The sequence below is a fragment of the Neopelma chrysocephalum genome, unplaced genomic scaffold (assembly GCF_003984885.1).
Source record: "Neopelma chrysocephalum unplaced genomic scaffold, ASM398488v2 Primary Assembly neopelma1_59, whole genome shotgun sequence".
Lineage (NCBI taxonomy): Eukaryota > Metazoa > Chordata > Aves > Passeriformes > Pipridae > Neopelma > Neopelma chrysocephalum.
In genome coordinates this window covers 29,023,616-29,167,794 of record NW_020897714.1, presented here as the reverse complement: position 1 = coordinate 29,167,794, position 144,179 = coordinate 29,023,616, and the positions used below count along the sequence as shown (strand labels likewise).

Sequence of the window (144,179 nt, the reverse complement as noted above, 5' to 3'; positions counted from 1 at the left end):
TTCATTGGGCCTACTGTATAGGTTATCTGTCTATCTAATTTCAGTAGATAGACATAGTACTACATAGACAATCTACTACATAGTAGTAGATTGCACTGTTTTGGCAGTAATGCTTTTTACTATAAAATAAAAAGGTAAATTATTCAAAAGCCAGGAATAAAATGTATTTTATCCCAGAAATAATACTAATGCTCACAATACAAAAGCAATTCCTTCCAGGGCCAGCTCAGAGAAACCATGCCAGAGATCTTTATTACTTTGCTGAAAGGTACCTTTTTTTCCCCACGTATTTAAGATTTTGCACTTCCACCAACAAACAGAGAAGGGTTCGCATAAGAATCAGCACTTTTTTGAATTGAAAACTGTGTAATCCTTTTTTTCCATTGATTTAAATAAATGGGATCTAAACACAGTGCAATCTTTATATGAAGTCTGAGCCTCCTTTTTTTTTAAAGGCTAACATGTCAGTTATTCTGGTTTCTGTCTAGTGTCTGTTTTCTTCAGAGCATTCCAGCCTAAAGCAGTAGCCTGTTCAGTCCTGGGTACACTAAAAGAATCACTGTGCATGAACAACATAATATTCTTAACAACTTCTGTCATTTCTGTCAAGACTGCAAAGTTAGTCCATACACAGTACAATAGAAATAGAAAAATTTGCCAGTGTTGCACGACTGCAGTGTTACTTTTTAAACTGAAATATTGATGATAACAATTTTTTCTCCTATTTCAGTTCTGCTCTGTTTACGATTTTTGATTCTTCTGAATTACATATAATCTAAAAAACGAGTATCATCCTCCACAATTGAAATTCCTATTTGTTAACAGAAAAAATACCTGTTCACGTCTATGAGTATGGATTTATAAAAATGTTCTTTACTTGACTTGTCTTTGTTGCTTAATTTTAATTGAAATGAAAGCAATTGATAGTCCTATGTAAAGGTATTCAAAGTGTGGTCAGGAAACTGCAGACCCTTCAAAATGATCCACTAACTAGAACACAGAAGACTTTCTCAAGATAAATAAAATCTGGGATGGAAGGGAAAAGGAAGGTTGATGACCAGAATTTCTAGGTAATTTCATTTCTTAAAATCTTGAATAGTGACATATGAACAGGAACTTTTGAAATTTTATACAGTGAAAAAGATTGATTTTCAGAGTTGACTTGGAAAACTTAGTTGTATTTTTCACATTCAAATTAATAGGAGTGGTTACTGGGCTTTGAAATTTCAGTCATTGGCTTTTATATTTACATTTAAAGGTTGACAAGCAACTACAAAAAGTTAGAAGGAAAATTTCAAGATTTATCAAGATAGTTGTATAGCCCACTAAAGCATTTGAAGGCCTAGTATTGGTAAACCACTGAAAATATTAAATCTAAGGGGGTAAAAGGAAAGAATGAAATAACTGACAACTTGTAAGTTGTCAATAAGAAAGTAGCTAGCAAGTAGAATAAATGGTCATGACACGGAAGACAAGGAAGTAGACTAAATTGATAGCCTTTAAGTAGGTTTTGATTTTCTAGACTGCAGAAGCCTCTAGAAAGTAACCTGGATAACTTAACGTGTGATTTTATTAAAATCTTGCTGCCTATCTTAGCTGTCAGCTGTGATCTGTGATTCAATGGGTGGTGGCAGGGGTGCTTTTTTTAATACAGAAATGGAAGAGCTCACCATTTATCCTTGTAAACAGGTGACTGGTGTTTGATCAGTAGGCATGAATCCATGTACAATTTTAAAGTGCAACAGGAAACAAACGCTTGAACACACAGAAACAACAGAAGAGACATTTGTCCCAAGTAAAACATAAATGCAGTTACGCTTATCAGACTTGAAGAGAACTTCTGGCAGTTTTCACGGTGCCGTCACCTTCATGGACACCTGGCCACGGTGCTAATTAGAGCACTAAGGAAGGAAGGTTTAACACCTTTGCAGAATTTCAATACAGAAGTGTTCTCTGCTCCTCAAGCAGGAAAAAGGTCAGTTGGTGACTCTGCCAAAAAGCTTAAGGGAAAGACCTGAACTTAACAAGAAATGTTGCACTGTTTCTATTTTAAAGAAGAAATAATTGAGCCTATCTAGACTGGTTATATAAGGATCCAAAGAGATTTATACTCAGCCATTTGTCATCAGCTACTGCCAACTAAAAAAAAAAAAAGAGAGAGAAAAAAGCAAAATTGTTACAGTAAATAATAGTCTAAAATCATCAGTTAAACAAAAGATATGACCTAATAATGTCTACAAGGAGATGTACAATGAAAAATGAAATTTTAATCCAATCAGCCTACCCTTTGGTGAAAATAATCATGCAAAGTGTTGAGGGTATCTTAGATACTTGCCACTGCTTACACAACAAAAATTAAGAACTTATTACCATTCTAATCTTCTAACGTAGTTCTACAAAATAGGAATACGTAGTATGTATCTTGTTCATAACTAAGAACCACATGTAAGTTAAGGTTTAGGGCAAGCACAAAGACAGACTTTTTTGGAAGGGATAGATTCTTCAAGGAGTAAATTTTTGCAAGTTGTTGAGGAAGACTTTACAGTGACTGGAAGAATTACATGATGTTGACATTTGGAAACCTCAGTGGATCTAATTATCAAACAATGAAAACTACACCAAGTCAAAATAAGAAGGCAATGCAGAAAAATATGTTTAGCTAGTAGAACCAATTCAAATTCATAAACCGAGTTCAAAAAAGAAAAACAAATTAATGTTGGAGCGGGGTGTAAGGCCAAGGTCCTTCCTTGTCTTTTGGAATTTTAAAACTCAGAACTTTTAAATCTGCCTTATCAACATAGAAAATTATTGACAAACTCATGGAAGCCAGCAAATTGGAGTTCTGACAGATTTTGGAGGATTTACAATAATCACTAATGACATAAAATGGTCTAAAAATACATCATCTTGCATATCAGCCGTGAGGAAGATGATTCGAATAATTTGTTAGAATAGTCAGTTACTGTGATACTGGCCTGACATACAATGTCAACACTTCATTTTCAACTATGGGTCTTTCTGTACTGAAGGACTAAACTGCTTAGTAAGTGTGTCTGGTTATAATGCAATCTTTGTGGTGTTCCTCTGGCTTTTATCACCATTATTTCTCTCCAAAACGAAGAAAAACACAACTCATCCAGCAATCAGCCTCTGTTTCAGCTCTAGCAACTTTATTTCATGTAATCTCAAAGTCTGTTCTACAACTTGCAGTTATCTCACTACCTCCTGTTAAAATGACTAGTAATTGTGTTTAGCTGAATAATGATTTTGTGGTCAGTTCAAATGGGCACTAAGTCAGAAACAACTTCCACATGTAGCAATGTTTGATTTCAACCCCAGTTTCCAGAACTGTGTGGTTAGATACCATAGTCAGGGCAGTTACCTCAGTACCACCTAACCATTGTGTTCAGTTCTTTGCAAACTGCCCTTTAAAACAAAATTACTTCCAACAGACTGCTCAAAATAGCTCTCTTTATTTCCAAAAAAATCATCATCAAAACACCACAAGCAAATGCTATACAAACCCTAACTGAATTGGTTATATCATCAACTTTAAAACTGTATATTTCATTATGGTTCCATCTTGACTAATCATTCTCTTAGGACATCCAAAGGCTCATTTAGTGGAACTTTAATAAAGTGTTGCAGAAGTTCTGGAAGTGTGAAACAAAGTGTTTGAAAGTGTGTTTTGCTGGAGAGATATTAAAGGCATTCGTGGAAAGGTTCCTGAACACTGTATAAATTAAATCTGCTCCAATTGCATGGATTTGGGCTTGCACAAAACAGTTATTCAAATAGCCTTAATTTAAAAATGGTTGTGTGGCTGTCACTGTGAACTCCAAGACTGCTGCAGAATATTCCAAACACTTGTAGCAATATGTAATGGGTAGTTTCCTGAATATGTGCTCCTCCAAAGCTTCCTTAGCTGCAGTGGAACCTTGGTGGAACAGCAGCGGTAAAATAGGTGAAGTGACAGGCAGCAAAGTTGAGAGCATTATTTGATTTGGGAGATAATACAGTAAGGTAGGTTTTGATTCAACCTAGTGTAAGAAATGCTCATTATGTTTGCAGTTTCTCAAAAAAATCTGAAGCTTTAGAAGCTGAGAAAAATGCTATGCTGTTATTTAAACTACCCCTCCAGCATGCAATTAGAACAGTTTATTTACGTCTCCACTTTCAATTCTTCCCTCTTTGCTTAAACATGCACACAAGCAAAATGAAACAAGTAAACAACTTTAAAATCTTTACTCACTAGTTCCACATGTTCTGACTGAATTATTTATATTTCTTTAAAATAAGTGGTTAAGAGTTCATTATTTTATAATGCCATTGATGTGTACACTAGTTTATAAGAGTTGCCTCTCCAGAACTCCATGAGATCATGAATGACCCAGCTAAGCTCCTAACACACACTAGAAGAGGGAAAAACTAGAAAGAAAGAAAGAAAAAAAGACAGCTTTATCTAAAAGAAATGCATCACTGGAAATAAGATTTCCAGATCAGGTTTAACATCCTCTTTGATTCAGGGTGACAGTAAGTGAGAAATAGAGAAAGACCACCTTCTGCTTGAACTTAAAATAGTGGTAGTTTTACACTGAGGGGAAAATAGATAGGTTTCAGAATAGGTTACATCACTGGCTAAGTCTGTTTGAGCTGTTATTCAGAACTCACCCTTTTTTAGAGCACCATTGAATTTTTCAGTCTTTATTTGATTTCTCCTATTACACTACGGGAAGAAAAACTAATCGCTTTTACTAAAAAAAACCGAAATCAAAAGAGAATGGAAAGCTCCTGGCAATTACACCTATAGCAAGCACATGCAATTGCAATCTTTCATTCCTTGCCATTATCCTTCTTTCCTGTCCTCCTCACCTCTTTGCAATGTTTTCTTAAAACAGAAAAAGAACACGAGTTGTAAAGGACTCAGGCCCTGATGCTGATATAGAATTTCGACATTAAACCAATAAGCTGATAAAACATAATAATACCTATCATAAGTAATCTTTCAAGTTGCAAAAACCAGAATAAATGTGTGACCTGATGTTGCACAAGCTATAAACTGTAAAGAAAACAGAAGAGGCCACACTGCCCACTTTATTCTCTGACTGCCTTTTCAGCTGTTCTCTATATCTCATTTCTTGTGTTTCCATAAGACTGTTCGAGTCTTCTGACTGCAGAAGAAGATTAGGCGAAACAAGATGAACATTTCAGACCGGTCTCATTAACAACTAAATTCCCAAGGAATTCTCTCTATCTAGTTCCTTAGTTTCTTCTTTTAGACTTTCAGAGCAAAACAAAGCCAGGCTCTTTACAAGAGGCACAAGTGGCAGTGGTCATAAACTAAAACACAGGATGATCCAACTTGACGTAAAGAAAACTTTTTTTCACCCTGCGAGCTGTCCGGCACTGGACCATCTCCCTTTAGTCTCAAGGGTACTTCTCTTCTGTCAAAGGAACACAAAAGGCTCAAAATCTTACTCAGTTCCATCTGTATCACCATAATGCAAAAGGATTGATTGTTCTGTTATTTAACTGAGTAACTGTTGGGCAGTTTTCCCTCTTCAGTCTCATAGGAGAGTCTCTGACTTTTACCATTACCGTGTCATCTGCTGCCATCTCCTGAAGAAACACAGCTTGAACTTTGGAAAAAGACAGGAAAATGGAGGTATCGACTTTCTGAGCTTTCTACTGGTCAGTGCTGCCTGTCAGACCCAAAGGCAAAGTGTAGTCTGAAAGTTCCAGGTTAGTGGAGTTTGAGAATGTAGAAAATTACTATTTAAATAATACGGGGCTATTACATCCTTCTGATTCCATTTCTCTTCCATTCAAACCTGTAGTGTTTGTGGCAATTGCTACCATGCACAACAGGGGCTGCTGGTTTCCACTGCAGCCTGAGGAAGGAATTCTTATCAGCACAAGCACAACAGTGAAGCTTATGCACTATAGAGCAGAGAAAATCCACAGTACATGGGCTGCACAAAGAGTACCTGATTTAATAAGGCATGTGACTGTTGTTCTAACATGAATAGGCATAGACTTGTGCCCAGGGGATGGACTGACAGATTTCACATTTTGAATATCTGTATTTAGCTGTACATTACTGTACTGCTGTTTTGCAGCCCAAAGGATGTCTAGCAGTAAAAGACATCAATTAATTGAAGAAGGAAGAAACCAGAGAGGAAATTCTGTTCTCAAAATAAAACATGTTGACAGAAGAAGAATGTTGGAGAGGGGAAAAAAAAGAAAAATTAAAAAAAAAAAGAAAGAGAAAAGAAAAAGAAGGAAAAAAAGCACAACAAACCCTGAAAGAACCAAAACAAATGCTGCTTGGCCTAGTGACCCAAAGACATGCCTCTAATGTCATCCTGACCACAGCCCAAAATGACTCCATATCTACACTTACATAAGTCTTCCTTTTTGTGCTACTCTAGTGTATCAGATAGCTTGTTTACCAGAAATAGAACTGCAGAAATAGATCTATAACCATATATAAACAATTTTTTCTTCTGTGCTCCTCCAGGTTTTAAAAATCATTTTAAAATCATACAGCTATTTTTAAACTAGATTTTTGCAGCTTAACTGGCCTAGCATATCAAAACAATGTAGTCATCCAGAGAGTTACAAAGATAGAAGAACAAGCACACTATGAAAGAATGGCAGATGGTATTATTGTCAAAATGGAAGTGAGCTGGTGGTCAAGTCTAATCATTCATCGAAAGCTACATCATGCCTGAACTCTCACACAGGAAGAACACATGGCCTAAATGTCTTAATTTATTTTACAAATATTCTACTGGTGAATAACAAGCAGAATCCACAGATGCTCTCCAGTTCAAGGGAAATCCACATAATTCCCAAGGGAACTAAATATGTGTGTTTCCTGAGACCAATGCTATTTCCAGAGAAGCTGCTGAATCTGAGAAGATCTCACACAAGAACTATACTGATGTATGTCTATGAGTTTTACCAAATTACTCCCAATTTACATTATTACAAACGAGATCAGGATGCCATTTAGTCTTCAATGGAAGTAAAATCTAACCCATAAAGATGCATCTGCACTTCAGTATTCAGCAAAATGGAAGTGATGAATCACACTTTTGCCCTAAGAGTGACACAAAGGAGCAATCAGCTTGAGCTGATGTTCTGGCACTAGTTAAGAACATCCTCGTGACTCCCCATGTTTTAAGTTTCTCAGCCCTTGAGATGAAGCTCCCATAGTCTGCAGCAGCATCAAATATAGTCGCTGATGATATTCAGAGTGCCTTGCATCCAAAAAACTTCAGAGCGCACAAAAACTGTTTAAAAATAATTTTACTAGTCACAAAGATAGAACTGACATTTGAGTTAAAGCTTCATTTTGAATTAACACCGCACTGCACCTTGGAACTGGAATTGAAAAATGCCACATGAAATGATTTAGCTATTGTAAGAACTTGGTCAGAATATCACTACAAAAAAAAAGGAAATTCACTTGGTCCTCTAAACTTTGTGAAAAGGTTCAGTGATATGTATAATGACCATAAATTGTTGAGCCATCAGTTGTATGTTACAGTTAAGAAAAGCAGCACATTAGGCAACACAGTGAAACCCAAAACATACAGCTTTGTTAGCTCAGGACTTACTCCAGGAGAAGAATGCAATCTGCTCACTAGCTTTACTGCATCTGGTGTCACCCTAAATTCTTCTTGAAGTCTCATCCAATTAGTAACTATGACTGATTTTGCAAAAGTTCAATTCCTGGTAATATGGTAAGTAGAACAATCAAAAGCTGGGCTACACTGGAGTGAAGAACCAAATTATCATGCTTACATAGCATTTATAACTCTTTAAAGCATTGCAAAGCATGGACCAATCAATTTTTAGAATATCTATGAAGACAGCAAATAAGATTTTGGTCTTTGTGCTTGGATTCAACCAGAGTAAACTGCAGATTTCTTGGAAATTTTGTTTGTAGCAAAACCTACTTGTGAAGGTAAGATCAAATGTATTTTCCAATAAATCGGGTCAATTCTGTGTTAGGAAATAAAAAGGTGAGTAGGTGGCTGCCCAACTGTATTCTTACAGGCTAACATATCCCTCTCTGTCTATAAATACATCTCAGAATAAATGTTAAATGAATCCTCACAGAAGAATATATTCCTTCAAACTTTTCTTTAAACTCTGTAATTTAAAAAGAGTTTGTGTTTTTTTTAAAAAGAAAACTTGAGCTCTATACCAGCTTCCACCTACTTTTCGTCCTCCTTTATATACTTAGCTCTCTAATATACATCAAATATTCTCTTTTTAATAGATCAACCAATACAGTTAGAATTATTAGGCCTTTTAAAAGTAAAATGAATGGTGGGCTACAGGGTTCAAGAGTAAGGGGTAAAAGGTAAATCACAGTTGTACTCCCAATTAATTTTCCGCTTCCTGTCCACCGTGACTAAGGAATACAGGCCATAATTTCCAAGCTGGTGGAGCCAGATGGTGTGATGTGATAGAGTTAATATTAATGGTTGCATGCTGCCTTCTCTTGACTAATCAAGAGCGCTGCTTCACGCTGTTTTGGGGGAGAAGGCTGCAAAGCCAAGGAGAACTGTCATTCTAAGGAAACACGAAGCAGGAATTTCTCTTCATTCAGACAGGCTTCGGTTTCTCTGATTGGTACCCAAAGTTTTAGGCAGACTTTTTTCTTCAAACTTTTATTTAAGAGAGTTGTCACAGTATTGGGAATACCCCTCTTCAAAATGTATTCAAATTTACATTTTTTATTTAGAGTCGTGGATCATTGCTCTGAGGGCACTTCTCTTCCCCCCAAAGTGTGCTCTAAGATAGCATTTGAAGAGTCAAAGCAGTAACTCACAACAGTAATTTCTTTTATTCCCTATCACAATTCAACATTTTACAAAGAATGTGCAAGAATTCCTTTCACTGAGCTGAAAAACAGTATATTACATCCTTTGCCTGAGCTTTAGAAAACAAATTCAGAATACTTTTTTACTCTTTCAATCCCATCAATGCTGGGTTTCTCCAAAAAGGAAGCATTTCCAAATGACCCAAATTTGAGTACACTTTTGGTACTGGAGCACTAATAATTGCCACCACCCTAAAATCAATGGGGCCACATCCTGCAATACCTAAAATTCATTCAGTTAGAATGTTAATCAACCTAAATAGTGACTGCAAGTCAATAATGACTTCATGATTTCACATACTGTTGCTTTTCATTTTTAATAAGGATAGATTTTGAAAGTCCACATAAGCTTCCCTCACAGGCAATTAAGGTAACTTTTGATCCTAAACAATCCAGGTTTTAATTTTAATCTATTTCTAAAACATATTTTCATCATAGTTTATTGCACTCTGTTGGTGATAGATGGAGATTCCATCTTTCCATAGTAAGCAAAATTATTTTTATAATGTCATTTGCCTGTTTTAATTTGAAAGGTATCCTTTTTAAGTCATATCTTCTGGTACTTGGTATATTCTCTTCCTTAATAAACAGTAAGTCAACTATCTGCCTTTGCATTCTCTAACTATAAGAAAAATCCCAGAATTTTAAAGAATTGTTTTCTTTATAATATTTAGTAACACAAAAGCCACTCCAAAACCTAGACTGGAAGAAAATATTTTCAGTTAAATTACATTATCAAATTTCATGCATTTTCTATTAGTAATATCAACTAAAATCTGGTTTTGTTTTTCATACTGAAGTGGTACATCTGATCTTCTCAGGCACAAATGCTATTTTTAAATAAAAAACTGCTTCTATAAATATTTCAGCTTTAAACACCCATAATTCAGTTTCTCCTTTTTTTACATCTAAAACTGCAGCAGGGCCTTGGAGTGGTTAAACAAGTACAAAAAACCCCTAACATCCACATAATGACTGCTAGTAGCATTTCCCCATGTTCAAAGCAGACTGTCCATAATTCAGAGGACAAGAGAAGGTCACTAATAAACATCAATGAACTGTGTCTGCTTTTGCAAGTTCCACATAAAAAATAGTGCATCCCTAGGAACACAAAACAGACATAATAGATTGGTTCACATCAGAACACACACAAACACAAGAAGCTAATCATCTTTTGATTGCAAGAAGCTCTGACTCAATTATTTTGCAACACTAGCAGTCTTCTCTTTTGTATAGGGTTAAAAGAAAGAAAAAAGTTGCTTTGTGACTTTAAGCAATTAGAACTAATGCCAGAGCCAAATTAAGCTCTTTGTAGACAAAAGTAAAAGGCCGCATTTGGCCTGTTATGGTCTACACACTTGGCAGAACTGAACCCAAAAAACTACAATGCACACCACCAATTGAATTATCCTCTCCTACCAGAAAACACACATGCAGCAGGGTGGGAAAGAAGATGTTTTCCACTACCCTGTTTCTTCTGAATGTAAGAAGTGATCCCAGGAAGGACTGAGGGTACCACTTACCTGCAGCTCTCTGTATCACAGAACACCTGACAAAGCACACTGCACTCCCCTCTCTACACAAACCATCTTCAGCTCTGAACAGAAAATACACTCACTGAGTGACCTGAGCCAGGTGTTGTAAGGTGGGGGAAAAACTGCCCTGCAATCACAAACTCAGGGAGTAAAACGTCAGCCTGTGAGAGGCCAATGTGTGGAATTTACTACAAGTGGTGCATAAAGAAAGTGCTCCTGCATTTACTCTCAAACTACCAAAACATTGAGGAAAAGTGTTGTCATCCTTAATACCCAAGTGACAATGACTGTTGAATACTCAGAGAAAGATCAATGACTTCTGAAACACTCAAGACCTTTTTTATTACAGATACTTTCTCATATTCAGTTCCAAAGGATAAGCTAGAGTATATCTTAGACCTTTGAATAAGAGATGTACCAGCTGTCCCTTCTTAGCCCCCACCAAAACAAACAAAGAAAAAAAACACCCAACATATTTTTTTCTTCGGTATTTGTCACTATTTAAGGTATCAATTCATTGCATCATCTGCATACTTTCTTTGTAGTTTTTCATTCTTATCCCTACTTAGCTTTCTGGTTTCAGATCACATTTAGAGTTCCAGAAAGAGATAAAGACAATCTCTTCCTTCATGCTGGTTTCAAGACATATCTTACCTTAGCCAAACTGTCATGTCCTCCACCCTTTACTTCCCAGCCACGACACACTAGTAAGGATGTTTGTACTGACATCTTCCCATTTCCCCCCCTCCATCTGTGAGGCACTGTGGAAACTCGTGTGTTCCCAGTGGAGGGTGGGAGGAGTAGATCTGCAAGTGCAGAGTAATTTATTATTGAAACTTGCAGAAAAGGGAAGAAACACTTGGCATCTCCTTGCTAATTTCTAGTTGTATCACTGGCTAGATATCCTCCCAGCACTTTCAGCCTCTTGTAACACTGCGAACCAAATAGTCCTTTCTCTCCTCTATGCTCTGTGTTCCTCTCCCCAGAGATTCTGGTCACCACATTTCACAGGGACAAACAGCACCAGGGAGACAAAAGAATAAAACCTGGTCATAGTATGCACGTGGTTTTCTATAACTAAGCCCAAGAGTAACATGAAGACGTGCAACCTTCCTGCTAACCTCGAAGATTTGGGTTGCAGTCAATTTTATGGATTTCTGGAAGTAATAAAAGATCTAGGAGAACAAAAGGCTGCAAACACTTAATGTTCAGGTAGATCTCCCCATGATGGGATGCAGTGTGTATTGTGATTTCCTTGTATTATTTTTTCCATCCATCACTTCATCTCTCTCTCAGACTGAGCTTTGACTTATCTGTTTCATATATTTTACTAGCATCACCCAGGTATTTGGATAAAGAGTGATGGGGAAAGCTAGATACAGGTAAACCTCCATTCCTCAGATTAAAAAAATAGTGATCAGAAAATACATTTTTCAGGTAAGTAACATACATCCTAAAAACCTCTGAAGAAGCCTGAGGATTACTGGGGAAAAACAGTGTTACTGCAAATCCTAATAATTCTCAGACATCTCAATGAGGGAAACTGCATCATTGACAAACAATACTGTCAATATTTCTACTGGCAAACTTTCTAAATACTGGAAGTATTTTTGAAACAAAATCTCATTATTTTTTCACCAGCAGAAAGCTGTCCAGACAGATGATATATTAGGTATCTTCAGAGGTATTTCATTAATATGGGCAAATCCTTGAGAGTAAGGAGGTTAATAACTTCACCAAGCTACACGAGATGAACTCCTGACCAGTGCATTAGAAGTAGAAGATGAAAATTATTGCAAATGAAGAATGACACTGATCACTGTAATAAGAAGCCTAAGCAAAATATAAACAAACAGTATTGATTTTTAAAAAATATTTCTAACATATGCAGGCCTAGGGTTAAAATGCATTAAAAATTTTCCCCATGCAAATTTTTGCTTGACAGTGTCCCTTTAACTTACAGTCAATAGAGCCTATTTAAAGGAAGGGCACTGAGAGAGTCCTCTGTTAGAAACTATCTGGAATTATTTCCAAGTTAGTCTTTGTCTTGACAAGCATTTTTCTAGAAAACAAGATATCACAGGTGATTGTGGTTTTGCACTAAGTGGGCCAAAATGATGGGGTGAATATGTGAAATACTTGTTGATTTACTGACCAGGGACTTGGGCGGGACATGCCCAGGCATTACCTACAAAAGAACACGAAGGGTAAAAGGAAAACATATAAATTCTTGCCACTAAGCAAGATTTTATGACTGTGCAAGCAACAATAAGAGACCTAATTCAAAATTTACCGAAGTTAAAGAGTCACATTCACTTCAGTGAATAATGCACCCATCCTAAGCAAAAATGGAACTACTAAATTTTCCCCAAATTTGCAGATTCAAAGTTTAACAGGAAGGACTTGATAAATTATTTCATCTCTAACCTCAAATGCATCTTGCCTCTTCACTCATACTGAACAACTGCAGCCTTTCCCATCATATTTTTTTTAAAATAAGATGAATATAGTATTTCTGAATCTCACTGAGATAATATTTGTGAAGTTTTTTGAGATCTTGTAATGAAAAAACTGAAAATCCATATTAGTACACATGAACTATAGTATTACTAAATAGTGTCCTGCAATTTGATTTTCATTTAAATATAACCCTCCTTTACACAATGCAAGTACAAGGCAAGACTAAGAAAAGACATTCTTCTCCATTTGTGATAGCAAAGTTTTAACTACCTGGATTCAAATTTCTCAGGATGCAAGTTGAATTTATTCTGCAAGTTTCAGGAGGAAAAAAAGCCCAAGTCATTTTTAAGAGGAGAGTTTTATCTTTATCTTATTTTATGCTTTATCTTACAACATTCAAAAATTCACATAGTAGAAATTCCCCATGAAAATGGGTAATAAATGCTTCAGAGGCAGGACTTGCAATCTGACAAGCAACGTTGCCCAGATTTCAAGGCCTTCTGTCATGTACATGACTTGAATCTTGTCAAGTTAAAGTTCCATGAAAGAATTGTGGTTTCCATATGTTCAGTATGGAAAAAGAACAAGCTATAGGGCCAGAAACATCCTAGAAGAGAGGAGCCATTGACCTTAGAAGCTACACTAGAAGGTAACACTTGCATCTCTACACTCTCCTGCTCAGAGAAAGTAGCTTCCACACCTTCTGCAGGTGTAGCCCCTGTTTTCTCTCCAGGGCTGCCATGAGAAGACAAGCACCTACACTTGTTATATGTTACTCCCGTTTTTCAAATGGTAAAATAAGTTCTCTGAATAGAAATGTTTCAGCTGTTTGAATAAACTGTGCAGTAACAACAAGAGTATTTCAGGAGATACAGAGCAAGAAAATTATTTCCAAAAGACGATGTGAAAGATACAAGAATTAAGCCTGAGTAACCTCATAACTCTGTTTCCATGGAGTTATAATATTTACATCATATTCAAGTACTACTTTCTGACAGAACCGCTGGAATACCTTACTTCTGTGATATTGATTTATCTTCTCTACCTTTGGGACCAAAGGACTGAGTAAAGAGGTTGCGTTTACAGTAGAATCTTTTCCCCTAGGTAAAAAGCAGATCTTTATAGTGAACCAAACTCGTATTACTCTAAGTCCCATCAGGATTCACGGTCTTTGCTGATGGACAACAGGGAAAGAGCAGTCTGAACACAGTTGTTTTCAAACTATGATGTCATGGCTATTTGGAGATAGCCACCCTATCATTTGGTACTCCAAATCAAGATGTAATTCTCCTTCATAAGCAAGAGCTTGTGGATGGTCCAGTGAAGGCGACTAATGAAAATTAATTTTCCATCAATTAGAAAGGGACAAAGGCTGTTCTTACGTTTACTGCTCTACTAGAATGTCTTGATAGGCAAATTCAATAGAAATTGAAAAAAAAACCTAGGAATTTGGGCCTTGGAAGACAGAACTCAACTTTCACAATCATCCTCAAAGTGTGATTTTTCAGCTGCAGATTATCAACTGTTCTTCTGGGACACTAAAAGCCTCTATGAGCCTGGACCTTCAATGACCTAATTATTCAGTCTTATTTTTCAGTAATCCGCTGTTTTCCTTGTCCTTCAATAGGATAAGAAAATGTCCTACTTTTTGACAGTGTCCTCATGAATGTCCTATCCTCAAAAAGGGAAGGCATAAAAACCCCAACTATGTGGAATACTTCCAATCATGAATCTGTGTCAGTAGATGATGGACAGAAGAACACAGATAATGCTGTTCCCATTTTGTAACCTGTTGCACTTCCATGTTCATAACATAACAAGGAATATGTATGTTTTTATTACAAGGGGAATATCTTGAGATAGTGTTACAAGATTGATACAGCTGTGCTAAGTGTACACTGTGAAAGAAATGAAAAAGTTCTGTTTCTGAAGCTGTATATCAGTTCAAACACTCAATAGCTTGCACTACATCATATCCTAATTTCATCTCTAAAGATTTTACATGTATGTGTATACATTACTCATTTTCCTATAAGACAACTTTCTGGTGTTCTGGACAGTCATAACCTTCATTTTTCAAATAAGGAGAAGTATTTTCTCCCCTCATTTGCTTCTCTTCACTTTGTTCAGAACAAGTCACTGAAACAAGATGATAATTTTCATAATGCATTCCTTTTTCCTCATACAACACATGAAATAATATATTAAAAATCAAATGTTTAATAAGAATTTGCACATGACCTGAAAACCCTTTTCCAACCTGGTTTGACAAAGGTTACTGACTGCTCTGAACAAACATGTATAGCAGAACAGTCAAATGCATGTACAACGTTTCTTGGAATACTCTGTGGAAAACAAAATTCTTAGTATTTGGTTCCTTAGAGCTCTCCTCTCTAATATGTATATTGTAACAGCATGCTGGGCCTGCATTCCAAAAAGTCACCTTGATGCCTACTTTTAGTCCCTTTCCCTGGAATGACACCCTCTGATACATGGCTCAAAATTCCACCCTGGACTTTCTTTACTGGGCAACTCAACAGGTGACTATGAACTGTAAAGTCACTTCACTTGCCCAGAACAAAGAGCAATACCTGCTCTTATTGGCCTTCTTACTCTCCTGAGAATCTTTATGTAATGTTGCATTAGTAGCCTTTACTAAATTAGAAAACCAAAAGGGAAGATAAATCAATATGAATGCACATTTGCTGATATTGATTTTTCCTCTCACAGTCAGCATGGGAATATTGTGGCTCCTATTAATACAAGGAGCGGAAGAACTTTAAATGGTTCTGTTAGGATAATTACCCAGTAGTTTGGGAAACTTATTCAAACTTCTTTAGTCTGTAATTTTGAAACAGACATTTCATGAACTCAAATCCTTCTCATGAATAATCATGTAAAGATGTTGATGACAATTTCTTGATGCAGATTATCTACAAGATCACTAGGAGAGGCATTCAACCTGGTGTTCACAGAAAAGAAGGAAAAGCTGGGCAATGTGAAGGTTGAGGGCAGCCTAGGATGCAGCAAACATGATATTCTGCAGTTCAACTTCCTTGAAGAAGTGAGCAAGAGAAATACTGGAATTACAGCTTTGGAATTTGGACTGTATTTCAGTTTGTTTAGGAATATGCTGGGAGGGCCCCATAGAAGACTGCCCTTCAGGGCAAAGTGACCCAGTTCATGTAGTTGGTCCTTGTGGATCCCCTTTACAGAGCACAGGATAGGCAGGAGCGAAGCAAGCATGGCAGAAAACATGGATGAACAGGGAACTCCCATCTCAGCTCAAATGGGAAAAAGGAAGTACACAGAGGGTGGAAGCAGCAGCAGGGTACACAGGAAGAATACACAGACACAGCCCAAGACCACAGAGATGGAAAGCAAAAGCTCAGAGGTAGTTGAAAAAAGTGAGAGATGAAAGAAAAGAGGGGCTTCCTTTCTTCCCTTTGGCAGCAAAGGGAAGGCTGAGAAGAATGTGGACCCACAGCTCAGTCTGGCAGGGAAAGCAGTGACAAAGGACATGAATATGGCTCAGATACTTAATGACTGTTTTATGTTGGTTTTGTTGAGGTTTTGAGGGGGAGGGTTTGGTTTTATTTTGGTTTTTTAGTTCCTAGTAAGGTTTGTCTTTAGGCCTTTGAAGTCTCCGAGCCCAGCATGAGTGTGTGGGATTGGAGCACTTAAGCCAGTTGGACATAGAGAGATTCCTGGAATTACATGATCTGTATCTGAAGGTGTGGAGAGAGGTGGCCAATGTCACTGCAAGGTCACTCTCCTATTTTTAAAAGGTCATGACTATCAGGGGAGGTTTTTGACGACTGGTAAGACAAACATCACATCCATCTCCAAGAAGGAGGATCCAGGGAACTGTAGGGCAGTCAATCTAACTTCAGTTCTTGGAAAGATCATGGAGGAAGTAATTTCAGACACCATATTCAAGCACACAAAGGATAAAAAGGAACAGCCAGATTGGAATTACCAAAGGCAAACAATGCCACACCAACCTGACTACCTCCTGTGGTGAGATGACTGGCTCTGTGGACAAGGGGAGAGTAGAGGGCGTCACTTACCTTGACTTTGGCAAGGCCTTTGACAGTCTCCCATACTATTTTGCAGCCAAATGTCAGAGATGTAGACTAGATCCACGAAGATTAAAATTTCCCTGGACTAGCACAAATCACAAACGCAAAATCCTGCACCTGGGGTGGAATAATCCCATGCACCAGTAGAGGCTGGAAGCAGCTTTGCAGAAAAGAGTCAGGTGTCCTGGTAGACAAAAAGCTGAACATGAGCAAGCAGCATGTCCTGATTGAGGAAGATCAACCACATCCCAGATCTAATTAGCAAGAATGTTGTCAGCAGGTTACAGAGAATGCATTCTGTGAGACCACAACTGGAACACCTCGTCTAGTTTTGGGCTACTCAGTACAAGACACCACAGCACTGGAAGAAGTCCAGAGCCTCAAAGAGAATTAGGGGGCTGAGGCACATGATGTATTGAGGGCAGGCTGAGAAATCTGGGCTTGTTAAGCTTGAAGAAGAGATGGCTAAGGTAAGACCTTGTTGCTGCCTTCAGGTATTCAAGGGGAGAGCAGAGAGCAGTTGGTGTCTGCCTCTTATCAGAGGTACAGAGTGAAAGGATAAGAGGCAGCAGACAAGTCCTAAAGGAGGAAATTCCAATTAGACACAAGGAAAATAATTTTCATTGTGAGGATGAAACAAAACACTGGAACAGGTTGCCCAAAAATGCTGTGGAATCTCCATTCCTGTTGCTACCACTTTAGTTTAAATCAAAGATCTGTTCAGAGGCACATCTACAGAAAAGGCAAATTTGGTATCCTTTTTTTTCTTGTTAGTGTAGCAGTTTAAGTACAGTATTCTCATTCACAGAACAAAGATCATATTCCTCAGTACTGTAGGACACCTCAGAATAAATAAAACTACAAAACTCATGTGGTTTTCACTCTCTCCTAGGTATAGCAAGATGGATTTGCCATGTGAAAGGAAAAACCCATAAGTCAAGCCATCCTATTGACTTACACTGAATGAAAATGGAGTCATCGCTGATGGAGTTAATGCAGATAACCAGATGCTAGAGGAAAACAAATTTCAGAAAAGCTTTACATCATTTCATTGCTTGAAATTTTTAGTGATAAGTAAAATAAGCCGCTCTCTCCTTTTGGGCCTGTGGCTTTTTTGTATACAAACACACATACATATACCTAAAGCTCAGACAAAACAGCTTGGTTTATATAATTTTTGCAAACAGCAATATCCAAGACAGAATGTTAAAAATAGCACCTCACGCCTTTTCCTCCCTCTATTTCTTAAACCACATTTCAAACAGCAGTCTCTATTGACATACTTTTAGGAAAAGTGTGACTTTTAGGATAAAATGTAACTGCTATTTATCAGCTGGAGTTAACAATACCTGGACATTTGAAAGTGTTTGACTGTATCATCTTTCTTGGAACTGTACAGAGGGCTTCTACATCTTGTGGCAACTGTTGCCAAGTAGTAGGGAAAACAGAGATGCTTCTAGCAGGCTTTATCATTTCATAAATTCTTCCTCAATCATTACAACATTTCTTTTGATGGTCAGTCAACTTCTCCTACGGCTGTTAAGTCTGTGTCCCTTTCTTCCTCGAGAGAAAATTGCTGTTGTTCTGTATCCCTCAGAAACCACTCGGAGACAAAGAGACAGAAAATGTATGTGATGCTGTATCTGCTTCCTAATTGCTCGGTGCTGCGTGAGGAGAGACTCTCCATACATTGTGTTCCGTAACAGCAACCACTTCCAACTAGGTCATGTCACAACCAGCAATTAAAGTGACCTAAAAAATGGTCATGGCAGAAGGGCAGTTTCCGGTAATGACAGAACACTCTTTACCCATCCTTGTGCTCAGCATTTCCTGCCACCAAAACCGCATATTATAGAATCTACCTGAATTTTCCTGCCCTGAGATCTGCACAATTCTGGCCTTTCCATTTCATTTTATTCCTAGCAGGTGTTTCATTCTGGCTGCAAACCTCCTTCAGTTTTGCTCCCATGCTAATCCTGCCCTCCACCACAGCAAGCCTTGCTCCACCTCAGCTCTGCCTCCTGTCCTCCATCCCATTCTTCCTGGTTCTTATGTCCTCTTATCACATCAGCTGTGATTCATGCATCCTGCTTCCCCAGTCTGTATGCTCATGTACTGTACCAACAATAACACAAAACTCTCACTATTTCTCTTCCAATCCTTGCCTCTCCTTTATAATCATGTTGAACAACACAACCTCAAGAATCTGAACCCTTCTGTGATTCTGAGAGCACTATGAATTACTGCATTACCTGATATTTTAATAACAGAACTCCCTCAGAAGCCACGTAAAATTTGAGTACTAAGTCAAAAGTAAATAACAGAAGCACCTAACAAAAATGTCCTGAACCTGGTTTAGTTTTATACAGTTTTTTAGGTTTACTAGTGCTTCAGTGACACAGCAATTTCACTGCAGATCACAAGGCAAGTTCATCTGACGATTGTAAGAGTAATTTAGGATGATAATAAAATTAACAGATTTGGGCAAACCAGTAGGAAAAATAAAGGGGGAGGAGGGGGAACTTTGTCCTGTTATGCTTGTAGAAGCTTTTCTTTGAAAAATCCATGTAGTTCATGTTTCAGCCAGGCGAGGTAATATGCCTGTAAATGTAATCTGACAGAAGACACAGCACAGCTTCACCAGAAAATGACAAAATCAGATTGTAACAGAGGGACAGCCAAATGCCTTCACAGCTCTCAGAATTCACCGAGGGAAACAAATTCACACAAGTGTAATAAACCCAGACTCACATATTCACTGGAGGTTTGTGGTGCTAATACCTTTAGTTTCCACTTCAAAATCTCATTCAAAGTGCTTATCTCTTCTATTGGTTGCCTGCTGGAAGGTGCCTTTGCCCAAATCCATGCCTCCCGAAAACCAGGGATAGACTGCATTCATTGTTTCCAAGGGCAACACTTCAACTGTTATCAAGTTTCATCTTCTGATACAGTTACACAAATCTGAGCTCGTTTTTCTATCCAGGGCTTTCTTCCCATACCCAGAAACCTTAAAGCAACAAAAATAATGACCAAAATGAGGAAATAAAATCAAAATGAACCAGTTCTAAGCTCCAGGAAGAAGCAAGGAATTGCATTTAAAGCATAGAGATAATTGGGGATCCTCATTACAATATGCTGCATAATAAAAGAAAAAAGTCAATTTTCAGTTTGAAAGGAAGTTTACTTTAAAACAAATCTCACACTGATATTTGCTAGCCAAACAAAGCCAGTAACTAATAAAAATGATCACTCGACATGTTACAACAAAATGTCAAGACCATGCTATAATAAGTTAGGTGATCTCACATTAAAAGACACAGTAGCTTTTAAGCCTAACTTCAACTACAGAAAATGTATTTGTGAGAACCTTCAGAAGCTTTGCCCACCTGCAGGAGCAGATCTGAAATAGTCATTAGCATCACAAGGATTTCCCCAGGGCAATATTCATGGGCAGCTATCAAAAATACAAAAGGATTGGGGAAATATTTGAGACAGAGATCCCACTTTATTTGCTGGATTGTTTTAACTTTAAGGATCCTTCCTTCTATCCTCATTTATCTGCTCTTTAGAATCCAGTATTGTTACAACACTCCAACTTCACTCACGCCTAAAGCTGTGAAAATCTGTCTTTAACAAGCACCAACGTTCTTCATTTAAAACAAATGAACAAGAGACCAAACAAACAAGAGAACAACCACCAAGAAGATACTTCTGTCAGTTGACAAGGCAATAATGCAAATTCTTTTCATAAACTAACACTGTAACATAACAGCTACAGGTATAACAGCTATTTAGACCTTTTCCTTACTTCAATTGACTCAACCAAAAGCCGATTTGAACATAGAGAACTCATTTTTATACAGGGATACTTTGGCACCACAGGCACAGCTCCCAGTGCACCCCATTCCACCCCATCCCAGCCTCCTGACTGGGCTCAGCCCAAACACTCCCCCAGCAGTATCAGCTGCTTTTGCAGCAGCAACAGTGTCACATCTCTGTGCCGACTCCATTGCCTTCATACGGCAAGAGCTGCTCTGCTAAGTGAGGTGTGAAAACGAGGTCCTGATTTAATGTAATTATCTAATGAAACTTTCCATGTTAGGAATTAATTAAATGGGGCCATCTTCCCTGTAACTAGTTGGAAAATAGCTCTTGTAGATCTACAGGTGTTTGATTCTGCCAAATTAAATGGTGATTACCAGAAAGATGTGGTTGGAAAGGTATTACCTTAGGTAAGATATAATTGCTATTATATCTTATTAACCTACGGGAAACAGCAGGAATGCTTTATGCTCTTCAGTATTTTAGTGGTTTTTCTAGCCAATCAACTGCGCAAAGAATGAAGCCGGTGGATCAAAACAGTTTATGTCAGTTTATCAGGATAGCAAGAAGGTAAGGGCTATAAATAATATTTTATTGAACTTAAGCACGTACAATTGTGGTTAAAAAATTACTGAAAAAAACCCAAATACTGGCCCAAAATAGTTGCCTTCTCATAATAAAATCCAGTGTTAATTTTTAAACTGTAATTAAAGGAGTATGGGGGTGATGCAAAGGAATTTGCACAGGTAAACCTTATGATAAATGTTATTGAAGTCAGTGAATTCTGCTACATTAAATAAAGAAAGAAGGGGGGAAAACCAGTAAGTTTTGACAATATTTTTTCATTGTTACAGCAGGAAAATCAACAATGTTTTGAACATTACCAGCACTAGAGAGAGACTGGAGGATGAAATCTAGAATTTTATTAAGAGATCTGACAGAATCATACTCACAAATGTATAGCCTTAGGAGTCAGGCAAATTTTGTGGATAAAGGCAACACATTTTACTGTGGCAACTAGATTACCTGGGAAAAATATTCCACAGATATTCCACAAAGACCTTTTTTAGGTTCATCATTTTCTCATTTCTGCTCTTCTGAAAGATAAAACACTGATATCATATAGTTACTTAAAACACTGAAAATCTAATACTGATTAAATGTACAGAAGGAAGATTTTTTTTTCTGAATAACACTACATTTCAATACAATTATATTGGTACAGCCTCTCCCTTCCTCCTCCTGAAATAAGCCTTTCCTGGTGTTAAATTTATTTTTTCATCTCAGATTATGCCCTCAGAAAAGTGACTAAAGTTAAATCAAAAAGAATTCTTCACTCCATAAGAGTAATATCTGTATAGGAAGTTAGAAAGAAAAAACTGTAGCTCTACTAATGATAGCAGAGAACTTTCCTTTTGCTCTCCTCAAGCTGGCAGAGGCTGGGCCTATCAAAAAGATAAAGCTCAATACCTTGCAAATAAATGTACAACAAAAGAAATGTCTAGAGTTACTTACTATGAGAATTACTTAGCAAAATGTAAGTCAGAGAAAGAAAATGTCCTTTGGTAAAAGCCCAGGCTCTTATATACAGGAAAAATGCAACCTCCAACTGAAAATCATAGTAAATTATAGCTAATTATTTCATACACAGTATGTATAATATCAGAATTTCAAACCCAACAATGCCAAAGAACATTATCCCGCTTCTGTGTGGACTAACATTTGTAGAAAATCTCAAAACAATCTCATAAACTTCACCAGGGAACAACATTACAGACACACGTGCGCCTGCTAATAACTTAATGCGCTGGGGTTTATTTGGGGGCAGGGGGGAAGGTTGTTTTGAATTGGAATGAAAGTGCAGAGAGAGAATATTTTAATAACAGCAGCAGATGAAACTATAATAGTCTGACCTGATATTCATTAAGGAACCTTTAGCAAGTAATAAATTACTAGCAAAAAGACTAACATTATTTTAACCATTAGGACTGGAGTTAAGAAGTGGCCCAACGGTGCAACCGAGAATTTCGACTTTTGAGGATGAGGAAAGTGTTCCAGTGCTAACTAATGAGAGCCTCTAATAAACGTGGGCTGAAAACACCATATACTTCAAATGTGCCTGGGAAGGGATGCACCACAAGGCACTGGTTCCCAAATGCTGAGAGCTACCACGCTGCAGAGCTGAAAGCACATCCCCAGAATATATGGGGGGCATGGGTAATCAAGCCTTGTGAGATCATTCTGGCTCCACGAGAGCAACTCATTGTTCCCAGGAAGCCACCATGCTGGACAGCATCACACAAAGGTATTTAAGTGGCCCTGGATGGAGTAAGAGGACCTTATTAATGCTGCTCCTCTAGAAGGGGAAGCAGTGGTGCCACCAGCCAGAGCGAGAAGAAAATTATGGCAGCCTTTGGGAAGAAATAAAAAGGAAATGGCAACTACCATGCAATAACAACTCCAAATGGGCTGGGGAAGAGGAAGTGAAACAAATGAGGTGTTCAGCACTCCCCTGGCTCAAGTGATTCCTGCCGTTTATTAAAAGAAGTGCTGCTCAGAGAAGGGAGTGAATGTGAACAGGTAGGCAGGCAGCCAGGGGAGGCTGTGATCTCAGGGGGAGCATGAACACTTGTTTCTCACACAGTTCATTTCCCCCATCTGCCTGGTTCATGCTGAGGCCACGTACACACCTGTGCCAGTGCAGTAACCAAGGTGCCAGAATGGCAGGGCTGAATGCCTGGCACACAGGTTGCACATCCCCAGCAGTGCCACCAAATGCATCCCCATAAAATCACACCCTCAGTGTCAGTAGGGTGTGATTGCCGTAGGAAGCACGGCTCAGTCTTTACAAGCATCACAGATTCTTGAATCGGAAGGTTAAATAACTGCTTGAACAACCCTTGTGAAAGGGTTTGGCCTGACCATCCCAACCTGTGTTATTAAAGGAGACCTTCAGAATGTCATGCTGTGTGGATTTTGCCTTAAATCACTCTGAATATTACCCACACAAAACACATTTCATATCATGTCAAAAGCATAGGTGTGGGTATTGGGGTTTTTTTTAACATAATAGTATCCAGGTAGGTAGAAGACAAAAAAGTGACATTCTAATAATATACTTCATGAAATTATGACATTTTGAAAGCTATAAAATCACTTTGTTTCATAAACAGAATTACAGCAAAATCATTCAAAGTCGATTTATAGTTATTATGGACTACTGGATTACTGACTGTAAGCAAATAACCACAGTTTAAAGAATCAATCTTTTAAGATGTGACATTTTTGCTAAAAATCCCCAAGTTTTTAGATGCAGTGAGAATTCACAGCATTTCTGTTCTTAACAGCATCTTGTTTCATTGGAAAAGTTTTAGTCTACTATCAAGTGATCCCATAAAGCAGGGCAGAGCTAATGGCTTTATTAAGTATATTTACTTCAGGCTAAATGGAAGGAGAAATTACATCCCACTTATACAGGAAAACAGCTGGAACCAGCTGAAACCACCTCGCAGTGCAGCAGAAAATATAAAAAAAGGCCTGATCAGAAGCTTGACAGGTTTGCTGACTCAAAAACACAGGGTGAAGGAATTGTCTGTCCAGCTGTGTTAGGAAGGGGCACAGCGATCTGGGAGGAAAGTAGTACTAAAAATGCATCTGCAAACAGGGCACTGAAAACAGACAGGCAAGATTTTTTACATGCCTACTTCAAGATATTTAACCTCACAGCTGAATTTTCCTCCATGGACCTCAAGGAAACAGGACACTCTACAGCCTTCCTATGTCAAGAGAAGGGCACAGGAGATAACCTTGAGCCAGTCAGTCTCTCTAACACAACAAATATGTAAGGCTTTAATTATTACTTACTGCTTGGTCTGAAAAAAGAGGCAACAAAAGAAACAAAGTTGCAACAATTGAAAGGTACCTTATTTCTGCTTTCAACATTTTCTTTTTCAGATGGAACAGGGCTGCAATATATCTTCTAAATACTCCTTTCTCCTACCCGATAACAGTTATGAGTACCTTTCTTAATTCAAATAAGTAGCCTTTGAAATGCAATTTCTATAACACTCTCTTCATTATGGGACTTTTTGCAATACGCACCCCACCACACTACCACCAAAAAAGAAAAAAAAAGAAAAAGAGAAGGAAAAAACAAAAAGGTAAGGAAAAAGAAGAAGAAAAAGAAAGGAAAAGGAAAAGGAAAAGAAGGAAAAGGAAAAGGAAAAGGAAAAGGAAAAGGAAAAGGAAAAGGAAAAGGAAAAGGAAAAGGAAAAGGAAGAGAAAAAGGAAAAGAAAAACGAAAAGAAAAAGAACAAGGAAAAGGAAAAGAAAAATGAAAAGAAAAAGAAAAAGGAAAAGAAAAAGAACAAGGAAAAGGAAAAGAAAAAGAAAAAATAACAAGGAAAAGAACAAGGAAAAGAGAAAGAACAAGGAAAAGAACAAGGAAAAGGGAAAGAAAAAGGAAAAGAAAAAGGAAAAGGCAGGGCACCTTTTTTGTATTATTGTTGGAGGAAGCAAGAGCATCTGGAAAGGGAAACTCCAGGAGTGGGACTTCAAGAGTTTCACACTTCTAAGCCTTGGTGACAAGTTGGGATTTTGTGTAAGCAGGAGAATTGCCAAAGAATTGAAGATGGTGGTAATGAGAAACCCCAGCACATGAGGAGGAATGTGATTAGGGGTGCCTGGAAACTGTGAATTGAGAACTATCTAATCAGCAAAAAGAAATTATTGTGCATCTGTTAGCTATTTGAGAAACATGACTTATCTTTCCTACATATTACTTTTTTGCCTTTCTACTCTGGTCATTTCCAGATTAAGGACAGCAGTTTTCCTTGTCCACTATGAGCCCATATATCTTCTTTGATATTACAGGATCTATAAGTCAGTCAGAGCTTTCCAACGGAACTGCTTAGAGCCTTTTCCTACCAAGAATATAACAAAAAACACTTATCAAATTCTAAACTCTAAAGTGGTGTTTCATCACAGCCCCAAATGAAACAAGATGCCTTTAGAAAAGGAGGAACCAAGAATGAGATGGATTATAACTAAAGAGTGTGTTCAGATGTTTCCTCTTTCACTGTATGCTTGCAGAGCAAGTTGTAGGTCCTTATTCTTAGTGATGCAACTTTTAGTGGCCGCCTGTGATAAAATAAAACCTACACATTCTCTCCTAAGTCCCAAAACCCAGTCTTTATTTCTGTCCTTTTTGACAATGTGCCCATTTCTAGCTCCCTTCAAGAGACTCACTGTTCCTACATTTAATACTATGAATTCTCAATTTGCTCCTATCCCCACTTCACACTATGGAAGCTTTTTCACCTGGGCTTGCCCATTTGCTCTCAGACCAGATGCTACTCCTCACTCTGCCCCACAGGCTCCGTCTGGCCTAGAGTGAAAAGGAGGGAAGAAAATAAAATGGCAGCCCTCATCCCATTTGTCCAGATACTCCCCTTCTAAAAATGTCATGTCAGGAATATTGTAAACAATTTAGACAGTGTCCATTACCTTTGCCTTGAGTTATTCCAGGGTATCCCATTCTCTGGAAGTAAATATATCGCCCTACTGCTTCTGTATAGAGGAGGTAGTGTTTCCTTCCAAAACTGCTACGTCAGTCTGAGGTGATGAAGTAAAAATAATTTGCTCTCGCTGGGGATTCAGGCCAGACAGTTAAGCAAATCTTTTCAATATGAGTATGTGCTGAGTTTATTTGCATGCCTCATAAAGCTTGAGTATTTGCTGTAAACTGTTGGTATCAATAGATTAATGATAAATATGTGTGTCTGACAGGAAAATGTGGTAACTGAATTCTTGGTCTTGTCCATCTGTTGCTTGTGGTTTGTATATCTCTGTATCATAGTATGCTTGTTTAGGTTTCAGCTGCTTGTCACATGTATGAGTGTATATACATACACATATATATATCTATATCTACAAGAGGGCTGTATATGGTTTAGTTTACAATCCTGTTCCCTTCAGTTCGATGCAGGAGCCTGTGAGTGTGTGCCAGCAAACACAGACGGTGTGTGCTCATAGCTCTGAACCAACTTCTTTCCCCGTCCCGAGTGCTGAGCGTGCACTGTGCTGGTGCACGGCTGAGCCCATGGGAAGCACACACATCCTGACAGATTCCTGTGGTTACAGACACACCTGCTGGCTTTGCTCAGTCCCACACATCTCTCTCTCTGCAGGCACACAGAGTGTCCATAAAGAATCACAGAATCGTTAGGGTTGAAGGGACCTCTGGAAGTCATCCAGTCCAACCCCCATGGCAAGGCAGGGTCACTGAGAGCGGGTTACACAGGAATGCGTCCACGTGGACTTGGAATGGCTCCAGACAGGAAGACTCCACGCCCTCCCGGGGCAGCCTGTGCCAGGGCTCTGCCACCCTCAGTGTAAAGTTCTTCCTCCTGTTGAGGTGAAACTTCTTGTGTTTATGTGCATTATGCCCCGTCCAGTCACCAGGCACCACTGAAAAGGGTCTGGAACCATCCTCTTGGCACCCACCTTTGAGATATTTATATGCATTGATGAGATCCTCTCTGTCATCCTTTCTCTGGACTAAACATGCCCAGCTCTTGCAGTCCCTTCCAATAAGTCCCTTCATGGCCTCTGCTGGAACCTCTCCAGCAGCTCCTTGTCTCTCTCGAGTTGAGGAGCCCAGACCTGGACCCAGTAGCACAGACAGACACACAGACACGCTCCTGTGCATGTGCCAGGCTGAGCCCGCGTGGCTCCAGCTCCATCCGGGCTGGCAGCTCCCTGCCCTCCTGAGCCCGCCTGCTGTGGTGCCCCCTGCTCCTGCTCCAGCTGGGCAGGCTCGTGGGACTCATCTCTCTTGTGAGAAGGGGCTGCGGGAGCTGGGCCTGTTCAGCCCAGAGAAGAGAAGGCTGACGGGGATCTCATCAATGCACATAAATGCCTCCAAGGCGGGCGTCCAGAGGACGGTGCCAGGCCCTTTCCTGTGGTGCCCAGCGGCAGGCGAGGAGCAAGGGCCGCAAACTAAACCAAAAAATTTCGAGCTTAACGTGGGGAAGAGCTTCCTTTCGTTGCGGGCGGCAGAGCCCTGGCACAGGCTGCCCGGGGAGGGCGCGGAGTCTGGAGCCATTCCAAACCCACGCGGGCGCGCCCCTGTGCCACCTGCTCTCGGTGACCCTTCCTCGGCAGGCGGGTTGGACTTGGGTGATCTCCAGAGGCCTCTTGCACCCCTAACTATGCTGTGACTGTGATCCCGTGATCCGGTACCTCCCCCCCGCCGGCACAGCCCCTGTTCCCACACACCCCGGCGGCAATCCCGAGCCGGCGGCGCTCGGCGCTCGATTGCGGCGCCTTGCACTCCGCTGCGGGGCCGCCACCCCGCTGGTGGTGGTGGTGATGGTGCCGCTCGGTGGTGGATTGCTCGCGCCTGGGCGCGGGGCGCAAGATGGCGGCGGCGCTGGGCCGGGGGCTGGACATCAGCCTGGCGGCGCTGCGGCAGCACGACCCCTACATCAGCGGCATCGTGGACGTGGCCAGCCAGGTGGCGCTCTACACCTTCGGACACCGCGCCAGCCAGTGGGTACGTGCGCCCGGCGAGGCACACACCCCCGCCGCACCGGGGACCGGGGCGGGGAGCGGCCGGGACACGCCCCCGCCGTGAGAGCCCCGCCCCCGCCCCGCCCCGCCCGGCCATGGCCGAGGTGTGAGGGTGGGAGTGAGGGAGGGGTGTGCCTGACACAGCTGAGAGCAGCTTCGTAGGGCCCGGGGAGTGGGCTCTGGGAGGCTGCAGGGATGTAGGAGTTGTGTCCTGTGGGGCAGGGCGGTGGAGGATGGGGTTTAACACGGGGCTGGGGTTTAACCCAAGCGCATGGGAGGTTGAGGTTTAACCAGGTCCATGGGAGGTTGGGTGTTTAACCCAGGGACACGGGAGAGTGGGTGTTTAGCCAGGGCTGTCGAAGAGTGGGGATTAACACGGGGCTGTGAAGGCTGGGGTTTAACCCCAGACTGGGGTTTAACTTGCAGCCACGGGAGGTTGGATGTTAACCAGGTTCATGGAAGACTGGGGTTTAATCCAGGGCAATGGAAGACTGGAATTTAACCCAGGGCTGTGGGAGAGTGGAGTTTAACCAGTGTCCGAAGGAGAATAACAAAGATGGTGAAGGGCCTTGAGGGGAAGCCATATGAGAAGCGGCTGAGGGAACTTGGTCTGTTCTTCTGGAGAAGAGAAGACTGAGAGGAGACCTCATTGTGGTCTACAACTTCCTCGTGAGGGGAAGAGGAGGGATAGGCCCTGATCTCTTCTCTGTGGTGACCAGTAATGGGACTCAAGAGAATGGCCTGAAGTTGTCAGGGGAGGCCTAGATTGGATGAAGAAAAACACTCTTCCCCCAGAGGGTGGTTGGGCACTGGAACAGGCTTCCCAGGGATGTGGTCACAGCACCAAGCCTGACAGAGTTTAACCCACAGCCGTGGGAGACTGGGGTTTAACCCAGGTCTGTGGAGGCTGGGGTTTAACCCAGGTCTGTGGAGGCTGGGGTTTAACCCTGGGACATGGGCCTCAGACACTCCTCTGCCCTTCAAACACCTATAATGGAACCCAAACATGTACAAAAGAGTGAGTGTAGGAGTTAACAATGCTAAAAAGATTGTTGTAAGATTTAAAACCTTAATTAACTCAGGGAAACTTTTGGTGATCTAACATTCAGGCTCTTTCCAGGTGATTCTTGCTTTGCTGTAATGGTGGGGCTTAGGGCCCATGTTTGAAGAATCTGCACAACCTCCCTTTTGTGTCATTTCCCCTGTACCTGTCCCAAACATTGCCCCTGAGGACAGGTGCCCTTTGGAAAATCCTCTCCCTGACTCTGGGCTGTGCACTGCCCTCGGGTGTAGTGGAGGGTTAATCCAGTTTAGCCTCACCGTGTCGTGCATTTAGGCTTTCCATATCTTATCATAAAACTTGGGTCAGATGCGTGGTGACCTGTGCTGGCTCCAGCCTCTCACCACCAGCTGATGAAGTTGGGTTTATTTATTCGTGGCTTGGATGAGAGAAGTGAAACTGATGGTCCTGGTAAACAGAGATAAAGGGGGGTTCACTGACAGTGAGCAAAACACTGCCCTGATTTCAACTTCCTTAACTTTCCTTTTCTTCAGGAGAAGACTGATGTGGAGGGAACGCTGTTTGTTTACACAAGGTGAGGACACTACCTTTTAACGTCTGCAGGATGTTTCCATAACCTGTGGATATGGAAAAGCTAGCTGGGATGGAGTGTGAATGAAGTAAATGAAGTCATGAAGTAAATGCTCCCCCTTGTTCAAGGGTGGAAAGAAACTGAAACTGGTAGAAGCAAATGCAGGGAAGAAAACACTGGGAAGGAGGCACCACCTTGTATTCTGATAAGACTTCCAAATGTGATTTAAATCTCAATATGGGTAAACTGTAGAAATCTTTTGTGTTGGTTTAATTAGGATGTAGCAGTGTAAAAAGTGTCTGGACAAAAAGCAAATAGTGAAATAAATAACGATATTCTTTAAAGTAAGGGAATGGTACAACTTAGGAAGCATTGTTTTCCCTGCTTAGGGTACATTCATACTACTTATGTCTGATTGTTCATTTTTCATGCATATTTCATCCAACATTTTGGCTGATTTTAATGCTTTCTTTTAGCAGCACCTCTGATTGTGGCTTTTCAGAACATCATTTTTACGTCACTTGTTCTAGCACATTTGTTCTGTTATGAAGCCTGCCCTATGTTGTAGTTTCCATGTTAGTGCCCCAGCATTTCCCTGTGACTGTTGTTAAAGTTGGAAAATAGTACAGTCAGCAGATCTTGCAGTAGCTGCCGGGGTTTAACACCAAAGCAGAAAGTTTCTTCTTCAACTTTTATGTCAAAGAGGAACTTGTAGGAGAGCTGAGAAAGCAAGAGATTGTTTTGAGAAGGCGAGAGATATATGTGTGAACTGACAGAGAGGCCCAGGAGTCTGTGAGCTTTGTGTGAAGTGGGAATGCTGGTTTCAATCTGTAGAGATCTTTTGTACCAGCAGTGGAAATGGTCAATAGTAATTTTTCTAAGCTGCTTTCAGGTGCTTTTCTAATTACCACCGTGAGAGGAAAGAACCAGCTCTTTGTTGTGCAAGCAGTAGGTGGATGTGGCTAGTTATGGGCTGCAGAACAGCAGCAGTATTTCCTGGTATGTTGGTTGTAAAGCTCAAGAACTGACAACGTGTAACCTGGTACTCCTTGCATCTGTGATCTTTCACTGTTCTTTTTGTTGCCTGAAGAAATTTCCATTTAGAGCAGGGGTTGATGCCTGGCTGCCCTACAGGCAACAGAATGGAACAGGTTGTGAACTGTGGGTAACATCATACATCATCAGTTTTAACTTTAATTTGCTGTTGCTTTGAACAGAGTTATAAAGTTCTGTGGAAAAGACATTGCCAACAGATCATAGGTTGGAGACCACTGGTGTTGCCTTGGTTGTTTCTATGTAGTCACAATGTAAAGTGATGTGACCATTTTACTTGAGATAACTTATTTACTACCCATCCCATCCTAGTGAATTCTGAGGAACAGTCAAAAAGTCAGACTTCCAGCTGGGTTAACACCAGTGGAAGTGGACTGTTTATTTGTTTTAAGTGAAGCGCTGACTGCTGCAAATTAAGGATTCTTGTCAAGGATTCCACTTTTGTTTATTTTTCTGTTGACTCCGATGCTGTAATGCAGCTTCCTGTGCTTTGGGTTTCATAGAGAAATCCACACATCAGCAATTGCCAGAGATGGCACTTTTCCCAAATGTTTATCCATAGTCTTTCCTTTATTGTCATACTTAGTTTGGAAGTAGTATCTCCTGTCAGGATCGTGATGGATTTAACAGCTCACCTTTATCTAAATGACTTGAAGTGTAACCCCCATGAACATGCCTAATGATTTAGAGTCATAGAATCATGGGATGGTTTAGGTTAGAAGGGACCTTTGAAGATGATCTGGTCTAATTCCCGCTGCCATGGGCAGGGACACCTTCCACTACATCAGGTTCCTCAAAGCCCTGTCCAACCTGGCCTTGAACACTTCCAGGAATGGGGCATCCACAACTGTTCTGGGCAACCTGTTCCAGTTTCCCAGCACCCTCACTTTTGTTCTTACACTTTAGATGGCATGGAAAATCCTCTTTGGGGTAACTGTTACTGTCTGCAATTGTTAACCAGAGTATTGAAAAGTATGCTTGCACTGGCCCATGACTGACTTATTTTAATTGCTTCTTTCTACTCCAGCAAGAAACTATAGGATAGATGGTGGTGTTGGATAAGGTGATGCTGATAGTCTGTTTATTTCTCATACATAACGTAGGGTTTTGCCATAATTAAAAGGATTACACAAAATACTGCAAGAGCCAATTGCTATTTCCTTGGCAACAAAATCAGTTTTTTGTGGTACCTCTTAGAAATAATAATAAAAGATTAATAAATTTGGAGAACTATACAGGAAAGAAATTCTAGTGATTTCTTTTTTTTCCTCGACTTGATGGGATTTCTGCTTGTTAATTTTCAGATCGGCTTCTCCAAGGCATGGTTTCACAATTATGAACAGACTGAGCATGGAAAATCGAACGGAGCCTATTACTAAAGACCTTGATTTCCAGCTCCAGGACCCCTTTCTACTGTACAGAAATGCCAGATGTAAGTATGTGACACGTGAGGTTAAATACTGAAGTCAGCTTCTCTTCAGTCTGTTCTTGGTTAAGGCAGTCCAAGTGTTTAGACTGCAGCTCTCAAGGGCTGAAATTAGCTGGTTAACAGGTGAAATTAAACAAAAGGAGTTTTGCTTTTTTGGTGTGCTGAAAGAGAAGAATTGCTCAGTGCTTCCTAAAATGCCACTCTACTAAAGAAAGTATTAGCACGTGCTTAGTAGTAATCTCTTAATTTAACTGACAAAGAGTAAATGTTTATTGTCGTGTGTATGTGATGGGCTGAGAGAAGCAGAGAGTGTGTGTTTTCTGAATGTATCCCAGTCAGCGTTGGGAAGTTTTGGAGTGGTATTTGTAGTCTTGGCTTTCTGCATAAAAATAGACAAATGCAGCAAATTCAAACCCTGTTTTCTGCTCCAGCTCCAAAGTACTGTCCTTGGAGCAAGTTGGAAGGCAGTGTGCCTCTCAGCCATTAGGCGTAACTCTTGACAACAGAACGTTGAGTCTAATTTAAACCCTGATGAAAGACAGAGTTATTACTTTGGGCTCTGTGTTTATCTTGCACGATTATCTTTATACTAGAATTAGCAAGTGTCAGGCAAACTCGGAAATAAGTGGAAGACATGAGAAAGCTTACTTGTGCATGCAGATATGCATACAGAGTGTTACAATGAGCAATTACATGAGAATGAGCAGTTGTAAATATACAGTTCATATCTGTGCTTGGAAGTGGAGCTGTGGTATCATCTGTGCTTTGTCCTTGATGCATAAAAGCAGATTGCAAAAGTGTTTTATGTGAGCTGTGACGCAGAAGTGTTCCCTCTGGATGAAGTAAAGGCAAAAGCAGCCCAATTTGATCACCTGCTAGACCTTTTTACTTCATAAACTCCTTTGGAGTTGGAAAGTATATCAAGAGGGAATCCTGTTGTTCACACGCACTATGTGGTAGAAGCAATAGAGAAATAACATTTTAAATAGCCTAAATGAAACTGCTATTTTTGAGAGTATTTTCTAGGTTGACAAAATATTGGAATTCACAAAGAAACTGAAAAGAAATGCAGACATATTCAGGCTGACCTAGGATATTGGGATTTTAAGTACCATGAGACCTATTATCCCATCTGTTTTTGAAGGGTCTTTCTTATGTAAGTGTAATCTTCTTTAATCTCATTTTGAAATTCCATTAGGAGTTTATGTGTGTATATACTAGTACCTACATTTTGAAACCTGGTCTATTAATTTTTCATTTTTGTTGAGACAATTGGTATAAAGAGTAATTAGAAGTTGTCATAACTCTTATGCTGACATGAAATAAGTCTGATTACTACCTGTAAACTGTGATTGGTTCATTTTTTTATTAGGAGGAAAATTGTGGGGTTTGGAGAGTATAAGCTGTTTTTCCCAAGAGATGTCAGTCTTTCGGGTTTGCAGGGTCTCATATATTTTAAATAGTAACCTGTTTTCTTACTTTTGCTCTTCTGATTGTCTCCCCCATCCCACCGAGGGGAGGGGGCAAGCAGCTGCATAGGGCTGAGCTGCCGGCTGGGGTGGACCCCCAGCACCTACACTGACAATTTGCCAGTGGCAACATGGAAGTAGAACTACCTTTCTTTTAGTTTAGAATTTCTGAGCCATGAGATCTGACAGTTTTTTGACTTCATGGCACTCTGTACTGTATCGTTCCCTTGAGTGCTGTCATGAAAAAAGAAATTAAGAGATCTCCAGCCCCTTAAACCTGTGGGTTTTAAGCCCTGATGTCGTAGTATTATTTTTCTCTACTGCTTCCAGATGCTAACAAGGAGTACTCAGTAATAGCTGTTTACTTGGCAAAACAGTGGACAGTTTGGCAGTAATACTTAACAGTATCTGGAAACAAGTTATCTTTTTCTAACCTTTTGTTTGACTTGGTGACTTCTTATGCAATTTTTCATATGTCTTCTTTTAGATCTTACAAAACTAACAGTTTCCTCTGTTTTTCCAATTGATATAGTGGCTTTCCTATATAACAGGACTTTTGTTATAACATAAATATCAGGAAAATACAAAAGGAAGCATTTAGAGAAACAAAGAAGTCCTGCCCAGTGTTTTGCTTCTCCCAATATTCTGAATATTTGTTGAAACCAACTTCACTTTAGTGCAGCTGAATATCTATGGCTGGTTGTACCACACAGCCTAAAATAAAACCTCTTGGCAGCAAAAGGTGGTGCTTGTGTACTGGACAAGTCCGCCAACATTTGTAATAGCTGTCATTTTGTAAAGCTTGCTTTGCATCCAATATATGGTTACAACAGAAAGATTTTTTCCAAAATTATACACAATAAATATAAGTTTTAGGAATACTTAAATTAAGAAAAGAAATATTTCATCTTACTTTATTGTTTTTTCATATTTCTTCTATTGTTCCATGTGATCCTGGTCATCTTAAGTTGAAATACTGTCTAAACACCATGTTGGAGACACAGTCTAATCCCAGGACTTTTCAGGCTGGATTTGGGATCCATGCCAGTTAATGTTTGCACTGATCCACCGTTTTACAGAAAAGTTTAGTTTGAGAAATCTGTTAGGCTGGAGCTGGGATTATTCATTTCAAAGCCAGGAGGGAAGATCAAATTACAGTTTTTAACGTCAGCAGAAATCTTTGTCCACCAAGAACAGAAGGTGTATGTATCAGATAAGGAATTTTCAATGTGACCTTTAAACTTATGTAGTTAACTGCAATTTTAGATGCTTTCTTTATGAGAGCAAGACAGAAGTCCTCTTTTCGTTTAGATCATCTAACAATTCTAAGGGTTTTACAAAATTTCCTGGGTTCTATATTTGAATAATCTTAACTACATAATTACTACTTTTTTCATTGGTTTTTGGTGATATTTATTGTGAAAACCAGTGTTTAGAGCCTGTTGCTTAAGCCTTGGTGCCGAATAATATGAGATAGTTGAGAAGAAATACATGGTGGTAAATTATCGAGTAAATGAACTTAATTTTCTCTCTTTAGCACTGATCAGCTATATAATAATTACAGCTATTCCTCACTGTGTATTGTACCAGGTGTTTATGCCTATGTACTGGGTCAGTGAATTATTTCCTCACTTGACTGATTTAGCTTTTCATAGCTGAATACTGTTTTTCATGCTTACAGGACACCGAGAATTTGGTCAATAGTAAGTTGTATATCTCAGAGTTAGCTTCACCTTGAGCATTTCAGCTGCCAGAGAAGAACACAAGATCCTACCTTAAAATAGCGTGCTAATTGTGACAATGATCTGATACAGGTTAATTGGGTGCTTTTCTGCTATAACGAGTGGAGAAAGAAATTGTGTGGCAGATTGACAAATACTTTATAACAAGTTTCTGTACCTATTGGCAGAGCAGTTGTTTTTCATTTCTGTGCCACCTTTGTAGCAAGGCCTTTGATCATGTCATCTCCTGGGCTTGAAGCAGAATGAAGCCTTTCTAGTCAGATGTGTCTGCTGAATTTGAGCCTTAGCAGAGGTTCAGTAAGTGGTACAAAAGCATGGTACATGCCTGTTTTTGTCAAACCTGCCTAGGCACATGTGAGACATACATAAGCTCATACTTGTCCAGTTTAACATGCCACCATATGTCTGTCAGAACCCTGAAAATTTTATATTTTCCCAGATTTCTATACTGCAAAGATGTCTAGTAGATGGGATGGAAGGGAGAGGGAAGTTTGCCAGCTGTACAAAGAAGTTTTGTGGGTTTTTTGTTTGTGGTTTGATTTTGTTTTTTTTCCTTCCCATGTAGGTCATAATTATTTTGTATGACAATTTTTCCAAATATATGCCTGGGCACAAGTGATTGTAAAATGTTTAGGAAAATGTGTATATTCTTCTCAAACTATTGTATTTCACTCTTAAATTCTAAATTGCAGCATCCGAGGGCCTTCTTAAATAGAACAACTCATCTTCTTTTGAGACTGATTGTGGCTCATTTTAGTTCACCCTTCTAAGTAAATACATCCTGGTGAAAAATACTAAATGGATAACAAGTGTCCCACCTCTGCAGGCATTTCTGAAGACCCAGTGACCCTGCAGGTAGCATTTCTTAGTTTGAAGGCTGTTAGAAGTTTACTTCGGAAGGAAAAGTAGGAGACAACACTAAGGGAATCTGAGTGATATGTAAAAGTTAATATATCATGAAAACCAATCCTTTTTTGGGTATCATAGTGTCTTGTTTACCCTGAAATATGTTTCTAGTCTATTTTACATTATATATTCTGTAACATGGTGTTTCAGGTCTCTTCTTTCTTCTGAAATGTGTTTTTAATCGAGCATTTGATGGTTAAATTTATTTGTGTATATATTTAGATTCAGCCTTCTGCATATTGACCAGTAAACTACTACTTGCTCAATTGTTTCCATTGAGACAGGCAAAATAGATATTCCAGGCATTGTTTTTATGAGGTAGTAGTGTTTCTCTTTGGTTTTTGGTTCCATTTAGAATGGAGAGCCTTATTTATCAGCCTCCTGCCTGCCAACATACAGTATCTGGTCCAATAACAAAAAACCCAACAGGATGAAAGCAGTAAATTGCAACGTGTATTCAGTTGATTATTCCCCAAATGCTCATTTGTTTTTCAGAATTTTGAAACAAATACCTTGAAGTGTTTTTAACTTCATTCAACTTGTATTATTTTTCTCTAAATTCAGTGGTCTGCTAATTCAGAAATATGACATGGCTTTCTGTTGCTGCATCATTAAGCAAAATGCAGTGGTTTTGTCACAGCTGAATAACTTTAAATAATTTTTTTGAGGTTAAGTTTGATTGCAGAATTATTATTCTGGCCTGCTACAACCTGCATGTTTTGTTGAAAATATTTCTGTAGCTTAAAACTCTTTGAAAAATGTTTGTCAATTTGGAACAAAAATGCAAGCTAAAACTATAGAAATTCAAAGTAATTTTGGTAGAAGGGCCTTGCCCTCTTTAGGGGTATATTCTTCTCAGCGTGTTTTTTTGTTAAACAGATTTGAGTAAAGGTTTTTTTAAGAAGTCTGCCTGGGCTGACTACTGCCACTTGTTCAGAATATGAATGCTTGTGGTTTACCTGCGGTTCTGTCCTTGGAGACATTTTTGTCTCAGAGATACAAACAAACCTCTCCTCCTTCTCTCCATTCCAATTTCTCTCCTTTGATCAGCATTATAAAAATTCATCATGTATCCAGCAAGGCAGAACAACAGCAGAGGTCACGATTGTCTTCCCTGAGTGTTCCTGACCCTAAAGTGAAACCTCAGTTTTGCTGAGAGTGTTGGAATGCTAACACATACCCAACAAGCATAGGTATTACTTCCCTTTTTTAAGTTTCAAAAGAAAATATACGTACTGAAAATTATTAATGTTTTACTAAGAGTTAATTCTAAACCCAGAAAATGAAAGTTGCAGCATGAGCTTTATCATGTTATTTGCTTTTTTTTTCCTGAAACCTATTTTACAGTTTGTGTCCAGCTTAACTGCTTTAGAGTTTGTCAAGTGCAAATTTTCTTGACACAAGCAAGCAACTTTCTTACTGCCTCTATTTATCAAGTGCATAGTGATGATTTATGGTTTTTCATGTGGTTTGCTCTCTAGTACTCAGTTAATTGACTTCCTTCTACCTACACTCAGAAATTATGTGTTCATAGGCTAGTTTACAAAAGCATATTTAAAGGCATTACTAATTTCCTACTATGTTTCCCATATAGTTCCTCCCTTTGTGGTCTGTATTTCAACTAACTGATGATTTTAATGTACTTAGAAAATGGTAAAAATTGCTTCAGAATGTCAAGAAAAATAATAAACTGCCCCTTGGAAGTGGTATAGATACCAATTTACATTTTTATAACTAAACCCATAAAATATGTACATTTATATATTAGATCCTTGTGCTTTCTGCCTCATTTTAATTTTCAGGGATGCCTGAAAATCTTGAATGCCCACCTGCTGAGATATAAAAGTATTATTGTAACTTGATGGCATAACTTAATACTATTTTGCAGTCGAGTATGGATGGATGTGCAGCAGTTCTGGCTCAAGGCAAGTGAGTTTTAAGATCAGGAATTGTGATTTTGCTATCTAGTGGTTATTTGGCTTGCCTATTCTAGAGTACAAAAGCTGATACACCTGGTTTTACAACTAAACCTGACTCAAATCAATGGAAGAAGTGGATTTTTAATGTAGTGAGAGGGACAGGAAAATTTGTTTTAAAGAAATATGCATAAATGCAAATTGATTAAAAATAAATTGACTGAAAAAGTGCCATAGGATATTGTTTTCTGTGGAAACTTTTAGTTGATCATAATTTTTTCTTTTCCTAAGTATCTCTCTTACTGAAGCCAGCCCTGGAATAAATGACCTGCAGAGGTCCCAATCAAACTAAATTATTATTGTGATTCTAGGATTAGCAGATATTGGTTAATTCTACTTAAGAGTGTTTGGGATTTTTTCTGCTTATTGTGGAGAATAAATGTTCTGTGATTTAGGTTTTTAGGGTTCCAATGAAAAAAAACAAAAGAAGAGGGGGAACTGCAATATCCCTTTTTGTTTGTTGTTTTTAAAGAAAAAATGTTTGTACTAGTAAGTGTTTCTAAATTTATTTTTTCCGGTGGTGCCTTATTTGTTTTCCTTAAAACTAAATAAAACCTATGTTTTTCAGGGGAATTTGTAGATACCAGTTCTGAAGGCCTTAAGTTTAAGACATGTTTGGTTGTGTAACACCATGTCCCTTATCACTCCACCCAGTACAGCACAGATATTTCTATTCAGACTTTCTTAAAAGGATGTTTTAGTTGTTTCTTCCTCACCCTTCCTACCCTGAGGATTTGTTACCTGATGTGAAAGCCTTTGACTGAGCAAAGCAAACGATTTAGAATGGTTTGCCTTCATGAAGTGGCTTTTTGCAGCTGTAACTATGATGACTGCAGCCATCTTTTTGCTCTTAATGATGTGTTTGTGTTGTGCCTTGAAGGTGGTCAGAACTGAGTGTAAGGAAAAGAAGTGCAGTAATCCTAAAGCAAGTTTTCAGTTCTGTGGGGATGATGGAGTCCAGTCTGAAAGTCAGAGTAACTATATGCCAAGTGAGAAGAAAGGGGCTAAGGAGCTAAGATAACAAAGCTATGTAGTTTTTTGATGGCTGGTAATTATTTTGTGTATGGTGGAACTATACCTCTGCCTGGGCAAACAAATTCATAGGAAAAGTTACATGGAGTAGAATTAAAAACATATATCAAGCACCCTGCTGTTGTGGATGAGTTCCTGTACAGAATGGAAGGAGAGTAATACTGCATGTATCTGCTAGACACAGTCTTTGTTTCCCATTTATGGATGTCAGCATATAAGCAAGATATTAGCTTGTCTGGAGGTTCACTGTTGAGAGTGTACTGCCAGTGCTGGGAATTCCGGACATCTTTTCAAGATAAGATAGGCATATGATGCAGCAAAGCTCAAGGGTTCAAGTTGGAACAGATAATTATTTTTTTTTTCAGGGAGGTTATTTTCATGTGACTACCTGTATACCCTCTACTTCACACACACCTCCTTGTATAGCATAAAATGGTGGGTGTTTCAAAATCAGGGTAAACACGTACCTGAATGCCTACATATTTCTTCTGCAAACGAGAATATTACAGAGCAAGTTGCTTTCAGAAATCTCTTGCGTAACCGCCTTTTCAGCTTAATCCCTTCACATCCTAACACACGTATTTAGTATTTCCAGCTTTTGTATGTTTTAAACTTCTTAGCCTCTTTGTCCAAAAAAAAAACCCCGAAAACCTTTATCTTTCTTTTTCCTTATACTTGCATTCCTTTTTTTTTTTTTTTATCGTGTCACGGTGGGAGTTGGAAAGCAATGTTCATTAGATGCTCAAAATACAATATATTACTAAGAGAAGCCATTCACCTACTTAACTCCACAGATTCGAGAATTACCAGAATTATCTAAATCCTGTGGTAGCATCAACACACATTCAGGAGTTCACAGTACATTATCACCAAATATTTCTCTAAGTTATTAGTGTAGTCTCCTACATTATACAGATTGCTCTGGTTAAATAGGAAGGCAATACTCATCGCAGCAGGTAGAGAACAGTACAATTCCTGTGCACACAACTGGATAACGTTGTCTTACCTCCAGGTTTGATGTAGAAGCAGTTCAGCTGAGTTTCATGCACCAGCTTCCCCTTATACTTCGTGTCAGGCTCCCCTGGCTGGTGGCTGGGGAGTGGGTGATACGCTTGCCGAACCAAGGCTTGAAACATTTTAAAATTCCAAGGAGCGCTGAAACAGCTGAACCTAAGTGTATTTTCTATAGATAGAAAAGGTACATTCCTTTTGGTCAACTTTTTCTTGCTTCTGAGTTGTTTTATGCAATAGCCTTGTACAGAAGTTAAAACTTGAATGCTCCTTTAAGTTAGTGACAACTGGATCTTTTAATCTAGAAACTATTTTCTAGCTCTTTGAAACCTCTGCAATATCTCTTGAGTTATCCTTCCTTTTCTTGCTCTTCACTCCTAATCCTTTCCTTGTCCTCTGTGCCTTATGCTCAGTTGGAGCCTTCTCCTCCCCCTGTCGTTTTTCAGGAAAACTTGGATTGAGAAGTGAAGATAATGGGCGCCATCCACCCATCAGCTCATCACCTCACCGAGCCACGACGATCTCTGGTTTCTGTATATCAGCACGGACTTCTCTGATAATATCCTCTTGTGCTTGAAAAAAATAGGTTTGTCTAGCAGAGGGTGGACTTCACTCCTGACATAGCCAGAAAACTTCTCTTGGAATGTGAGCTTGCTCACTTGTGCTCTTTTATATGTGTGTGTGTATATATATAAAAATATTTGTAACCTTCTCTGAAAACATGGAAGATAAATATGTGAGCGAGTGCATCCCACAGCGCATATACAAGCTGCTCACTTCTGTCTAACATTGATTTAATCCGAGCTCTTGAGTGCCTCATCAGCGCTCCCTTCGTCAAAACAAGCCTTAAATCGGCAGTAAACAATACTTTTCAATTACAGGAGGAAAAAGGAAAGAAACCCTTCCCAAGTGTAAGATAGCATAGCCTTTAAAGGACAAGGAATGTGTTATATACAGAAACACGGTGCAAGTGCTCCAGTGGAATTCCACTCGGGCTGCTAATGCAGTGTTGCTTTTTTGACTTAACTGCCTTACAAACTAGTAACAGCGTTGGGCTTGATGCCTGCTGTCTGCTCTGCTTTAATGGTTGTGGCTGCAGCCCAGTTGTTGGTTTTGCTGCACAGAACTTGCTTTAATAAAATATGAACTTCTCATGTCATAAAGAGTTGCTTAAAATCAATCATAAAATACCCCAGTGGGTTTTACCTGCTAGATTCATTATTTTGAACATACATAGGCCTAGGTCTTTTGGGGCCTGTTTCAGTAATCCTTTTACATAGCAGAGATATTATTTATATGAATAAAACCAACCAGAGATTCTGTAGCCAGGAGGAAAAAAAAAGTAAGAGATGTAAGTCATATGCTTCAGGTCAGAAGTCAGCAATAAAGGGACAAGGAAGATTCTTCCTGTGAATCATCTGGTGTTGGTCATTGTCTTAGACAGGATATGGACTTTCAGTTTGATGAGCTCCACCAATTCTTTTGTCTCTGCCAAACAAACTGCGTTTCTGTAAAATTTTAGTATTATTTGCTAAATAACATACAGTGTTACATTCTCTACATGGGAATGTGTAGCATCTCTCAATTAAGAAGTTCATGAAGTTTCATAATAATTAGAAAAAGGAGAGAAATAACACTGGATTTTTATGTAAGGTATCATGTGCCTTCCTGCAGGGCTTTACTGCTTTCTTTTTATTGTTATCTCTTTTTTTATTCTGGTTTCTCTCACATGAATATTTCTCTCTCTAACTCTCTCTACCAGAAAACAAAGTAGATGTTCAAATTTGCACTGAGAGTTAAAAGCTGAAGGAGGGGAAAGACTGAGGAAGCAGAAGATATATTTTATTCCTAAAGGATTATACATGAGCTAATAAAATACTGCTAACTTCTGAAGCAAAATGAAATATGCATTTTTACTTTCTGTGTGAAAATAATACAATTGCTGTAGTAAAAATAATCCAGTGCAACATTCCAAATTTTTATTTAAATTCAACTATATGTCTAGTGTATATTCATGGGTTCTAAGTTGCAGGGTACCTCCCAGTGCTGCTATTGTGAAATGTCTGGCTGCTAATATAAAATTATTTTGATAAATGTGGGGGGGGTTCAGTTGGATTACAGGTCTAAAATAAGGAAACATTTACTGCTGAAATTGCATTTTCTCGGTGGCAAACTTGATCTCAGGGGTACAGTCTGTTTCTCCCTTTGTACATATGCCCACATAGAATGTCTTGTGTTCAAGAATGCAGAAAAATCAGTAAACTACAAAGTAATCTGAACACTAACTTCAATAGTTAAAATACAGTTTTAAAAGATACACAAATATGTGTAAAAATAATTACAGTAATCAGAAAAAAAAAGCAACGAGGTAGTTCAAGGAGGTGGTATTTGTATCTTCATGAAAGAAATTACTAAATTGCGATTTCACAAGAAAAATATAGATGAAACATTCCTATTCATACTTTAATGATCATTCAGCTTTCAAGCATGTAAAAATGCAGGGGCCATATATGAACGATAAAGGGTTCAGGGGCACAGTCATCTACTGAAATTTATCTTGTGAACACAGCATGAACCAACCCACAGCTGGAGCAAACCTATTACTGTTTGCCTGTCATTATGTGAGAACAAGGAAAAGCCTTTCTGGGCCTGTGAAATTTGTGTTATATCACTAAAAATTGTACATACTTAAAAATTTCCAACTGCAGCTCTACAGACAAGCAGATGTCACTGAAGGCAATGTAACAGCTGACTGCAAGAGAAGGAATGGCTACAGAGTAATAGAGAAGAATTCTTTAATGTGTTGAATATAACATGGTAACAGGCTGTGGCAAAGCAATAAAAGGAAATATGTAAGATATGCTGTAAATATGAGGTAAACATTTAAAATCTCAGGAGGAGTAGTTGACTTTACTTTTGCCTATTTCTATGTGGATTTTTTTATTCTTTTTCTAACCATTTCAGAATAGAGATGGTGTAGGAAAAATGAACAAATCGCCTGCCTCCAAAGTGGTGGTGTGTACAGAGTATAGACATAGAAAAATACAGAAGTGGGGTTTTTAAAATTCTCTTAAGGTATTTCTTAGGTGTTTCTTGTATATACAAGTAACTTAGACTTCTGTTGTTACAGACTAAGAACTTAGTCCAGATCTGCAAGTGTATTTCCATTACTTAGGATCTGAAGGTATGCAGTGAAGAAATAAGAGATGAGATCACAACAGTCAGAATTAGAAACATCTTCTATAGTTAAAGTTGCTTATTTTCCTCATGAAGCCCTTTTTGAAGTTGTTCATTATTTTGTGGGAGTTAAACCATTTGGAGTGACAGCTCATCAGACTGATTATAGTAAAAACTCAGGTTTCAGGAAAAAATTACATGCTATTGAACACCTATTTGAGGTTAAAATAATCTTCTTTTTTCCCCTCTCTTCTATTATACTGGAAAAATGGCATCGTCAGAGTTTGGAAAATAACTTGACCTTGAACTCGGCTATAGCTCTGGAATTAGAGGTGTACCTTGACCTTTGGCAGGTACCTCAGAGATGCACTTTAAAAGTAATTGGGGACGTATTCTTAGATTGGACTAAATTATAAATGAAAACTGTGATGTTCAAATCCTGAGGAGTCCTCTACCAACTGTGTGTGGCAGACAGTGGAGGAGGCTTTATCCCCACAGGACTGGAAGCCCAGATACTCCAAAAAAAACATGGAAACTGCTGCTTTTCTTAACATAGTGGAAGGCAGGATGGAAATTGAGATGCAGAAGGCAGCTCTCCTTCCTATTCTTTCAAATGAAAGGAATTTTTTTTGTCTCCAGGGAAGTTCTCGTTCCTTTTCAGTTCTAGGTACGATGTGAGATGCACAGAATCAAGAAAAGAGTGTGGTTTCTAGATTAAGTGCTTCTACTTATGATAGTCTTATGTTAGTGTAAGCTTTTCTGCTGATAGAAAATATGGATCTATATTTAGCCTAGATTTGTGCAAGGCAGTTTTGTTCGAATGATTCCTGTAGATCAGGGCCTGGCTTCATTTCAGTGTATTGAGGATGTTTTGTTGTTTGCTTTAGAAAGTTAGCAGAGAATATAGAGCTAATAAAGGTAATAGTTTCAGATGTTGAGGGGCGATGGATTTCTTTCCACTAAGCCTTTCTCTGGTGGGTTTTTATTTCACAGGAAGGTTTCTTTTGTTGTCTCGGGATATTTGGATGCAGCTTTTAGCTTTGCTGCAGACTTACTCACTTGCCTTTCTAAAGTCAGTGTATATCTCTCATTTTTCTATATCAGAACTAGAACAGAACTTTCACCCACCATTTGTTTATCTTAATATCTCTTTGCTTAGCTTTTACACTCCTTGAGTGAGACTCTTTAGTCTTTTCCATTACAAAAGGCAAAGGAGCTCCAGCTCCAGTTTGATGGGGACATTTCGGAAGTCTATTGTGAAATAGTAATGAGAACCACTTGTTACTTAAGAGCAGCTTATAAATAAGAACAATAAAAGATTTATTAAGAACAACTTGTTATTTAAGAAGTTGATAGCCTGGCATCTACACACTTCCTGCCTTAATTTCAGTGTCACACACCATCCTGATTTAAAAATTATTGGGAACTGATGATGCAATGGCAGGAGGTGTGACTGGAAAACCAGTGGTGTGGGGAAAAAATAAATGCACTAAGCCAGATGGATCATAACATAGATGCTATTCCTGTGTCGTGACTAAAAATTTCTCGTAGCATCAACAGAATGCATTTTTACAGGAAATCTTGCAAATACAGTTTGCATTTAGGCATTTTTTTCCAAAAAAAGTAAAGAACCTGCTGATGGACTCTTACATCTGCTGAGCTTTATGGAAATATATGGATCAATGGACTTAAAATTTTCCTACAGTACTAACAGAACTTGAGCTTTGAGGCTATTTTAGGGGGCGTTCCAGTGAGCTAATTTTGTGTCTCTGCTACAGAGTTGATTTTTTTACCATAAAGAATTTCTGATAAATTTTGATTAAAAATCTGCCTGAAGTCAGGCTGTCACAGTAGAGCCACAGACATTATTTAGTAAACAATTCACCATCTCTGTGTTATCCCTTTTTTTGCCTCATGAAATCAGAAATATTTGCTGGCTCTATCTGGAAGTCTGCAAATTAGTCACCCAACTTTCGTGACTGGTAGAAGATGGCAAGGACATTTCAGGGTCCATTCTATTAACAAAAATTGTTTCTTGTGTTGATTTTTAAGGCATAGTTCCAGGCACAATTAAACAGATGGTGGTGAGGAACTTATTCTTGACTTCGGTAGTGTTGCCAATCATTGCCCACTCTCAAACCATTTGCTTTTGGGGGAAGGGGTTTTGAGGGGCTTTTTCATTTTCTTGGGGGTTTTGTTGTTGCATATTTTCGCTCTCTATGTCTGATCATTGCTTTGCATTAACATGTCTCCAAGTAGGATTCTTTTCCCTTTAACTGGTTTGGTTGTTTGTTTTTTTTCCTTGCTCGTTTGTATTTAATATTTTAAACATTTGAAATAATGGAAATACCAAGTCATCCTTTTCCCTCTCTTTATTAGCAGTTCCCCAAGTAAGTGGATTAGAAGCTTTATCAACCTTTAAATGAAAGAACAAGTGTCTGATGATTTAACAGATTGGATCTTTTCAGAGCTTTTTAGGAATTTAGGTTAAGCTCATATCAAAGTACACATTTTTGTTACCTGAAAAACTCTTCCCTTGCTTCAGTTTATTGACGTTTTTGTGCCTGAGAAGTCATAAAAGTTTTGGTTCCCCTTTAAAAACTTCCTGAAATAACAAGATATATCTAGAGCTGTATTTCCATTATTTAGAAGCAAATACATTTTTTATATATATGTTGTATTGTGCAGCTTTGCACAATGTAGAAAAGCAAGAGATCTACAAATTCCAGTACTGTTGATGGGCCACATCAATTATACCACATCAATGTGGTATAATAGGATAAAATTGAATTTTTTTTTCTAGTATTTTGGTTTTAAGTACCTAAAGACCTAAGCAAAATGTTGTGTTTGAAAGAACTTAAAGGCTCTTAAGAGCTAGAAGAACTTTGACTCTTAAACTGGGAAATAGCAGAATTAGGGTTGCTTGTGCAATTTCTCTGTTTATGGAATTTTATATCATGTGATCATTTTCTTTTGCAATAAGGACTTTATTTCAGTTATCAAACAGTCAGAATGACGTTCACAGGAAGAGTGGCTACTCAGTGTTCTGGCTTTTTTCTCATAGCTGATACGTGGGTCTCTTGCTTTGTTAAATGCCACTGAAATTCTGCGCTAGGGACAGAATTATTAATTGCTTTTTTCTTGTTGTTTTCTGCAAAAATAATCAGTATAATAGCTGATAACTTGTGAACAAACTGAACTGTTTTACCTTGCTCAGATTAGAAATATTATTCTCCCCATTTTACAAGTTGGGGTCCTAGGGCAGAGCAGTTAAAATTACAGAGACCAATTAAATAAGGGGTGCCTGACTTCCATTATTCAAGCCAAAATTTTCCAGTATACTTATTACTCACATGATCAAAACCACTTCTTACAGACTTCAATTTGATTGTGCTCGTAAGTAGCTGATGTTTTTGCAGGTCATGCACTCAAATCTTACGCAGAGGTCTCGGATCTCAAGTCAAACACTGGGATATGAGGCACACACAGTCAGTGCGGCCACTTAAGACGACATTTCACAGCTTGTGTATTATTGCACAACATCTCTGGGGCAGCGTCAGAGATGGAATTCAGCTTTCCAAGACAGTGTGCAGTTGCCTCAGCTGCAGGTTTTTTTGTATTTGCTTTCCTTTGTTGCAGTCCTCTCTTGCATTGTGCTGCAGAGCAGGATGTAGAGCTTCAACAGGCAAGTCTCCTGCACCTCTTGAGCCCGAGCAAAGTAGGTGGAACATCATATGCTTGTATTGGGACTGTAAACATCATGGACAAAAGGAACACACTTACATTGGAGTAGAGGAGCACAAAATGAACATGGCATGCTTTAGTTCATGTTTTAAGTGAAGAACTTGTAGATTAAAAATGATCATTGTGGATATAACTCACTTTGGTTCCTTTTTCAGTAGGTGCTGCAAATTGGGGGCTGCAGTATTTTAAAAAGTACTAGGAGAAGATATGCAAGCATTGATAGTTTGCTGAAGAGACAAATATTACAGGAATGGTAGACAGCACAGAGAAAAGACGACCAACATGGAGGTGTCTGGCTGCCATGTAAGATGTGTGTACAGAAACTACTTTTTAATATAGCAAAGCCTGGATTTACATATTCAGGAGCAAGAGTCTAGACCATACATAGGGAATAAAGTACCTTAAGAAGCATGATATCAAGAATAAAATATGAAAGTTTAAGATTAGTTTTGTTTATTTATTTGTAATACCAGAAAGTGTAAAACAGTTTCTAGGTACAGGGGAGTCTCTAGTCAGGAGTTATTTCTGTATTAATTTTTACCAATCTTAAATACTTTATACAGTCTGTGCAGCAATAGCTTAAAAATCGTGTGTTCCAGGTATGCTGAAAGAAAAACTTTGGTAATGGAAACATCTAGCCAGTAGAAGACAGAAAAGCTAATAGCTGGAAAAATAAAGGGTAAAACAAATAATCCTAGAGAATGCTGTCCTTTTGTAATAGAATACTTAACGCGAATGATTCAAGTTGATAGGAAATTCTGCATTATCATAATAACTAAATAAATGTTTCAAATACTGAGAGGTTAGAAATTGTTATCCATAATTCTGGTAGATAGCAGCTGTCAGCTTCTGCTTATAAATAGTATCAAGTGCTCTAGTGTTTGTGAGGACAGGAGAAATCCATAGCCAAAAAATGAAAATTGTAAGGCGGAAGCTGTAGAATTGGCTCTGAAGTCGTGATTTAAAACTTAAATAGTGTACTTCCTGAAATTCAACCACTGAGGAGTGGTTAAAGGAGCTTCACAGATTTTGTTAAAATTCTTCAGTTTTGATTTATGAGTAGTCTACCTTTTTCAAATTCTAAAAATTCTAAAGACTGATATCCCTTTGTATTTAATAATTTCAGTTAGATTATTTCAGTCATTTATTTAGCTTCCCATTCAATATTAATTGGATCTTCTTGATTTGATAGCTGCATTATATCCTTCTAGTTTTGTGTAATCTTGTTAAGAACATCGTAATTTTGGTGCTTTCTTTTTCCTTTAATGTCATCAATTGACTTTGATTTCTTTTTTTTCTGTTTTTTACAATAATCTCTTCTTGGGTAACTTTCTGGTTGAAGCTGGGCCTAAAAGTGACTTAATAGTTCCTCTTCTGTGCAGCAGTAGAAAAATTTGCCTTTTCCTCTGCTGTTTCGTGATGTATTTTTGATGTGAATATTTTAGTGAAATTACCACTCTACAGGTGATACTTAGATCAGGAATTCAGTTTTGTCAAACAGTCTGATAGAGAGGGAAGGCAGATAAAAGTAATCTGTTTAGATTTAATCCTGATAAGACATGCAGTGTTTTCAGGATGGTAGAAAGCTTGCAGTGAAATTGTTATTGTGTGTGTACAAGTGTGCCAGGTTCACGACTTGACAGTTACAGTTCGTAATCATCTTGGGTTCTTTTTCTGGTCGTGGGGTTTCATGTGTTGTCACACACATCAGAACTCTTTTTGCCATTTTGTGTTCATCATTAAACAAGATGGAGGCCATTAATACACATTTTTGCTACTACTATTTACAACTTTTTCTCCCTTAAATGCAGATTATAGCAGAATATAGTACTGTAGTGTGAATTTACACCGTGGTTACTCCGGGTATCTCAGATTTCCACAATTTGCTGCCTTCTCACCAGTACCTCATTCTCACACGCATGGAAGAGCTCAGAGTATGTTGTGCTGCCACAAATCGAGCAGCTGAGTGATTATTTCTCAGTGTATTTCTGAAGTGTTCATCTGCTCTGGGCAGATGGGAGAGGTGTGGAAGGAAGAAGGGTAGAACTGTCCACTTCTGAAAGATTTCACTCCTGACTGGGTGAGCTGTAAGCTCAGAGGTTGTTGGGCTTTGGTCTTAGCTCGCTTTCAGCTGCGCTTCCTAATCTGAGTTGAAAGTACCTTTTAACTGAGGTGAGAAAGTAACTGTGAGTGGGTTTGAAGCTCAGCTGACATCTAGGCTGAAGGTCTCTGGCTCTGCAGTATCCTGACTTAAAGCTGGAGTTAAGGATGGTGGTTTGGTTTGGTGGGACAGACCCAGTGTCCTTATTCTGTGATCTGAAATGGGTTTGTATTTGTGGGTATTCTATTTCAGAATATTAGTAGTAGTTCTGTAAAATCTGAAATGATCTGTTATACTGGTTATCAGACAGTTTACTTGTATTTGTCACTGAGTGGAAGTAAACTAGTAAACTAGTAAACTAGATTGGAATAAACTAGCTGTTGATTCCAGCCTTTCAACTTTTAATGGTGAGAAGCCCTGCAGCATTTCCAAGGGACTGTCAGCATTCAGATTTATTAGATATTCATAAATACCCTATGACATGTTTGATCAGTTGGCCAAAAGGTGAAGCTGCTCAACTTATGTTTCATATTGATGGTGCCACCAGCTGTGGCAGACATAAAAAAATTGGAGAAGATGAAGCAGATGGCCAAAATTGCATCATTACTCTTCAGCACGGGAGATTTTTTTATAACAAAGAAGAATCTTGATTAAAACAAATTTGATTTGTCTGGGCTTTCAGTCTGCTTGCTGTGTTGTTGGATTGAAGAATATAAGGTTAATTGTGATTTGGACAATAAGTTTTCAAATGTGTTTCATCAGAAGAATGTGTAGTTTTGCATAACAGGTTGGTGTTTTGGAACCTTGTGAGTTCACACACTCTTCTACAAATTCACAATTTATTATTGGATGCCTATTGGAATGTGCTAGAATATTAATGTATATTTTCATGCATATTTTAATATTTATGTTAAAAAAACTGAGATTATTTGTGCAGTTCAGCTCTTATGTTGCATATTTGTAGAACCACAAGTGCGTATTATGTTACTTACCTTTTTTAGGTGAATAATAGAAATCATCACACTTTTCATTAATCATAAAAAGGACAGTACATCTTTTAAAAGTCAATATTTGTATTTCTACAGGGTGTCTTTTGGTTTTTGGGATAGTTTAGACTTTTCACCAATGTGCTGCATTAAACAGTTTGAACCATTTTTAGTTCTATAGGACACAATACAGAGCTGAAAAATTTGAGGGGGAATGGAGAAAACTATTACACTTGTGTCTTACAAGCAGCTGTACGTTCATTTTCTTTCCAAACACTAACAAAGCCAACATACACTTCATGTGCCATGGGTTTGGCTCAGTGGAATTGAAGGAGTTATTGCTTTTGGATTCTGCTGATCTAAGGAAATATTACATCATCAGGGTCAGTGTTGCAATTGTTTTTAAGCAGGTACTCAATCCATTTCAAATGAAACCCATTTTCAAACAAAATCTAGCCACTACTGTGTTTGAAGACATGTTAAGAACTGCCATTTCTTAATAAGGTTAAGGGAAAACTCTTCCCTGCAATAGGGTAGGAGGGGGAAGGGGGAAGAAACACAGCACCTGCCTATTTGGTGCCATGAACATGGGTGGTGCACAAGGTTGTGGTGATAGAGATGGGAAGATCTGTGTTAAGCCTTTGTGCTTCTGCCTTCCTCTTCTCACAGCAGATGCCTGAGGTTAAAACTAGGACAGTTACCCTGACAAATGTGGACAGATTGTTTTGAGACAGTGTTGTAGATTTATTCCCAGGCTATCTTACCAGAGCTATATCACATGGCTGTGAGTGGAAAAAAGCTCCCTGTTTAGGATGATTATGGAACCTGCACTAAGTACAGTCCCATTATGGTTCTTACCATCATGATGGTTTCATTAGCGGTGTGTATGTTTGAAAATCTTGAACTACTAGTAAATTCAAATCTGTTGTTGCTGCAGACACTTACTTTAGTGAAGATCTAAACTTATGCATAGAATTCTAATCTTGGGGTTGGCTATAGATAATTACTTCTTTTATGACGAAAACAATGGACAGCATTATAGGAAATCTACAGGGAGGCAGAGCTATGTTCCTACTACTTCAACAACTTTGATGCTATATAGGATAGACCTGAACACTGTTGAAAGCTAAACAGATTTTCCTACTTATGTATGCATGCAACACTCCCTGCAGTAGGCTAGTCACTGGAGTCTAATGGATGTGATATGACAACTGAAAAAAAATGACAGAGAAAAAGATTTTAAAGAAAAAAACCCCACTGGTTTAGTGTTCTGAAGAAAAGAATCAAATACCTTTGCCTCTATTGAATATTTAAGAGCTTGTAATTTACATGCTTAGAAATGTGCCTTTGATCTTTTCTGATTTTTATAGGATCTCAGGTGTCTTTTTTTGTTTATAGATGGGGAAAACATAAGACAGAAGTAAATTTTAAAATTTCTTTACAGGTCACTTTTAAATATCTACCAGGTAGAATTGCTGTCTGAGGAGATTCTCATAGTTTGTGTTTGATGTGCATTTGCAGTGTCCATATATGGGATTTGGTTTTATGATAAGGAAGAATGCCAAAGAATTGCAGAGCTCATGAAAAAGTAAGTGATGGGTAACCAAGACTTTTTTTATGTGCTTTTTTATGTATGTATTTCTGTACATACATGCACATTATATTTCTAGAATGATCATACCTTTCTGCTTTAAACCTATATTTATAAACTTTGTTGCAATTGTCAAGCCTGCATTTTGTATAATCAGTAATAAGTCACTGTATTGCAATACTTTTTCCTAATTTGTGGTGCAGCTTTCCAGCTACATCTGAGTGTAACAGTTGATATGATTTATTTCCTGATGACTCAGAGATCTGTTTTGAAGAACTGTATTCTTTGGGGGTTTAATATATTTTTCGGTTTGGGGAGATTTTGTTTTTCAATGTTACTGTTACCTTTTTTCTTCAATCAAGGTAAGTGCAGGCTATCTTGAAGGCATAATATATTAATACAATTTCTGTGGGTTTTGTCCTGTTTGTACATCATGACTGAATTCCTGCTTCTTCATTTCTTAGTGATATGTACACAATTCACTTTGTTTTTGCAATATAAAGCAAGACTTCAATTATCTTTGAATTTCTTACTTTCATGTACATAAAGATGTTATTATTTTATACATATTACAGAAGCTTTAGTTTTGCAGTCAAGTTGGAGATCACACAGAACTATATTCTCAGCTGGTTTTTAATATAAGAATGTCATGGATAGTTTTTTCCGCTCCCACTCCTTTCTTCATGTGTCCAGGATGGACAAGGCTCATTCTTCTGCTCTGCCCTCAGGCAGCCTAATTATGGGCTTGTTTGCAATGAGCCTTTTCTTATGACTGTGTTCTGCAGGATTTAATGTTTGCTTGGAGGAGGAAAGAGCTGAAGCCTCACAGATTTTATCAATATGTGCAATCTAAATTTTTTAGAGCTATAACGTGGAGGATATACTGAAGGGGCCGGGTAGGGACAGGCAGTGATTGGATATTCTGGTTTCCTGTGGTATACAGGGCTGGACATATCATTGCATCACAAATCTTGCAAGGACAGTAGGAGGGATGATGTAGAGCCACGTCTTTATCGTCCCAAGCAAAGCCATGGCAAGTGGGTACAGTCCAGCTGACAGTATTAGGTGCTAACAAAGCACAGTGCAAAGACCTGTGGAACTCTCCTTTTCAGGTCATCTGTCTCAGTCCTAACAGCTTCTGTAGCCAGAGGCTTGCTGAGGGAGTGACATCAAGTTTGATTGCCAGAGTTGCCAAGTGCCCCAAAGCCCATTTATGTGCCCTGCAGTACAAGTCCACGCAAGGCTCATCCTCACACATCTCAATTCATAGCAAAGTGCTCTAATTCTTCTATGTTCCACATCGGATTTGTGATAAAATACTGGATGGGAAGGTAGTCATGTTTCCTCTGTATATCCTTTTTTTAAAGTACTACCTGCTGCTTTTCATTTTGCAGTGACAAAACATTGTGAAACACTGACTGTGACAGTGGTGAGGGTTTGTTTAGTGGGGCTTGTTGGTTTTACTGTATATCCTACAGCTCTAAAATGAGTCAGTTGTGACCCAAGAAATAATTGATGGGGATGAATTTACAGAAATAAGCAATGAACCCCAGGAAACCCAGGTTTTTGACAGCTCGTTTTAGTTAACTAGCTCAAGTTTCAGTTGGTGGTGATTAGGTGCTCTCAAACTGGTAATTTACTACAATAAAACCTAGTTTTCAGAGGATTCATGCAAATGTAAACCACATGTAGTGGTTTATAATAGCAGTATTTCATATAGATAAAAAATACCCTGTTGCTCAGCCAATTGGCTGCGTGTTTTAATTCTCAGCATTCTACAATAATAGTAAAACAGCTGGGGCAGGAAATTGGTCATTTGCTGGTAGTTAATGCCTGATTTGTGTGTGTTTGCCATCCTCCACCACCAGCAGAACTGAATAACACTATAAATTCCCTGCTCCTTCTGGATATAGAAGCTGTGACTCAGTTACAGAAATTTTATTCTATGGTCTGGTGTATTCAAGACTGGAAAAAATTGATCTCTTGTCAAATTATGGGTTTATATAGCTCTTTTAATAGAGGTCTTTTTAATACATGCTTTAATGTAGATGGGGGGAAAACAAAAATATTTGAGTTTCAATTAAGCATTGTACGGTAGTTGTGGTTAAACTTTTTTTATTTTATCTGGTTTTTTGTCTTGTATATTCTCCTCTCCCCTCCAACTTTCAGCCTCACTCAGCAGGAACAATTCAAAGCACAGCAGGGCACAGGAACAGGAGTGTCCCCAATGATTATGAACTCTGCTAATAACAAAGAAGTGGATATCTTACGGATGCTTACCAAGGCCAAAGATGAGTATACCAAGGTGAGACTTGCTGTTTATGAAAAGAGGACGTTTCTTTTGGGCAATGCTATGATGCCAACATGCTCCTGCTTTACATTATGAAACATAAAAGGTTTGATTTTGGTTTGTTTCCTTTTTGAATAGTTTTACTCAAAAGTGAAGCTGCTTTTGGACAGTGTGCTCTCTCGTTTTGTGGAGCGGCTGGTAGCAAAGTTCTGACAGAATTTGCTAAGGGTTCAAAAGAAATAAATGCCATCGATAAAAACTTCTGGAAGGAGAACATGGATATGATTGATTATTTGTTGAATGGTAGAGGGTAAGAACAAGTATAAATTGCCTTTTGTTTTTATCCTTAGATCTCCTGTGCTTATTGAGTAGCACTTTGTGCCCTTTTTCTGGGTGAAGTGTTCACCTGGTAATAGTTCCTGAGGTTTGTACAAATGACTTGGCTCAGAGGAGGCCTTTGACAGTGAAGTTACTGCTTTTAATTGTGGTTGTTAGCTACTTTCAGACACTAATGGAAGGAAATGAAAAGGTTGAAATGTAGTATGGTTTCAGCCCATGTGCTTCTTTGGTCTTCTGAGGCTTCTAAATAAAGAAGTAACTAATGGACTAATAATGTTCTCTATTATTGAGCAATCAAAAACGTTTTACTTTGGGGAATAAAAATCTAATAATTTTAACTATTCATATATAAGCTGCAAATTGTTACAGACCCTGCAGGTTCCTGCTGCTGTTTCCTGTACTGCTTATGTGCTGTCCATGCAATAATAAAGCTCATAAGTGTTCTGAGTCTAGAAATATATATATCCGTTTTTCTCTCTTTAAATTTCATGTTTATTTTTTTCTGAAATGTAGCTACAAATAACATCCTCAGAAAGACAATAGCAAACTGTTTGAGTTATGGTGATATCTAGCCCTTTTTGTTGTGGTATAGTTTCTTTTGAAGCTTGGGGCCTTTGTATTTTGTGATTTAAAGTATTATGGTGGACAAACTGTTCCAAAACCAGGTATATTTTCTATGTTTTAATACTGAATCAGTATCTAGTGTTGGCATTAGAGAGTATGATCTGAGATGTTACCAAATGTTTAAGAGGTTTCCATTAAATAATCTTAAAATACTGTAAATGGAAAACTGGAAAAATATTAAGCTGCCTTCAGATTCTATGAAAAGGAGGTAATAAATCTAAAAGAAGTTACCTTCCATTTCTACATTAGCGCACAGAAAATCAAGACAAAGAAGAGGAAATTCTGTTGTTTAAATAATAGCTTTTAGGACTTCTCTCTTTGCAGATAAGATCTTTTGAAAACTTGCTTCTTACTTCATCTTTTAATCTTTGTGCATTTAAGGGATTGCCAAGAAAATAAAAACTAACATGATAACTTCCTCTTCATCTGGTACATGAGTACTGGGAGTGTCTTACCTCTTAAGAGCAGGATATGTGTGATTTCTTGTCTTATTAGCAATATAAATTTCAAAAGAGTGTGATAGATAAAAGCAATGACAACCATTTTTGTATTTAATGTCAATATGTTTTGGAGCATGTTTTGGCTGCTTTATGACATCTGCTTTATTGCCAGTGTATGTATTATGAATTAAAATGCTGACATGCTAAAACCAGTTATGAAATACGTTGTGCTCCTTTTTGAATTCTATGTTGTTTCAGTGAAGAGGGTGTTTTAAAGTATTGGAAGCTGTAGAATAAGAACACCAATTTTCTTTGCATTCTTTTAAGGAAATTTGCTCAATTTTCAGTGGTGTAACTAATTTTGAAGGGTATATCTTGTTCCCAAATTAAGTTACATGTATAAGAGGTTATATGCAAAATAAAATACATAGGCCCCACCTCCTTTTTTTTTTTTAATGGAGCTTTAAGATGCTAAATCACTGAATTATTTTTTGAAAAATGTGCTTCTTATGCACTTGCCTTCTCTTGATCTCTGGCAAGAAAAAGTGGTGTTAGCTGGCCTCATAATGATAGCCAGGGAGATACACAGTAGAACAGCTCTGAGGGTACAGAACCAAGCATGACAAAATGTGTTTCTCCTTAACCATTGTGCCTTGTACTGCAGGACAAGCTCTGGTTTTAGCTCTGTGCTGCACAGATCTTCTCCAGCATCTACCCACTTACCACACCGTCTTTGATTCAGTAAAGGTCAGATTAAGTGGATGTCCTTTGTCTGCTTGATGTGTCCAATATAACTGAACCTTCCTTCTTCATTACTAAGGACACACAACCATTTGATGAGAACATAATTTCTGGTAGTGTGTAAGCATGACCTCTGGACTTCTGTTTCTGTTCTTTGCCTGCATCTTCACTGGTTTTAAGCAAAATGTTCCACTGGTACTGCCCTGACCAAACAGGAATATAGTTTCAAAGTTTTCAGGTGTCTTAGCTTTTGGTTTATTGACTATGTGGGAGACTTGATGGTAGGATACAGAAGGTCTAGCTTCCCTGAGAGCACTGCCATAGGCAGCCTGGATGATGCAAAGTTGACATTACTATGCTTAAACAGTCTGAAGTGGTTCCATATGTCTCACTTAAGCAGGGCTTTGACTGGAAAGCCTTGCTGCTACTGCTCTTCTGGGAGACAGTTCTTATCCTCTTTAGTTACTCTCTTCTGCTGAGCACCCTGTACACCTTCATGTGACTGTTCATTAATGTCATTTTGTGGCTGCACTACATCAGGTAGGTAAAAATCCTCACTTTCCACGGCCTTTTAGGTCTGCACTCAAGCTCTGACTTCAAAGCCCACTTCATTTCTTTCAGCACAGACATCAATTCACAAAGGTCTTCTAAGTTCCATCAAGCTGTGGCTGATATTCTTTCCTTGTATCAGACCTTCTACATCTCCTCCTTATTCTTGTCAGTTCTTTGTAGCTCACGTCTTAAAGTCAGGTTTTCGCTACAGAGCATAAGATTGGGATATGACATGGTATTTGCCTCAGGAGAACTGCAGTGCTGAGCTTCTGTGCTTATCCATTGCCTGTTTCCTTTGGCTGTGTCCTGTTCAGCTTGAGCTTCATATTGTACAGGTAGACTATGAAATCTCCCAACACAGAGCAGCTGTTTTCCTCAAGTGTCTCTGCCTGTACCAAACTCACCAAAACATCCTCAGTGATGTTCTTGCTCTTTTTGATTCACATTCACCACATTTTGTTCCAATGTTGCTGAGCCTTTCTTTGATTTGATCTTAGAACTTTTTGATTTCTTATGCATCCTTTGTAGGAGCGTAGTTTTGAACAAGACAAAGTCAAATGTTGTGGCTGATGAGTTCTATCACTAAAGAGCATGGTGACATTTCTTTCATGCTGCTTTTTTCTGTTTGTTGATGATAACATCTGGTACCTTCTTTACCTGTCTACCTGACAGTTGCTTAAAATGTCATGCTGGTGCTCTTAACTTACTCATCAGCAAGGCCATGCTCCCCATCTGCCAAAATGGCCTTATATTCTGAGCTCCAATAGTCACAGATTCTTTTGAAATCATCACAGGCTTTTTTTTCTCTTCAATGTACTACTTTGTGTTTGATACCAGCCTAGTAGCCATGTTATTAAATCACAGCAATGATAACAAGTCAGGTCAGTGTCATTCTCCATAGGCCTTTGTGTATACTGATGTTCATTTTGCTGAGGAGTTTGGTCTGAAAAATGCTTATATAATGTTAATTCTGTTAAACTCTGCTGCTTCTTGCCTCATTTTTATGTGCTTAGTTCTGTGATCATGCAGAGTATGACAGTGGAATCTAAGGTATTTATGGTTTCTGAAGAATTAAGCCTTTTAAAATACCCTGAGGAAATAAGGACATTATTTAAGTTCTGCAGAACTCATTGTGAGATATTCAAGATTATGTTATCCGCTGTGTTAAAGAAAAAGCTTATATGGGTTATGCTGAAAAATAGCAATAAGAAGGAGGTATGTTGAAGAAAAAGCAGCATCATTAGAAAGAGAACAGTTTGGGAGAAAAAAACTATTTAATCTTGCTGAAGTGCAGTTTTGGTCTATGTAGTGTCAGGTAGGATCTGTCCAATCTGAAAAACAAAATCGTCTTCACTTGTTTTAGTATAGATCAAATAGGGGCTTCATGCTGCCTATCCTGATCCTCCCCCACCAAGTGAGTCTTCATCACTCCAGACTTTCTCACCAGCCTCAGGGGCCTGGGATTCCTGAGGAAAAATGTTGCAGAGAAAGCATTCAGGACCTCCTAGAGCCCCTTAAGTCCCCGGGAGAACTCTGGTTCTGCTTTACTGAGCAGCCCTGGCACCAGCATGTCTTTATTGCTGCAGCAGGTGTCAGAAATCGATTAAATGATGAGTTTTGTATATTTGAGAGTGGGGGTTATTTTCTCACCTAGCCTAAGGAGCCAAGGAGTTTTTCTCAGAAAGTTCTGGAAAGAACACTGGCATTTTCATAATCGCACAGCAGTGCCTCTGCTGTGTGTCCACATAGTCTGCCCAGCCCAGAAATCTGTTCCCAGTAACACACAAGGCTGGGCTTTTTGGAGGAAAGAATGAGAAACCAAAATTGATCATTCCTCACCCAGCCATTTGTCCTGCAGTGTAAAATTTAGAGCCCATCAAATTCAGATAATTAACTATGAATATTATTGTTGGATAGAATTAACTTGTTGTTAGATAATTCTTCTCAAAATCTTTCCAGTTTTTTGGTTTCAATTGTATCAAGTGACAATGACTTCCAATATACTGTTTTCTTTTCTACTGACAGTAGCATTCCTTGTATACCTAATTTTTTTTTTAGTTTCATTGACTATATTCTTATATTTTACAATGTAAATAGGAGCATCTTATTTACCTTTTGCTTTTCTATCTCTTTCATGCAGCATTTTCGGTGGTTTTTTTCTGAATTAAATCATGCCCTTTTCATATGACTGTCATTCCATGTCTCTGATCACTTTTAGTAATTTGTCTCTGCCCATCTTTTTATAAATCTTGTTATTAATATTGGCATATTTAATAAGAAAACATAGTGATTTTACAAATTGATTAAATCTTTCATTAATTTTCTGTGCAGGTATATGCATCCTCCAAGTTCCCACAAACTGAAGATTTATGTAAAAGAGTTTGAGTTATAATTCTGCTTTTTAAAAAAAGCATTTTAAATGTTCTTTATGGGCACATTTATCCTTTATGGATCTAAACTACTTCTAGCTGCCTATTGATGCAGGAAAAGCATGTCTGTTGCTTGGTTTCTAAAGTGCTTTTAAAAATTATTTTATGTTCTGTTAAGTGCAGGAAAAGCAGAAGATCAAAAAAAGTACTGAGATTTAAATTAGAGGGAGGTCTCATACTAGGGAAATTTTGGAATCAAGTGTTCATTTTTCATATGCCTCGTGGTTTTAGAAAATTAGGTTGCAGTTGTTATAGTTCTTCCAGTAGCATGATACTTCATAATCAGTGCTGCAATTAGCATTTTTGGTTATTGAATACCTGTTTATGTCTGTATTTTACTACAGTTGTGAACTACAGGGAAAAGATATTGTCACACCTACTAAAAGATACTTCTTTTCTGTTGCAGTGTAAGACCTGCTCAGAGCCAAAACAAATAACCAGTTCCTCTGCAATCTATAACAACCCCAACCTAATCAAACCGATTCCAGTGAAGCCCAGTGAAAACCAGCATCAACGACTCCCTCAGCAAAGCAAGGTAAAATGTGCTGTGTGTCTTCTGACTAGTGCTGCTGGAATCGTAGGAATATTTATGAGTGGGAAAGTCAGTGCAGGAATCTGAGATGGAACCACTGTAAGGAATGATTTTAATGCACAACTAATCTGTTTTATAAAAGCTCCCCAACCCCCACCATATGATGTAGAAGCATGTGAATTACAGACATGCTATCCTGATGCCACAAAGAAATATTAGTCTTTCAAATTTTAGATGCTTCTTTGATCACAAGCTTATCTAGTCAATTGCTGGACCACAGCTTTTGTGTTTATTGTTTTTGCTTTAGGTGAAATAATTTAATCTAAATAAAGAAAAGTCTCTCTTAATATATCTTCAAGCCAAATCACACTGCCAAATCCTAAAAACTGAATTCAGCTGTGACCAGCAGATGCACAAGAAGCAACCCTACTTCATACACAGGCAGATTTCTGTCTCTTACTAATATTGCACTGATGGCTGAAAGAGAAGATGCTCTCTCATGATATTTAAAGCAAAGCCACTGCTATATCTCAGATTCAGTGATTTTTCTCCCACATTAGCAGCTTGGCAGCAGTCTTCTTGCCCTTCCTATGTGACAAAACTGTTAAAAATCCTCTTGGGGAAAAAAAGAGCATAGCAGTTTTCTCAGCTTTTCCTTGAATACCGCTGGCTAAATATTGTCACCACTTAATGCAACCTATGCACGAGGGAACTACGCTTACTCTTTTCCTTTGTCCCCTCACAGAATGCAGATCCTGAACCACAGCACTTGTCTTTGACAGCACTGTTTGGAAAGCAAGATGTCTCAGAACCACTTAACAAACAGCACCAGGAGAACCTTCCCGTCAGGCAGGGCGTGGTACGTTCGCTGTCCTACGAGGAGCCCAGCAGGCAGTCGCCCTCCGTGGAGAAGCAGCTCTGCCCTGCCATTCAGAAGTTGATGGTGCGTGGGACAGACCTTCACCCCCTTGCCGAGTTCCCCGAGAACCGGCTCTGTGAAAACGGCAATATCCACCCTGCGGGTGAGACTTTCACAGGACTCTTCCAACCTGTGACTTCTCACGGTATTGCGACATCTCACGTGGTTCAGGATGCTGCCGGCACTCAGAGCTTGCTGCAGAAATTACAGAGTCAGTCCGGGTCAGTGGCAAAAATGGACCCCGGTGCGACAGCACCTGTGAACTCGACGGCTTCCGTGTTCAGCAGGACTCCTGCTGCTGTGGGAGCACCAGCAGCGACAGGGAATAACATGAACCAGCCACCTTTGGTGTATTTCAACGGGTCCCTACCGGGCCAGACTTTAGAGGCTCAGACACTTGGTAAAGAACAATCCAAACTTCCCAGACAGCCACTTTCTCTCTCTGGCAATCAAGCAGCCAATTCTGGGGTGATTTCACCTCAAGAGTTACTGAAAAAACTCCAGATAGTGCAACAAGAGCAACAGTTGCATGTATCCAGCAGACCAACGTTGGCAGCTAAGTTTCCTGTTGTTACTCAGAATACAAATACACTGAAACCACTGGATTCCTGGATAGAAAAGGCACCGGGTACAGAAAAACAGAGTGCACTCTTTCAGGTAAATGGGAACTTTAAAAATTATAAATAAACAAACAAAATTCTAGCAATCTTTTAAACTTGATTATTTATTATGTTAGTCTTTGCTTCATTTTGGCCAGCATATGCTTGTAACTGTCTTACCACATGTTGCACGTCTTTCATTTTGCAGGTGATACTTTAACAACATCAGGTAAGTTCTGATTTACCAAAATGTGGTATTGTAAGTACTGAAGGCCACATCTCTTGCACATCAGTGATGACCAAAAAATACTGCAGTGTTGGGTTTTTCCAGAGGCCCTTTGAAAAGTCACCTACTTTTCAGTTCCCATATTTAGTCTCAGGCTGTTGTGTGTCATTGCTGGTTAATGAGTGTAATATTTTGGGTTTAATAATTTTTTCTACAAAATTAGTTGTAGCTTTCTCTCTGAAGATATGCATTCTTCTGTATTCCAGTTGCTAAAGATGCTTAAAAAGTTCCTTGTTTTCTAACAGCAGCTTTCTGAAGTGTTTGTATATTGGTGAATTAGTTATCTTGTACCACACCTGTTACTTCTAGCTCTTCATTAGCTATTCTTTTTTGTTTGCTATCTATTATTTTGAAAAAAGGTCTTGTACCTGAATGCCATCAAAAAGCAAATCCCCATAATTCTGGTGATTTTGATCCTAAAAGTCAGATTGGTGTCTTAAAAAATTCAGGTGTCAAGAGACTGTATGTCTCTCATGAGTACTTTTTTCTGGTCTTCAGAAGAGCAGCACATGCAATTACAAAATGTCCCGTCCTGGACAACTACCGTCTTTAACTTCATTTGCTAAAGGATCTTCTACACTAGAATGTCTTTACATGTCCTGTTTAGGGAGGCATCTAAGCTCTTTTCAGCTTCCTTTATTGTGGACAGACTTTCCACTAGGCTTGTGTTGTGCTGGAGTATGACTTGTATTTGAGTCTGGAAGTTAGTTATCCAATTGAAAAAGGATTCCCCTTTTCAGTGTAGAGTTCAGAAGCTGCTTTTTTATTGCAGCTATTCCATTGCTCTATTTCTATTTTATTCTATTTTTCTATTTCTGTCAAAACCTGAATGAAAGACTACAAAATACTTCAATGTGCTCCAAGAATCCTCCCTATGCTGGAAAGTTGTTCTGTATGTGAAGAGGCTGAAACAGTCATGTAACAATATAAGGGCCACATCTGTCACTAAGTCTGTGACAGGTCAAGTTTTCTAATTCCATGAGAGAGGTCAGAGGAAGATGAATTTGATATAGCAAATAGCCATCATTATTTTTGTTCTCTTAATTAGTGCAGCATGATTTTGAATCTGTGTGAAAGAGTTTTTTGGGGATTAGTCATGAAAATTATTCAGAATCAGTTGCTTACAGATGGTAACTCTGACTTTCCAGTGGAGAGCTAAAGAATAAAAAGAGAATCCAGAGTCACAAAAATTCACTTGTTTTCACTGGGAATGGAACTTGCCTGCTTTGAATGTAAGAAGTTGTCTGATTCATTGGTACATGTACTGATAGCATAAGGACCTCAGACATTCCTACTTTGAAGGTAAAAGTGAAATGAGGCAAGTGCCAGTCAGTATGCATAAATAAGAAAAAAGGAAATATGCTGATATATTTTTTCAAATTAAAAATCCCCATAGATCCTGCTATGGCTAATGACTGTGTATATATGAAAAAGAAAATGATGCCAGCATTCATTGCAATATTGAAAAGCAATTACTGAAGTCTGACATAATGCAATTACAACAATTTTACTGCTTGAGTTTGGATAGAACACTAGCTTGTGAGAAAAGAAAAATCTTCTCATTCACTGTGATTATTGCTGCAAGTTTACCTTAAAAAAAAAAGGAAGCAACTGAGACTCTCAGTCTCCTTTTCTGTGGCTGTGAGCAGACCAAGGAGATTGAGACTGTCTAGGAGTGGCTTCATAGGCTGACACAGCCACAGCTGCTGTCGAAACACTATTAGATGCAGCTCTTCCTACACACTTAGTATTGCTTTTGAGATTTAATGCATAGACTAAAATGATAATGAAAGCATGACTAATTGTTGTTTAGGACACCTAAAGCTCTGCAGTCTGGAAGGAATGGCCTCCTTCACATGCAGCAGATTGCCAAAAAAGCAAAGGCAGGGAGGCTAAAAATGAAGGAGCGAGCCTGTGTTCCTCTGGAAGCCATGAATTAGCCACATGAAATATGCCTCCTTTTGAAAAAAACCCTGGAAGATAAAAAACAACTTTTAAAACCAACGTTAATCTTTATAATATTATCCTTGCAGTAGACCAGAGGCTTTAAGTGCTGCCATGCCTGCAGAGTAGACACTGGAGTGAAATTGAATTGGCACAAATACATCTGCACATGCTCATGCAAAATTGATCAAAGCAGATCCTGACAACAAACGCTGCAAAAGGTTTGTTCTCTGTAATTATTTGCCTTTTGGTATTGCCTCTTCTGCTATACTTCAGCGTATAGAAAGAGCAAATTCGAAAAAGTCTGACAGGAATAGAGAGGTATCTGGACAGTGTCTGTTGTTGGAAAAATCATATTAAAGGAACACCCTAAATCCATCAGCAGCACTAAGAAAATGAAAGCAATAGTCTTTTCCACAATTGACACATTACAAGTCCAAGTTTAAATTGGCTTCTGCTGCATCTCCATATGGTATAAGAACTGTGATCTCCCACATGGAAAGGAAGAGGCCAGTTACCAAAAAAAATAAGAGGGGGGAAAAAAAAAAAGAAAAGAAGAAAAAAGCAGAAGCCGAAGAATAATACTTGGAAGCATTCAGTCTGGTCTGGAGCCAGCCCTATTCTGTGAAGTATTCCTTATGCAGACAGTGAGTAACATGTGCTTAAGATACAATAAAAAAGCATTAATCTGCAGTGGGCTTTTAAGGATATGTTTAGTGTTAGGCATGTGTTATCCTGATTATAGATACATGCGTGCTTAAGTGTTTATGTTAATCAGAATTATGGTTTTAAAAGTGCTTACAAGAACCCAGACATAAATTTATCTTTTCTGCAGAAGGCCACTTCTCCTGCAGCTCATTTTTCTCATTTCCTGGAGCATTTTTCTGTCAAGAGTGTATTTTGTACATAGCGTTACATCGTCTGAGTATGTGCATGGTATCTTGAATCCTTGGTGTGAGCATCACACCATTGCCTCTCCGTTGTCCTGACTGCAGTTCCAGCAGGAGATTGTAAATGCACGGGAGGAATGCAAATAGGTGCATTAAACTTGTTTCGAAAATTAATTTAAGATTCTGTAGCTAAACATCAATTAAATATTCTAAATTGAACTTGAAAGACAAAACCATGTTAGCATTGTAACCAGCTTTATTTTAATTAACTGCATTTAAAGTTCTTGAGCTGTTCTTAGATTAGATGTTCTCAGTTTTAAGTAATGCCACTGAAAACTGTTCGAGGCTCACAGCACCCACTGGGTGTTGATGTTCCGATGTTCCAGAGGAGCACTTGGTGCACATGGGATTCTGCTCACGCAGGAGCAACAGAGGTATCAGTTTGCATTACAGGAGATCTGGTGCATTCCTTAGCTCATGGTGTTATGTGAATTTGCCAGCTACCATGTCATCTATCTGCCAGCAGCCACGCAGAATATCAGACTGATATCTTAGGGAGCACTTGGGCTTCAGAGGAGGAATACTATATACTGCAACAATTGTTTTGCACCTTTCTCATTTTTCTTACTGCACAGCTGACGGTAGACTCCTACTCTTAGTGACTCAGAGATTTAAGTGTTGACCTGATAAAGCTGGAGATAATTGCTGGGTGAACAAGCAACTCAGGTTAGGTTGTGTGGGAAAGAAGTTGATCAACAGAATTTTGGAAGGGCTGTTGTGACTTGTGACTCAAAGCTATAAGATTGGTCCAAAGGCTGTTAATGTCCCTACAGAGCATTTTCAGTGCTTTCTGCAAAAGTATCATGTTATAGAAATTGCAATTAATGCCAAGATCAGCATCCCATTTTTTGGTGGGTGTCATTTGTCCCAGTGACTCAAGGTGATCTGAACTAAATCCGAAATGAAAATTTTCCTTTATATTAAAAAACAAAAACCAAAAAACCACCCATGTGATTTATGTAAAAGTTTGTTATATAAGAGAAGTTTTGAGCATGAACACTTAGCAAAAAATACATTTTAATATTGTGTAGAGACACAAATGCTATGCACTGAAAAAAAGAGTTGTATGTTTTCTGGTCTTCTGACCCAAATGTTTGAAGTTCTGCACTAACCTGTAGATGTTGGCTGTGTCACCAGTAGATGGCAATATTGCTCATTCCATATAGTTTCCATATGCTTGGAAAGTCCTACCAAAAGCTTTTCTATGCTGAGAAGACATAATTCTTCACATGTCTTTTAAACCACAGCATGTATACATGTTTGACAGGAGAAATTGCATGTTACTAAGAGGGCAGTTTGTCTCAGGTTTTGTTTATTTGCCTTGGACTCTAGAGAAAATTGTCTTTTGATTTTGAGGGATGTGTTATCTAGGTCTGACATAGTCTGTGGTAGATTCAGCGATGTCAGTGGGACAGATTATCTCCTCCAGCTGCTCCCAACCTTCCCTTTGCGGGAGGTTTCTGCCCTTGCAGAGCAGTTTGTATATCCATTCTTTAAATCACATTAGGAAGAGTCATCTTGTTTAAGCAAACCCTGCCAATTTTGCTGGAGGTAAATTAAAGAGAAGTTACTTCAGCAGCATGGATGAGTAGAGCAGAAATTATGATAAGTGTCTGGGGACAGTCAGTCTTCCAGAGGCAGGAGAAGAATCCTCTCACTTAGAGGAGAACATCTGTGCCCACTCCGAAGGTCTCACTCCACAGGGGGATGTCACTTTGGACTCACATTGATTTTCTTCTAAATTCAGTGTTGATTTTCAAGCGGAGGTGAGCAAACATAAGCACTACCTGACTGTTTGGAGCAAACCTACAGCAAGTTAGTGAAACCTCTCCTCACTCAGGAGCTTGTAACACAAGGTCTGATGATCACTGTTATGATTACATGACATGGGGTTGGAAAAAAGCTGCAGGTCAAGAGTTTTGAAGTAGTACTTTCTATTTGAGAAACAGAAACAATATTTACCTAACTGGGTAAATATTGAAAAAGTAGGGGAGGTTTTTGCATTAGGTGCATATTGCATGCTCTCTAATATCCATGAGTCTTTCCTAACCCCTAGTCTTTCTGCTTCCTTAAATTTTCTGTTAAACAGCATGAGAACTGTCCTCCTCATTTCTTTCTATTTCTTTTTGTGTTTTGGTCTCACTAACGTTGTTCAAGAATGTCTTGGGTAGAATGATCATAACTAGGAGTAAGACAAGCTACAAAAATAGGAATGATCTTTAATATTAAATTATGTGGGTTTGCATACCTAGGGGAGCAGCCTCAGTTTTATTTTCTTAATTTTAATTTTTCTTCAAAACTGAAATGTAACCCAGGACACAGATTGAAGTGATTCAGTAGCTTTTCACCTTTATATAATAGCAATAAATCATGTTCCAGTTCAAAAGGAAGGAGCTTTGGTGAGCTTGTATCAATTAGTTTGTATTTTCTGTTCTTTGAGCAGAAGGTTGGATACATGAATAGCAAGAAAATGGCTGTTTAGGATTAAGATTTATTACTAGAATTACCTGGAGAGAGGTCTAATATCTGCAAACCGAGTGAATTAACTTTCTGTTATGTTGTGTGTTACATCTGATAGTATTTGCTAATCCCGCATGTTTTACAGCTCCAAGATCCATTGCAAAATTTGAAATTAAAAATTATTTGACACCCATCTTTGCAGGTTGCCATGGTTAGGATACTGAGTGAACTTTCAGAACTGCTGCAGCATCAATGCTTTCATTCTCTTTGAGGGTCATTTTGGTTTTGGCAACTCTATGTTGGTTAGGAGTTCTGTTTCTGACAGTGCCACCAGCTCACTATGACTCTCAGATAAATCACTTAATCTCTGGATTTTTTCCATTCTCCTTAAGCAAATGAGAAGATAAAATATATGCATATATATATATATATAAAGTAATGTGAAAATTTTAATTGGAAAATACTTTCTAGTATAAGGTACAAAGATCAGTCTTAGTAGTAATAGTTGCATATAAGTATACTATAAAAGATTAAACTTACTGACTTACTATCCCTGTGTAGAAGACTTTACAGCTGCATTCTCTGAGTGCTGATAGTGGTCTGATTTCTGTAATAACATGCTCTTGTCCTAAGATCATGTGCCTATCAGATAGATTTAATCACACTGGAATCCATTGCTGCAATCTCAAATTGGATGGAAGACCTTTTAATCTGAAAATAGACCATATAGGTGGTCCCGAGCCGGAGTTTTACATCAGTGTGTCGATCTCCAGCAGTCTCTGTGCCTGTTGCCAACCTCTCTGCAGTTTTCATCGTCTCCATTCCCATAGAATTAAGTGGATAGGTTTAATTGATGACTTTATTTTTATATGGACAGGTAATCTCACCTCAACGCATTCCTGCCACTGTGACTCCTACCCTGTTGATGTCCCCGATGGTGTTCACACAGTCCACACCTGCTCCACCAAAAGCCAGTGACAGTGGGCGGTTGGCAGCAGCCAGCCAAGACCCTGCTGCCAGCTCAGCCAACCTTCTCCTGCCTCTGCAAACCCCAGAGCCAGCTGTGGCCAACAGCACCTCCATGACGAAGATGCAGCTGCAGGAAACACTTCTACACCTGATCCAGGTAAAGCGCCAGGGATTCTCCCACTTTCCTTAAAATCCCGATGCCCATTTTGGTATAAGCACCCTCTAATCAGTTGTGTCTGTCTAGAGGCTGAATGAATAATTAAAATATATGTTGGAAGTTGTGTTCCCTGTGGCTGCCTAGTAACAAGGCACCATGACATAGGCTGGGGATGTGAGAGCTTCTGCTTGCACACTGGTGGTTCAACTGCATTTTGATTAATGTGTCTGATTTTGGGTTCAGGAAAGATAATAATTTTGATGGAAAAGAACAAAATGAATGAAAGCTTTGTAAGGTCAGCCTATGAGCCAGAGAGACATCTTTTATATTTTTAGCTAAGGATAAATAATGGGTGATTATCCCAGCTGCCAAAAATTTCAGAGATGCGTATAAGCAGTAAGAGGAATTCAGATGGGAAATTAAAATTGCGGGATGAGTGTGAGCAACTTTAAACTATGGGTTAGATAACATGAATATATACTAGTTCAGCTTAGCATTTGAACTGGAGAATGACATCAAATAAAATTCCTTTTGCTGCAGTTTTTCAGGTTTGATTGTGACAAAGCATTAACAACATTATGAGATGGTTGCTTACTGCTCTGGAATGATGCATAATTATGAATATTTTTTTCCTTAACTTGCCATGTGATGAATATCTGAAGAGTAGAAGTTGAGGAGACATTACATAACTAAAGACCTGGCTACAAAACACAAGACACAGAGACACAGGTTTAAGGGTCCACTTTGTAGGCCAAAACTATGTGCCTGTATGGCTTTGGAATAAGATGAAAAGTTGTTATTGGAATGTTGAAGTTACTTAAAATGCTATTTATATTATAAATCCAGAAAGAAAATAGTATCTTTAACAAATTAGAAGTTTTTCTCATTTTTCCCTGTATTTTTATTTTGGGATTAAAAACAAAATCTCATTATCCTGTTTTTACATACTTTGAGTATCTGGATAGTATATATAAAATTAAAAAGGAAACTAGTCAAGGAAAATTGGGTTTCACCCTCTGTAACTCTGTACTTGTAAAATATATATTTAACCCTGCTTTTCTTGGTGGTAGTTAGGATTAACTGAGTTACCTGGAAATTATTTACTGCCAATTTGTTAGCTGTCATTTTCCATTATATAAAACAACAATCTTGGATGCTCCTGATTTTCCATAAATATCATCTTGATTGTAATTATCCTCATATGTTTATGTGAGCTACTTATAACATTCTTTCTTAATGTGGGTTGACTCATTCTTGCAAATTGTTCTCCAGAAGGAAAAAGTTAAGCAGCAGAGCAAAAGGAGCAGCATCTGTTAGGAGTGTTAAGCCTAAAAGAGCTAAACAAGATGCAAGGATTTGCCCAGGTAGGATTTAGTACAGGATCAAGACCAGAGTGTTTCACTGTTCCTTTAGATGTGCTTGGAATTATGACTGACCTGATGGAGGACACAGTTTAAGGAAATCTCTAGGTCAGTGGTGGTAAAGAGAAGGAATTACAGGGTTGTATTGTCACTGGGTTATCATGCTAGAATAAATCCATAATGAGTCTGGAAAACCTACTCTCTGTGTACTTATTGCTACTTGCTGAAATACAGTCATGTCCAGTTCTTGTAAGGCTGCTGGCAAGGCTGGGAAATAATATGTAAATATTTTTACATAAAGGAAATAGCCTTCCTATTGCTGGCTTTTTAAAACAGAGTAAGGCTGAAAAGTATCTATTCCATAAAATGGAATAAATAACCTTCTGATCTTTTTACTCCAAGTGCCAAATCCTGCTAACAACTACCTGTTTTGTTTTTTCAGAATGATGACAACTTCTTAAATATTATTTATGAAGCATATCTCTTCAGTGTGAGAAAGGCGGCGATGAAGAAGTCTATGTGAAGGATGATTTTTTTTTTTTTTAATTCAATTTCCATTGCTTCCTGAACTCCAGGAAAAAAGATTTCGAAATTTTCAAGTATGTTTATATTTGAAGAAATGAATGGTCTTAGGCATGTTGCATACACATGGATTTTGCCTGTTGGCAAAGACATGCTGTACTGAGGAAAAAAAGTGAGCGGAAATGGATTGTGCCTTTAGCAAGGGGAGCGTCACAATACTGAAGACTTAATCACAAAATATCTTAAATTATTTTTCTTATCTTGGTCCACGCTTAGAATTGGTTTCCCAGCATAAGGACTCAGTTCTCGGGATCCAGTTTCCCTTTTTTTACTTGCAGTGTGGTCATTCATTGACTGGGTGTTTGTCCTGGATTTTCCCTGAGCCGTCCTGTGCAGCTGTCCCGGTGAACGTGCCCATCCCTGACCACATGGTGGCAATGTTGGACTATTTTTAGGAACGGGTGAAAATCCGGGTGAAATCATGGAACGGAAAGTCTCGGGAAGATTGATCATCGTGCTTAGTTGTCTGCAAAGCAATTTAGATGAAGTGTCATGACTTCCTCCAAAATTTTTGTAGAAAAATCTTTTTCTATTTTGACAAGAATATTTTTAGCTAGATGTAGAAGTGGGATTCTGCAGGTGTTTTGAGGAATTGCGGGGGGGGGTGGGTTTGTGAATGTACTTGCTATCACATAGCTCTGGGGTTGCACTGGATTCATGTTTCTATTATTCCAGGCCCAATCTGCATTATTATAAGCAATGTGAAAATTTGTTAAGGGGAAGGCTACCTGGTGTAAAAGTCCTATTAAATTTTTTTTAGTGTGTTCATGGAGCACAGTGATTTCATTGATCCATTTCTTAAGAAAATAAAAAGGATAATTCCTACTGTATGTTGATTTCATTTTATTGTACCATGGACTATGTATTTAGGATTGTTGGGTCTCTTGTTTGTATGACTTTAAAAGGTTTTTATGCTTGTCAGAAGACGCATGAGATCTTAAATCAATTAGAATAAATGACTGAAATAATTTTTCACTAGCATCTGCTGCTGAAGTGCCAGTTTACTACACTTTAGGAACACACAGTTGTTGCTGAGGAGGCATTTCTTTTGTGGGTGCAGAGAACCCAAACTGCAAGCCATGAGTGATTCTACAATCTTCTTTACTATGGGCATTGGTGTAGGCACATCTCATTAGCCTCATCTGTGAAAGTTCTTCATGTAAATTTGGCTGCAGGTTTCAATTAGTGCAGTTGTAATGATTCAAACAGTTGCTCCTGCCCCCATACCCATGCAAGGGTGGGGGGGAATTCACTCTTCTTCTTTGAGAAAGGCTCTAAATCAATAGTAAAAAATAAAGTCAAGAGCTACTTTCTTTATTCACACAAGCCAATAACCCCAAGGGACTCGTGCCCATAAAGCTGCCAGACTTTCCCTTCACTAAGTAACTGGCAGACAGCAAGTCCTACTCTAGTTCCATTTTGTTACCAAATTGCTTACAATTCTTGCAGATTCAGTGAAATGAACATATTGAGCAGATACCAGGAAAAACAGACTTCAAAGATAGCAAGGCCTAATTCTAATCCTGCAGCCTTCGTCATTAATGTGGCCATTATAATTTATGGGATTCTACTGAGTTAATTGGTATTATTTCTGAATGAACTGGTGTGGAAGAAATTGCAGTTTACACAAGAGGGTTTCAAACTAAATACATGCCTAATTGGTGTCTGTGATGTTGGATTATCTGAGAGTGCAATTTAAAGATGATGGGGACACATAGTTAATACCTCATTTGACATATAAAAATTCTTTAATTGGTGGCTAAAAAATCCTTAAGCATTTCAAACTGTGTTTGTGATAGGTTTTCTACTCATGGGGGAAACATTTTTATTTACAAAAAGGCAAGTAAAAATTTTAAAAACCTCTTTATTTATTGCTTTTCAGAGCAATTTACAAAAATTAAAGGCATATTTTTTAAAACATCTGTTAACTCTTGATGCCTGTGACAACTGTAGTATTGGCATTACACTTGACAAGCTGAGGCTTAAAGCAGATAAGGCTTGAGCTAATTCAGGGTTTCTTTTCACTGCCCTCTCTTCTGGTTACATCTACACCAAGTAACACTGGCAGAGTTGGTTTTCTCTCACTGTGTTATGCTGTAAGGGATTTCTGGGATTGTTCATGAGGCATAAACTTGCCTCTTGTGGAAAGTAGTAGCTAAAGAAGGGAGGTGCTGTTTTAGCTCACTATCATGCTTACCTAGAACAACAGCAATAAGAGAATAGAACAAACTCAGAAAGAAACTCTGAATTTTATGACAAGGAACAGAAGAGGAGGAGTAGTGAGAGAATTCTGTTGAGAAATAAAGACAAACGTCATGTTTAGGTTTCCATCTCAGATGGCAGGATCTGCTTCTTCAGGTCCATTTGGGAATTGAAGACTGAGCGTGGAGTGTAAAACTGAGCTGTGCCCCTTTCTCTCTTCTTTCTACTACAAACTGAAGTATCTGTCTCAGAAAAAGGCTTTTTCCAGAAATATAGTCAGAGCCTTCCAGTACTGTGGAAACCTGGAGGATTCTCACTTAATACTGAAAACTTAATCTCTGCCTTTTGGTATTGTGGATTTTTAGCAGGTTTGTATCAGCTGGTGCTGTCTCTATGCAGCCAGCATGACACCAAAAAGGTTATTTTGGGTTTGATAGATCCCTTCTGAATACAGTGGTTGTGAACACTCAGGTTGCCCTATTTTATTTTTTTAAGTCACGATTGGAGCTCTCAAGATAACAAGGCCTTTTGAGAAGAAAAGGCTGCAGCAGTTAGGATTGCCTTACTTTGGGCCTGTTTTTTCACCTGAATAAGGAAAAAAGGTAGCAAGCAGAAAATTGGAAAGTGTGTAAGGATCACATTAACTGCTTTAAATGATTCCACAGAATGTATATGTAATATTTTTAGTGTCTGTGCATTTCTTAATATAGTGCTTGCTTTGGGTTGGTTTGTTTGGTTGGTTTTTTATTTATTTCCAGTAGAATTAAATATCTTGTAAATTGTGGCTTAGCAGGAATTCCAGAAGTTGCAGCAGTGCTTTTATGCATTAATCCCAGATTCAGCCTTGAATTGATATTACTTTTCAGTGCAGTTCCGCTTAACCACTGTCCACTTGCTCAGAAAATTCAACACCTTTAAAACTAGAGTGAGAAATCAAGGAGTAGAAAGTCAGTGAAAATACTGAAGCATAATTTCTGTCAGTGTTTATCATGGAAATCCATAATATTCATTGAAGGAATCCAAGTATTTTGTCACAGAAAATTCAAATCCTCAGTATGATTTTTATTCAGTAGCGCTCTGTTGCTCCTCTGTTTACTCCTTCTTGTAGCTGCAATGGTGTTACAGACCGTTCAGAGGCTGTATCGAGGTTCTTCTAGAGCATTACTTCGAAGGCAAGTACAAAACTCCAAATGTTAGGTCTCAAACAGAGAATTAACTTTATTTGTAACAATAAGTAATGGTAAAGGGGGGGGGGGGGGAGAAGAAGAGGGAGAGATAAGGAAAAGGAAAGGCTACAAACCACCACCAGCGAGAGAACCGGGTGTAGTCAGCTTCAGGCAGTCAGGGAAGGACCGCTGGAGAGAAGCACGTGGTGAGCAGACTGAATCCAAGACAAGGAGAGGCAGGCAGGTGGGGCAGGAATGGAGGCAGGCAGGACGGAGCGAGGAGTGGGGCCAGCAGCCAGCACGGGACCCTGGGCAACACCGACTGGACTGGACCAGTCAACAACCCTGGGCACTGCCTTAAATACCCCCCGGTGGACGCTCACTGGCCAGCTTGGCTCCGGGCAGACCTTTTCACGATGTCGATTGGTGAAGCTGCTGGTATCCAGGCAGGCTGGCTCTACCAAGGCGGGAAAATGTAGCAGCTTTCTGTTGTAGACTCTCCAGGGTGCCAGCGAGCAGTTCAAAATGCCCCCCTAGGTGGACGAAGACAGCCCTGCTAAAAGCTAAAGTCAGCGTCCCCCATTATGTTCAGTCGCTGGGCTCCGGGGGAGGCTCCGGGTAGCCTGCAAAACTTACTTACACTTGGCAGGTACCTCAACTGATGGAAATGGCTTCGTTAGTCTGAAGTGGTTAAATGCCGCTTGTGCAACTTTAAACGGCTTCGAAGAAGCCTTGCCCAAGGCGTTTAATTGCCCCATTAACACCTCTCCCGCCTCGGCAGAGCGGCCAATTATCAATTGTTCATTACACCGGTCAATGTAAAAACAAAGAAGCGAGTCAGAGATGGAACAATCTCTTACAAATGGTAGTAATTAAAATGGTACGGCAAAATAAAATTTGCCAGGAGCAGGATGCAGCTGAACAGGCAGGATGCTTCATCTCCTCTGACAGCCTATTTAGAACGTGTTGCGCTTTGAATTTCAGTCATAAAAGTGGAGGGTATTGGAGATATCTTAGTCCCTTTAGGACACATTAAAATCATAGTTCAATATTTTAGCAAACTTGGAGATCTTTGCTGAGGAAAAGGCAAAATTAAGAGATTTTTCAGTAAGTACAAAAAATTCGGGGCGTGGGGGAAAACCCGGACTGGATTTCCGGTGGAGTACGGAATGGGGGGAAACCCGGACTGGATTTCTCCAAAGTACAGAATGGGGAAAACCAGGACTGGATTTTCCAAAGTACGGAATGGAGAAAAACCCAGACTGGATTTTCCAAAGTATGGAATGTGGGAAAACCCAGACTGGATTTTTCCAGAGTAAAGAATGGGGAGAAAAATGGACCAGATTTTTCCAAACTGAGGAATTGGGGGGGAAACCCAGACTGGATTTAAAAAAAAAAAAAAAAAGAGTTGGACTTGATGATCTCAGAGGTCCTTTCCAACCCGGCTGATTCTATGAAAATGTTACGAGAAGGCAGCTTTACCCAGGGGGATCCCTGACAGCTAGAAAAAGGCAAAATTTTAGGCCTGGAGATGAATAATGTACTAAAAAATTAATCCTCAGTCATCCTCTAGTAAACTTTACTGCTAATTCTGATGACTTTTAAGAGACTCTTCCAAGTCCTTGCCTTTTCCAAAGTGCTGTGAATTTCTCTAACAAGCATCTTCTGGCCTTTAGATATAAATCTGTGCACAGCTGAATTGGGAATATAGGAGGAGGGAGCTTGGCATATATACAAGCAGCAAGTGGAAAATGGGGTTCTGCAAGACACTGAAGAAGCAAAGGTTGCAGCCCATCCCAGCCACCCACTCCTGGCTGCTCATCCCTGCTCCCACACTAGTCTTTCCTGCCTTTTTCATTAATTTTTCTCCCTTTTTATTTTAAGATGGCTACATGTTGCAGCAGAATTAGTCCAGGTTAAGACTTCCACCATGCCAAGGTTGGTTTTAATGTATATGAGCTCAGTGGGCAGCAGCCCAGGAGCCTGGATCAATGTATGGCTGGGATGTGCAGGAGTTAAGTAGGGGACATGTGGGGAGAGGAAAGTGAGGCAGGAGATGTGAGCTGTGCTACTTCATTAAACTGACTTGAAGCTTTTGTGGAACTGGGGTGCAAAGGCCTTTGCCTCTTCGCTGACACTGAGGCTTGGATGGTGGCACCAAGACCAAAATGTGACTTTGTTGTGTCCCCTACCTTGGCTGTCTGTGGAAATCCTTAGGAATGTTTGCAGATACCCTCACAAAGGGTAACTACAGATCATGAGCCTGATCTCACCGCAGACCCAGCAGAAAGACAGGATCCTTTTGAGGACAAGTCTCAGTACAAACCTAATTTAGCTTGGGAGATTAAAGTGTCTGGGCTAAAGTTAGCCTTCCCTACCACCACCATCTTGTACTGACCAGTACTGGCATGACAGCCAGACCCTACCTTTCCTTGGAATACAGCAGATGTTGGGATGAATATTCCTTTTTTTATTATTTATTTATTTATTTAATGGAGGTTGTACCATCAAACTAGGACAGACTGTTCAGATATAAATCTGCCCAGCATGGAAGTGAATGTGAAATGCAGGAACCATAATTCTTTTGTATGGGTAGCTGAAAAAACTACTGAAACAAGCAGGAAATAAGCTCTGGAAAAATAAAGGGGAGAGGAAAAAAAAAAAGATTTTTAGGTAATTTTAAAGAATAGCTTTTGGAGAAAGCGTGTTCAATATAGGAATGCCTTTATGTTATAGCTGTTGTGGAAAGAATTTGAGTTGCAAGCAATCTCCATGCTTCTTCCTTTTAATGGGTGAGCAACAACATAAAAACTTCCAAAGAATGAATTTAGAATAAACATCTGGTGTACACAACAGGAACTCACTGCACATTTTTTGAGAGCAGCAGCTTCAGTCATACATGTAATAAAAAAAAAAAAATTAAACCATTTGGAGCATAAATTAATTAAAAGCCCTTCTAACTATGTTTGTATCCAGATTCCACAAAAAGCAAAGTAAGCTCTGAGTCCAGAACAATGTGTCTGCACAAACACCACCAGTCAAAAAAGGCAGAAGGAAAATCCTTCTGGCGTGTGGTGACTAAACAAAAGTCAAGAAATAGAAAGGATGACATCTAACTATCAGCAAGAGAATATCCTGCTTTCACGCCATGAGGGAACTCTGGGAGATGATGGCAGTCCTACAGCTGCTACCACAGAGGGATGCTAATCCCATCCTTAGATCCTACATAAATATTAACGCATTTCTTGCCCAAGTGCTGCCACCCTGCTCCATGGGCTGGATGCAGAGCTGCTGTACTGCCTTGAACTGCTGCAGCACATCTCTGTTACACCCTGTGTCTGCAGGTACAGCCACTCGTGCCGGATCTCTTCACTGATACTTGAAATCTGCTTCTGAAACAGACTGAAATGGAGAGAGATATTATTAATATGTCACTTCAGAAACCTACCCACCTGTGGGTTTGGCTTCAGCACTTGCCTGTAAATACAGCGTTTGAGAGGGAGAGAGGAAAGAAGCATGCAGGCTCTTGGCAGCCCTCCCAGAGCAGGGCTACTCAGGCTGGGAACAAAAGCTCTGTTTTCCTTCATTTTTACTGCTGCTTAGCAGTCTGGCTCACTAACAGCTGCCTTCTTTCTGCTTAGAGCAGTAGCCCCAGACCTACCACTTAGTAAAAGTGCCTGCCTTTCACATTCATCTAAGGAAGGGTTTTTTAATGCCTGAGGCTCCTCTCTTGGATTCTTATCACGGAAGTCCTGCCTCTCCTCTCCTGGCTTCTCCTATAGATGCAGTGAGCTATGGCCAAGAGTTTGAATTAGAGGAGCCATCAAGCTTGTAGTATTGTAACACTGTTCAGGAGTTGCACACTTAATGCTTGAAGTTTGGCAGCAGAGGTGTAATTCCCATCTTTTTTAGAGATATGTTTGCAAGCAGGATCAACCGCTTGTCTCTGCTGTCTCACCTTCTTGTGATACACCTTTCCCTGCTCCTGTCTGTGCCCCTAAAGGCCAAAATCCAGTGCTTCCAAGCAATCTGTGTCCTCCTTTCTTATCCCCACCCCAATTCCTGTAATCACTACCTCCAGTTCCTCCAAAGCAGCTGCGGGAAGATATTGTAACATTCGTCTCCCCCATTAGCAAGTGCATCACCACAGGATACTTTCAAGTGGATCACATCCCACCAAAAGTGTGCCACAACTTAGGAATGTCTTAACAGTGTCAGCAGGACCACACAAGCCTCATCAAAGGAAGGGTAGAAGGAATGGATAGAAACATGAAGAAGTTGAAGAGTTTTCAGCTAACTCCTTTGACTCAGAGGTATGAGGAAATGATGGCTGTGCACTCAAGAAAATCCAGTTAGGTCTTTGAGATGATAATGAATAATTCAAAATATAAGCAAAAGCTGGGAATTTTCATTTTAAGGGGCAGAAATGAAGGCGTGACAATTGGAAGAGGAAGCAGGGAAGATTGAAAAGCGCAAATGAAACATTACATTGTTCAGGAAACTTTCACTTCCTTGTATAAAAGCAGAAATTTAGAGAGCATTAAAGTTTAGAACACTAAGCTAATCCCTCACTGCAGGGGGCTGCTAAATCCAGCAGACAAATGCTCTTCATTGTCAAGTGCATTGAACAGTCGGATGCCCAAAGATGAAGACAACAAGCACTCGTGTCTGAGACATGGGCAGGCCGGCGAAACAGCCCTGGCTTTGCAAAGCAGAGCACTCTGCAAGTGCTGCTGTGCATACCTTGAAGAAACCAGCTTATGAATTGGGAAGGTCTCAGAAATAAAACATCAGCTTTGGAGGTGACAGAAAGAGAAAAGTCGGGGACTCTTCTTGTCACACCATAACAACCTGCTTAATTGCACTGGTGCTGTGGGGGCAGGTCCGAGCAGACAGATGGTGGGGTGGGGAACATGGGCAGGTTCAGGTACAGAACACAGGGATATAAACACTCTGGTCAGTATTTAACTGAAGTAATATGCTCTTTTTTTTAGAACAAGTGATTTCATAATCCACTAAAACATTTTTGGATGAAAACTCTTACATGATTTTAAAGGATTTCCATTTCTTATATATATTTTCTGTGAGTTCAACATTGCTCTAAGAGTGCATTTACACAAATAGCTAGATAGATATAAAGCATCTAGAAATGCCTTTTATACACATTACCCATGCAAAAGAGAGAGAAGGAAATACTATCTCCATTTAAAATGGACATGAAGAGTGGTTTGATAATGGATTTATAGAGGTCACAGAAGAAGTCAAGAGGCACAGGCAGAGACTGATGCTCAGTCACGCCTCACTGGGGCTTCACTCCTTTCCCCATCGCTTCATTTTTGTTTGCAGCCAACTGAGAAATCCCTCAGTCCAGCCCAAAACTGCCCTGTTTCCCAGATGTAGCACTTCATCAGAGATCAGCATGTTGTGTAGGCAGTGAAAACTGGAAAAAGCAAGGAGCAGATAGCAGCAGCCTAGCAACCAAAAATTAGTCCTGACAAATGCGGGATTTCTGATATTATATTTTTTACCTTTGCAGGTGCTATATCTCCCAGCAGGAATCCTCTGCAGCATCCCAGTGGCTGGCATGTGGCAGCCTGGTGTGCCCTGTGCCTGTTGCAGGCCAAGCAAATGAACAAAGCCAGCGGGAACGATCAGAAGAGCAAGAGTACTTTCATATGCAATTCCTGTATTGATCAAAAAATAAATTACTGTTGCTACAAAATGTACTCTCCCCAGCTGTGCAATAAAGCTGACACTAAAGAGGCCAGTTGGTGCAAGTTTCCCATTATCCTTCCTGTCCCATTAATGTCTGCTCTTCCCTAGGCTCTTTGCTCGCAGTCTCTGATGTGACTTGAGATGTGCTGCTGACAAAGATGCTGTTGCGCTTACTCCTTAGAAATGTTTTTCTCTTGCCAGATGACTGCAGCAGCCTAAAGGCAGCCTTAAAAGTTTTCTGATGGCCTGTCCAGAGGTGAGCAATCGCTACTGGCATTTCAGAAAAGATCGGAATTAACCAAAGGTCCGTTTTCAGCGGGAGAGGAAAAGGAAAAACCTCCCGTGTGTTAGCTACTCCCCCACAAACGTGAATTTGCCAGAATAGGGTGGACTATTGAGCTATTGAGATCTGTTCGTGTCCTTGTCCTTTGCCACCCCAGTCTTCATGCACTGGAGAAATCTCAGGGCCCAGCACAGCACTGCCCAGCAATGCAAAAACCACTGTGGATGGTAAAACATCTTTCTGACTCCTGCACACAGGATCTCCTCATCTTGTCTCCACAAAGCCCCTGTTCAGAAACTGAGCTGGCTGTGTGCTCTCAAGTGTATTATCAGCATTTGTTTCTACACCTTCTTGGCCCTGAACTGCCATATGCCCAACTTGCAATTTTCTAGAGCTAATAACAATTTTCTACTTGGTTAACATGTGCAGCAGCGTACTAAATCCAGCTAATCTGTGTCCTCTCTGCCAAAAAGCAGGAAAAGGGCTCCATGGCTATTCTAGCCTGTCAGATTTCCTAGCCTTCCTAAGCAAGCAGTTCTAAGAGTTCTAGTTACATTTAGCTTCTCTGCTTCCATTTTATTCCATACTAGGTGTGTTAGCTTATTTCTTTTTAATCTGTTAGCCCAAGTACTACCATCAGTGTGTGGAATTTGAAAGCCTGCTGGAGCCTCCCAGCATTTTTGGAGGACTGTGAAAGCAGTGAGCTCCTCTCTTTCCCAATCACCCTCAACAGATGTTCGTTTCAGTGCAATGAGAAAGAACACCAGCCTGCCCTTTGTTGCTAGAGACAATCCTTGGAGGGAAGGCTTTTGAAGTAAATAACCTCTCCAGTTGCCAGTTCTGCCTGGGTAGATGAGGAAAGAACAGCTGTTGGTGGATGTGGAAACAGATATCAGGGAAAAAATACCAATAGAGCTCTGGAAAACCTCTAGAAGATAAGTAGAAGCTTATGGCTCTTTTAAGATGGTACAAGGCTGACCAGTAACTGAGGGCTGTAACAATAGCCACAGCACAGTTTGAAGGTGCCCCAGCAAAGGACCTATGAAATCCCAGGCACAGTTAGTTTACATCTAGGTGGGGTGAGGAATGCTGTGTCTCTGGCCTTGTGTGCTTCCCGAGTGACCCCAGAGAACCACAGCCAGTCTCAGGAATTCACCTCCTAAATGAGCTGGAGCTTCCAAAGTGGAGGTACACACTGAGTAAGGGGAGTTTTCTGGAGCAGGTGATCAGGTGGAGTATCCTGGTAGAGGTGGCTGACCCTGTACCTGGGCAACAGAGAACAGATAACCCTAAGGCTGCACAACAACGTAAGCTGTAAAACTCAGCTGCTGTGTTTGGTCATGGCTTCCCTCCAGCACTGGGCTCCACATGGGTGGGTGACACTCAGAGGCTGGTAGAGCCTTACGTGGCTGGAAAGTGCAGGGGGAAGCCTGAGTGTGACCTGTCTGACATAATTTAGACTGTGTACACAACTAATGCTAAAAGGGCAGGTCCCATCACAGTGAGCCACTGCTGCCAAGACACAGCCAGCAAGTCCCAGTTGTGGCTGCTCAGCTGGGAACCCTGACCTGACCGGCAGTGGAAATGTCACCTACATCTGCCCAGGGCTCTCCTGAGTCGCAACACCAACCACGGATTCCCCATGGTGGCAGAGGCTGCTGTCCCTCTCCCTCTCAACAGGGTGTAGCTCTCCCATGCCCTGTGAGAGCAACCACAGGGACCTGCCCTTTCCAACCAGCTCCAAGGTCGGCATCGCTGGAGCAGCTTTGCTGACTCCATCCATCATGATCTCTCAGGTGTGGTCTTCAATTCTTGCAACGTGCTTTGAAAATGGACAAAGGCATTGAGTGTCTTAAAACAATGGCTGTTGTAAGGGTTCAGAAGTACTCCACCAGGGTTACAAACATGCAAGCCGCAACACCACTGCCTGCCATGGCACTTTGGTCCCCACACAGCCATAAAATAGGTTAGTGGCTATCAAAGTGTGACACTGTACAATAAAGCACAAGAAGAGCCAGATAATGCTTTTTTCTTTCTAGGGGAATTATAGACCTGGGGAGCAGAGTAGATCTAGGTTTAAACTGCAGTTGTAGAAGGGAATCACTCCAAACTGAGAATGCCAATTAACTCCAGCATCTCTTGAACGAATTAAGCTAAGGTCAGAGCTGCAGCAAGCAACCATCACTAATGAGCTTTCAGCGCCGCTCTGCCTACTTTATGCACATCAGATTTCCTGTGAAGGAATCCCTCAGGGCACAACTGTTTGGCTTGTGTCTGAAACTTCAGGAGCCTCTGGCTCAGAAAGACATTAACTTCAGCCTTGACGCTGCACTAATCAGAAGGCAGGAGCTGGAGTGCTGCTTTAGCAAATGGCAGATGATTTTAGGCAGACATCACAATTTGGAATATAAATTTTCTTTCTTACAATAAAAAAATGTATACATATTTATTTATTTTATTAAAATTGTATATTTAAGCTTTATATTTATTAAATATTTATTTATCTATACCTCTGGTAATCCTCAATTCCACTTTTGTCACAAACAGTGAATGCAGTTCTTAGGTTTATCTCAAGCATGCTGCAGACTGCTCTGTCCCCCTCCCAAGCAAATTGTTTTCTGAGCTCTCACTGTCTCTCTACTGCCTGTCCCACGTGCTGCCCAGATGCTGACAACAGCAGGAGGAAGCAGAAGAAGCGCCACTGCTAGAAACTGATTTTTTCAGACACATACTTTGCACAATGTTACACGTTCCAGCATGAGAGAGATTATTTGCTCTCAAAACATATGTGCCCAGACCAAGCTAAATCCTTGAGAGACCCTCTTTCCTGGGGTAGGGATTGATGTTTTTCTTAGCCAGCACCCCAGTTGGAAGGAGATGGCTGTAACCTGGAGAGACCTCACCCACCACAGGGGGCTACCAGCTCTATAATCTCCTGCCCATGGGGGTTAAAAAACATAAACAAAAAATGCCGGCAAAAAATTCGCTGGTTTGCTTCCTCAGCTCATTTGTGCTCCTTGAAGGAAATCAAAGAAGGCATTTAATGATCCTTCTGGGCACAACATGATTTGTATCTTCATCCTTCCAGGGCAGGCTCACAGCGCAAAAACCCCTGGGGTGGAGGGGAAATCTGTTTGAAAGCTGCTCGCCGAGCGAGATGCTGTCAGATGTTGAAGGGAGGAAGAATGAGTGCGTGTTATGGAAGTTGGCAGGTGACGGAGCTAATTACGGGCTCGGAGGCAATTTAGGGTGACAGGAAGTGACTTGAATTGTAACCAGAGGTTAAAAGAGTTTAAAAGGAGGCAGAGCCTGTGCTGCTGTGCTTGGACGGGTGAACACCATTCCCTGTCAGCCCGCTGAGCAGCCGGAGGTCAGGGAAGCACCTTTCACACTCGGTACAGAGTAATTTCAGAGCAAAACACAAGCTGCTGCAAAATGGTGTTAATTGGATGTGGAAAGCCTTGCGGAGCCTTCCCCCACCCCTTCTTCAAATCTGTCAGGTTTTTTTAATAACAATTGATGGTTGCCTAAAATCACAAAACATGTTTTCATTAATATTCATGAAAAAATGGACTGTTTTTTATCTACACCTACATCAATGTGTGGTAAAATGTATCCAAAGCCCAGCTTTTATCTTTAATCACACTGAAAATGATCGCCTCTGATTTTTGTGGGGAAAAAAGTAGTCCTGTTTTCAAAGGAGAAAAGCATGAAACGCTATAATTTCTGACCTAGAATTTTGGCAAAGCCAAATGTGAAATCAAAAGGAAGGCAAAAAAAAATAAGACTTTTAAGATTTTTAATTGAGTTCTGAATATTCCAGAAATTCCGATATGCATTTCTACAATAGCTCTTGCCTGAACACTCAGTATCAGCAACAGAACAAATAAAATTGTCAGGACACCTTAAAAAGGTTAAAAAAAAAAAAAAAGTCTTTCTGCCTAGACATTGCCCTTTATTTATGCTCTGGTAGCGTGCAGCAGCTTCCCCAGGGATCAGGCACAACTGCTGCACATGCCATGCAAACCCACAGACGCAGAGCCCGTGGCCCACAGACACTTCGCTGGGGATAGTCAGCTCATCTGTATTGATGCCATTTCTCCTGACAGGCAGATGTTTAACGCCTGGATCACTACAGAGAGGTCTGCAGAATGCTGCAGCCCAGCTCCACTGGCTCCCTGATCCACCCCTATTGCCAGGGAACAGATAAAACCACGCTATGGGCTCAGTCCAACCCCGTGTAAACTGACAGTGTGATCCAAATAAATCAGGGGAGGGGAGGGAAGCAGATGGGTTTGTTGCTTTGCCCCAGTAGATCACTTGCCAAGTGAGAAGAGGGTCATTTGTCTTGGAGGTTCTGCTGTCTCCTTCTGTAAGAGCTCATAGAATTAGACAACACCCCGTATTTCCAAAATACCCTACAGCCATTACCTAATAAATCCTTATCAGCAAATGGGTGAGGCAGTGACATCAAACCACAAAGGCAGGTAAATCATCTCTGCACCCCCCACACCTGCTGACCCTGACAGGGGAACACATGGGAGGAGGGACCCTCCCTCTTTCTAGCCCAGCCAGGCTGGAGAAACTCTAATGTGGCCCAAATACCTCTGTCTTGATAACCTTGCAAAACCCTGAATCCTTACACACTGAGTAGAGAGCAGGAGGTATCTGTCCTGTGTTCCCTGAATAGGGTCATTGCATCACACATTTAATAAGAAGGACTTGGCAACATAGATGATGTTGCTAGATGTGCACTGAGACAAGTGTCTTTGCAGAGTAGAGACTAACAGAATAAGTGGTATAATTTATTTAGTCACTTGATGCAACATGGTTCCTGGGACTCCCTACAAAGCAAAGCCTCCTCCTGCGAAAAACCTGTTTTAGTGCAGCCAATTTATCACAGAAGGCTTTATCTCTTTAAAATGGGGGTTCCCTTCCTCTTAATCAAGTTCCTTCAGGTGAACTTGAAATGGAAAAAATTAAGTTTAACCCTTTGGTAGTGGAGAGATAAGGATGACTTTCACTCTGGGTGCTTTTGTGGCTTCACCCAGGAAAGCTACATTTTGCTCAGAGTTCTCCCCAAACAGAGCATCTGCTTTCACTTCCTTTTCCTTTTCCTTTTTTTATTTTCAATTGATTCTTCTTTTTCTTGTTTTAGGTTCAGAGGCAGTGGAAAGGTGCTTCAGTGCTCTTTGTTTCCTATGCATTCTGCTCTCTCTTGGTGTCTCCCTTTGTGCCCTCAATTTCCTGCTGCTCAGAACACTGTGTCTGATGAGGGTTTAAAATGCTGCTAGCAAAAACAAATTTAAAAAAACACTCATTTCATCTTGGAGTATTTAAACAAGTCTAAATTTAGAGCGAAGCTGTGGAAAAAAAATAAAAGGAAAGAAGGCAAAGTAACCAGCCGAAGGCATTAATTAACATGACACCTATGTGGCTGCTTCTATAAACTACAGGGAGAGCACGTGGCTTGCAGATGAATGGGTCTGCAGACAGATTTTTACTGAGCACACGGGTGGAATGTGGGGTCTAGAAGGACACAGATGGTCCAAGTCATCCTGCTGATGCCTCGTGATGCTCTGCAGGCCAGACATTCATGAATTATTTACTACCTCTGAGGCAACCTGAAATGAGTCAGTGGTGTAATACTTGCCTACATGCCAGCCAGGGTACCTGTAATAACCCCCTGTATTACACTAGGGGTGACTCTGTACTGCCCTACAGAGATTCTAGTGAGTTATCAGGTATGCAGGTATTAGGTGCATTCCCATGGTAAATAGGTTTTTGTGTGCCTTCTCTATGCAGTCATATTAGGGTCTCTTTATGACCACTGGCACTCATCAGCCCAGTCTCCAGTGGCAGAGAACCCTCCCATGCAGAGCTGCAAACTGTATCAAGCATTCCCCTGCACATGGAAGGTGTTAATAGCAGCTAATTTAACCCAAAACACACCTGGGAGGGAGGGAGGTATTTTCCCACCGGGGTTGCAGTGAGGAAGGGGCACTCAAAGAGGCTGTGCTCACCCAGCACCACCCAGTGATGAAGATCTGCCAGGTCTCACCATTCCAAATGTCCCAGATCTCAGGTGCTGCCAATCACATGGCCAACAGAGTCCTCGGCAGACAGCATCTCCCTGCCTCATTGCAGCTTCTCAGAGGCCAGCTGGGGTTGTACAGGCCCTGATGTGACCAAATAGGGTGGGAGGGCAGCGCTCAGCTGCAGGGACACCTCCCCAGCCTGCATCCTGCCTGCAGCACCAGCACTGGTGCAGAAGCACCTCCTTCCCCATCCCCACTCAGTGATCAAATCCACACCTCTGCAAACTCAGCTTGCTAGTGCTGACTCTCCACAGCTCTGAAACCTGATCAGAAGAGGTTTGCATGCCCAGCCAGTAAAACCATGACTAAAAGTGCTTTTCCATCACTGCTTCTGGCAAGGGCCCCCTCCTCCTGGCAGCTGCTGAGACGGGGAGTTTGGATTCTCTGGTATTGGCAAAACACTACACATCTGCTTTCCAAGCCACACAAGAGGAACAGTTAAACCTACTCAGACAAGCCAGAGACATTGTCCTCATATCTCCTCAACAGGACACAAGCTCAAACACTAGTGACAGAGCAGTTTCCTATACAGAATATTTGACGAGGACAGAAAGGAGCTTTTGTACCCAGATACTCATCTAAGGAGTTGTGTCAAGAGATAACGAGAGGCACAAGATTATGATCTCAGATAAATGCATCTGCTGTGAACAAGACCGCATAGTCTATTCCCATCATGCCTTGTTTTAAGTTATTCAAAATCAAAGCAAATTATTCTTATTAAGTGATTATCTCCCAGATGTTTTAAGTTCAGGATCATGATGGAGCAAAGACTTGCCTTGAGGTGTGCAGTGATGGCAGGCACACAGCAGGAGTGCAGTGTCTCCAGAAGGGAAAATCAAATCAGTGCTGATCTCTTGCAACCTCTTCCCCAGTCCTGATATCTGTGGTGCAAAAAGGACCCTGATGTTTGCTCTGTGTGAGCCCTGAGACACTGCTCCAGAGCGCCCAGAAAATAGGAGGGACAACCCTGCCTCACTGCATGGGCCATCTGGGAGAGCAGTACTATGGATGCCATGGGGAAGAGGTGTCTCTGTTGGCCAGTATCAGCCCAATAAACCTCCTGGCAACAAAAGTAGTAACTTCACTATGAGCTTGGTGTCTGAGGAGCTGAGACACTGTCCCATCTGCTCTTCATCTCCATGAAGCTGCATGATCTTCTCTTTGCTGTGTTCGAGGTTGTTGCCATATCCCCTGTTCCAGATGTCTTTCTAACAAAGAGACACTTGGCTGCTACAAAATGTGGCTTATTGACCACTAGTGCATGGAGAGAGGTTGCCTCAAGAGGTTGTGCCATGCCAGGCATCTTTCTTATCAGCCCTCTCAGAGGTATTTAAAAGAGGTGTCGATGTGGTGCTTAGGGATGTGATTTAGTGGTTAACTTGGCAGTGTAAGTTAATGGTTGGACTGTATGATCTTGAAGGTCTTTTCCAACCTTAATTATACTATGATTCTACTCTATGATTCCATGACACACAGTGTAGATTCCCTTTTCTTCATTTTGCCCTGTTTTCCTTGTATTTATCCCACTGTAAGACTACACTTCTTAACCAGTGTTCTGATGTTATTTGTTCTTTTGCTAGTCTTAACATTTGCCAGTATCTTCTCATAACATGATAATCCAAACTGAACTCGGGTTCTAGTCAAACCAGAAATAAGTAGAGCTGGTAAATTTTCCTTGTGCCTGTGAACACAGCACAAAATCACACTGGCATTTCTTTTCATTTCCTCGTGGTTTTGCAAATGTAGCTCTAAATTGCTGTACTTGCTCATCTCATATCTCTTGCAGCCTTAAATTCCCACTCCTTGTTATGTATTTGCTTTCATTCTTTCTCACAGGATTAATTTTCTTTTTCCCCAGTCAGATCCTGCCATTGTTTATCTCCTTCCCGTGCTCCAACTGTGCTTACACACTGTGGTGGCTGAGCTCTGCAGAAGTAACTGGATGCACACTAATCCCATTAAGGGCCCTCCAGGCACCTGGGGTTTTCAGTTTTCAGTGCTATTTTCATTTAATCTTCAAATCTTACTTCTTTGCAATTTTAGATCATTAAGGGGTTAAGTGAGATATATCCAGTAAATGAGATAAATCCAAATAAAGGGATTTAGATCTCCCAGTTCAGCGTGTTCCTGTATCTCACTGCCTTTTCTATCAATGTTCCAGGGGTTTCCAAACACACCCAGACAAGGGCTTTTGCCAGAACCCATCTGGATTAAACTGGGTCCCAGCTGCAAATAGCACACAGTGGCTGAGAGAGTCAGTGAAAAGATCCTGCAAAAATCACTCACAATAACTATTTATATGGCTCCCTGAAAAGTGGAAAGAAAATGCAATCTAAAATGTTGATGCTCCTGCTTTCAGATCTCATTTTAGATTTTTTTTTTTCAGAACGCGAATTTTTATCATCTCTTCCCTGAAGTATCCAGACAGGGAAGCCTGCCAGCCCGGATGCTACCCCTCATTTGTAATCCTGGTAAACACAGACAAATGGAACCTTGATTGTCAGTGTTCCTAGTTCCTCTAAGAGCAATCTTCTCCTCTTTTCAGGCTGCAGAGGAAGAATAAGGCAGCAGAAGCCCAGCCCTGTGGCCCCCAGCATGAGGCTGAACTCAGGGGAAGGGTAATCAGCTCCCTCTGTTCCCATAGGGGCACATTGTCTGCAATTTCTGGGAGGAAATAAATTTCTCTGTACTGCTCTTGCCTACAGATTCCCCCTGGGACCATGCAGGTCTGTATGTACTCCTTTTTGGGGCAAGGGCCCTCATAGAACATTTTGGCAATTTGAGAAATTCATTACTAAGACCCAAATCTGGTCTTCCTAAGCTGACTGTGGCAATTGCCGTGCACTCGTAGTATGCTGAAGGCACTGTCTCTAGAGTGTTCATGTGCGTAGAAATTGATTTTTTTGTAGATTTTAAGGTCAGCAACAACCATTTAAACCTTCCCATGTAACCCTTTGCACAGACTTAAGAACATTATCTGGAAATTTCTGCCCTTCAGGCCCACAGCTTCTGCCTGAAGAAGATCGTAACTTTCAATAAGACCCTCAGTCTGGAGTAAAGACTGTAATAAATGATGAAACCATCCTATCCTGAGATGAATTATTCCTGTAATTACTTAAGTGCTCACCACAGACTTTCAGCCTCTTTGTCATACAATTTAACCTCTATTTCACGTCTCATGGTTTTATTCCCTTCTCTGTATTTCCTCTGTCACTTCTATTATCCCATTTAAAGTGCACCTGTGCTGGTTTTAGCTGGGATATAGAGTTAATTTTCCTTATAATAGCTGTTATGGGGCTGAGTTTTGGATTTGTGCTGGAAACAGTGTTGATAACACAGGGATGTTTTGGTTACCACCGAGTCAAGGTCTTTTCTGCATCTCACACCACCCCACCAGCGAGTGGGCTGGGGATGCACAAGATGCTGGTGGGGATGGGACACAGCCGGGATCACAGACCCCAACTGACCAGAGGGACATGCCACACTGTCTGGCACCTTGCTGAGCATATTGAGCTGGGGGAAGAAGCAGGAAGGGGGAGACTTTCAGAGTGATGGCATTTGTCTTCCCAAACCGATGTTACACATGATGGAGCCCTGCTGTCCTGGAGGTGGCTGAACACCTGCCTGCCCAATGACTTCCCATTTTTTCTGCTTTGTTTGTGTGTGCAGGTTTTGCTTTACTTATTAAACTGTCTTTATCTCAACCCACGAGTTTTCTCTCTCACCTTCTGATTCTCTTCCCCATCCCACTGGGGTGGTGTGAACAAGCAGCTGTGTGAGGCTTAATTGCCAGCTGGGGTTAAATCAGAAGAGGCACCAGTGCTGCACTCGATAGCACATCTATAGGACGTGCCTTAATTTGATTTCAGTGCTTTGTCAGTCAGCTCCGCCCTCCACATCCTCATGAGAAACCTAACAATATAGCATGGTTTTGCATTTTATATTAAATAAGCCATTTGTAAAGGTGCAAAAGATGATTGGAAGATACTCTTAAAAAATGGCTTAATTCATAGCAATAGAGTAAAGCAGCTCAACAGGTTGCTGTGGTAATTTATAATCTTTCTGCTGCCATATCTGTAGTTATTTATAATTTATACTTCTTGTGATGATAATGAGCTTTGATAGTGTGTCCCTCATCCGAGCATGCAGTTTGCTACTTCCTGCTATTCATCAAATTCGGCCATTTGGCTCCTTTGATTCATTGGTCTCCAGACACAGATGAGGGGATGGCAATCTCAATTGAATGTTGCCCAAACGGAAAGGTCTGACTATTAATAAATAATCATTCACATTAGGAGGTGATCAGTTAAAACTGGCAGAGTCCTTTCTTTCATGCCGCTTTTGCTTTCCACTGCTCACTTTCCCTCCTCTCCCCTTACCAGTGTGAGATTCCCACTCCTGGCTTGGAGGGCAATTTCCCTAGCAATTGCCTTGGACCTGCAGGATGCTGCCAAAGTACCAGCTCTGCCTGGCCTCATCTGTCCTGTGCAAACCTCAGCACCAAGCAACGGCTGGCATGAACCTGCTGGTACCTGCAGGACCCCACCATTGCCCCCACACTCCCAGTGCCAATCCCAGGCACCCACTGGGGAGGAGGCAGTGCTGGGCCAACCTGCCGGAGGGACCTGTCAGCATCCTGCAGTGTCAGAGATCAAAGCTCAGGCAGAGGTGTTCGAGGATGCGGATGAGACCCCTTTAAAGTAGGCATGGCCTGACCTCCGGCTGGAGAAGCCAAGACCCGTCTTCAGGAATCAGAGTAATCCCGGGTGATTTTATCCCACTCCACTTCCCTAAATCTGTGGCTGCTGCTGCTTGGTGAGGGGATTAAGGGGCTGGCAGGGGATTACGCAGCCACTGCGGTTCCCGGCGCAGAGCTCCCTCCTGGCGCGGCTGCACCTCGGGGCACGGAGACGCACCGCACCTGTGGGTGCCCATCCTCGAGAGGTGCCGGCAGGTTTTTGGCTGCCTGCCCTGCGCTGGAGACCCCCGACGGCGCCTGGCAGCAGGAGCGACGTTCCCGGGGCAGAGGCAGCCGGGGTCGCCCCGGGGCTCGGCCCCGCAGCAGCAGGGCCCCCAGCCCGGCAGGATGGCGGGGGCCGCCCGGGAGCCCCCCCAGGGCAGCAGCAAGGGCGGGGAGCCCCCGCACCCCGCCGGCCGGTCCCTTTGCTGATGGTTGGTGCGCGGAGGATGGGGCCCTGGGCCGTCCCGTGGATGATGCTCTGCCTCTTCTGCTTCCTGCCCCCTGCCAGGGCCCAGACGAAGATCCCGCTGGAGACGTAAGTGTTCCTCTCTCTCTGGCGTGGGGTTTTCCTGGCGTGGAGCGGGCAATACCGTGGGAGTGTCTCCCTGGCAGTGGCAGGCTCCGTGGGTGCGGGCTCCTCCGGAGGGGCACGGTGCTGCAAGGGGTGGCGTTTCCTTACGAGGGTAGGGATGGCTCATGGTGGAGGATGCAGACACGGGAGCCACAAATTCAGTTCCCCAGGTCTAGCGTAGGATGCAATACCTCTTTTTCCCCATTCATCAAGCATAGCAATGATACTCATCTGCTTTAGTTAAGCACTTTGACATCTATTAATGCTCTGCTTAATGCACTAGGCGGCAGAAGGCAAAACCAGTTCGTAAAACCCCGCTGCTGCTGCAACTGGTGGAGATCCAACCATGGAGGCACACACAAGCGGCGCCAGTTCCGCAGCTCCCTGGTTGAGCAGAGCAGTTTCAGTAGACACTGATTGTTTTCAGCATGGCAGGAACGCCCAAGGGACGCACAGCAGTGGCCAGGATCTGGCTGTAGGAGGATACACACAGGGTGTTTGAGCAAAGACACATCGCTTCGTCACACATGAGATTCAGATCGTGCAGGGCAAGGCTTGCAACTCTGAAGCTCTGATTCCTTGCACTGATCTGGAACACTGATGGCTTAAAAGGGCCCTCATGCACACGTTTACTCACGTGTGTGGATGTCAGGGGATGTTAGTCAGAGGAGGCTTAATAGAGGAAAGAGGCCGTGGCACTTCTTCCTGCTCCTCCTTACTACAAAGGGTGTAGTACCCCTTCCCAGAGGTCTGGAGCAAAGGACTGAAAAGCTGAGCTTGCAATATAAAGCATACACAGCCATGTTTTGTGCACACACTGCATTTGGGTCCAAGTGCTAGTGCACGTGCAGGGAACCTTGATGCCCCTTTTTGGATGTGGGTTTGCAGGGCACCCATACCTGCGCGTGTGTTGGTGTGACGAGCGGCTCCTCTGGCATGGTCGCTCCCTGCCAGCCATGCAGCCCGCCCTGGCAGCCCCCCAGGAGCCTAACAGCTCTCAGCAACCCCAGTTTATGAAAACTTCACCTTGTTAAGCTGATTTAGACGAGTTAAATCCTTTAAGGATTAAAAATGTCAGCACTGCGATTGGTAAAAGTTGTTGTGGGGCAGCTTCTTGGGTGCTATGGTAGTTTCATCAGTGCAGGACAGTGGGCTGGTCTGGAAAGGAGACAACACTGCCATCCAGTTTCAGAAGGAGATATGTCCAATAAATCAACAAGTCAGCTCAAGCCCTTTCCTGAGTTTAGGGAAATGTTTTACATTCAACAACTGCCAATAAAACTCTTAGAGATGTGCCCACCAATACAGCCCATGGAATTACCAAGAGCTGAGCTGATGTCCAAGAGGGTCTCAGGAAACTTTGCTACCAATTTTATACTTGGCTGCACTATCAAGCCCTTCCTCAGCAAAGTGGTTCTGATTTGGGTTTCACAAAAAGGACACAGTGACTACCCAGAATAAAATCCAACTTCTGGTAACTGCAAACTATGCAAATTGACTTTCCATGCCCAGGGTAAATATTTCATGGAAATACCTTTTGTGTGGCATTAAGAAGCCAGCCAGTCTGTTCCGCTGTTTTTGCCACTGAATGCAAGTGCAGGGATTACACGCAGGCAATCTCTGACCAAATCCTTTTCTGATGTGTTTAGTTATAATGTGATAGCCCTTTACTACTGAGAAAAAGATTTACGTCACTTTGCACAGTTTGGAACTTAATTCATGTACAAGAATGAAGAATAAACAATAGAAAAAGAGCTTTTCTCCCCCGGTACTAAAACCAGACCAACAGCTGAATTAATCCCTGGTGTTTCACATCCACTTATGAATTTAACTAAAACACAGAAGTCACCCTTTTCAAACAAAATTTCAGTAGAGAAACACATTGGATAGGGGTCCAAAGGGAGTAAATCAGCAGAAAATGGACCTGCTCCATAGGTTACACAGGGACATTTTGGGGACAAAAAAACAGAGTCTTTTAAACACCAGCTGGGTTCCATCACAGTTAAGTGACACAAGGCTGAGTCGGCCTGTGCTGCTCCCCAAGTCGTGTCTGGCTTTGCTGCATGGCACTTGGCTCGCCGCCGATTCATTCCCATCTTTGCAAAGCTCACTCAGCTCTAACTCCAGCAGTGCAAAAATCTGCTCAGTTACTAGCAATGCTTCTGGGGTGCATTGCAAGTTCAGCACAGAAACCGCCTCTTCTCTCCTCCTGGACACAGCTCTGCTTGCCAGGTGGCCAAGGCATGGGCAGGAGTGCTTGCAGCTGTGAGGATTTGGGGCTTGCTTCTTCTTTAGCTGATGGAAAAATTGAGAAATGCTGCTGGGAGAGGTAAAGATCTACCTGGTTTGGCCTCTTTAAGCTGCCCCTATTGCCTTTATACATCTGCTCTTGGGTTGATGGAACCAGCAGCCTTGGACAAAATTTCTCTACAACTCGATGAATTTTAGACTGACCTTTTCTCTCAGTTGTTTATGAAAAAATTAAGGAAACCTGTTTAAGTTCAGCAGGTTGCCCTTAATTCCCCAGTACTCTAAGGATGCTCACTTCCCTGGCAAATAATTGTCTTTTAAATATGTAAATGCCAGTGTATTTCTGCCTCTTCACTTTCCTCCTTTTCGACTTCCATGAAATGCCACCAGATATTTTTAATTACCCCATCTTCAGACCTGTAACACAGGGATTCTGGACCTTTGTGCCTTTAATTCCTCTGTGCCCCTTAACTTTCCAACAAACCCTCCAGTGCTGCCAGTCTCTGGCCCTCTCTTTGGTCCCCCTGCCTTTGCACCTCCAATTTCTGCTTCAAGATCAGCAGAAATATCAGCCCCTGAGCCAGAGTAGTGGCTCAGAAGTGTCTGGGAGAGCCCTTCCAGGGTAAGGGTCCACTCGACACGTAGAACACCCATGCAGAAATCCCAAAATTATACAAACCTCAACCTTTTTATTTGAGTTATGCCATTACTGGAAGCTTCAAGAACTTTCAAGATGCTGAACTACACCCACTAATCAGAAATTAACACCACAGACACTTCCACCCTGCTGGGTTGAAAAATGATGAGGGCTGGAAGGAGTAGGGGCACACACGTGGCCACAGACATGACACTGAACAGAAAGACCAGGGTCAAGTGCACCATTTTTGTAAGGCAAATGGGGTAAAAATAAACATCCCTGCTAAAATTACTATCCCAGGCTTCACGTTTATGTTCTCTCTTTCTGCAGTAAAAGGTGAGGAAACTGGAGAATATCAGTTAATATCAGCATAAAACATCTCATACATAAAAGTTATAAAGCCAGCAGCAGCAGATGGGCATCAAGTTAGCTGTTGATCCAGAGATCCTCATATCTAAGGGAACGTGTTAGTCACTACTACAACAAACAAGAAAGCATCCCATGGGATCCCTCTTTCTGGTTTCCTCTTTTATTCTAGGCTTGCTAAAATAACTCTGATATGGCCCAATAAATCCTGGTCTCCTAGAAAATACTTTTATTCTTTTTTCTCTAAGGATGACATGATGAGATAAAAGCTCTGGCTCTCAAAATAAGATGCAGAGCACAATGCAAAAAAACCCCAAATTACTTCAGCTGGTGCTAGTTCACTCTCAGTGGTTAAATATGAATGCCTCATTGCCAATTAAGGAGTGATTTAAAAAGGCACCCACTCCCTCATACTGTTTTTATAGGCAGTGGAGAGAGGTGCAGATCAGAGCTGAAGTCCTGTGTCTGTTCCAAATCATTGCCTGTAGCTGCCTCGTCCCTGTTTGTAAGAGGGGAGTCTAAACAGGCTTTCCTAGGCTAAAACTAGCAGTTGTGATTATTCTACCATTGCTACGCTGGCTTCACTCCAGAGCCCATCTCTGTGTTGGTATATTATTTGTGGTGCAATGCACTGGGGAATCAGACCCCGAGGTTAAAGTCTGCTTGGGACTCAAAGAAATCTACTGGAAGCCATAGGTAAGACTGTGCACACCATAAATAAGTAGCGTATTCGGGTAAGTGGAGAAGGCCACTTACTGCATTAGAGACATCTCTCTGAAGTGAATCCTTGTTGAAGGAACTGCATGTAGGTGGAACTGCCTAATGTGGATCATGTAACAGATTTCTGATGAAGTGCTCTGTCAATTATGAGAGCCATCTATTTTGATTTGGATGGCTCGGCGTTCAGGCATCCGTATGTTCTCCATGTGGTATTGCTATCGTCAATTATTTATAGGATGGCACGAATGTGAGTAGTGCTTCACAATGATGAGGTGCATAATCTACTGTGGCATTATCAAGCAGTAGTATCTCCACTGAGAACAGTGAATTCATCTGCCTTATTAGTTTCTGGCCTGCATCGCTGCAGGAACTGAATCCAAGGGGTGAATCTTGACAACTTCTTCCAAGTCTGACACTTCTTTCTCTTCAGCAGTCCTGACACTAGGTGTCTGGCCCATCACCCCAGGCCCTGTCAGTGAAGACAAATAGGTGTCTGCAGAGAGCTATTTATTTCACTTTGCTGGCAATAGAAGGAAAACAGATGATACCTCAGATGAAAATTGTACCTCTAAAGTTAGGTGAGAAAATTTCAACTCCAAACATAATGACCAAGACCAGCAGAACTTAATGTTTCCCCTTGCTGACAAATGTCCTGGGCAGAATGTCCAAGAGCAGTGCTTGTCTCCTGCCTTACTGCTTGTCTGGGTAGCAGTCTGGGGAAAAAACATTGTCATTGTTGTTATAGTAGCTTAGAGAAATAGAGCAGGGTTTAATACTTGGAAAGATGGAGTTTTCTCTGTCTGAAAAAGTGAGCAGTTGTGCAGACTTTGATTTATTAACATTGACTTTCCTTTTCTTTTTGTCTTTTTAGGGTGAAGTCCTGGGCAGATGCCTTTGGTGGGGAGCTGTACTCCATCGTGACTAAGTATTCAGGCTCTCTCCTGTTGCAGAAGGTAGGCAAAATGTGTGAGGGTTCCCTTTGCTTCACATTATCTCTCTGTGTAGCCCTCTAAGGTTTCCCCCTGGCGTGGAAGAAAGAAAAAGGCCCAGGTCTCCAGCTATCTTTCAAATCTATCCATGAGCACAGAGTGATGCTCTGTGCCCATTCTCCATGTACTGGAGAGGGGAAATCTGTTTAATGCCTTTCCTGTTTCGTTAGCCATTGCCAAACACCACCTCAATTGTCCCATTTTTTACTAATACTTCCTAACAGTTTCTATTTTTCTCCCCATGTTTCCCCTCTAATGATTATTTCATGCCCTCACGTACTGTGTCTTCGCTTCTCCTTTCCCAAGTCTAAATCAGTCCCTCTGCTACTCATCACTCACCTGCTTGTTGTCACCCCATCATCCCCTCCTGCAGCTCTTCAGCTGGCACTGATTTCTTACTGCTTCCTCATCAGTATTCATCCAGTTGTTCATCAATCCTTTGAATTTTGCCCTTGAAACTCTGCTTTGGACAGGGTCCCTGAGGCAGGTGCCCTGGGAAGCCATGATCTTCCAGAGGCACCGACCTCTGCTTGGCTTCATCACCAAACAGGCTCTGTTACACTAAAATCTCTACCAGCATTAAAGGGTGTAGCTCCAGGGGCTTTAAACAAATAATCCCAGTTGCAGCTCTAGAGAAGTTTCCTTAAGTCAGTGGTGAATGGCTGCTCCTCTTTCAGACTTGGTGATCTCCACCCTCTGTGCTGCTCTGGGGGACTGGAGGTGGCCTCAGGAATGCAGTCACTTCTCTACTTCATGTGTCACTTCTCTATTTCAGTTCTTTTTCTTTTTCTATGATTCTTCTCTTCAAGACAAGTAATGAGTTGCCTCTCAGGCCTCCTAGGTGTCTGATTTCTGCCCCTATGTTAGTAATAGCACCCATATTCCAATGCAAAAAAAGGGATGTGTATATGGGTTTCCTTTCCTTGCTACTGAGCCCTGTTTCCCTGTCCCCTGAGTGCTGCTTTTTGTCTTGAGTAAGGGAGCATGTCCTGCAGCATCAACTTTGCCAGGCTTTGGCCAAGAAAGGCTTTCAGCATCCATCACAAAGGTCTGTGGTGATCATCAGTTCTTCTTGGGAGGAAAGGGTCACAAGGCAATTGAAAGCTATCAGCACTGATATAGGTACTTCATGCACTAACCATGAGGCAGCTGCAATAGGGTATTGATAAAGGTAAAAGTTTGCCTTTTAGCAGTTTTGATGATGCTTTCACGTTTCCTATCGACCCATGGGGTCCCAAGGCAATAGTTGCCAGAGGCAAAGTGACATGCTAAGGCATCTCTGGTGGGTACTGGAGCTTCAGTGGGAAGGAGATACAGGCTGGGGTTATTTGATAATCAGGTACCTGGCTGATGCTGTATAGGTGCAGGTCAACACAGGCAACTTGCACTGCTTCTGTGGCTATTTATACCAACACATTAAGGGAGCTCATGTTCCTTGAGGTCCAAAAGTCAGTGGGACTAAGAAGAACCAGAGTTAGCTTGATAATACAGCGTTGTGACAGATAGCAATGGAGGACAAGGATGGCAGATGTGACACTGTCAAGGCAGCTGTGCTGTGCTGGCATTTTGGATATATTGTACCAGATTGCCTTATCTACCTCTGCCCATGCTGTGGGTTTTATATCTTGGGATCTTGATCCCTTTGGGATAGAGGTTATGTGAGACCTGTAGATGCTAGTATAGTACCAGTAAAAATTAAATTCATAGTTATCTTGAACCAAAATTCACAACTCTTATCAGTGCTTGGTGTAATTCTCCAGAAGTGAAGAGAACTAATTTCTGATGAAAAAGAAGCCTGAATGTAACCCAATCCAATCTAGTACTCACGTCAGGAGGAACTAAGGCAGACCTATATTTTCCTGATGGTCTGACAGCCTTATAAAATAATAGCACTTGGCTGTTCCATACACACGGTTTTCATCTTGGAGAGGGGAAGGTGTTTGGTTTGCTTTTGCCTGGATACAGCACAGACTGATTGTGCTTTGTGCAGTACAGTGTTATCTGTGACTGAGAGGGAAAATGTCACTTCCAGCAGGGGGTACAGATAAGCTGGATCCAGCCTTGTTCTGTAAACACTCCAACAAAGTCATCTCCTAAATGCATGTTGTGTCCTTCCCTGCCCTAACTTCACTTAAGCAGTTTAAACAGCTCAGATTTACCTTTCAACCCTCAAGCCCCACTTCTTGAGCTCTTTAATTTCCCCTTATTTCCCTGTGGTAAGGAAATAGAGGAGAACCAGCCAGCACCCACTTCAGTCCTTCTCTCAGCCTCCATTTCTTTAGTAGAGCAGTAGGTCAGGCACCTTCTCACAAATCCTCATCTTAAAGCAGGGACCATTCTGGAGGGCTCCCTCTGCATTTCTGGCACCTTCTGTGTTTCAAGTGGATTTAGGCATGTCTTCTACTGTTAGGCAACATTTTCATGCAGAGTGGCAGACCCCAAATAACTTTATGTAGATCATCATATTGGCATAGATTGCGGACGAGTTATGCCTGGGCAGCCAAATACACCAAAGTCTGAAAATCAAACATGTGGATTTGCCTGCTCCCCCGGCACTTTTCTCTTCTTTGGGCTGCTGCCTCTTTTCCATGTGAAATATTTCTCTTTGTGCAGACCAGCAGAATGGTGGGGAGCACAGTGCAGAGGTCCAGGCAATTCTTTTCTCAGTGCTGGTCTAAGTCAATGGGCATTTTGCCTTTGACGAAACACAGACTGAGAGATAACAGCATGTTTTGTATTTTTCTTCATGTCTCCCTTGTGCCTAATAGTCTTGAAGTAACTGGCTTATTGTTGCTTTGAGAGTCATAATTTCTCAGTTACTGGATGCTTTGCATGTCAACCTTGTCTTTAACATTAAGCATAAACTTTCTTTTGTGGCTTTGAGTTTGTTTGGTTTTCTTTGGGTTTTTTGTTTGCTTCCTCCAGAAGAACCTTAATATCATGTTGCAAACCCAAATGGTTGACTTCTCACCAGGATTTATCATTCCCAGAGACTTGGTGAACCAGTAGACATCCCTTGAATCCACAGGGACAGGCTTTTACCCTGGATCAGAACTCTTTAAGAAAGCCCTCAGATGGCTGGCAGTCCCAAGCAGGCAGGATATCAAATTAAATCTCACAGAGGCAGCAAAAGCCAAGTGGCTTTGGCTTGATGGCTGAAGCATTCATTGTCTTGTATTCTCTTGCCCATTATGCACACTTGAACCTGGCTCAGAGAGGATGGATCTGTATTAAATTGTTGGTTGTGGTCTGGGACAGCTGAGGGCAACAGAGCTGGAGTAAAGAAGCAATGTGAAAGGGTGAGTAGGGGAAGGGCAGTAGCGTCTCACAGAGCAAAGGAACAGAAGTTTGAACCTGTGGTTTATTAGGTGTTTGCCACAGCCTTGCTGCTGCAGTTGGCCAAGCAGTGACCACAGGCCCAGGACCACCAAGGGCAGCCATGCCAGGAGGTGACTCTGGGCTTCTCAGGGCTTGTCTTTAAGTGTCAGAAACACCATCAGCTTCAGCAGACCCAAAATTTAAATTTCCTTCTACTGCGTTAACAATGCACTACAGGTGTTTCTGAGAATTATCTCCTGCTCTCTTCTATAGGTGAGGTGCTGAGTGCCTTGCCCAGTGGATAGAATTGAGAAAGGACAGCAGGGATTGACTCCAGCCCTGCAATTACTAGAAAGTGCAACAAAAAACTACATGGCAAAGAACAGACAAACTCAAGAAGTTCAGTGAAGACATTTTCCTGGGTGAAGATGAAAGGAATGTCTTTCACACTCTTAATATAGTTCCACTAGCAGTGAGTAATGGAGCACCATGTATTTCAATAGGCTAAATTTCGTGGAGGTGGGAACAAGAAAATATATTTGGTGACATATCTCTGTTCACAGATAAAACTTAGGATACTGAATTCTGGATATTCCACTTTTAAATTACCACCCCCAACACTGCAGAAGGCGAATCTTAATGAATTGCTCCTGCTGTTTTAAGGGAGTGCTAAGTACTAGCTGAATAAGAAAAGATTTTCTGTTAGATCTGAGCTAACTTTTTGGCCTCTTTTCAACATCAGATCCTTCCAGCCAGTTCTCCCAAGCCTGATTCCTGTTCTGTAAATTATAATGATCTGATTACCTGAACCCTAAATGCAGGTTGCACAGGATAATCTTGGCCAGCTACAAGCACCTGCTTTGACTTTCAGCCATGGTGTCTGGTAACAGTATTGAAATCACAAGCACTACTCCGTTGCCCACCATTAGAAACTCTTGGAGTCAATAGTCACTAATAGCAGGAGATTTTAGTGGCAGAAATACAGGCACAAAGTGGTTTGCTGGTTCGTTTGTAGGAAAAAAGCTCAAAGAGGATCTGAGCTCAAACTTGATGTATTCTTTCAGTGAACCAAAACTCGCAGAAAGTTTTTTGGGTTTTTTGGTTTGTTTGGTTGGTTTTTTTTTCTTCCCAGCTCTGGCTAGATCTTGGGCCTGAGGCACGTGTGGTATTAGCAGAGTGCTCGTGATTGCTTATGATTAATTTTACCCTATGAACATCTGCTTGTCAATGTGTGAAAAGCACATTAAAAAATAATTGAGAGGTAAAAAGACCTGGTCTTTAATTGAAGATGTGACCCGAGGCAACCGGTGGCAGGTCACTTTGTGAAGCGCGTGCTTGCCCGTGCTGATGTGGTCCCCCCCTTCGTCAGCTTTCCCAGGAGAGATTACCCTCCTCCCCCCGAGGAGGGCCTGATTAAAGCCTGGCCTGGCAGAGATCACTTCTCTCCCGACGAAACCATGACATGGAGCTAAATGGGACAGACACCAGCTGGGATGTGCTCCGGTCTCGTCAGCAGCCGGGGACCGCAGCCGGGGACCTCAGTCGGGGGGTTGTCGCTGCACATTCCTCTTCCTGCAGCGTGGTTACACCAACCTTCGTGCTCAACCCCACCTCCTCCTCCTCCCCCGCTGCCTGCCTGTCCCAGCTACCCAGCCGTAGCGGAGGGGATGCGCGGCCTGGCGTTTTTAATCCAGTAAAACCCTCGCCGTTAATCATGCCAGACACAGCGAGCAGCCTCCCTGCCATGCCTGCTGCAGGCTGGATGCTGCTGCTATTTCTGTCTGACCTCCTCAGCCTGCCCCATCCTCAAGGCGTTTCTTACTCTGCCTGTGCTCAGCTGCCCTCCCGGACCATCAAGGAGCTGCTCGAACAAAAGGAGCTCCACTCGCTCACCCTAAAGACATGCAAAGTCCTTTCTCTGCCACTTTCTTCTAATTCAAGAAAGTGTTACCAAAGCCTCTGCCATCTCCTTTCCCTTTTCACCACCTCATTTTTTTTCCCAGCACAAGAAGTCCAGCCCTGGCTGAGATTGCTGCTATGGTGCTAGCACAACATGAAGGGGGTTTGAGTACAGTGCAGAGAAAACTGATGATGAGGGACCAGGGAATTGCACTTGCTTGCCTCCGTGTTTCCACATTGCTGAGGAGATAAGGCTCTGTCTCTTCTGAGTAGGTTAATCATACTGTGTCCTTTGGCAGGTTTTTTTACTCTTTCCTTTTGGCTATCTCTGTTAGCTGTGGGATTTTTTGAAAAGCAGAAATGAAGGCCGTTGTATCCAGTCTTAAAAGGGCAGATTTAAGGAGGCAGATTAGTTACACAGTTTGGGAGTACTCTTGGGTTTTTTAATGCCTAGATTATATGAAACCTGGTCAGAAGAAACTAGTTATCTCTAAAGTTGTCAGATCCAGATCTTCCTCATTACAGCATCTCTCCCAGTGGAGGCAGTACTAAGTAGCCATGTTTCTAATTCCTAGTTTCTGGGAAATGCCTCTATGGTGCTCTTGGCCTAAAGCGTGCTCCTGGGTGCCTGATAATTAGCATCATAATTGTCTATATTAGCTTTCCTTGGCAGTCTCCCACCTAAGCACTGAGCAGACTCTTCTTGTTGGAGACCTGGCAAGTTACCTTACAGATATGATGACACTGTGGGAGGACAGCACATGCACTAGCATGACATCCCTCCCACTGCTGCCCCAGAGCACATATCACATAGGAGGAGATGTTAATGACAGTATACAGCTCTGTTCCCTTGCTCTTCCCTCTGCCTTAAGTAAACTTCAGGTATGTGACATGTCTAATGTTGCTATGGATGTAATCACAATCTGTGATTTAGGGTTTTTTTTTAAAAGTTGGCCTTCTGCTTCTCTCTCTCAAATTTGTAGGCACTAATAGCTTCAGGTACATTGCTGTTTTCAACAGCCACAAGCTCTCAATTGGATCAGTTGCTTTTACTTAGTCAAAATGCTTCAAGCTATGGCCAGTGATCTGCACACACCCAAATTATGGGGTGAAAAAAGAGGAAAGGCAAAGATGGGAGAAGGTGATAAATCAGAGCGGTTCCTCCAACACCTCTTCCTTCACCAAAGACAAAATCCAGTCAGCAATAATAGATTCACTGCGCTCCTTACAAGCCTCCTCCTCAACAGCATTTTCTTTTTTCCCTTGGGTAGAAGTACAAAGATGTGGAGCCAACTCTGAAGATCAAAGAGGTGGATGGCTTGGAGCTGGTGAAGAAGTTCTCGGAGCAGATGGAAAGCATGCTCCGCAGGAAGGTCGAAGCTGTCGAGGTAGGACCACTGGGGCTCTGGGAAGGGAGTCCTCTCCTTCAGTCAGCCCCAAAGCAGCAGGCACAGTCCTCCTGCCTGTTCCAGGAGTGTGTGGGCGCAGAGGTTGTGTGAGGACTTTGCCCAACCAAACTCCTGCTGGTGCGGCTGGCTGCTCACTCTGAGCTTTAAGCAGACACTGGTGGGAGGATGTGGGCGTTCAGACAAGGGAATGCTGGCTTCTCCCTCAGCCCAAAGTAGGAAATAAGATTAAAAAAAGTCTAAGAATAAATAAGAGGGAATGAACACTCTTTTAGGAGACAAGAGCTGTTTTAAGGGGGGGGGGGGAAAACCCCTCACAAGTGGAAATAAAGTTCATCCTTGCATAATGCACTCTGGCCACTGAAGACTAGTAGCTTGTTTCAGCTGTGTGTGTGGCTCAAGGGAAATTTCTTCACCCCCTGAACATGAGCTGCAGGGAAGGTGCTTGGATTTCTAGCTGTGTACATGGGGAAGTGTGGAGGAGGTGGCAAGAGGTCTTTAGCTGTTGCTGTGTGGGAGATCAGAGCAGGTAATCGTTATGGCCCCTCTTACTTCCTGCATCTAAGGATTTATCATATTCCTGTGTATTTACCTTCTATGAAAAGCATATTTCTGTAGTCACAGAGCCTTGACTGTTTAAGGCGTCTAATGTGGAAAAGTCATCCAGAAACACATCATTTGAGTCTCAAAGTGAAATGTGGGCATATTTAAACCCAGAGCTTTGGCCCATAACATTAAATTCTTAGCCAGACTTTTCCAGTGTTTGGATTGCCTTATCCTTTGTGAAGGAGCAAAACGTAGTTTTGCTGAGACTGTTGCTGATTGTGCAACTCTGAAAACATGTACATGTTTAGTTGGATTCCTTCCCAGTCTGTACCAATTGAGAATTAGTGCCCTGAAGCATCATACTGGAGAACACTGGCTGATTTTTACTGCCTTCCATAAATGGTAAGAGCTTATAAATGGCCACAGCATCACTGAGCCCTTTATGAAATCAAGTCATGGTCTTTGTCTCAGTAACAATACCAGACTGCGACTCCCACAAGGCCTTTTCCTTTGATGAGATACTGACATCAAGCTGGGTCTGAAAAGTCTTTCCCATGGCTTTTTGGAAGGGTTCACGGAAAATGAAATTAAATCTCTGTCTGTTGTTTCTCTAAATGGACCTGTTTCTGTTTGTATATGTCCTGTGATACCTAAAATTGCTCAGGGGTTTAGTGGGGACTCTGCAGTAAATAGGTGTGAATATACTTGGCAATAAATAGTTGCAAATATACCTTCCAAGCTGTAAAGTTGCAGCACAGAATGATAGGTCAGCAGAAAAGGAGGGAAAGAGGGAAGTTTATAGCTCCATGATCCTTTGTGGTGAAGGAGGCAGTTGTGCCTTTTCATTAACTGTGTGAATGGCTGATACAGCTGGAAGCTTCTGGAGGGCTTACCACAGCACCCACTCATCTTTCTTTCTGTGTGCTTGCATTAGAGGTTGGTGGAAGCAGCAGAAGATGCAGATCTGAACCATGAGTACAACTCCTCACTGGAGGTAAGTTTATCCTGGTCAGTGACAAAATATGACACACATCCTCAGAGAGACCAGTCAAAAGATAGGCCTAGCCAGGAACCCAGCCACCTCAGGTTCCTGGACAGGTTAGGAATCTCCTCGCCTTCAGGACACTCAGCTTGTCTAGAGACTACTGTGAGAGACTCCCCTGGCAGATCTCAAATCTAGTAACACCAAAGAGATTAGTTCTTTGGCTTTGGGAGGGGAAGGATTTGGGAAGACACTAGGTTGTGTGATACTATTGGCATAACTTTTACTGCAGACCAATGTTATCGTTATGTGGCGCGTTAGTGCACATTAGCTGGCACTTTGTGGGTTACTTGACTGGAAAATGAGCTAAAAATTGAGTGTGCATGAGGAATGAGGAGGATGCTGTTACAAATACCCACAGCAAACTGTTAATCCAAATGAACTGAGCTTCTCACCATCTTTCTCAACAGCTCCCACCATCTTTTCTCTACCAGACAGGCACCCACTTGTCAGGACTTCCGTTAGGTGAAAGTTTGGTGCTGTCCAAGCAATTTGGATAATTGGCTTTCTGTTAATAACTGTTAGTTGTGGCCAAGCCATGGGATTATTGCTGGTGAGGGGAACTGGAGGGAAAATTCTGTTCAAGGAAGTCCTCTGTCCATCATACAAGCACAGATACATGAGCAGAAGTGCAGGCTAACCCTGCAAGTAGATATCTCAGTGCAGGGAAAAGCTGAGAATGAAAACACTTGTTGAAATCAGGCTAGCTACTAATTTCATCTCTCCTACCTCTTTTTGTTTGTTTGTTTGGGTTTTTTGTTTGTTTGTTTCTAAGAATCACAGTAGTCATGGTAGTTGGGTCACCTGCATTCCCAGTATGGGTCATGGGGGAGTTGAGGTACATGATTTGGTATTTGCACCCTCTGAATACTAATGGTGCTTGAACATAAATCCTTAAATAACCTCTGGCTAAGATAAAATCAGCAAAAACATCTTAAAAGCAGGTTACCCAAGGACGAAGAATGTCCTAAATGTACTAAAGTGACTGTAGATAATAAATCCTCAGTGACCTTCACAGGGGAGAAACTGTGTTGTCTTTGAGCACCTTCTGCTTGATCCTTTGCTCTTGATGAGTGCCTGCCACTTGGAGTGACAGAATGAGGGGATAATCCTAGCTGGATGTACACCAGGAGTTAACCCTAGTAAATGACAGCTGTAGAGACAGGGCAAGTAAGGTCGGCACTGACATGCCTTGTATTAAACCTGGGAGCCAGACCCAGTGAGGCACTCCACCCCTCCAGCTAATCACTTAAATGCCTCTGAGGGACCACAGGAGTCTGCCACTGTGTCCCTTTGCTCTTCAGTGGCTCTTCTGCTCTGGGCTATGGCCATGCCTTCAGTCATTTCTTATTGACAATAAGAAGTTGGCCAGCAATCATCATTTTGGCAGCTTTACAATTTTCACTTGGTAGTAGCTTGTTTGTTGCTCATCTTGATCCTGTTTGAAGCCCCAATTCCCCATATATCCCTTCTTTATGTTTTAAAGGGTGTTTTTTTTTGGCCACACTGGTAATAGTCTGTCTTACTCTCTCTTCGTCTTTCTCTTTTCCATTGTCTTCATCAACAGTTTGATTACTACAACTCTCTCCTGATTAATGAGAAGGATGAAAATGACAATTATGTGGAGCTTGGAGATGAATTCATTTTGGAGCCAAATGAGCATTTCAATAACCTGCTGGTGAACACAACATACAGTGATATCCAGCTCCCCACCAATGTCTACAACAAAGGTAATGGCCTCTACTTTCTCACTACTAGTAGGTTGCTGTGGAAATTGTCAGTAATAATACTGGAAACAAGGATGGGAATAGAAAAAAACAACTTACAGAAAAGAAACCAGGGCTGGAAAGGTACTATCCCAAGGCACAGTCATGCCTGTGCTGTACTCTGTCACTGTGATAGGACTTAGGTATAATCTGCTCTTAGAAAACCTCTTATGATGGACAGTTCTCCATCTTAGGCAGGCAGTATATTCTCCTACAGTTCATTTACTCAAACAAAGGTGCTGTGAAAACTGATGTGACTTTATTGGCAATTGTTGCTCTATAGGAAGGGTTGGATCTATCAAGGTCTTTAGACGTCAAGGATCTCATTGATTTCAGCTGAGAACTGAGACTCCAAGTACCTTTTGTGTTAGGAGACATTAACACTTGACAAGGACACTCTTAATGCTCAGTGAGCATATTCAGAGGTGACTAGGCATGATTCACAATTGCTACTGGGACATGACTGTTCTGGGCTGTTTTCTGTTCTCAGCAAGCCTTTGGCACCTTGGCAGCTGCAGGAGCCCAGGGAGGCACCAAGGGCATGTTCACACTACTCCAGCTACATCCCAGAAATGGGTTCATCTCCAGGCTGGTGAGCACACAGCCACGTCTACAAGTTGCAACTGTCTTAAGTTTGCAGCTCATTTTGGCCAACATTCAAAGCTGCCTGTGCTGGCTCCTTCCTTGCCTCCCTGTCAGCTCTTCCCCTTGTGTATTTTTGACAAGAAAAAAAAGTGCCATTGCTTCTCTCATCGATGGAGCTCATTTAAAGTCTTCGGGGCCAGACGGGGCAGGCGCTGGTGACTGTGCTCACAACTGCTGTGTGAGAGACAATAGAGGGAGTTCTATTTCTCCCATGATGTTAAATTAGTTCCATCTGGTCCAACAGCCCTAGACACTAAAATCTTGCTCACAATAGAGCCACCAGCAGAGCTGGCTGTGGGTAGATACAGCAGAGCTGCACAGTGTAGGCTGCTGCACCTCAGAGAGGTGGTCAAAAGACCACTGGAAGAGACAGCAGAGAGGCACTGCCCAGCTGGCTGATTTCCTGCCTGCACAGCTTGGCACAAACTAACCAGCTCCTCTGGCTATGGCTAGAGGATAAGCAGGACATGGAGGGTTGCTTCCATGTCCAGGGAATCCTCCAAGGAACAGTGTTCAGCAGTACTCACTCCTTCTTTTGCAAACAGCACCAAGCCTGGCTCTCCACAGCTCTTCCAGCTCTCCATTCCTATGAGACTTACTTTGACCTCATCACTGGGGAGTCACAGTTCATTTTTTCCCTTATTTTGACCAAAACTGCCTTTAGTAAAGTAACCAAACAGGAAGTGGTAGGTCAAATTCCCAACCCTTTCAACATTAATACAATGACCAGTTTCTCATGATTCCCTGTTTCTACTGCTGCTGCTCTTTGGTCTCCTGAGACAATGAGTCAACACAGACACCAAATACACATGGCCTCTTAGGAGTTCTTGGAATCTGCAACCTCCTATTGATTCTGATGAGATGGGGATGAGGTAGGACAGCCCAGGCTTTGTGAGAGAAAGGGCAGGCAAAGAAGAAAAGAAAGAATTGCTGAGGAAAAGACGAAAGAGAGAAACTCTGTAAATCCTAGGATTCCTCTGTCTCAGGTAGTTACACCTAGTGTGAATTTAAACACAATTTGCAGAAAGGCTGTTAGTGGTGCATCAGGCAGTTGCTTTTCAACAGCCGCAGGTCCCCTCTCAGGTACCAGGTGTAGGGTGTGCCAGCTGTGCTTGGCACAGTGATGGTTGTCTGGGTCTCTCAGAGCATTCTTCCAACCAGATGTAATGCTCAAGGGCAGACAAGGCTGGAAAGAGAAATGGGATTAACAGAGTATGACCATGCTGAGATCACCTGCAGGGGCCAGTGGTGACCTGACCTCCAGGATTTATTTTGAATGATGCATCCAACTCCCTGCCCAATGCAAAAGCTTTGGATAAGGGTGCATTCCTCCTGGAGTTGCCTCTGTTCCCATCCCTCTCTTCCGTCAGGGGTGGTAGATGTCCTCCCTTCTTTCACACACTTTTTTCCCCATTTTTATTCTTCCCCCCCACAGACCCTGCCATCCTCAATGGAGTTTACATGTCAGAAGCCCTGAATCCTATTTTTGTGGACAACTTTGAAAGGGATCCCACGCTGACCTGGCAGTACTTCGGCAGCTCCACTGGATTCTTCAGGCTCTATCCAGGTGAAAGAGCAGATTGGTTTTTGTCTTTCTGTGCAACACAACAGTTTTGCAGGACAGGGTCTGTGCCATGGAAGAGTCCACTCTGGGAAGGCTGGGAGCATCGAAGGGCAGGGTGCAGTGAGCAAAATACTCCTTGCACGGGCTGCTTAAGCTGAAGGAACAGTGTCCAGCAGGCATAAACCCCTTTTTCCCATGTGAACCAGCCCCTCAGGTATGTTTCCCTTGCAACCCCAGAGGAGTCTGATGGCAGGGGTATGCCTTGGGCAGGCTGCTCTCCAAAAAGCTCACAGAACACTATGGCAGACTGCCCCCCTCCCCCATGGCAGGGCTCCCTGCCTCATGCTCCCCTGGGCTTTTTAGTAGTGGCCAAAGCCTCCCTCTGTCTCCGAGGACACACGTGGCAGATGCAGCTGGACGGCCTGACTTGTTATCCACTCACCAGCTGTGAGTGGCACATAAGGTCATGGCACGAGAGGGAGGTCCCATGCTCAGAGGAACCCACGAGATACTCTGCAGCTGTAGCTTGGCCTGGTGGCCGCTCCGTCAGATGGCTGCGTGCCCTTGTTCTGTGACCTGTCCCATGCTGGGGAAGGGGAAACAGGGATGACTGTGAACAGAGCCTTTAGCAGGGAATCTGGGACGCATCCCTGTCACCGCTGCTGCTTCTTTATGCTCTCAACCACCCTCGGGGAGAAAAATATGTTGTTGAGAACTACACCAAAGTGGCAAAAAGTTCAAAGTACATGCAATTGCTCCCCAGATTTGAACAGACTACGCCTAGGTACATTTTTTAACAAAAACTTTATAAACGGTCTACTGAGAACTGCCAAAGACCATGCAGCTCTGCTTGGGTTTCTGCAGAATGGGTGCTGCTGTTGCTGGCCAGACTTGTGTGCCACCACGGGATTGCTGGGTCTCGGCAGCGAAGAGCAGCAGTGCGGGTGCCTGGGGAGCGGGGAGCAGATGCCTGCCTGTGTGTGTTGATTGCTCCTTTTGCTGCTCTCTTCAGGGATAAAGTGGTTACCAGATGAGAATGGAGTCATCTCCTTTGACTGCAGAAACCGTGGCTGGTAAGTTTTGGAGAGATGTGGCCAAAGCACCACTCACTCGGTGAGTTGCTGAGCAACAGTTACTGTCCTGTGCTGCTTTTGTGAGAGATGGGGGGTACATAAACACAGGTAATAGCAGGTTAGGAAGCCCTATCACCTGCCAGCAACAGCTTTTCATACGGTATCTACAGGGAAATCACCAGTGTATCCTTCCTCTGTCCCATTCTCCTTATAATTTTGCAACTTGGTGGCAGGGACACTTAGACTCCGGAAATGTGGCATATTAACTCGATCTACTCAGCATGCCTAAAGAAGGCTTTAGCAATGGTCGCTCTTGGACGTGTGTCTGGAGCAGGCCCAGCACTTCCCAATGCAGGAAGTGAGGTGCTGGGGCAAGTGGAAGAGGCAGGTTGGTAGGAAGGGACCTCTGGTATGATCAGCCTGATCCTGCTGGATAGCTGTGCTCATGGTCCATGTTATGCTGTGGGTAGCATTGTATGACAGCAGTATGTTCAGCATTCCTCCTCCCTGGATGCTCATCCTGCTTCCTTGTATCCTTCTTTTTATACAGGTACATCCAAGCGGCCACCTCTCCCAAGGACATTGTCATCATTGTGGATGTCAGCGGAAGCATGAAGGGCCTGAGGATGACCATTGCCAAACACACCATCGTCACCATTTTAGATACTCTGGGAGAAAATGACTTTGTCAACATCATTGCAGTATGTCTGTCTCAATTCTAGTACTGAGTTGCCTTCCTTGTGCCTCTTACCAACTTCTCCTTTTCCTTAGCAAATTACAGGCATTCCAGTGATGTAGCTACAGGAGCTATATTGGATGGGAGATTAACAAAAATTACCCTTGGGAAGTCAGCTTTGTGTGGTCAGCAGGGTGGCTGCCCAGTCATTTTACCTCTCCTCTACAGAGGATGTCAGCTGCATCTTTTTGCTTACTTGAGGATGTGGCTGCAACAGATAACAAGGGGCTGTAGAGAGACACCTAAGATAGCAGGGACCTGAGCTAATAAATTCACCTGTGTTTGGGTCCAGTAGCAGTATAATCCTCAGGATAATGTTTCCAGGCTAGAAAATTACCACCATGTGCCTTTTTGTGCACCAGCACCCTGCAAGGCTGCCAGTACAGGTCAGAATCAATCTGCACAGGCCTTCATGGAGTTTGGTCAGGTTACCCCAGTGTTATTCTCTTCTTTTTTAAGGCCTGACCAGAATAAGGATGGGCTGGTTACCCACAGAGAACCGGCACCCCTGACCCCAGAAAGTAAAACTTTTCCATGACTTGTGCCAAGACTGGTGCCAGGTTAAAGGCTGCTCACCTTCTAATTTTCAAGGCTATTTCAGCATCATGTCCTTCCCCAAGCTCCTTTCCATGAAAGCTTGCCAGGGCACAGAAACTGAGATATAAAGTCTACTTTTTGTCGATAGCTTTTTATGTTAGATAATTAGAAACTCCAATGGCAACAGCTCTGTCTTTATATGGCTGGACAGATGGAAGAGTGAACAGTGTTGGCAGAAAAATGGAGAGAAGTCATTAAGGAGTTTGAAATATCATCTGTTCTTCAAAAACAATCCCAGAAAGACCATATAATATATATATTCCTTTACTGCACTCACACCAAGAACCTATTGGCTCAGACACATTATAGCCTGACCTGAGCTCCTACTGATCAGCTGAGCCTCCTATGAATTACACTCTTCTGAACCTTATAGCAAAAGGTTTCCACATCTGAGGTAAAACATGCCAGGCTAGAAGCATACACCCCACTAATTATCACCGTTTTGTGGAGGTGTGGTTACCGGGTATGTTATTGCTCAGCTGTGTATCCAGGGGCACCAAGCTTCAGGTTACAGAACCACTCGCAAAGTTCAGCTGGTGACTGGGGACTCACAAAGTCTGCAGAAGTCAGAACTATGTGCAAATAGTGCTAGAAGCAAGGCCAGGGGCACAAGCTAATGGAGTGTGGATAAAAACTCTGCAGTGTGAGTGGGGAAAAAGCTGTGTAGTATGCTCAGATAGAACTCATCAAAACATCATAATTAACGTGTTATTTAAACAAACAGAAGATTTATCAAAATTATAATCTGCCATTATCGCTGGAAACAATTTTTAAGGGAAATAGGTATAAAATAGCATAATGCTCCATACTGCTTTCTGAACATCCACCGAGGACATGAACCCATTTTGTGAATTTTCTCCCATTACAACCCCTTTCTTTCCCTTTTCTCTTTGCAGTACAATGATTATGTTCATTTTGTTGAACCCTGTTTTAAGGGTATCCTGGTCCAAGCAGACAGAGACAACAGAGAGGTGAGTACCAGGCTCCCATCAGTGTAATTCAGGTAGCTCTCTTAATGTAAGAATTACATGGGGTTAAGATGCTGAGATACGAAACTCCAGGGACAAGGAACAACCATCTCACAGCAGCGTGTGGTTTGCATTTCAGAAACAAGCATCAGTTCAGTGGTGTGTTCTGGCTCTGAGGTTCATCTTTGCTTACATGAAGTCATTGTAACACGGGGTCAGCTGGCTACCTAAAGAGCAGTAGCCAGCTTTCCTGGGTCACCACTGTCGGACCATGAGCAGACCTAGTCCAGATTGCTGTGGAAAAACAGTGTGCAGAGGGCAAACCAACTTTGAAACCCCAAATCTGCAGCCTTCAGAAGGGAGAACAACCAGCCCTTTCCTGGTGAATGTGTTCTCAACCTGGTCTTATCCTTCACCAGGGTGGACCGCCAGCAAGCTTTCCCTGGTGAGGGATTTTGCTGCTCTGATCCAGGAGGCCTCTGCAGCCCCAAGGTGGTCAGCCTGCATCCAGCTGCTCCACCACCCTCTGGGCTGACTGGTATTTTTAGCTCTTCATACTGGCTCTTTTTCTTCCTTTTTTTCTCTCTGTATTAATACCAGAGAGGGTAGCACATCCCTCCATGTCTTCAAAAACTAGATTTCTCTCTGAATTCCTTTTCCTGGCTTGGTCCTGGGTCACAGAGTATGATTCCAGAGGGTGATGTCTCCTATAGTGTTTCCTAAAGGATCCCCAAGCCTTTTGAACACTATCTTGCAGACAGCACTCTGAGGTTTTAATTTACAACAATGCCTCTTAAGTAGTAGACAAGTATTCAAATGTTTTCTTTCCCCCCCTCCCCCCATCCTGTTGCTTTTGCATGCACAGGATGTTTTTTACCTGAAGGAATGGATAAGGAAAAGTCAGATTTCTAGTGGGTTTGTCCCTGGCATGATCTTTCATGGGCTGTCAATGGTTCACAGCACAGAGACTGAGAAATGCAGTGCTGCTGTAGCTACATGGGCAAAGGTGCAACCTGATTGTGCCACCAGTGGAGTGGCCATTTGACTTTCCCACCCCCCTCAATCCCAGTGCTGACCTCCCCTGCCCTGCCAGCAGTAGTGAAGGAGCAGGAGCCCAATGGCACAGACTTGTCTAGGTTACCCTTTCCTCCCCTGGTCGAAGGGAACACTCTGCCTACAACTCATTCCTGTCTTTTTCATTCTCTTCCTGCCAGCACTTCAAGCAGCTGGTGGAAGAACTGCAGGCAAAAGGAGTGGGGACTGTGAGCAAGGCTTTGACAGAGTCCTTCAAAATTCTGAGGGAGGTAAGAGTCGGTGTTGATGCTCGTGTTGGGCACAAGAGTCCCTGCCCATTCCTACATTCCCCTCTACAAGCGGTGACTCAGCGTGTCCCTCACTGCATTGTGCTGCAGGGGGGTGTGGTATGAGCTGATCTCATGGACCCCAAATTTGTGACAAGCAGTGCAGGGGAGGTGGCCCAGTTCTGGGGAGGTGTTGGTTTGTGCATGATGTCTGTGGCCACCGATCCCTGCCCAGAAGGGATGAGGAGCCAGCAAGGCTGTGGCTCTGTGAGTCTTTTTTTAATGAGCTCCATAACTGTGCTTTGACCAAGCACCTTTATAGATGGTGGCAATAGCATATAACTGATCAACTGAGGGCAACAATTCTGGTTGTAAGTAATGTTATTAGTGAGCAGTAGATGATGGCGAAGACATGAAAGACTATTCTCAGGCTTCAGATTTATTTCAGTGTCACTTTGCTGAGTATCAGTGCTTGGGGAGGAAATCACAGGTCCAAGAGAATTAATCACTCTGATTATACCCCATGATAAGAATCATAAATGATTCATTGCCTTATGTGAACAATAGGGACTTCAGTAGCCTGGAGATAAACATGCAACTTAACTCTGTTTCTTAAGGAATGGTTACAAAAAAAATGACCAAGAACCAGCTGAATACCCCCCTCTCCTCATGGCACTGTCTATAGTGGGGTTGGCCTAAAGAAGCCAATGCCTTTGGTGCTGACAAAAATACACATACATACGATGTTAGTGGCCATAATGATGATGTGGGTGTTAAAGGTGGGCCAGAGGTATTGACACCCTGGGAAGGATTCTCCTCTCTCACTGATCCTAAAAACTGAAAGTGTAGGGTTTTTTGGCCATGGTAATGTTATTCCTAATTTATGCCAGTGCCAGCATGATCAGAGTTGAACCCAGGGAGAGTGGGAGCTGACCTGACTTGTCACTGGTAGTAGAAGCAGAGTGGTTTTAATGACTATCTGAGAAGAGTGGGATGTAGACTTGGCATGGCTGGTAGCACTCTGAGGAGTTCAGCATCTTTGGAGGAAGATAGTTACTGAGATGACCAGGGAAGCAGTAATGATATGAAACTAGAACAATTACATGGTCTAGATGCCTGCTAGATTGCCTACATGTATTCTTGCAAATTAAAACAAACAAACAAACAAAAAACCCCAAACAAACAAAAATATTTTAAAAATTATTTTTTAATTAATATTTAAAACCAAAGATCCAGAGCCCATACTGGGCTGCATTGTATAAATCAGAATATTTAAAGAATTTTTGCACCAGAGGAAAAATTACTTCCTAATGTCCAATGTAGCCCTGGTATGTACAGTGACAACACGTTAAAGAAGGCCAGTGCAGTACAACTGCAGACATTCTCAAGCAGCACAGCTATGAAGGTCTCAGTGGAGAATCATAAAGCACAATGCTAAAGAAAGCCTGCCTTGTCCCAGATGAGATAGCAGCAGGTCATTCCAGGCACAGACACCAAAACTGTTCTGGTTCACTAATAACCAATGAGGAGAGCTCATACCTCCTTTCTGGCAGGCATGGATCATTCTCTAGACTAGGGAATCCTCAAGCCTCCAGGAGGCAGAACCTTTATAAAGCCCTGCATGCTTCAAGACAGGCATGCCCATGGGAAATAGAAGGTGTGTGGTGAAACAGCTGAGACAGAAAAAAATGCCCTCCACTGACATAGCTGGATCAAAAATACCTCCAAGGAGAGAGTGATGTCCATGCAGCCCAGTGGACTAACATGACTCCACTGCAGTAATAGATAAGAAACTATTTGTAGGTGATGAAATTATTTTTTTTCTATTTGGCATCAAAAATGCAGTCAACAGTTTAAGCAGTCATCACTTATCTTGATCCTTGTTGATTCTCCCTTGCCTAATGAGCTTGAAACAGCTCTGAGATGGCTCTTGGACAGTGCAGGACCCAGCAACCTGCTCTTCACTCACAAGTGAGTGAAGTACTGCTTCCCTCATGCCTTTTGCTATCACCTCAGATCTGGGGAGAAGGCAATGGGCTCAGACATATTAGCATCGTTCCTTTGAGGACCTGCAGATGAGGAAAGGTGTCACATTTTTCTGCATCCTGGAAAAAGCGGTCCATAAAACAGTAGTTCAGAAATGGTATCTTTGCTGCCAAAGAAAGGCATGAAACAGGGCTAAACATCTCTTCCACCCAGCTTTCCTTCCCCAGTCACACTGAGTGCAGCTTTCTTGCAGTGTGTCTTTCACTGTAGCATGGACCATGACTGTACTCTTCAGCACAATTGGACCTCAGCCCACAGTCACTGAAGCCATCAGCTGAGAGCCTTGTTCCCAACCAGCTGTGGGGCAGCTGGACGTGCAGCAGGAGTTCTGCAGGACCTCCTGTATCTTCATCCCAGGATTTCTGCCTGTTGACATTCACAAGAGACAGACATTGTGTCTCTGTGCACACACAGCAGCCCCAGAGGCTGCACATACACAGGCATGCAAGCATAGAAACGTGCCTGTTGTCCTGTCACAGCCTTCCCCTGACTGCAGCTTCCCTGGTAAGGGGTCATCTAGAGAGTGCCTTGATATCACCAGCTGGAGGACCCCAGGCTCTGCAAGTACCACAGCTTCAGGCAAAAGGGTACCACCTGCCAAGTGCTCATATGGCTTAAGGGCTCTCTGAAATCTTCTCTTAGAGATTCTTAAATCTGTATCAGTAATAGTGGAGGAAAAGGTTTTTCCATCAGTGTGCCTGGAAACAAGTCTGTGCTACTGCAGTCAGGCAGGCAGGAGAAAAGGGAACTTTGGTGGAATTGACCACCCCCTTCTCATCAAGCAAGATTGACATTCTCAGCTTGTAATTGTAGCTGTTCCTCACAGACTGTCCTGTTATTGTTCACAGGAGCATACGCAAGAGAATGAAAATGAAAATTGCTACATCACACTGATGAAACAGGCTTTGCTGATTACAATAGACAACCAGTAATAATATCTGTAATGAAAGTGACTGCAAAATTTCCCTGGTAATTTTCCTCAATCCAATTGCTCATAGAATTAATAGCCCAGCAGAGACCTACTCAATGAGGTATGAGTAGCAGAGAGGGTATGAAGAAGAGCACAAATCTCTCACATCTTTGTTTTCTTCCATTATGTTCTGGGGTAGACAGGGCATATTTTAATCCATGACGCAATTGCAGAATGGTTTCAGGAGAACAGTTATCCAGAGCTTCCCCTGCCCCTCTCTGCCACGCTCAATAAACCACTTATACTTTCTATTTCAATTTAGCCACACGCCAAAGTGGTTTCAATATAATATGCATCCCAGGGAAACGATGGTCTTAAGCATGCGTTTATGAAGTGCTTCAAAATTCTCAGGTGTTAAGTGCTATCTTTTGAGCTCTTCTCTTATTTATCAGTAATCTATCTCCCTGTTATCTTCTCTTCTGTTTCAACAAGCTCGGCACCGTCTTGTTCTCTCACGCTTTTCCTGCAGGATTTATACCCCTTTGTTCTGGCTGCTGCTCTGCTCGTGGCCGCTTCCCTGAAACACCATGCTCCCAACAATGTGTGAGTGCTGCAGCTGAGAGCTATCAAGTGCTAAGCAGAGCAGAATAATTGCCTTCCCTGTTTTACACACCGTAGTCCTCTTAACACAGCGTAAGACAACAGCTACGTTTTTTCAGACACTGTCACATTGTTAATTCCTATCCAGCTGATCTGTCTCTGTGTTATCCCTCTCCAGGCAGCATCCATCCTCCTGTTTGGTATTTGAGCCACTGACTATCTTTTCCAAGATACATATGTGTGTACATATATACAAACACACACCCCCAATCCTAAGAGAGATATACAAATATATTCACATATTTGTTATATATTAATCTTTTAAGATTAGATAGCACATTAGATAGACCAGATGATCCTTGAGGGACCCATTCCAACCTGGTATTCTTATGATTCTATGAAAATCTGTGACACTTTTGTGTCCTCCTTTCTCAGAATCCACTCAGAGTAAGTAAGTATTTTGAAAGCTAATGCTTTACTCATTCTGTGGAGGACAAGAAATGCCAAGTTCAGCTTTCTAAGGCCACCTTGGAATGCTCTCTTCTCTTAACACCAAGCTGCTTTAATCATGCCTTGACTCACTGCTGACCTCAGAAATCACAAAAAAGTTCAAGTTAACTGAGTAGGTCTCTCCAGAATGACTATAGGTGATAAAACATTATGAAACTGGTAACAAACTGGATTTCAGCGAGGCGTAAAATTCTGAGTAACTTGAGCAAACTGATGCTATGAAAAAGAACGAATGCATCTGCTGGTGTGAGTTATCAAAGGTTTGTGGCCTCTTATGCTCCACTTGTGTGAGGAAGCATCTCATTTGTGTACTCACAACTGTGTTACTAACTTTTTTAGCAATGTGCTAAATGTTTAAGGACAACTTATCCATCTAGTTTCCTCCCTTCTTGTAACACATTTTCTGTTGATTCTCTCTTCATCCTTTGGGATCTCATAAAGTCCCGGTCAGGTTTCAGCTCATGAGGCAAGTAGTTCAGTTATACCTTCTGCAATTCTTTCCCTTCATGCTGAACACAGATTATTCATATGCTGAACACAGATTATTCATATGCTTTCAATTAGCTTTCTCTTTAATTCCACCACTTTGTGACCCTGCCTGTAATTCTTTCATTCTTTTCTTTGTTTCTTATCACTTCAGCGAGTACCCAGCCATTACAATATTGTCCTTTTGATGATCAAGTATGGAGGCTATAAAGCATCCCTGTCTGACCATTTCCCTCTGTTTTTTTTATCAGCTGGCAACATACTCTTTTTACTCCCTCTTCTGCTTCTTCTCTGAACGTTTATAAATCTTTTCTTGATTTCAGTCGCATTTTTGGACCTGAATTTTACAGCATGTTTTTCAAGACATGCAAAGCTCAGAATTTCCTATTTACCAGTTCTTATCATTTTGCTTAATTTCTCATTTCTTCTGCACTGGCTGTTTCCTTCTCTACTGCTAATTTTCTACCCATGAGACACTTTCCACCAAGTTTGAATTTTCAGTAGTTCTGGAGGCCACTCTGGAGGCAGGTCTGCATAAGAATAGACCAGGAGGAGATGAGGAGGGGCTGCTCAGTCCTCTGGCCAGATGTGTACATAATCAGCATGTGTGCCTGCACATCTCTGAGCGATGGTGATGGTTTCTATTGCTTCACTAGTAACTCTGTGCCAGGTTATAACTGCAAAGCAAATGGCAAAGAGCAAACAAGGGAGTACAGGAGACTGTGACTCTGAATTAATTAGATCATGCCTGTTAGTCCTGGCAACGTGACCAATGTTCTATAGGAGAACATGTAGCTCTGTGCCTTGTTCTCTGACCCAGCTCTAGCCCACATTTCTTTAGACATCTATTCTGTGGACATATTGTTCCTCATCTCCCCTTCTTCCACGCTTCTGAGACTTCAGTCAGAGCAGGGAATTATGCTGAGAGCTTGATGTGAATGCTGTCAGATCATTTGCTACAGCTGCAACCAGTCACAAAAGGACCTAAAACCCAAGGATTACCTCCTTGTTCATTTGTTTTCTAAATCTGTCTTTTTAATCTCTATTTCTATGACACTGATGATCTCATTTTCCCTGTTGAAAATATCATCTGCTCCTGTAATTAGGAGATTGCTAGTTCTGATGCAGCATCTAATTTCTCAGTATCTCAGTATTATGAAATCTGAAGTAAGCTTCACGAGGAGATGTCTTAAGTAGTTTGATGAAATGGTGGGTGACCTTAATTAAGCGTTAATTTAATAATAATCTAAACAAACATGTTGCAGATTGCAACATTTTGGACTAAGCTGCTTTTGTAACTCTAAGGTTTGCTTATCTGTGATCTGATCCTCATTCTGACAGCATCTCCTGCACCATCGTAGCCCCATGCCTCCCTGGTGGACACTCACACTGTCCTCTGCTAATCTGCATGCAGTTGATCTCTGTCCTAGAAATAGCTCACTTGAGGCTCTTTGTCTTTTTTGTACCTGATGGTCTGCAGCAGAATCCCATGTGGCTGTCACCTCCTTTTCTCCCTGAATTTTCACCCAAGAGCATCCTGTGTTTGTCCCTCTTGCACACCCTCAGCCTTTGCCCTGAGTCTCCCTGCTGAGCAGGATGCACATGAGCTCTGACCCCTCCTGAAGCTCAAATTACCCTGTAATCAAGTTACACTGATGGGGTTTTTTTCCATGATACAAATTATAGCAGCTTTTTGGACAACTGGAAATGGCAGACCTTGGGGACTCTGTAGAGAAGGACATGGGAGATCCCCAGGGCTGTGTTGGAGTGACCACAGCAGCAGAGGTAGTCTGTCTCCCCTCTGAATGTGCTGCTGTGATGACATGAAAGAGGAGGTGGCAGAAGGTGATGTTATGGTGATGTTAGCACTGAACCTGGTAATTTCACAATAAGGGACAATCACAGAGGTAACTGTAGGAATGGTGGAATTACTGGGGAAATCTGGACTTGGCGTTGGCTTGCAGGTATTGATGGACATGATGTTGATCTGCAGTGGAACTACAGTACCATTCATGTTGGTAAAAGCATTCGTCTGTCACAACATAGCATGACCAAAACAGAGGGGAGTTGTGAATTGAACCCTAAAAGACCTAAGAAGTCTCAGTTCGCACTCTGAGCTTTTGTTTTCCCATCCAATGCTTGCTTTCTTTTTTATGCTATTAATCTTGCCACTTGGATATCTTTTTCTTCATTTGTGAGATATAACTATCCTCCCCAATTTAAAATTGCTGCCGTTTGATATAACCTTACTCACCCTTCAGTTAGTCTCCTGTATACTCTCCATCTCATGCCATTGCCTCTCATTAATCTCTTGTGCAGAGTTGTCATTTCTCCCTCTTTCTGTATTTTTTTTACTCTGCATCAGTTTCTGTATCTTCCCCTGTTGATTAGACTTTTCCTTGCTCAGAGCACAGAAGTGGTGAGATGCAGAACAAGGAGAAGCACATACCAACACCCAGCTGGGAGCCTCAGAAAAGTGGCTGCTTGATTTTGTACCTTGGATGTCCTCCACTACCTCCACTGGTGGCTGTTAACACCTGTGTTGGTGCTGGATAAGGCACTGAGCTCTCTAGAGCTGGGTACCTGAGGGCATGAGAGGCAAATGGCTCTGCATGCAGAAGCAGGAGATAAGCAGTGCTCCATGGCTGCTTTTTCTTGGCTGAAAAAGAGGAAGGGCTTGCCTGCAAGAGCACATCTGTTCAACACCTCTCCAGGTGCCCTTGGGAGCACATCAACGTTTGTACCAGAGTCCCAGTGTATTTCTGCTCTGCCTTAAATATCACTCACGCACAGATAACGGGTCATCTGTCACTACAGTGTATGGACTCTCTATCTGGCCCATTCACCACCTTTCTCAGCTCTGGTGGCAGTAGTGTCCTTTTTTCATGTGCTCCTGCCTTTCTCTGCTATTCTTTGGCAGATTGATGTATTTACCCTGAAATAATGAGTTTGATTTCCTACTCCTCTCACATTTTCTGCCATAAAAAGTGACAGTTACTGCTGTCAAATCAGAATTGCAGTGTTTATGGTCCATCTATAGTTGTTTTGCATAAACGAATGCGACTGTGCAAGATGTGAAGCAGCAGGGAATCGCACCCTTCCTCCACAATGCTTATTTTCTCCTCGTTATTTTACTTCTGTAAAGCCTCCCATGTCTACATGTGCTAGGCAGGGCTGTATAAATAAAAAAATTATATGCAGCGTGCGAACACAGCCATTATTTAAGCAGAGCTCTTTCTGAGCGTGAGGTTTGCAAGAGGAAGTCAGGATCTGGCCCACCGTGAATAAATAGAGTGCAATTACACAGGAGCAGCCTGAGCTGGGATAACTAATGCTCTTCCTCTCTGTTTGTAGTTCAGAGAAGCTGGTCAAGGAGGCTTGTGTAACCAAGCCATCATGCTGATCACTGACGGAGCAGTGGAGGATTATGAATCCGTGTTTGAAAAATACAACTGGCCAGATCGGAAGGTTTGTCTGGGAAGTGACAAGTAGAGAGGGAGAGGTGGGATTCTCATCATCCTGCTATGGTGGGAATAGAAGAGCACAAGCCAGGATATCAGGCAGAGCTGAGCATTCACATCCTCCAACACCTGTATACCTGTGAGCACCTGTCTGTAAACACAAAACAAAGCAGCCAGCTAGGAGCCTGCTGTGGAGATTTTCAAGGTGGTAAGATTACAAATGGATATCTGTAGGTCAGTAAAGAGGTTTTTTTCATACATTTCATTTTCTAAATGTGTGGACAATCAAAATGTTCTGCTGATAGCATTATGAGGACTGAGTTGAATACTTAAAAATTAAAAAACAAAACAAAACAAAACCAAAACACTTTTATGAAAATAGTTTTAATCCCATGCAGGACTGTTTATAATTGGTCCTGTTTGGGAAAGGTTTGGCTATTAGCAGTTCTTATGTTGGGCAGGGAATGGCCCAGAAAAGCTCTCTAGGTGCCCTCCAGCCCTGTTTACTCTGAAGTCTGTAATTACAGGCTTGTACTAGCAGAGCTGACTGTGAAAGGGGAATAGACCACAGCTCATCCTAAACCCTCCTGATTTATTTGTTTACCTCTTCCCAGCTAGCAGCAATGCACAAAGGGAGAGAGAAGCCTACTGAGAGACCAGAGCAAGGGGCTGTTAAAGCAGTTTATTTGAGGATTGGCTCTTTTGTTGGTGGTCAAACACAAGAGAAATGGTAAAGCTTTCTCTAAATGATTCATGCAGCCAGCTGTTCCCTTGGGTAAAGGATTCCTGTGAGCTATAAACCTCTCTGCATGTGGTTGCTGAGTGCCTGGCAGAGCTGCTATCATAAAATCAAGCAGAATTTGCACTTCTGCCTTGTTATTCAGATGATGCTGGGTGTGCTACTTGGCTTTCTGGGCTTGTTGTAATCGGAAATTAAGTTCCAGCCCACAAAATGCAAAACAAATGGCGTAAGAGGCTCCTGTCTCTATGTGAAGGCAGAGCTATTGCTTTGCACCACAAGCAGGCACTCACACCAGTCTGTAACAGGATCCAAACCTCAGCCTCAGGATTTGGTAGCACATTACAGACTAATCCTTCTATCTTTGTGTTCTTGTTCCCAGGTCCGGGTTTTCACTTACCTCATTGGACGGGAGGTCACGTTTGCCCCCCAGGTGAAATGGATTGCCTGCAACAACAAAGGTGCTGTGTGGGAATGGTTTTCCAATCCCCATCACACACGTCACATGTGGACTGCAGCCACAGGGCCCTGGACCCCACTAAGGCTCACCCACTACAGCTGGGGCCCAGGAGCCCTTGCTTGGAAGACAGCATAAGGAAAAAGCAGACCCTGCTAGTCCACATGAAGTGTGCCTGTGTCCAACTAACACCAGTCCTCCATGCTGAGCCACTGCATTTTCCTGTCATGGTGCCAAGGGACACTATGACCGAGATTCATGCTGGCTGTAGTCCACCTAAGCCCCTGTGCTTATTGTGCCCCAGTTGCTGGCTTTTGACAATCTGTCTACAGCTCTGTCAGAGAGCCCAACATCTTTTGGCTGAGATGTAAAACAAACATCACCTCTTTAAAGATTTTACAGCATTTTTCACGAGGTCTGTGGGTTAACCCCTATATCCTGGCCAAATTCTTTGTGTGTCAGTGGTTTTCGCTGAGGCACCAGAATAGCTTGTTAATCCCACCCCAAACCCAATATTCTCTCTAACTGGCATTAAATGACATGAATAGGAAAATCCATTCACAGTAGGTGAGTCACCTCTATGCATTTGGGGCCAGTTAAAAAGTCAATTTCGTCCTATCAGAGTCTGCAAGGCTAAAGGAAGAAAGAGGGGTGACAAGTTTTCTGTGTTTGGGCTGGACCTGGCCTCAGTGTGCCTGGAGACAGCAGTGTTTGCTACATCAGTGTCCTGCTTAAACAGGAAAAGGAAGGGGAGACTGAAGCTGGGGGCTGGGTACATCAGCTGCTTTCCAGTCTGAGCAGTGGTTCCAGCAGACTATGAAATGCGTGGAGGCATTTCTACTGAAAATCACTGACAGATGAGTTCCTGACCTGCAGAATGTCTGTGAGCTGGGGATTTTCAAGGCTCAAACATTCTTCTATTAGCACTTTGAATTTCGCATAGTATTTTTAGTTTTTGTTAAATGAAACAAACCCCTGGATTTCAGATTGTATTGCCAGCGATGAGATTAGTGACAGGGAATTTGTGGTGCTGTTGGTTCATCGTAAAATGTCAGAACGGGGTTCTTCTGAATAACCAGATAACAAAAATATACTCTTTGCACTTGGATTCTTACTTACCACACTTGAGCTCTGCAGAGGGCTCCCTGATGTTGGTTCTTCTGTTTCAACACACTGTATAGCTCTTATGGTCCTTGTTTTTAAGCACACTAATTCTGTTTCCAAATCACAAAGCTTATCAGAACATGAGCCCTTTCACATGACAGTGTTTTCCTAGTGATAGGAAAGTTTTCCATCTATCTGACGTATTCCATCTTAATACCAAGAACAACCCAACCATGTGGTGAGAAGCATGAAGGGTCCTCATGACATTTCATGACATTACACTATGTTAGCATCTCCAACCAGTTAAGTAGCTAGTGTTGAGGACCTTCTGATAACTTGAATATATTCTTCCCCTATACTCCTTGTTGTAGTGTTAGACTGTCATAGGTCCATCTGCAGGGACAAAGCCTTGGAAATAGGTTACTTGCGCTTTTATCTTTTGCTTCCAAGGGGTAGATGGAAGTAGTCGCCATCCTTGGATGTAAAGCTAGGCAGACTGAGGAGTGCTGGAAAAAAATCTGAAGCAAAGGTGGGAGTTATTCTTACTATAAAATAGCTCAGGGTAAGCAGGTAGCCTGGTGAAATACTTTGTTTGCACATGTTTGGCCTTCAGGACCAAAGGCAGCCTTCCAGTAGTGGAAGGTTTTGCCCAAGACCCAATGCAGTGCTGTGTATTTGCTTTGCATAAATCTGGTTATGTCAAGACTCTGATCTTGAGCATTGCTTCAGTATTTTGAGAGAACCAAGTCCGTGCTTCAAAACTAGATTTCCACAGAAACGTGTGCCCATGTAAGCTTGCGAAAACAAGGCATGTCAAGGCTTTTGTAAACTGGGTAGATAGAGTGTTTGACATCTAATTTTCTAGCTTTGCACAGACACTCACGTAAAAATACGGAGGATGCGTTGGCAGAGTGACTCAAACCTCTGTTTCTCCATAAAGGCTACTACACTCAGATCTCCACGCTGGCAGATGTCCAGGAGAACGTGATGGAGTACCTGCACGTGCTCAGCCGCCCCATGGTCATCAACCACGACCACGACATCATCTGGACTGAGGCCTACATGGACAGCGCGGTAAGGACCTACAGCAGGAGCCTTTAGTCAGCAAACAGCAGGGCCTGTGGGCAAAACTGGCAGAGGCCTTAGGCACACAGATAGTATGTTAGCCATATAACTTATCCCTGCTTCCCATCTTAATATCTTGTGCGTATCAGAATCTAAATAAAGCCCTGAAATTTATGTAATACCGGGAGCTGGCTGACGGATAGAAATTACTGGTCCCTGGCTCTGCTGATACAGACAATATTTCTTTTCTACTCGCTCCTGGAGCTGAGGTGTGTGTGCAGTCTCAGATATGAATCTGCAGTGACCTAAGTGCCCAGGACTAACGACACAGGCACAACGTCACTTAAGCAGTGCTTCTGTGAAAGCAGGTTACCTTCTAAAGGATTATTCACAGGAAAGATTATCCATGGCTCAGGGTACGGGTCACAGAGACTGATTTCCTCCAGACCAGGAGCTAACTGCATGTTGCTTGCCTCTCAAAGGTACAGATTTCTGCTGGGGAAGCAGGCTTGCTCTTTCATTCCTTGCACTAGCAAGGCCTGTCACCACAGTGGTCCTGTGCCCAGACCTGAAGGCCAAGGACACATCACAAAGAATCAGACAATCAGCACTCCCAACACCCCTTGCTTTGCCTTAGGCCTGCCCTGTTGGAAGACATTTGGACCACGAGCAGGTGCTGTCATCATGTGGTGTTGCTAAGGCAGCTCTGAAATTCAGAGGAGTGAAGGGAAGGACAAAGGAGTAGATGACACTGAAGGAACCTTCCTCTGCACTTCACCAAACAGAAGACGTTCCTCAGTCTCCATCTCCACCCCTTTTTACACTGCTGAAAGAGGAAATTACAGTTTTTCTTTTGTGGCTCTCTGTGCCCTCCATGTGGGAGATAGTTTGTTTTTTTTTCCTACATTGGATTCTTCACCCCAGAGAAGTGCCTGACTTCTGGACAGCTAGAGATGATCTGAAGTCAGGTTTCCCTCTTCCAGAAACGAACCTAAGGTTTCAGGACTATTTATTCTATTTGAGGAGAAGAATCTTCTGGAAACATTGAGAATGTTTCTGTACACAGTCCCACAGTGGGACTGAAGTTGCAGGCTCCAGTCCGGACAGCAGCAGCTTTAGGGTGTCTGCCACAGCCCTGGGGAACACACACAGTTTTCAGGTTTAAGATCTACAGTGAGAAACATGAGTTCTTTGAGCTGGAGTAAAACTAGGGGTTGTGTGCTTAGGTTTGTAGCAGGAAACATGGAAGTCCAGGTTACATGTGGTGGTACTCAATGCTGTGCTCAGAGTCAAGACCACATGAACCCCAGGAAATACCTCCAAGGTTGCCAGGCTTGCGCCATTGTGGTGTATAAATGTTATAATTGGGAGACTCTTGTAGGAAGGGACCATTCCCCACTTTTGTGCTGTGTCTGACCACTGAGGCTGCAGCCATGGCACACTAGCTCTGGGAGAGTGGAGATGTCTTTGCTGCCAGGTGAGAGCTGGGACATAGTGCTTGAATGTACTAGGCAAAACCTCCAGAAATGCTACTAATTACCCAGCAAGTTTATTTTATCAGCAGGCTTGCCAGCTCTGGCACTGGTGTATGGGGTCACACTTCTCAAGGCAGCCACAGGGATTTGTTTGCTGCACGTTTTTTGCTGCACCTCTTTTCTTGCCTTGTGTCTTGGCTTGCCATTCTCTTCCTCTGTCCCAGACTCTCTCATCTTTGATTCATTCCTCCATTCATGTATTCATTTATGTGTTCATCCATGTCTCTCACTAGCTGCCACAGTCTGAGGAGGTAACTGCACCCCTGTGTTTTGTGAGTGTGCTGTTTCCCTTGTGCCAGTTGGTGTGTCAGTGCCAGTGTTCACAGCCACAGCTGGCCTGTACATCTTGGGGGGTGGGGGCCACAGCACTGAAAGAGTCCTCTTGCACTGGCAAGAAGAGGAGAGGAAATGTTGGATGTACTGGGGAGCTGTGCTGTACTGCTGGTTCAGAGTAGGTAGGGGTGTCTGTGTTGTGCAGTAGCTTAGTTCACCTGATCTCTTTTTCCATATATCCAGTAAGTGCCAGGGAAGTTTACTTGCTGTGTGTTAGTGAGTGTTGCTGTGAATGGGAATTTTCCACAAAAAATCATCCAGAATAGTAATTCAAGATACGAGGCTCAAATCCCCATCAAGTGACTGTATGGATTATTGACTGGCTCCTTTATGGCTCCCAGCACGTATTGTAATGAAGACAGGAGGTCGTTTCTTGCCTTGCTACTTACTTGGCCAAATGAGAGATAAAAGGGGGGAATGTTACTGACAACAAAGGATTAGATTCTTTTGATAGCTTGGCATGTTTGGGAGACTCCTTTGCATGTGTCTTACCTGTTTACCTCCTTTCATGTGTGTTTTTAGAGCATCTGTCTTCTGTTGAATTGGGAGCATCTGTTACCCCATTACACATGCATGTCCTGTATCCCTCACAGAGATAGCTCACTCTGTTGTATCTGTTTGGATCATGATTTTGTCTCTGTTTTTCCTACACTTAGATGGTTGACTAACAAGTCTATATAAGTAGGCCTTGTGTGTATTTGTGCCTGTTAAAAATTTGCCCGTGGTGTTTTTCATTTGTGGTATTCACGTGTTAGCAATATAGACAATACCTTGTCTGTGGTTTTGCTCATATTTGTGTTGCTTTTCTCCATTCTGTGCTCCTTGTGTTGGTGGTTTTTACACTTGTTGCATAAGTGTTCATGTCTACACTCCTAACACATGGTGGGTATAAATTGTGCCACCAATTCTACAGGTTCCTGTCTCTTCATTAAAGCAACTCTTCAATTTCTCCTGCTTCAACACATTTCACTGGCTTTCATCCCATCCTCATCACCCCACACGAGCAAGCATCCACCCCACGATCCTCTTGGATACAGAGTATTTAAAAGTGCTGCCATCTGTTTCTCGAGAAGTGTGGGAGGCAAGGAGGTGGCTAATTGTAATCAACATCTGGGGTCCTTGGGAATTCCAGTGCCTTCCATTTGGGCTATCTCTGTTATTGCATTTGCTAACACACGTTATTCTGTGGCAGCTCTTTGCATCTCAGGCTCAAAGTCTGCTGCTCATGACAACAGTGGCCATGCCAGTCTTCAGCAAGAAGAATGAGACGGTGAGTGCAATGTGGGCTTTGCTCTCCTCCCTGCCAGCAGAGGTGACAGAATGCAGTGGACCTTTGCAGGGTTTTGAAGCCATTCAGAAGTGCGACAGACTTCTGGCAGGACGGATGGCTGATAATTTATCTGTCAAAATGATAGCCTGTCACGTCCTCTGAATGCTATTTCTTTAAAATACCTCTTAAATATGACATGTCTCTTTATTTTATCCCTTCCATTTTCAAAATGTGCCTAGTTCATTGACCCTAAAATTTCAGGCTGGAAGAGATCATTACCTTGTCTAGTCCATCTCTTTTATTGCAGACCTTTACATTTCACACAGAGGGTTCTTCACGTGCCCAATAACCTGGTTTTGGCAAAAGTGCCATTGAAGAAAAGCATCCAGCCCCAAGCTCTCCCTTGTGGTTTCTCACTCTCCACTAAAAACTGGTGTCTAAATTCTGCTTTCAATTTGTCTGGCCTCGCCTTCCTTTGGCTTCCTCTACTTGATTAAAAAGCCTGTACCCTTTGGTATGTTCCCCTGGGAAGCATCTTCTACACTGACATAAAGTCAAACCTGTCTATCTTGATAAGATAAAAAGGCTGAATTATTTAAATGTATTTGATAAGGGCATTTCCTTCGGGGATTAAAACCCTTTAGACACTCTTCTCTGTACAATTTCTTGTTTCTTAGCATCTTTTTAAAATGGTGGACAGTATCTTTCCTTTGCTGTATGAGGGATAACTTATTCATCTAGGTCTTATAAACAACTGTCTGCTTTCTCCACCTGGGGCTGGCCTTAGCCTGTATTAGCACAGTGGTGCAATGGGAGGCTGTCTGTCATTTTTTTCATCATGCTCCGTTAATAATGCTTATTAAACAACCAGTTTCCCATATCGTGGAGGGGGGAACTCCTTTTTCCTAGGTTAACAATTTTATATTCAGTATTTGATTTAGTTGACCCAAGTTGTCAACCAGTCCATGTTCTGTTGCATGATTGTCTCGACCTTATTGTTATATACACATACTGAATGCAGGGGTTTGCCCTAAAAACTTGTTTTCAGTGATTTTATGTTGCTTCTGAATCATAGTAATTAGTACTGACTAGTATTGTGTAGAAATACTCCTCTCCATAAACCCTGGAACAACCTCTTTAGACTTTTTGAAGTATGCTAATTGATTTTAAATAAAGATACTCACACAAGCCTAGAGAGGATATGTGAGAGACTAGCAGGGAGACAATGTGCTTTCAGGTAGAAAACTACCCAGGTCTTGCTTCTGAAAATAGATTCTCCTTTGTTTTAAAGCGATCCCATGGCATTCTTCTGGGTGTGGTGGGCTCTGATGTACCACTGAGGGAGTTGTTAAAACTTGCTCCACGGTATAAGGTAAGACTCAGAAAATGCAATTTGTTCTTTTGCACAGCAATGACATTAGTCATTCTCTCATGGGCATGACTGAAAAATCATTTCTCTACCTGTAAGAAAAACTATGAGCATAAAGGAAGAGATGTTGGATGTGGTGATGTGTGGTTTCTATACAGCACAAGTGAAATTCACTACTAGAAGCTCTTTGCTGCTTCAGGATCACAAGACCTAGATGATCCAGTAGATTGGCAAAATGTTGTGGAACTTTTGCATGTTGATGGTCACCAACCTAGATGCCTCAGAGATGACAGCCTATCTTAGAAGAATTAAACTTTTATATCCAGTTCCCAGTGGACAAGAGTTGCCATGCCAGCTGGCAAAAACTGTATTGGTTTCACTGTCAATATTCTTAGGAGAAGAAGTGAGGGCTGAATGGATTATGGAGAGCCAACTCTTCTGGCATGCCTAGAGAGATTTCTTTCTCCAGATCAGCATGAAGATTTTTTGGCAGGACAGTGCACAGAAAGTTGGCTCTCACTCACTTTTTCTGTACCTAGATGGAGTATATGCTCCCCAGACTTGTTAGTCAAAAAGCTTTCCATTAGCTCTATGTTCAACGTATCTAAAAAAAAAAAATGTTCATTCATAAGAAATCCCTCCAGAGATGCACTGTTTAGTTTGGTTTCTGATGTAAACTCCATGCAGGGACCCTTTGTTCAGTCAGGCTGCACACCAGGAGACAACAAGCACATCCAAGGACCACCATGAAACGAGGAAATTTGAGCCATCATTTCAAGTTTTCAGTTTCTCTTAAATAACTATCAGAAGACTACTACCAGTTAGGCAGTTGTCCAAAACCTGATTGCTAAAGGCTCACAGGACTGAGAGTGCTGTCAGAAGCTATGAATTTCTGTGGCGCTTCCAGACATGGATACACAGCAGACCATTAACGTGAAGCTGTAGGAAATGATCCTTCAGGAAATCCTGGAACTAGGAGTGTCAGGGTGCGTGCATTCAGCATGCAAAAGCTGGATGATTTGGGCCTGGAGGAACTTGTGTAGGAGTTTCAATTTTTATACATTTATTTTCTGTATAAGACTGATACCTTTTCATCTTCTTCTCCATGTCACTCAAAGGCCAGGTGTCACAATAATCTTTCTTCTGGCCCAAGAAGGGACACAGTTCTTTCCTCCAAGCCAGGGAAGGAGAGAAAATTATTTGAATTTCTTTACATCAAAGGCAGGAGACATCTTCACAGAAGCTCTTCCAACTCCAAAGCAGTTTAGAAACCTAGGATCCTCAACCTAAATTCCCTGGAATATGGGTTATAAAAGGACCAGCTCCAGAGTTCCAGCCCTCAAAGCTTGTGTATTAATGATCATGCTTACTTGGCTAGGAAATATCAGGTTTAACAGGCAAAAAACAAGTTTGCTGATCCAGTGTCTTGGTTTTGTTCTTGCCACACTGAGCTGAGGCAAGTGTGCTTTACAAAAAGCTGCTTCACATAGAGACAGTCCAAAGTTTTGATCTGGGATGTGTGAAATACAGAATTTGTTCCCTGAATGCACAGATGGATTGTAAATTACTTACCTCCTCACTTTCCTGCTGTTATCCCTCCAGGATTGTCTCTATAGGAAAATAAAGTTGCAATACTTTTTGAAGATAGAAACCTTAGACATTCTTGTTTTCCTTGAGACACCTCTTGTTTTGGCAAGCATAGGCTATCTGCAGATTTTTAGCTGGAATTTGTATTATATGTGGGATTGAGCTGAGTAATTGCTCTCTCGGAAATCTCTTGCAGATCAGGTCAGCCAGTGTCTGCTCTTGTTAGACTATGCTATTCCTTAAAAAGCATTTTAAGACTACAGGCTTGTACAACTGGCCTAGGCTAGGTCTGGTCTTGCCAACACTGAAACATAATGCAGAGCTCCTCTGAAGGCCGACAGGGTTTCCAGGGAAGCTGTCTGTGAGATTCATACTCACTTGTTCATTCACTGCTCTGCACGCATAGTGATGGGCACACAGACCTGTCACTGCTGTTTCTGTGCTGTTTACAGCATTCCTCATCGTTTCCCTTTTTATGAGTGGCTCTGCTATGCCTGCTGTGGAGAGCTCAGTCTGCCTCTGGGTGGTGATTGTCCACAACGACAGTCAGACTGCAGGAGGGCATCTCTCTCTGAATGTGTACACAAAACCAATTACCTGTCCATCTTTTTGTGCATCCAGTGAGTCTGCTTGGGCAGAGCAGTCAGAGATCTGGAGATAAATGGTTTGGGATGGACCCTATTTTCTGCTGGTCAAAACCCATAAAAGGAAAATATTTCTGATTATCGGTGGTGCCAGAGTATTAGTGGTACCCATTACACAGCACTGTTTCTAGCCAAAGCACTAATTATTCTAATGCCTCTTTCTTCAGCTGGGTGTCCATGGATACGCCTTTCTGAACACCAACAACGGCTACATCCTTTCACACCCAGACCTCCGTCCTTTGGTATGTACAGCTGTGAATCTGAGAACCTTTGCTGACTTGAAAACAGACACTTTCAGGGGTCCTTCTGATTTGGGGGGTTTTTTTGAGCTGTGAAGGCTACCGGGCTCTGATATACAGGCAGCCAGGAGCAAGAGGGCTGGAGAAGTAATATCATGTACACAGAAGTATGCATGTATACACATGGGTATGAAGCATAGGGTATCCTGCCTCTCTGTTCCCTCTAGGACTGCATGTGAGGGCTGTATTTGTGTGCACTTGCTGTACTGTGGGTGCACAAGTATCTGTGCCCATGCAAGGTTTCACTGCCAGGCTGCAGGAACAGGTCCCCTTGCTCAGGCAGATCTCCTACGAGGAGATTCAGCATGAGTAGCACCCCAGTAATAACTACCCAGAGGATTTGGACATTTTAGGATTCTGAGCCTAGCGGGGTGTGGTACCACCAATCTTAGTAACATGGTGAGTCTGAGACCATTTAGAGACCAGTAGATTGCAAACACCTCCTGGGACTTGAGGGAGTGGACACAAGGACAGCGTTTCTCCCTCGTGGTGCCACTGGGAGCTCCAGGCCACCCATCTGTTTGCAAATGCACAGCTGACCTCATCGGTCAGATAGCCAGGCACGCAGTGATTTTACATTTCTTACATGTGCTGGTCGGCACAAATCCACCTGCACACAGCTCTGAGCATTAGTGTGGTCACCAGCAAGAGAAAGTGCCACCACAGGGCTTCACAGGAGCTGTCTTCGAAAAGGCAGCTTTGCAAAGGGAGACCACCGGCACAGGGAGTTTCTTTGTTACGTGAAGAGAAGGGACAGGGCAAGGCAAAGCTAGGCAAAGGCTATGCCTTATCCTTCCACCTTAACTTGGCCTCTCTCGGTCTGCTTCACACCTTTTCCCTCACCTGGAAGATTACAGTGACGTAGCTCTCTTTCGTCAGCTAGCTCTAGGTGAAAAGTCTACCCTCAGTGGAGTCAAAGCCTAACTCCTGTCAGGAAGGATCTCCTGCTGGTATTATAATGTTAATGGGATTATACTCTTAGCTGCAGGGAAAAAACTGATTTCCTGGAGGCAAGTGTGTTGTACTGATCTGTTTAGAAGTAGGAGGCCATAGCCCTTACCTGCAAGTTTACCTGTGTAAACTTCTTCCTGGATCAACCTCTCCCACTTGAACTCTCCTAGCCCCTCACTGCCTGCGTAAAGAAATATATGACATAGGACCAATAAGGCACCTGCACAAATGCTGCCTTCCTAGTCAGAGAACAAATGAGACACCCCTATTTTTCAGCCAATTCTTAAAGGGTTAGTTTAGAAAGTGATCTAGCCACTTATTTTTTTTTCTTTTTCTTTCTTTTTCTTTTTTTTTCCAATAAACACCAGTACAAAGAAGGAAAAAAACTGAAGCCCAAGCCGAACTACAACAGTGTAGATCTCTCAGAAGTGGAATGGGAAGACCAGGAGGAAATAGTGAGTATCAGAAAGTGAACTGAGCCTTTTTTGTAGTTCCTTCTTTCTATTACTTCATGTGCCTGTATGGAAGGTGTGGGGGAGCAGTGGGCACTCCTGTCTTTTTCTGTGCCTGACTGGCTCTGAGTAAGAGAGGCTGGTGCTCTAAAAGAGGCCAAAAGATGAAACTCCTCTACAAAGTGTTTGTCTTCCATCCCAGTATGAGTTTACCTTCACAAGGAACAAAGAGGGAAAGTGCTGGCACGAGGAAGGAAGCACTTTGGAGGGTGCTCCATGGAGCCAGTCTGTGCATACATGGTCCAAACGCTGCCTTAATACAAAGCCAAGGCCGCTTTAGGAGTATGGCAGTGTCCTGTGATGTTACCCATACATGCAGGATGTGAGATATAGCTGAAACCACTCAAATAACAAGATCTGCAGCAAGGAAGAAAGTGCATTCAAGAAGAGTCTAAAGCTTGCAGTTACTATTAATACTAGACAAAGAGGATAAGGGACTTAGACACTTAAGACAAATTTCCAGAAATCACCTTATTACACAGGTGTAGAGGCACTGAAAATAATAGCTGACCAGAGGGTAAAGATTAGAAAATACTTTTTCTATTGTCTTTTGAGAAAAATTATTAAAAAGTGATAGACAAGAAAGAGCATGCATCTTTAATAGCTGCGCATTGCTGCTTTGCGTAACTAGGAACCTAGATAAAATGAGAAGGTAGTGAGGTTCCTCTGTGGCTGGTTTTATTTTACTCAGAAGAAGTAGGAGAAAAGAGATACTTAAGTTACTAAGATAAGAACTGAATTTGGAGTAAGACAGAATTAGCTGCGAGACAGATGCTTCTGGATTACAGGGGAGACTGCTGAGATAAACGGATCTGATGCTATAGATATCCACTTAAACAGGTAGGACAAACAAACTGACCAGCAACAGGATCAAAGTAGCCACTGCCACTAGTGCAGGCCAAGTACAAAGGGTACACCAAAGGAACTTGGGAAGGGGAAGAGTGGCAAACTGAGAAAGAAAACACAGCAGAACTGGGTGTGAAACATGGAAAGCAAGACAAAATAAGAGGCTTTACATGTAGTGGGACCACCAAGATGCTAGCTGCCAATGGCTTTGTGTAGGTTCAATGATAACTTATACGAGCTCTGCTCCCACTGTAGTTTTTCTCTCACTGGAGCCACTTTTAGAGCTGTTCCTCTTTACCTAGTTTGCTATTAAAAAAAAAATAATAATCCAGGAAATGAGAGAACTTTGCTTTGTTCTCCTATTTATTTGGCTAGCAGGTTCCTGTCTGACCAAATAACACTGATACCTGAATGCAACTACAAGGCAGCATGTAAGGTTTTTGTCCATAGGCAATCAGAATAAAACTAACCACGGGGGGAAAAAAAAGTCATGAAACAGGCATGAATAACAAAGCCACTTTGTGTTTCTCTGCTGCACCTTCCAGAAGAAAGAAAGGTTGCAGTCACTGAGGGTACAGAGACATTCAGTGACGCGAAGTATATCTGCAGTGTGACTTCAGTAAGTCTAGAGACTCTCGAGATACACCCACTGCAGCAAAATGCTGCCAACATTTCAACACTCAGATTTGTAGCTATGGTATTAGATCAATGACAGACTCAACATCAGTTGCAGTATAATCTCAGCAACACTGATAAGCAGCAAATTCCGACTGGAAAAATATGCCCAAGTGCTAATGATGTGTAATACAGCCAGCTGCTAAAAGGAAATCTAGTGGAGGGAAGATGGCATTGTCTGGAAAATACTAACTGATGCCCAATGGTACTATCTGTAGCCAGGCAGCAGCAAGGGTTTGGGCTTGCTTGTGAAGCAACACGGGGATATTTGTAGTGTGAGGGGGGAAAGGGGAAGGCTCGAGGGTCTAGAGCAGAAGACATATAAGGAGTGGTTGAGGTCACTTGGTTTGTTCAGCCTGGAGAAAAGGAGACTGAGGGGAGACCTCACAGCAGTCCACAGCTTCCTCACAGGGGGAAGAAGAGGGACAGGCATCGATCTCTTCTCTCTGGTGAGCAGTGACAGGGGGGCCCCTTGAGGGAATGGCATGAAGCTGAGTCAGGGGAGGTTTAGGTTGGATATTAGCAAAGATTCTTCACCCAGAGGGTGGTTGGGCACTGGAACAGGGAAGTGTCACAGAACCAAGCCTGAGAGAGTTCAAGAAGTATTTGGACAACACTCTTGGACACATGGTGTGATTCTTGGGGCGCTGTTGTACATGGCCAGGAGTTGGACTTGATGATCCTCGTGGGTCCCTTCCAACTTGGGATATTCAATGATTCTAAATCCAGAACCCATAGCAAATGCTGCAGGCTGTCAGAGCAGCACAGAGAATGTGCCGTGGCTCTGGCAGGAGGTCAAACACTCTTAGCCAAAAAGGAGTAATAGTACCAGTCAGTGTTTTCATTTCCAAGATGTGGGCCTTGGGAAACATGAGCTTTATATTCTAGGTCTGTAAATAACCCACATCAAACAGCCATAGTAAACAAAGCCGTGGCCTTGTAAAGCAAATGCAGTTGAGACTGGCTAGCACCTGAATGGAGGCCTGTCTCTGGAAGTAAGGAAACAATTTGTGTGAATGAATAAGTTACTTCCCACCTATTTTTTCTATCCAGGCTGAAGCAATAGACTGATATGCTCTGGCAGGCTGGGCCTAAAGTCAAAGCCTCTGCACTTGTGGAAAAATTTCCTGGCTCTTTCTTGCAAGAGGCTGGGAGTCACTGTGAAAATTAAATTTTGGAACCTGGATTGAATAAAGAGGTCTTCTCACTGCCTACCCTGCTGACATACAGTCTTGCTTTGCTGCGCTAAACAGCTGCTTTGCTGCACCTCAGAAGTGGTGCTGAATACAGCCTATAATTTATAAATCAGTTTTAAAAATGTCAAAGAGCTTTGGATTCGGTCTGGGGGAGTTAGTGAGTTTCTCAGTTGTCTCCTCTTCCAGGCTCTCAAAGCACTGCGCTAATGACTTTCTGGCTGCCAAACAGTGAAGTCTGAAGTTCAGACTGGCAATTTCATAGATTCCAGATCCTTTCTTTGTGCTAAAAAGACATATCAACAGGCTTTCAGCATAAACCATTACTACTCTGTGTCACTTATGAGCTTGACTGAACAAGGATTCTGACCACTGAGAACAGGCTTTCAGTTTAAAAGAAGCAAGAAAGAGCTGGGAAGGAGAGGGAAGCTGCAGTCACTCTTTCTGCCAGCCACTGTATGTTAATGACAAGTGACTCTATTAAATCCTGTCCTGTCCTGCCTGGAGACACTAATACTAAACTTGTTCACCTCTGCAGCTGAGAACTGCCATGATCAATGGGGAAACAGGCTACCTCTCTATGGATGTGAAGGTCCCTGTGGACAAAGGGGTAAGAAATTATCCTTCTGTTCAGGTCACACAAGGGAGTGGATGGGAAGTGGATGCTGAAGAACCACAAAGGATGTGGTTTTAATGCTCAGCATTTCTGAGTGTGAGGATTTTATTGTTTCAACACATATACAACGCATGTGCTAAAGACATCTAAAAAAGCATCATTAGAAGTGCTCCTTACACCTACCAATATTCTACTCTTAGAAAATTATTGGAAATGCCTCTCTGCTCCCTACTTTTTCCAGGCAAAGCCAAAAAGCATGTTGTTCATTGTTTATAGGGCTGTGAAATGAAATCAGAGATCTTCAAGAATTTAGAATGGGGAAGATTATGCAGATCTGACCTAGACAGAAGTTTGGAGACTGTTTTGCCACTCCCTTTCCCTACCCAAAACCTCTCATGAAAACTTTGTCAGAATGTGATTTCCTTTATCCAAGTCCAGGATTAAATTTCTATGCAAATATTTGCAGACATTTTATGAAAAGTCCTAGCGAAATGTAGACTTGAACATTCCCTACCAGCTCTAGGGTAGGGTTATACATCTTCCCTTGGAATCACTGCAAGATTATCTTGTACATTTATGTTCACTGGTACTTTTTCATTTGGGTTTATTTAACTCTCTTAAAGATTTTGGCCTTCATCATTTCCTGTTAGGAAGTATTCCAGAGTCCTGCAAGTTACATTGCCCAGAAGTCTTCCATATTTCAGGAAAATTTTCCATCCTTTACAGAGAGTATTTTTTTCAGTGGATGGCTGAACTGCTCCCATGCTAAGCCACAGTCAGCACCAATTCCAACAAACTGCTCACAGCCACTGCTGAAAATAGTGCCACTTCCTAATGAAGACACCCCTTTGTTTCCTCTGAATGGTTTTACTGCTAGATCTTGTCACTACATTTTCTCTCTCTATTCTTGGTGTTTGCAACGCTCAGGTTCCTGTCAATGCCTTTGCCTTTCTTCTCCTGGGCATTGCTAACATGTACATTTGAAATATTTGCACATTTTTCAGTCCAAGCAATTCAGGTATTGTGTTTGTTATCTTCATGTCTTTTATCATTTCTGGTGCACAAGCACTAGGGCTTTGCTGAATTAGAGTTCTGTTTCCCTGATGCTCTTTAGAGAGCATCTATTCTCTGCAATACGATATTTCTGAACAAGGAGCCCCAAATCTGCTTTCTGCTGTCCCTTCAATTTTTTCTGCCTCCCCCAGCTCCACTGGAAGTGCCACCTTCACTTCTGTGTTTCTTAGCTATTTTTTTCCATTTGCCATTTTTCCACATGAAACCCACTCCTCCTCTTCATCCAGCCTTTCTAATTTTAAGGTCTGTTGAGACTTGTATTCAGCATCCAGAGAAATGTTGTTTTATTTTGTCTTACAGATCCCTGTACATAAGGGCTGCTAAGGCAGAGTCTGTCTGTTCCTCTCATTAGATCTTTTTCCCTTGATGGCCTGTTGTTTACTGTTTCTTTTTGTTTACAATGCTGCAGCTGGTTCTCACTCCATATCTTATTTAAGCTCACTTTAACAGATTCCTTAGAATAAAATTTCATGAGAAGCTGTTTCAAGTGCTTTATATAAACCCAGATATATTGCATGTCCTTTATTTCCTTCATTCCTCTACCTTAGTTATTCTGTCAGAAAAGCAATCAAGGTTTTCAAGCAAAATCTATTATTTGTAAGTCTAGATTGCTTATTTTGCTAGCTTAACCTCTTTGTGCACCCTCAACAACACTTCTTCTGAGTCATCCAGTGATATCTTTTTAGTTCAATATTTTAGAGACATCTTTCTGCTCCCCTACCCAGGGGGGAAAAAAAAAAGATAACAAAAAGTAGCCTTGGTAAAGACGTATTACCTGTTTCATTCTGCAACTCTGGAAGCCTTATGAAGCACAATAGGAAACTGAAGTATGTGACAGTTTTACTACTATAGGAATACACACGGTGGGAACCAGAAACAAAATTCAGCAATTCCCAATTTTACCCTGCCAGCTGATGAAGCAGATCAGCATTGAAACAAAGAAAGTGCTGACAGAGCCTTGAAACAAAGAGAAGGAGGCAGTCAGACTACAGAGAGAAGGCCTGAATGAAGAGATAGAAATTATTCTGTCAGCCACGTAAACATTGATTTCCCAGGCTGATCTCAGGCAGGTATTGAGAGCAGAGTGAGACAGAGAGGGGAAAATAAGGAACAAATACAAGAGGCGGTTTTTAGAGAGATCAAGTGGCAAAAATATCTTTGCTTGCAGCTGGAGTACAAAAGAGTTGTGACTGTGAAAGCAAAAGGGTGAGGACAGGGGTAGGAGCTGTGGCAAACCACTGGTAATGGCAATAACCAGGACTGGATACCTAGTGCAGTGACAACACCAAAACTGAAAATACTCATGCTCCCAGGCTGCAGAGGATGGTAGTCAGCTGTCCTATCATGGTGCCAACGTGCCCATGTTCTTCTCCCTTATCTCCCTATATAGCAAAGTCCTATCTGATCATCCTCGGCCCTGCCTGGCTCAAGGGTGCCTCTGCTTCTCTTCCATTTCATTCCATTTGTATGGATAAGTGGTGATACCTCCAGCTGTCTTGGAGCAGGCTGGCCACCCACTCTCTCTTCCTGCCCTAAAAGAGGTTTGTCCTCCCTCCCTCAACTTGCAAGTGCTGAGTGGTTGCATGAGCAGAAGAGGGGCAGGTCAGGGGAGCAAAGGATGAGCAGGACAAACCCTGCTAAAGGAAAGGGTCTCAGGTAGTGCCCAGATCTTCTTCTCCATGCCTCCCTGCCTCCACCATCAGATCAGACAGGCAAGAAAAGGAAGGATTAATAGCTCTTGTACCACCTCAAAACACCACCATGCCATGTTCTTCAGGGGTATCACAGCACTCTGGAAGATCTTGCACATCCGGAGGAATAACTTCACAGAAAGAGTTATTAAACATTGAAATGAACTGCCCGGGGAGGTGGTGGAGTGACCATCCCTGGAGATGTTCAAGAAACAACTGGATGTGGCACTTAGTGCTCTGGGCCAGTTGACAAGGTGGTGATTCGGTCATCTTAGAGATCTTTTCCAACCTAAATGATTCCATGATTCTGTGTGATCTTGGCACAGCGAAAGACCCTGTTGCTCAGCAGTACAGAGCTGCCATACATGGAGAGAGAGAGAGAGGAGGGAAGGGGTTGAGCCACCTGCCACCTCCTCACCTAAAAATATCCCCCATCAGCCCAATAAGCACAAGCTCAGTGCTTGCTGTGGAGCTGGAGCTGGCGCTGGCTCGTCCTTTGTGCCTCGTTCCACTTCCACTGCTGCACGGCTTGAGCAGGTTAGAGCAGGCACGGCTCTCCCTGGGGAACACTGAGTTTTCTGTGTTCACTCCCCTGTCTCCCACACACGTCCTCTCACCTCGTTTTCAGGCTGGGTCTAGGATTTTAAACATATTAGGGTTCATATACTGGCATCAGGCTTGGACAGAAACTTTCCAAAAACTTTTCTCCTTTGGAAAAGAGTTCCACTGAAATCAACACTTTCCTACAGGAAAAGGCTAGTCTGGCAAACAGATGAAGTTCTGAAGCAGCTTTCAATAATCTGAAATGTCTTCAGTTGAAATGTCAGTCTGAAAAAAATATTTGCATGTGAATCAAAACGACTTGGATTTGAATCAGCACTTTTTTTCCAAACTTAAAGCATAAATTTTTTTTACTGATGTTTTTTAACAAAATTGGAATATGCTAATGTTTTGTCCCAATTTGGCATGAAAGTAAAGGTCAGGAATATTAAAATTTCCCACAGGAGTGGGGAGACTTGGCCCCGGCTGCCCACACACACAGTGGGTAGGTTTGCCATCTTTCTACCTGCTCCACTGAGCCCCCCTCCTGCTGGAGATGATGATGATGATGATGATGATGATGATGTGCAAAGCTGTCAAGGTTGCTGTGTATTGCAAAAGAGCAGTAGGGCCCCAGCACATTGGCTTGGAGGGTGTGAGAGGGAGGGCAGCTTCCCCCCACCCCTTCCTGCAACCGGTGCAGGAGCCCCAGAGCAAAGAAAGGTTTAACTGAAGCCCTAGTCGGAAAGACAGAGTGGCTGCCTGGATCCTGAAAGAGCTGGATATGCTGAATACTGCACATTCATCCCTGCTTCCAGCCAGCCCTAGCAGGGTGTGAAGTGTTGGTAATGATTGATTGCTTTTGCTTAGCCTTGGGGACATATATCCCAGGTCCCCACCACCACTATGCTCTTGGTCTGTCAGATGGTCTCTCACTGTTCTTATTCCTGCTCTTATTCCAGAAACGAGTTCTTTTCCTCACCAATGATTATTTCTTCACGGACATCAGTGGCACACCCTTCAGGTGAGCAAGGACTATGTGACATCAACACAGTGTATCAGAAATATGATCATGGATCATGGACAGCAGATTGGTCCCTTTTCTTCATAAAACTGGCTACAATTCATGAGCAGAGGAGTGTGAATAACTGACTTCTTTGTTCCTATAGCCATTAAAATACTGTTTGGGGTCAACTCAAAAGGGAATATTATGATTTATCTGAAGTTCAGAATACAAAACCTATGCCTTAGGTGAATCACGTTTCATTTCAGAGAAATAAGACATCTTCAATTTTCCATTCCACTGAATATGGTTTATGTTCTGGTGTATGGCTTTAAAAAAACCAACACTGTGTTATAAACTGAAAATTATAAAACATCAAATAACAAATCAAGCAAAGCATGTGTGTGTGATTGCTTGTGGGTTGGTTTTTCTTTTCCCCAGCTGAAATGATTTGAAACTGGCACAGATTTTAGTAATGTTATCATTGACCTGAATCTACAATGTTGGCTAAAAAATTATCATCAGAAACGCCTCATTTCAGCTCTACAGACAGGTTCCTTTGCCTCTTGTGCTGAAATCGGATCTCACTTAATCCTCTTCTGATGATGTTCTTTTCTTTAACAGCTGTGGAGGGAGTTAATGTCTTTAAGGGTTGTTACTGCAGGGAATGCAGTGTCATGTTTAGGAATGACACCTTTCCTTGCTGACAAGTCCTCTGTTTTCCTTCCTGCCTCCAGCCTGGGTGTTGTGCTGTCCAGGGGACACGGGGAGTACATTCTGCTGGGGAACACTTCAGTGGAAGAAGGTAGGTTAATCTGAAAGGGCTATGCTGTCCCAAGGGACAAGGCAGCTACTCTGAACTTCACCACTTCACTTCTCCTCCACACCCTGTACCTGTCTGGTACCTAACTGAATACTCCACGTATTATCTGCTTTCAGGTTTGCACGACCTGCTCCAGCCAGACTTGTCTTTAGCGAATGAATGGTAAGTGGAGGAAATCCTGTCAGTGACACAGGACTTTGTCACGATATTTGGGCGAACTTCCCAGCAATGTGGCTTGCATTCACCACCCTCTGTGGCCTAGAGAAAAAGCAGTGCTCTTCAGGGGCTGTACCTGCAAAGACCTGATTGTCTCCAGGCAATTCAGTTCCACCTCTTCCTTTGGGAGATCCCACCAAGACCTGGCACATTAGTGTGCTAACAAACATCTGAGATTTATCCTCATTCTTCTGTGCTCAGACTTATTTTTTCCCCTCGTGTTGCTCAGAATTGTCTTACAAGACCTACAGTATGTCAGACCTGTCAGGAAATTTTGTTGCAAGCTTGGTGAGAGATTGAAATGCTTTTTTAAATCCTAGTTTATTTTTGGTTGGCATTCTTCTGAACTGAGCCTAGACCTAATTTCTAGTGAACATGGAGGTGATTTATGACCCCTGTTTCAATAGCAAGCAGAATTTACAGTTTTGCTTGGTTTGGATATGAAACAGGGTGAAGCATGGCACTTTCCATTTATTGCTGTGAGGTTTGGGGTTTTCATGAACCCAACATTCAGTTACACTCAGACACATGAACCCAGCCTGTATCAAAGCCAAAATAACTATATTCAAGAAGCCCTCCACCTCTTCTCACCTCTCATTACACTGCTAAGTTTCACAGGCAGCGCATTTGAGACACAAGCAGTGACTTCTCCTTCTTCTACTCCTGACTTGGTGTGTCAGCTTACACACTTTACATATTAATTTCTCTTAGACTTCTCTCATAAATCACTCCTTTCAGCCCCTTTATGAGTTGTAATTCTCTCTTATAACCCCTTCCTCTCCTGACAATGGAGTGGTAAAAATTGGAATCAGGATTAGAAGACTGGTTACTTTGATAATGCAGAGCATTTGTAGCACATTCTTCTGCTTCTCCCCAAACTGTGTCCAGAAGCTCCTGCTGTGGTGTCCCCTTGGGACAGATTTTCTTGTCACAATATCATACTGCAAGATCATTCCTCATCTCACATTTTGTTTCTCTGTCTCTCGTTTTTTCTGCTCCTGGTCTGGTCTTACTCACGTTACACACGACCCTCTGCTTCTCAGGTCTCTCCATCACATTGTTATTGTCTATATAGGCACGTGTACACATCTTACACAACAAGTAATACAGATAACTGCTGAGAGGATTTGGGACAGCTGTTTTACATTGTGAGCTTATGCTGAAGACCATAACAGCAGCCCTACCAAGCTCAGCAGTCAGGTTAATTGGTGTTGGTTTACTGGTAGGGTTTGACTTACAGCCACACGGTTAGATTTTGAGTGGGCACACCATGCAGCAGTGGCAAAATCTTTGCAGATCCAGGTTTTTTGCTGAATTTTTTTTTTGCAGTTATTATCTTCCAGGAGCATTTGGTTAACTGTGGTTTCTCTTTGCCCTTGCTTCTTCTTCCCTTCCCACCAGGATTTACTGCATCACCGACATTGATCCAGACCACCGAAAGCTCAGCCAGCTGGAGGCTGTGATCCGTTTCCTCACTGGAGAGGACGCTGACCTGGAATGTGAGTCCCAGGCACTGAAAGGGCCCTGATGGGCTTTTCCTGTACCCATCACAGGGAAGAGGGGACTATGACAAACTTGATTGGTGTCAGACTGAGCTCTTTTGGCACCTGTTCACACAGGCAGGGCAGAACTCAAGCCCAGAGTAATTCACAAGTGGAAACGAACAGAGAACCCACTCCCTTGATTCCGTCAGAGGATTCTTTTTCCATTTCAAAGCTGACACGTAACTCAGCCTTATTGGAGGTCTCAGCATAGGAAATACTGAGGGGTGAAAGGCTTGAAAGGAGCTTTGTAGGGGCTGCAAACCTTGTTTAAGACAGACTGACCAGCTGGGCTAGATGGGGTGATGGCAGGAGGAGCCAGGAAAACTAGAGACTACTCAGCTCCCCAGGGTCCCAGTCATCATCCTCCAAGGGTTCACAGTGCCATCTAGAGAGATGGGTTCTTTCAGAACAAGGATTATTACCTTTGTTTTCCAAACACAACAGGTAACTGATCTAGGGGTAAAAAATTGTCACAGAACTATTGTCTTTCTTGCTCCCCCTGCTGCTCATCCGTTGCACCAGGTCCCGTCCTCCAGGCAACACGTAGCCACACGGGCAGCTGATACAGCATCATCACAGTGAGATCTCTGTCAGGGGGCAGAGGTGGGCAGCTGTGCATGGGAACTCCTTACAGCAATTTAGCTTTAAGATGTCCTTCAGCCCCTTTAGTTGTGCAAAGTGTAAGATTTTGCAGGTAATGCTGCAGCTGAGAGGCACAAACTTTTGGCACAAGAATGGGAATCTCTTAAAACTAAAATCAAATGTAATGCAGTAATTTTGCCTCTCTTTGCACAATGTGAGCGGACCCCCACCTGGCTCTCCTTAGAGCAGGCTGGAAAGAGGAGATGTATCAGCTCAAGTGGCCAGGGAGGAGGAAAGTTTCAGGAGAGCTGACTAAGAGAAACATGCAGACTTGGAAGTGCTGTGGAGGAAAAACAAATATGATTTGAACACACCTTAGACATGTGGGGCCTGGAGAGGGAAAGGTCTCATGGTGAGCTCTGATTCTGAGGTTTGAATTACAAGGATGGAGAGAAGGATCCTGAGAGCTGTGACAAAGAACGTTGGGTGAACTTGAGATAAAACATTAAGGGAGACTGGAACATCAACCCAGAAACACTGAAATGG

General features: G+C 41.8%; 2 protein-coding genes across 4 annotated transcripts in view; both read left to right on the top strand.

Annotated features, from left to right (window-relative positions):
* The first annotated feature begins 28,208 nt into the window (after positions 1-28,208).
* On the top strand, positions 28,209-71,178 carry DCP1B (decapping mRNA 1B). Of its 3 annotated transcripts, XM_027680739.1 has the most exons (10): positions 28,485-29,255; positions 29,310-29,388; positions 29,925-29,965; positions 32,320-32,447; positions 52,110-52,176; positions 54,349-54,484; positions 60,001-60,129; positions 60,872-61,702; positions 68,162-68,410; positions 70,214-71,178. In XM_027680739.1, exons 2-10 carry the CDS (start codon positions 29,377-29,379, stop codon positions 70,292-70,294), a joined length of 1,674 nt encoding a protein of 557 aa, XP_027536540.1. In that variant the 5' UTR covers positions 28,485-29,255; positions 29,310-29,376; the 3' UTR covers positions 70,295-71,178. The 3 variants fall into 3 exon arrangements, with proteins under 3 accessions (XP_027536539.1, XP_027536541.1, XP_027536540.1); XM_027680738.1 differs by lacking the exons at positions 28,485-29,255; positions 29,310-29,388 and adding an exon at positions 28,209-28,353; XM_027680740.1 differs by lacking the exons at positions 28,485-29,255; positions 29,310-29,388 and adding an exon at positions 28,450-28,474.
* Positions 71,179-91,004: 19,826 nt separating this feature from the next.
* CACNA2D4 (calcium voltage-gated channel auxiliary subunit alpha2delta 4) overlaps positions 91,005-144,179 on the top strand; it is a 127,701-nt gene continuing 74,526 nt past the window's right edge. Inside the window, exons 1-23 of the mRNA XM_027679615.1 lie at positions 91,005-91,093; positions 95,974-96,055; positions 102,580-102,696; positions 104,195-104,254; positions 105,870-106,032; positions 108,149-108,280; positions 109,290-109,350; positions 109,901-110,051; positions 111,580-111,654; positions 112,866-112,955; positions 120,859-120,972; positions 122,087-122,165; positions 124,206-124,339; positions 126,099-126,116; positions 127,391-127,468; positions 128,760-128,840; positions 131,236-131,310; positions 132,687-132,773; positions 136,083-136,154; positions 140,428-140,489; positions 141,206-141,273; positions 141,408-141,453; positions 142,909-143,006. Coding sequence (XP_027535416.1) covers positions 91,005-91,093; positions 95,974-96,055; positions 102,580-102,696; positions 104,195-104,254; positions 105,870-106,032; positions 108,149-108,280; positions 109,290-109,350; positions 109,901-110,051; positions 111,580-111,654; positions 112,866-112,955; positions 120,859-120,972; positions 122,087-122,165; positions 124,206-124,339; positions 126,099-126,116; positions 127,391-127,468; positions 128,760-128,840; positions 131,236-131,310; positions 132,687-132,773; positions 136,083-136,154; positions 140,428-140,489; positions 141,206-141,273; positions 141,408-141,453; positions 142,909-143,006 — 2,032 coding nt within the window. The remainder of the gene's footprint in view (positions 91,094-95,973; positions 96,056-102,579; positions 102,697-104,194; positions 104,255-105,869; positions 106,033-108,148; positions 108,281-109,289; positions 109,351-109,900; positions 110,052-111,579; positions 111,655-112,865; positions 112,956-120,858; positions 120,973-122,086; positions 122,166-124,205; positions 124,340-126,098; positions 126,117-127,390; positions 127,469-128,759; positions 128,841-131,235; positions 131,311-132,686; positions 132,774-136,082; positions 136,155-140,427; positions 140,490-141,205; positions 141,274-141,407; positions 141,454-142,908; positions 143,007-144,179) is intronic.

What these genes read in the sequence shown, in the direction of transcription:
- DCP1B (XM_027680738.1), top strand. Translation starts at nt 28,219, where the DNA reads ATGGCGGCGGCGCTGGGCCGGGGGCTGGACATCAGCCTGGCGGCGCTG. An exon ending in ACTGTACAGAAATGCCAGAT is followed by an intron (nt 32,448 to 52,109) that starts GTAAGTATGTGA and finishes GTGCATTTGCAG; the next exon opens with TGTCCATATATGGGATTTGG. An exon ending in GACTCCCTCAGCAAAGCAAG is followed by an intron (nt 60,130 to 60,871) that starts GTAAAATGTGCT and finishes GTCCCCTCACAG; the next exon opens with AATGCAGATCCTGAACCACA.